Source organism: Sinohyriopsis cumingii, chromosome 9 (genome assembly GCF_028554795.1).
Source record: "Sinohyriopsis cumingii isolate HCF-2022 chromosome 9, ASM2855479v2, whole genome shotgun sequence".
NCBI lineage: Eukaryota > Metazoa > Mollusca > Bivalvia > Unionida > Unionidae > Sinohyriopsis > Sinohyriopsis cumingii.
This window is the reverse complement of record NC_142969.1, coordinates 109,909,300-110,053,478: the sequence shown is the minus strand read 5'-3', so window position 1 is coordinate 110,053,478 and position 144,179 is coordinate 109,909,300. Positions and strand designations below refer to the sequence as shown.

The following is a 144,179-nucleotide window of genomic DNA, read 5'->3' as shown; positions in this document are numbered from 1 at the left end:
ATCTCACCTTTGTCTGCGTGGGTTCAAGTCTTGGGCTCAGCCAATGTGGATATGTGAGAAAGCTTGCCGGTAGCTTCTCGTGGGTCGGTGGTTCTTTCCAGGGTTTTCCTGGGTTCTTCCTCAACCATTAATACTTGCCACCATGTACAGCCTATCTTGTGCTGAAAAATGACGTGCTGACAAGAACAAAACATTTTTCCAGTTCATAATGAGAAGGATCAACCATCTCTGCAGGTTGTCATCATTTTGATTTTTGTAACAGTAACAAAGTATTTATTGTCGAATACTTGTTTGATTGTTTCTTTTATTTTCTTTTAGACTCAACCATATACTAATAAGCAATAAGGAATCGTGTCAAACAAATTTCTGGCAAGTGAGGTGGGAAAACTTTTGTTGATAGATGCCATTCGGGCCACCAAGGTTATTTACTAAACAAGGGTTGACCACGTAGATGCAAATTTATCAAACTAGTTTATTTTCACCCTCATCTTCTCCATCAAACCAAATGTCAATCAGTTGTAGGAACAGCCGATTTTGTCCAAATAGATTAAGATACTTTTTATAAAATACATTTCCAGTTGACAACATAATATATTTTTCTATAAATGTCTACGTCGACATATATACGATGCATATTTTTTCTCTCACAGTAATAGCTGAACACTTTTCGATGGTGATGATACATAAAATGTAATGCAGTTCATAGTACGGACCATTTTTAAAATATTAAATTGCATGTTCTACCAGCATGAGGTAAGTTTGATGTTGGTACCATGTGTTATACCACTGTCAAGCTCTTTATGACACTGATAGTACTTTATGACCGCTTTATGACTGATTCAATGCTTTTTGACATTGATAAAGTGCTACATGACATTGATACAGTGCTGAATGACACTAGTCCATGCTTTATGGCATTGATACAGTGCTTTATGACACTGATACAGTGCTTTATGACTGATTCAATGCTTTATGACATTGATAGTGCTTTATGACTGATTCACTGCTTTATGACATCGATACAGTGCTACATGACATTTTTACAGTGCTTTATGACATTGATACAGTGCTACATGACATTTTTACTGTGCTTTATGACATTGATACAGTGCTACATGACATTTTTACAGTGCTTTATGACATTGATACAATGCTTTATGACATAGATACAATGCTGAATGACACTGGTCCATGCTTTATGACATTAGTTTGATACTTAAGACAATGGTACAGTGCTTCATGACATTATTTTGATACTTAAGACATTGGTACAGTGCTTGATGACATTGATACAATGCTTGGTGACACTGATACAGTGCTTTATGACATTGTAACAATGCTTGATGACATTGATACAATGCTCGATGACATTGGAAATTGCTTTATACCATTAGTACATACATGTTTTGTTCCAAGCAGGTGGAAAGAACAAATTTGATATGGTGTAGGAACATTGGGGTCTTTTGGCCGAGAAAATATTCCTATGCCATATCAATTGAGTTCTTTCTATGACTCGGACCAAATACACGTGGTTTTGTATTTATTAACTATGCCCTTTTAATTCACAAAAGCTTTTAAAAAATGTTAATGTGTGCCTTTAGAAAATAAATTGGGCGTTTTATGAAAGGTAGTGTACAACCCTCAACCTGTAAATGTATTCGTGGCTAAACCTATATAAACAACCCAATTGTATCATCAGTCAGTCTGTATTTCAAATATAGATTTACTCTTTAGCTTTGAATTTTTTAAAATGTTGTATGGGACATATGAATTAATTTAATCTGCAGTCACAGGAACCTGAATTGCTTTCTTTACTTCTCAAATGGAACAGTACTTGGGGCCTTCAACACTTAACAAATATACTCCACTTGCATAACAATTTCAGTATAAATTTTACAGACTAACAGTAATTAAGAACAGTCAAATTTATTCAGAAAGCACATTTATTTGCATTACATTCAAAGTCTCTACTTTAAAAAATTAAACATGGGGTACAATTTTGACCAAATGTGGAGCATTTCTAACCATGCTTTGCATCTTCACACCATTTCATTAGTATTTCTTACTTTTGTCTGGAATTATAAAAATTTTCAATAAAAGATTTCATTGGCAAAACATTCTCTCTCTCTCTCTTGCTTAATGTCACTGTGCATACCGGTTTCATTAGATCACATATTGTTAGCATTCTGTCCAAGATAAACAACTGCATTTCTTAAAATTACAAACGCTACTGGAATTTTGTTTAAAACATTTAAAATGTAAAATAACAGATCATTCCAGTTATTTTCTAATTGGAATTTTATTTAATATCATAACTTCTAAAAGCTAGCTCTAGGGTTGATGTGCGATATAAAAAGTTTTGGTGAGAGATACGGAATTACATTCCGAGTAACTAAACCGAAGAACATAGCAGCCATGAAAGATTAAATGAGTGTGTACTAACATGCTTATGACATTAGCAAATTGCTTTTTGATTTTGGTTTTATGCTTTATGACATTAATAAACTACCGTTTAGCATGAACATGAAACAAGAATGCCTCAAGAACGTGCAATTGCAAATTATAGTAACCAACAGTTTATGCTAAATGCATCTGCTCAGCACTCAGTGGTTGCTGAGAAATTAACACCGACACAGAAACATAAAATCAGGTCACAATGACCTGTTTCGGCTATAAAGATCATTTTAGATAAGGCGTAGATCATTATTTTTCAGATAAAAAATTACTAACATCAAATGTAATTAATCAAAATTGATGTTTGGTAAAAAAAAAATGCTTTACAGGTGAAACAAAGTTGGTATATCAATGTTTCTGTATAAAATGCCTATAATTGCATAAAAATTAAAAATCATCATTAAATTTGTATCATAAAATTAACTGCAATGGTAATAATAATAAACCGTGACTGTATCACAGAAATAGTTAAAAATGTGTATGGTCCCAAAACTCATCATAAGGACATAAAATCTCAAAATCAAATTTAGCAAACACATACATGTTGTCCAGCGCAATGAAAACTATGCATTTCCAGTGTCTGACTGCTTCTTAATAAAGTTGTTTAGCATTCATAACGCTGAACCATAACAATTACTTAGGATAGACTTTAGCTAATACAGAAAAGATTTCATCAATTACATTATTCATCGGTCCACAGTCGTTTAGACACATACGGTTTGCATAATGTTTCCTTTCTGTCGACCCTGGTAAATAATTTCCAATTGGAAATTACAAAACTGTTTATCACAGCTTAGTTTCAAGCTGCAACAGCCACGCCGATTGATTACTTTGGCGTAAGTTAACTATTATTAATTACAACTCAACAAATTATCGGTTGGTTTGTTTCCATTTGATTTTTAAAAAACAAGTCAGATCAGCCTCTGATAATTTCATAAATTGAGGGGAATTTTTTTTATGTGCCTCTGCTGTGTGACAATTTAATTTTAGATCTTGTCTCCATGACAACAACCTTGCCCAACACTGACCTGGCTCAAGAGTTTAATTAAACAATTCCAAACACTTTGCTTGTTGTGATGCCTTGATAGTATCAATAAATAATTTCCTCGATTGCAGACAGCTCCAGTTACCTAGCGGTTAGAGCGTCCGCCTCGGATGCAGGAGGTCGTGGGTTCAATACCCGGCCGAGTCATACCAGAGACTTAAAAAATGGTACTAACAGCTGCCTCGCTTGGCATTCAGCATTAAGAGGTTAGTGTTAGGACTGGTCGGCCTGGTGTCAGAATAATGTGACTGGGTGAGACATCATACTATGTGTCTGCAGCATGATGCTCCAGTGCTAGACATCACTATAAACTGTCACACTGCAGACATCATAGTGATGACTGAAAAATTATTAAAGCTATATTAAAAATCCAAATCACACACACATCTACATATAGATTGGAATATGCCTGCTAGATATTTATATTCAGTTTGTAGGTCTGCATAACATTTATATTCAATCTGCAATATAAGCCTGTTAGACATTTCAGGGTTCAAACAGAATTCTGAATGATAAATTCAGAGACTTTTCCCAAACTTTCAAAGACCACAAACAGATTTCCAACACCAATTTACCCCAACATTTTTCATACAAGTTCTATTATGAGAAAACAATGAATGCGAAATGCTACAAGATTGTTTAATGATTAAATAAAGCAGAATGGGTCATCAAAGAAAGAAACCAGGAAAAGTCGACTACATCTGAATCGAACAAACTTAGGCAATTTTATTTGTGACTATGGAAAGAAATTAAATTGCTTGGGTTTATTTCAATTATCAAAGACATCTAAAGACCTCAGGGTAATCTGCTCGATTTTCCCAAACTTTCATGGCCTTGAAAATGCTACCTCAGTTTTCATAAACTGTCAAAAATCTTGCAAGGCCGTATGAACCCAGCATTTATATTCATTTTGTGGCACAATTCTGAAAGATATTTATATTCAGTTTACAATAAAAGTATGTAAGGCCTTGATAGGCAGTTCGCAATATATGACACATTATATTTATATGACGCAATATATTCAGTTTGTATTGCGGGTCTGCATGACATCGATATTCAGTTTAAAGTACAAGCCTGTTAGACATTTATATTCAATTTACAATACAAGTCTGTAAGACATTTATAGGCAGTTTACGATACAAGTCTGTAAGACATTTATAGGAAGTTTGTAATATATCTATACCACATCTATATTCAGTTTGCAACACAAATCTGTTAGAAATTTATGCACTAATCTTTTAGCTGTTGTTGTTATAGGGTTTAACGCCATTTTTCAGCACATGGCGACCAGTATTAATGGCGGAGGAAGAACCTACCGGCAAGCTAATCTTTTAGTAAACAAACTATTATGAAAAATTATGTCATTATATAAATTTTACCCACAAGTTTGCTCTATCATGAAAACTTGCCACTGTCCTACACTTTGGTCAGAACGTTTTATATATCCTCAAATTAATAATGTATATCGCCATACATTACGAAAGCAGACAAAAACGGGACTGTTTCATAGATAGGAAAATATCTAAACACTCAGAGATTTTCTATGAAAGGGCCTATTTTCAGTTTTCAAAGAATATAGTTAGCTCAAAAACAGTCACAATCTATCAGGTGTTATAAGGTTTAAATTCTCTCCCATGACTATACTGACATGTACAATTAGCATGTAAAACATAATTTCTTGCGTTGTAGCTAAATATAGAGTGAATGATGGAGAGGGTGTCATATTTAAGATCAATGCATGAAATCTGAAGAACGTTCTTGGTCGGAGAATACTTGAAGACATTAAGCGTCCAATTCAAATGCATTTGTTTACACTGAATTCATTCACTTCCTCTCCAAATCCTTCCCCTGTAATCATGAACCTGATAATTAACTCACAATAACACATTTTAAAAATGTCTACTTTTACTTGGACAATTGAATTAAAAATCTAAAATCTATTAAAATCCTCAAACATTGTACCCTCCTTTCCTAATTTTATACAATGTCAGTTGTGATCGGCCGTTTCCGATTTTGAGGTTTCTTGTTAGGTTCAATTTCTTAGTTCAGAAAGTTGCAAAATAGTTTATCTTGTGTGAGGTTATGAGCAAAAATCCCTCAATATTCTGTATTTGACTCAACACATGCATCAAATGTAGGCTCATGCTCCACATTGTTGTTTTCTTGCATTTCCGAGTACTGTGGCATGTCAAATGTGGCAGTCGTGTCAAAAAAGTTGAAAGGCTTCAGCACAAAGCCGCTCTCCACACGTATGGTCATAGGAAGGTCTTCTGACGTCGGAACGTGGAGGAAACCGACTGTAACCCAGTTGACAACATCCTCGTTGACAATGGACTCGTTATCCAGCATAAGGTCGAGATAACCTTTTGGATTATCCATCCGGTTGATGTCATAGATAGAGCTAAGGTACTGTTCTTCCTCTTTCCGCTTAGTAACGGTCACGTGATACTTGGTAAAGGATAAGGCTTTCATGGCTGGGTGGACTTCCGGAAGAGATTGGGCGGCTGAAAAAGAGAGATAAGTGTTAATTGTAAAGAGTAGACAAGCGCATGAAAGTTATGTACCAGTCGTATTAGAAAAGAAAATCCAGAGTACCATACTACAATTCAACGCGCTTTGACATCATATGTACCAATTATGTCGAGTACAAAAACAGTACAATTTATAGTTTTGTCTTCAGGACTGTTATGATGATAGTCTGTTTCTAATAACTACTTTCCAAACCAGCAAAAGTTCGCTTAAATCGTCTTTTGGATAGATAATGCTTCATTATCATAGAAAATTTGCAATGAAAAGGAACTCTTAAGACACTGTAGAGGTTAAAATTGTGCATGAAACAGTGAGGTATGATCGTAAAGTGTATGCAGTTATGGATTGAAAGAGAACAAAGAATACTAATCCCATCGAATATACTTCTTAACAAGTTGACGTTTATTTAACCGACTCTAATTATTTAAAACTAGAACAGTACTAATGTTCAACAACCATATATATATATATATATATATATATATATATATGATCACCCGCTTCATACAGCCATAATGTCTTGGCACTGACGAGTTTGTATTCAAAAGTACCCCGCAAGAACAAACACCCCTCTAATACAACCAGCATTTTAGTACAAAAATGTAAAATGTTCCCCTCATTAGCAGCCATTTTTTTTCAAATGTATCCAGAACCAATAATTAATTTATATTGTGACAGAAGATAAGCAATCAGATTATCTCTATCTTCGATACACGTCTCCCGATGTAAAGTTTCTCTTATTGTTGACTAAAGTACATGTAACAGTAAGACTAATATTGTATCATTGTTTATAAAAGCCAACATTTACAGGAAATGGGCTCTGTTATGATGGTTTTGGGCTTCACGTCTGTCGAGTTCTTCTCTTTAATGATTAAAACTGGACATAATTGTCAAAATCATAACAGTAAAAATAGATTTTTTGCATGAACACACAAACAGAAAGTAACCTTGACCTTGAACAAAATGGTACCAGACAAAGACAGAAAAATCAGACGACAACACATTTATCACTTACTTTACGAAGAAAGCATTTCATCCATGCGACAAAAGTTTCCATTGCATAATTAAATCGCACAGAGCAAGATCCAAATAAATTATTACCAAACATGTCATCACGTAAACGGAGACAGTATTTTAGAAGTCACTTATTCTACTCGAAGACATTGGTTGAGGTGTGGAGGGGTGACTTGCCGAAAAATTTTATGTAGAAAAGACCTGAATAAAACAATTTTATCTTGGAAAGACTCGAATAAATGTCATAACCCATAAGGAGGTTATTAAGGCGCAGTGGGAAAATGGAGCAAATGGAAAGTCAATTATATATGTACCAAGATTAAAATGACGTTTTTGTATTATTTTGCAATGTGCATGACAACACTACCCGCTCACATGTCATACTTACGCCAAGAATAAGAACTATTAATGTATATTCAGTTGAAATAAGTCTCTTATTATACAGGGTTCATACTGAACTATGAATGATAAATTCAAAGACTTTTCCCAAACTTTCAAAGACCACAAACAAATTTCCATGACCTATTTTTGCTAACATTGTGTATACAGGTTATATGAAAAAACAACGAATGCCAAATACTACAATATTGTTTACTGATTAAAGTCAAACTGTAATTAATTTCCAAAAATAGCATTATAATGATCTGGAAGATAGGTTAACATTTGTTATTTTTTCAGAAATATGTAACATACGTGTCAGATTTAATACAAAATAAATTGTTGTCTTAACAGACATCAGCACTGCTTTAAATGCATTATTATATTTGCTTTTTTTTTCTCTGCAATCATTTTGGAAAGAGATGCCACCACTGTCATCTTTTCCTCTGCTCTTCTGCTAAGAGCATTTGACTCTGTGACAAGCACAATGAGTCCTTTTAACTCTGCTTTCTGTACAGAGGAAGCATGTAGGCTGGCAATGTCAGCTTCAAGATGCAGCTTTTTGTCTTTAAGTTCTTCCACTTCATCCAAGGCTAACTCCCGTTTCTTTCCTTTTTGGTTTTCCTTCTCATCCTTCTCCTCTGCTTTCTTCTTATCCAGATAGGCATGGTACTTATGTCTTGCAGAGGAGGCATATGTCATCATTTCATTGCTAATGACGATTTCCAAAGGTCCACCTGCTTTTCTCATTGTGTCAATGATTAGCCTTTGAGCTCTGAGGCTTTCTCTGCTGAGGTTCTCAACAGATACCTGATTGTTGACAGAAAATCCTCTCTCCACTCTTGCCTGCCCATGTGACAACATTTTCTGGAGAACATTCCAAAGTTCAACATATTCATTTCTTTTAGAAAGGACAGAATAAAACACTTCATCAAGGCTGTCATCTGTTCTACTGAAGCATTTCAAGGGATGATTGTCCAATTGGATAACTTCATCCACTAATTTTCCGTACTGAGTCAATATTAAATCACATCGGGACGGTCTCTCTAAACACCCCAAGACTCTCCAAGAACACCCCAATATTACATATATTGGCACCATAGCTCTCATAAACGTACTAAGAAGCGAAAAAAAGCAAAAACACATACGGACATTGTTACCATCAATGATTAATAGTATTGGTTGATGTCCCTATTTCCAATAACCTACGGAAACTAACTCTTATGCATCAAATCTCTTTAATTTTATAATATTATTAAACAATTTCCTTATTTGATGGCTATGCACCATACTTCTCTCATTTATTTTGTTATACACTGTTTATATACAAATTTTAATTTTAAATCATGCATTAACATTTTTGACAGAGACGTTTAGAATACATGACCAAAGAGTGTTACAAGCTCCACGCGAGTGATTTCCCTTGATTTTATGTCGCCGTGAAGGAAAGTCGCTCTGTAATTCCTTTCGATTTTAGATCAATGTCGTGCTTGATATATCAGATGTAATTTATCTAAACTGACTGATTATACAGGCCATTTAATGATTGGTACAGTCACATAGACAATTAATTATCAATAATAACTCACAAACCACCAAGTCGTTTAATTCTCAGTATGAATTACTCTGTCTCAATAGCAAATCCAGAGGACATGCCAAATATATTACCCAAATTACAGACTGATTAAAAGAAGAAAAACGATAAAACACACATAACTGGTTTATTTTAGAAGTTATTAATGCTTTCGCAAGCATAGTAATAGAATATACAAGGTAGATTTTCATCGTTTTAAAATTTAATATTGCAAATTTCTAGCTGAAATCAGAAAGAATATATATGAGCTATCGAATTTACATTTATTTTTACCAAAATAACTTTCCAATGTTTCCATAAAGAAAATATAAAATTAACTTTTAGTAAATCAAGCCATTATCAACACTATCAAACAACAATGCATATTTATTGACTACTGAGTTCTCTAGCAAATCGTGCTTTCTTCGCATTATATTTACAAAACAAATTGCATAAAGAGTTATTGACGAGTAAAACGATGGTATAACGTATCAAAGAGTTGTCGGAAACAGTACAAACGATCATCCGATATGTATTGATCCTGTCCTTCTGTGTTTAGTGAGACCCCATCGGGACTCTACTCCTCTTCCTGTTTAATGAATCTAAATGAAAACAAATAACTTCATGATGTATGAAAGTAATTTTTAATTCGGTTTTACATACTAGTAAGAAACGCTATTTAGACACAAATTACCATTTAAAAAATGGCTTCTGAAAAAGTTAAATAAAATATAGGGGTACAAACAAACGGGAATGTATAGTCAGACTATAGATACACAAATCAATTTCGGCAATGTGATTTAAAAAAAAAAATTGTTTATACCACTGGGGAAAAAGGTCGAGGGTCGGCAATGAGAAACGGGGACATACAGTCAACTGGAAACACATTTTCTCATTTTTTTTTTAATTTGCCAAATCAAATGACTTGACTTCCTACAGTTAAAGCTTCACAGCACACGTTAACGCCTTTTTTTTTTTTTTTACTCGCAATTCAAGAACAACAACTCTTGCTTAACTTAACTATAGTGTAGGCAAGCGCACTTTGAAACTGTTTATCCGTGAATTGAATTTATTACAATTGATGTTTCTATATTAAACCAAGGAACATTATTATGTAGAACAAAATTTTCGAAAATGATTTTTGTCCCTCAAACGTGTTAAATAAACCGACGGTATAAGTAAATTTAAACGATCCCTCTTTTGCCATATCTCCCAAACCATCAAACTAAACAATATCTTATTTTATACCCGAAAAGTAACGAGTTACCATTATTTTGCCCAAAACTACCAATAACTTGTACTTCTGCATCTTTGTTCCACTAAATGAACAGTATGTAGTTACTAATTTGCAACTTACCTTTGGCATGACTTGTAAGGGCTCCTTTGATCGTCTTTTTACACAATGTACAAAGCGCCTTTCGTTTACATAATTTATCCTTTTGCAGCCATTCCTTGTATTTCTCTTGTTCAAGCCAGATATCGTTGAAAGAGCAAAGACCTGGCATTTTTAAACACTGAAGATGTAAATCGACTGAACAAATTTTGAATCCTCCAGCGTAATACTTTCGCGCACTTTCTACGTAGAGAGAATTAGTGTAATGAACATTTTGATTGGCCAAAGCTGATGGACTCGTCCAATCAAATTGAACGATTCGTCAAAAGAAAGAAGCCAGGAAAACCAGCTACATCCGAAGCTAACGACCTTAGGCAATTTTATTTGTATCTTCCTTTGATGAAGGGTGTAGCCGTCTTGCTTTGATGAAGAGTGCATGTGTTATTGAAGTCGCCGCCGAGGCCAACTTTGGATGGCCAAACAAAGCCTCTTCTGTTATTGCGGCGGCAATGAGACTGAACGGGTCATCAAAAGAACGAAACCAGGATAACTAGATTACATCCGAATCTAACAACCTCGGATAATTTTATTTGTGATTCTGGAAAGAAATTACAAATTTTGGGGTTGATTTCAATTTTCAAAGACTTTTAAAGACCTCAGGGTAATATGCTCGATTTTCCCAAACTTTCAAGGCCTTGAAAATGCTACCTCATTTTTCCCAAACTTTCAAAGACCTTCAAAGACCGTACGAACCCTGTTGTAACAAGAAGAACCTTTTAATAAGGAAGTTAATTTTAAACAAAGATATTAAATGATATATTTAATGCTTTGAAATATGCAGCTTTCTTACTACATATATTAGATAAACTCTTTACAAAAAATTTAGCCCCTCCCCCTCTGGAAAGGCCACTTTTCTGGTGTAGGAGGGGTGGCTGTATGTTTCTAGCGATTTACACCATTTTTGCCTCCTTTAAACAAAAAGTTTTTGAAAAGCTGGAATAAATAAAACAATCCCAATCTACGGCGATAGATAATTTAGTCCTTATGATAGGTTTCAAATAAGAAATTACAAACAATGATGTGCCTTTGATGTGATGTCTGTGTGCTTTTATGTGTATGAGTGTGTTGTTTTGTGCTTTGGTGTGTGTCAGAGAGAGAGAGAGAGAGAGATAAACATCTCTCCCTGACTGAATCATCACATGATCAAACTAACTTAAATTCAAAAAAAGTACAAGAACATTATTTGGAAATGTATCAGCCATTTGATAATCACATACAAAGTCGAGTTCGGTGTATTTCTGTTTTACCTCTTTATTCAAAGCCATCTAGAAACAAAAACCCCATTAAATGTCTTCTTGGATCAAACAAATTCCTTACTTGAATTTTCAGAAAGCAATTTTTCATGTGCACTTATGGAAGCATAGCTGTCAATCCGATGATGAGTTTAAATTGATTTTGAGCAATGCCAAATCCGATGATGCAATATTAAATCTGAATCAATACCACTGTCCTATAAAGATATATCACTGGTATTAGACATGTACTCATATAATGGCAATGGTTGATGAATGCCATGAAAAGGGAAATAACTTTTGATAAAAGTTCATATTATCCTAATAACTGGCATGTCATCTAAATGTATGCAATGGGAAATAGACTGTTTACTTTCGAGGCAGACCAAATATATAAATTTTTGTACATAATCAGATTCTCTTAAAAAACATTTGTCTCTCCCCACTGATACCAACCATGCCCAAGACATTCACAACAAAGACACTGGTAAACTTTGCCAAGAAAAATTGCGTAACTTAATAAAGAGAAGTTGAATCATTAGCGTCTTTGAATTTTGGATAAAAGTGTTTTAGGACAAAGTACAACGAAACCGATGATAGCACACATTTGATGACATGCTATAAATTAACTGCCATTTTGTTAAAAATATTTGTCTTTTTATATTGGCCTGTAGGTAATGTGCTGACTTATAATACTGCTACAAATTTATTATAAGGAGACTGTTAAAAGTACGACTTTAAAGTAAAAGAACATTGAAGTAATAAAATTATTCTTTGAATGGACAATGCATTTTTGTGAGTGTGTGTGTGTGTGTGTGTGTGTGTGTGTGTATATATATATATATATAAATTCCATATGCAACATATAATTCTCTCAAGAGGCCATATATGTCATGTTTCTTATCTGACCACTGAACAAAATCTGAAAGTGGGCTGATCATTATTTATGAAACAAGAAAAGATTTTTACCTGTAGAGAGTGAGACTATTTGGTAACCCCTTTTGACTCCCCACTTGTTCCTCATGTTTTCATTGACCACGACGAAAAGCTTCTGGTTATCATAGTTCAGCCGAAATCCAGCCTCTCTCCTTATAGTCTCGTATTCCACATACTTGGTTTGATTGTAGATAAAATATGGAGGGACCTGCGTGATATTTGACTGTGTCCTTAAAGCGTCCAATATGTCACCTGCCTTCCAGTGAACCACTTCAAAGGAATTATTGGAGTCAATGACATCCATGTCCACTTTAAACCCAAACATATGATCGTGAATGGGTCCTGTCTGATAATCAGAGACACGGTAACCAAATGCATCTCTTGTTTTGTCTCCATTTACATGAGGGTTATGCTCATCCCAAAAACTTGCCTGAATGTAGCCAGATGCTTTTGCATTAGTGTATAATTTTCCATCTATGTAAAACTTAAAATCAAATGTGTAATCATAGTTGCCAATGGCAACAGGCACGCGCACAACAAGATGTCTGTTTCTCATTCCACCAGCAAAGTTTGGACTAAAATGGCGCCATAGAGCTTCCTGTCCATCCTCTTCAAAAACACATATTGATTTTATTTCGAATGCTTTTTGAGAAAATGAATGCCAATATGAAGTATTGAGTACAGCTGCATAACTAGGACAGTCAATGTCACGTAAAATTGTAGCATCATCTCCCATTATACCATATGTAGCATCCATATAGATAATTCCATTCTGAGCTGATGCATCCATTGCATATGCTAAAGCAATATCATTCACTGCAAGCTCATATGCAATTCGGTTGCCCTTAAACCGGATGTCAAAGAGAGCAGGACCCTTAAGCTGACCCCCACTGATATGGAAGCTCCAATGCATCCATTTGACTTGGGTACCGCTAATGCTGAATCTTGGCCCCTGCGGCATATAGGTCCTGGACCCTGGTCGGTCAGCATATTCTCTAAGGGGCAAAGAATGATCTCTTTCAGAGAATGGCCTATTCCGTAACGTATTGCGATATCCCACTGGAAGTCTGACTTTCCGGACGGTGCTGCCATTGTACTCGGCCACAAGATCAGACACAGTTCGGTACGGACCCTGGTTTAAGTAATAATAGGAGTGAGAGTACCAGTCTGATGTATTAGTGCCAGGATTATGGACTGTGCCGCTCAGAGGAAGGAGGTTGATCAAATCTGAATCTTGAATCGTTTGCAACCTTTTGAATCCAACAACAAATCTGGAAAACAGATTAGTTATTTCAAATATATAAGACGCTTAAAAAATAGGTGCCTGTCATGCAGTATATAGTTTTAGCTGGAGGCCTTATAGAAGTTCCTTTAGCCTGGAAGAGAATATAGCTTTGAATATTGAAATCTTACGCCGTGGTTTATCTACCCACCATTCAAATACACACCCAAATGTTACATTTTTTTAAAAAACATTTTAAAACTAGAAGTCCAGGACTCCCATTTTCACTAAAAATAAACAGGAGTCCCACCAGCAGAAGTTGCAGTCCCCTACCAGAAGCATATTGGGCATACCTGAAATGGCTAAATGACCAGACGAGTAGAACCAGTGGTTGCCATCGAGTTTAATTTTGTAACTTCTTTACACCATTGACATATAACTCTTGTTTATGCACAACATAATAGAACTGAAGTGTATGAAAATTATATAATACAGGCACTGTAAGAAATATAGGATACATGAATAAATGCATTTATTCTCTTTCTCTCACTCTTTCTCTCAAAAATGCCACTTTTCATTAGTAATATTTTATAACATCAACTTGTAACTAAAATAACATCAATACTTAATTAAAATATTTAAACAATATTTGGCTATCTCTGTGGGGGCTACTCATGGGCTAGAATCTGAACACAAAGACTAATTCCCGATTGGTACTAGGCGTATCCCATCATTACAGTGCATACTGGGATGATTCCAGCTTAAGTAGAATTGGCATTAGGTTGATTCCAGCGTTTGAGTATATTCTGGGCTGATCACATCTTCAAGTAAATCTATGTTAGGCTGATCCCAGCATGATTGTTTATTCTGGGCTAATCCCAGCTCCAGTAAAATCTGTGCTGGGCTGATAATTTATGAGTGTCCGATTGGAGAAAAAATGCTAGGCTGATATCAGCTCAATATGAAAGACTGATTTACAATTGGTGCTAGGCTGAGGGCCAATTCCAGCTCAGCTAGATTTGGTGCTATGCTGTTCCCAGCTCAGTGTGAATGATTGATTCCCAGTGTATTACAGTGCATTCTGGGGTTAAGGGCTGACGCCAGCTCAATTAGAATTGGTGCTAGGCTGATCCCAGCATTCAAGTATATTCTAGGCTGATCCCATCTTTAAGTAAATCAATGGTAGGCTGATCATTTACATTATTAGTATTGCATACGAGTGTCCGATTGGGGAAAACTATTCTATACCATGGCAGCCCCATGCGCACGAATAGGACACAACTGTATGGTGTATCCATTAATCGGTGGTGATGGGTGGGGGTGGCGGGCTAGTACAAATCCCTATGAAAAGTTTGATTCCATTTTATGTACCTTTGAAAAGCCAGAGAACTGATTGATCATCTGGTACTATATATGATGCAATGTTACGTAATATTATCTAATGTAGTTAGTTCTTTTTGAATTCAGCTGCTGAAAGCCCCATGAAGACAGCAAGCAAGAGGCTAACAACAAACTTCTGCATAATTCCCTGTCTGCCTCTCATTTTCAAGGTACATGTACAACACCTCTATCCCAGTGTTAGCCACTGACTAAGCCTTATAATTTGGTATTACATCATCTTACCACACCACCAGTTCCTCCCTTAATGTCATTATCTTATCACACCACACCACCAATTCCTCCCTTAATGTCATTATCTTACCACACCACACCACCAATTCCTCCCTTAATGTCATTATCTTACCACACCACACCAACAATTCCTCCCTTAATGTCATTATCTGAGAAACCACATTGCAACACTGACAGTGTGTACCTACAATAACTCAAGATCATCTAGTTGTGCATAAACTACAATTTAATAAATTACCATTTTGTCCATTATAGTGAATTACGTCAGGGCAAGTAAACATATTACTCCATGCACCAAGCTAAGCATTACAGTGTTCCACATGAAATATCAGCCTAACTTCTAGCACACTGTTGAATTTCATTACAATATTTGCCAATTTGCCTACCCCCCCAATTTCCAAACAGCATTTTTTCTAACTCTTAGCATGCCTTGATTTTGAGGTCACATGCACTGCTTATTCGGCTACACTTGAAAATGAACACAGTAATGAACGTTAAAGTTGTTCCTTTGAGGCACTTTTACACAAAAGTACATCACAAGGACTTTCTGCCTCTGAATTCAGTCATTGTAAATATCAGTACATTTTCCCACCACTCTGCAGCTAGTCAAGTCTTTGAACTTGCCACCAAGATATTGGGTCATGTTCTTCAGATGTACTCTTACAACATTTCTCATTGTAAATATCAGCAAAGCTAAAATGATTATTTGATCAGCACATTTTCCCACTTCCCAGATGGTTGAAGCAGGACTAGCAAGTCCTTGAATTTGCAGTCCGGCCACAGGGGTTCGTTACAAAGAAAATATAGAGTATCTGTCCATGAATCACAGATTAGAACTCTGCTTGATCCATGGATCCCTTGATTCATGGACAGATACTCCAAATTTTCTTGTAACAAACCCTTGTGCTCTGTCAAATGTGTGCGTACAGAGGACTCCTGTATAAGTGATTTTCTGCATCCCAGGTTTAAAAAATTGCTTACAAATACGCATGCTTAAGCTTTTCTGAGACTTCTGCAGTATTGTTATCGAACTGGTGGAGCTTTCATAGTCCAAAGATGAGGTAACTGTTATTCGTGTAAGATAAAACAGTTTGTACAGCAATGGCTGGCAACATTTTCAAAAAGTTAAGTCGAGTGAAGAATGTGACAGTTAAGATGCCTTTATATTTTGCTATATATGTACAAAGGCTTTTAAAAAAAAACATCATGGCCATATGTGCAAAAAACAAGTACTGGTAAGGCATGCTGGGTTGCCAGAAATTGATGATCGAAGGTCCACAAAAGCTGGCAGATTTGAATGCAGGGTTGCAAAAACATGCTTCGGAACAAGACATAGCAGTGAAAGTGCAACTTGAGTCTGTACATTGGCTAAGTGTAAAAGACATCCGTTGTTTTAAAATACAAATCTCTTAATTTAATACATGAATTAGCGGCTGAAGAAATTGATGCCATTGGCATTTAAAAAAGTTCTGCTAATTATTAAAACCTGGCTCTATCAAACGACGTTGAGGATAGTCATACGTGACATGCAAAATTCGTCATTTGTGACAGCAATGGCAGATAAAGCACTGACATAGCCAACAATAAATGCCTAGCCATATATGCTCAGATTATGTCCGATGACATAAAACCTTCAACATTTTTAACAAATATAGAATGTTCAGATGCTTCTAGCAAGGGAATTGCCTAATTGGCTTTAGTCACATTATATAACTAATAATATTTTCGATGTGTATTTAAACAAGTATTTTTTAAAACTAATGAAAACTGATCATGGGATTTGTTGATAAAACAGTCTTATGTAGAGTTGATTCGACTTTTCACGTTGTTACTGACAAACATCCCAATTGACGCTTTGGAGATTTGTCGCAGTGACAAATAAACATTATTATCTATGGCGATAGAATCTATATGCCTTTAAAAAATATGTATCTTGACATGTTTTCGATTATTGTTTATATTTGTTATATAAATACATGGAAATTTTGATGTAGAAATTCATCAAGTGGAAAAATCTGTTTATTGTGTATTGAATTTTAATCTTTCTTTTTAAACTGTACTTTTAGCATAGTATAGGCTACATCATGCGGAGGTATGTTGTACATATGTGTCTTTCCAAGAAAAAACAGAGGTAATGACCCGTACTGGCCTGGGTGGGTATCGAATCCCCATACATTTGGATTATAAGTCCAGCGCTTTAACAACTGAGCTATCATGGCTGCTGAGGTTTAGAGTGACTTCGGAGTTATGTTCACATTTATTGGAATGATTGAGACACATGTAGCCAGTCTGTTACAACTTGAGGCAATTTAAAAGTAATGTTATTAATATACCGTATTTATACTTCTTTGGAAACCTCGCAGCACTCGTACCACTATAACCTCCACCCCTTTAACAATAGTAACAGTCTTTTGTTAAGTGCGTTTCGTGGATCAGCCATGTAGTTTCCTGACATTCTTATTTTTCTTAGGACAAGGTTTCATTCAAGCTGTTGCTGATCTCCAAACGGCCCTTTGAATTTATCGTAACATGCGATAAACACAGGTATGTGTCCAACAATGGTTAATATGTATTACGGAAAAATCTGCATGCAATAATTAGTTCTATAACTATGTGATATCACACCTGGACACGAACATACTGCTACTGGTTTCTGGGTTGATTTGCCACAATCAACTTGAAACTAAACCCATGAGATGCTACCAAACAGTACAGATCATAATGGGGGCACCCGAGTGGCAGAGTGGTCTAAAGCACTCACAATTACATATCACTGTCACCTCACCTCTGTCTGCATGGGTTCGAGTTTTGGGCTCGGACAATGTGAGTATAGGAAAAAGTTTGCTGGTAGCTTCTCATGGGTCTGTAGTTCATTCCAGGGTTTTCCTTGGTCTTTCCTCCACCATTAATAGTGCCGCCATGTATAGACCATCTTATGCTAAAAAATGGCATCAAACCCTATAACAGCGACAACAACAGATCATAATGACAGTCTGTCCAGTCCCATGGAATGCCACCAGTCAAAGACCAACCTCAGGACGGATCAACACAGAGTGAACACGGAACGAAAAATAAATTCTGCACTTAAACACACCACTGGGAATTTATTCTCAGAATGAAATTTAGCCTCGTCCTTCCCTATTATTATCTTCCTTTTTGGTCATGGATATCATGTACATGGTAGGTACTTTATTATATAGGGGCGATCTACAGATAGTATGTACCTGAGAATTACAGGTGTAAGGTCGTGTTGTTTGCAACATGCACAGTAATGAGAATGTTAGCATACCTCTATGTTACTTTCATGTACTGTGACTAAAATTTCTCTGGATATCATCCATTAGAAACTACATGATCAAAGCACACAGCTAATGAAAATGGCTGATCCGATGTGGTCGAAAAATCAAACCTGGAAAGGACACTATCATTAGAAGTTACTAAAAATAGGAAAAATAATTCTGCCAGACAAGACAATATTAGCTTCTGAATGTGCAGATAATGAATTACAAAATATATAAAAATTAGTAAAAAGTTTTTACGTTTTATCTCTGAAGTCTAAGAAATGAAATGACTAAGTGGATCTAGTTATTGTTTTTATAGGTGCACATCTGAAACAAGGCCAAGCTGTATAGTCTCTAACACAAATTTCATTGATATCATACACCCAAACAGAGGAAATTGAAAGTTATTTTAACAATGCTTAATGATGTACAAGGTCTTTTTAAAAAGCAAGTATAACCAGTGAGGAAAACCAGGGATATTTTTCTTCTAAAAAAAATATAAACCTATGGAAAATAGGAAAATGGACAGTGCCACTATATTTTGTAACGAGTCACTGAAATATATCATTGGGAGAACAACTGATATGGCCACAGTGGTTACAAATAAAGAATTTATATAGTTCTTATAGTTTTACAATGCATTACTATACAACATTATAAAAAAATACATACCATGGGAATATAAGACCTTCATGTCATTATGTTTTTTTTTGTTATTGGTGTTGTCTAATGTTGTAAAGCACTTAGAGCTTCTAAAGATTAGGCGCTGTACAAAGTCCTCATTATTATTATTATTATCAATATTATTTATCAATATTATTATTATCAATATTATTTATCAATATTATTATTATCAATGTTATTAATCATTATAGAAAGGGAAACCATATGATGCTAAAAGCACAGTAAACTCCAATATCTGTTGTCAACATTACTTTGATCTGAAATCCTACATGTGAAAAATTAGTTACCTACTTCTAATTGGCTATTATTATCATTATTATTATTATTAGTAGTAGTAGTAGTAGCAGTAGTAGAAGCAGCTGTAGCAGTAGTTGTTGAAATAATATTCCCACACACCTCTTTTATCTTTCATTTTTTGAAAACTCAAGAAAGTCTACCATTAACAGATAATATCATTTCTACAAGTGAGTAATTTTTATCTACGTGCGATTATTCAGTGTACCTATGTGCTTACTTAACGAAGTTTTTGTATTAATGTTATACTGTAATGGTCCTTGAGATAATTCAAACGAAAGTAGCAATTTTCATCTTGAACAGAAAGTAGCTACCTAGTACTGCATGGTTGCAATACAGCAAAACAAATCCCTCAATGAAATTTTAATCAAGTAAATGAGTATCGTACAAGAAGAGAAGATCATTTACTTTAGTCTTATTATTCGAGATCTATAGCAAATTTCATCAATACCAATGCGGAGTTAATTATTTATTGGGACAATATACTTCAGCTTTGTTTCTCTGGTTTCTGAAAGCACTCTGACATACATGCCAACCCCTGGTGAGGACAAAGAGTAATTCAAGAAGAAAAAGAGTAATCCACATATGATACAAATTCAATAAGCATTTGTACAAAATGATTTTTTTTAACCCCTATCGTCTTTAAAAGGCTATTATTGCTTCAAGTTTTCATACGAAGCACTTTTAGATTAGCAACAGACTCGTGTTGCATTTCAAAATACTTTGTACCAGTTGAGACCATGAATGTTTTGCACACCAGTAGAACACTAAGCACATTCCTCCCTCGATAACTCGTCCACATCAGGGTCCAAAAACACAAACCCCACTAAAGTGCATGAGTTACCGAGAAACCTCCAAAAATCCTGGTAGACATCCATAAAACTGCTGGGTTGGGGGGTGACTGGGCTGTTTAAAGTCAAGAAAAATTGTCAGTAAAGCTCCTTTTCTGATGAAGTTGTTTGTTATTCTCTATAAATTTATTTTCAAAATGTCCAGAAAGATCGATAACATGATTGGAACTAGTTTCAACAACCAAACATGGTTCGCGAAAACAATCGTGTATTACATCATGGCTTTTTGTTTTGCTGATTAGTCTGGTTCCCAGAATGATGCACAGTAGTATTTTGCGAAAGTAGGAGTCTACAAAGCAGGGAACCATACTAACTGTTGATACACTAGCAAACAAGATTTACTTGTATCAAAAACGCGAGACAATCATCCACATCAAAACAAAATTTTTGTATTTTTCAATTAGATAAATATTGATGCCATGGTTTCATTGCAAGTATTAGTGAAACTTCTTATCATCCTTGTGGATATCTATATGTGCAAATTCAGAATTCTCTGGAACTTGTTCCCACAATGGTCCGGATCTGTGAAACTAAGCTGTTTATTTTACGAAGTACTCATTTTGCTTGGTTGCCTTGCTATCTTTAATCACTGTTATGACTGAGTAGGTGAATTTAACGTAATTTAATTAGATTACGTACAGAATCAAATTTATCAGTGTTCGATTGATCAAGTGAAATGAGTTACCCGACGTACGACCGGAGCTGCTGTTTCTTAAGCACGTAGGATTTGCATGCCTTTTAACTTTTTAATTTTACCTCCAAAAAAGGTAATTAATGTGACAATATAAAAGGAGGCCTGCTTTTTATCTAGTGCCACAATACAACAAATGCTTCCACTAGTATGACATGAAACACGGTGGGCACTTAACCAAATTCTTAAAGAAACACTCACAGACAGCTGTTACATGTTACATTTAATTACAAGAGAACATGTTGCATTTATAATGATTACACTTAAAAGAAACTAAAAGATAGAACTAGATCACAAATTTGAATTGATAATTATTTTTATTTAATTGGTATTTATTTATGAAAGAAATGTCTCCACTAGGCATAAGTGACATTTTCAATGATTGAAATGTCCTTGAATAATGTAAATTGTGGTGCAATAAGAACGTTGTTTGAAAAGAAAATGTAGCAAATTATACAACTTATTAAAAGTTGATATTTCATGATGTTGATTACAATTTTCAGGTACTATCTACCATTTTTGATGATAAAACGAGCAATACATATCAAAGTTTCCATTATCAATTTTCATCATGATTTTCTTAAAGTTCAATAAAAAATGGGATCTACGCCTGACCCCACATTATAAGCGTGTTTGTGAGTTATCTGGGCATGAGTAACAACGTACTAGATTACTGAGTAATTTACAAAAGAGTTGGTTTAAATTTAACAAAAGATCTTCAAAATTATATATTGTTGCATAAACAAGGACTGAATTTTCGGCAAAATCAACTTGTCTTCTTGTAGTTCAATAAACTAACATCCAAACTTGTAGTGATACATGGGCTCTTATCGTTTCTTAATATATAATAACAGGGATGACAATTTCCCATTTCTCCTGCATTATATTTAAGATCTGAAACCACTTCAAGCTACATGTCACTTCGTAATAGTTTCGTGCCAAAGTTCAGCGCAGAGATTTGACATTTTTATAATCCGTGTTTCCTCCAAATATTCCAACCCCCATTTTTCACATTTAGACATTTAGGATGGAGTGTGGGGTCAGAGCAATTATATATAAAATATTTGGAATTTGCCACCACCATAAAATAGCTTACCAGCAGGCCAATCAAATTTAAACAATGTTATATCGACACATGCCTGCATGAAATCGATACAAAAATTATTTATTTTCTCAAAAATGGCAAGTATAATATTTGTTAATCTGCTGACAGACTAGACAAAACGGGGCATAAATGAAACCTGACCGGGTACTCACCATTTGCTTTAATAATCACATGACTTCACAACTCTCGAACAACAACATTAGAAGTCCAATAGTCACATGATATCAACAACAAACTCCTTTTTAATGTCATTGTACAAAATTTCAATTGTATAAAGTCTGATACCATTTGTAAAAACCAGAAAGAATATATAATTCTTAACATTTTTATTTCGAGAACAACTACAAGAATCTTGGCCAGTCTGATTCATCAAGCAGAGTAGTCTGGTTCCCTGACTCGTATGCTCCCAGAGTAAGAGATAGAGTAAGAGAGCACATGTCAACATGGTAGTCACGTGAGACAACAAAAATCTGAAAGTAGGTCTCAAAATAAATATAGAGAATTTGTGCTCTTTTGTTTTTATATTTTTATTACAACCAGCATACGACTTTCATTTAATTTTTTTCTACAATATCTGAAAATGACAGTTGTGAGATTCTGTGTGATCGTGCAACTATCAATCGAAATCGCTAGTACCAGCTCAAATTTCATCTACGCATTAGTTTTATTGTCTTTCAGCAGATTAAAGACGATTTTATTAAGTGCAATTTGTGAGAAAATAAATAATTATCATATCAATTTTATCTAGGTATAACTTGATTTAACAACGTTTAAGTTTGCTAGCCCATCTGCTAAGTGCTATGCTTTAATGCCACAATGTTCTCTTGTGATGCTAGACTAGTTTTCATACCTTCCACTGATAAAAAAAAAATACGGATCTCGAACTGTCTGTGAAACAAAGTCTACTACACGAATCTAATCTACTGTGCAGTAGAATTGTCTCAACAAATATATTTATGACAAGCACCCAAATGATCCATACTGCAACCTCCTAATAAATCTGGTTAGAACTCGATAAATGTAATTCACGATCAGTTTAGTTATGACTCGATTACGTAATTGTTTCAGGCATTAAGTTGTGGACGAAAATTCCTTGGGTTTTCCAGACTTTCGTCAATATTTGCCAAATTCAAGAACTTTTCACGGCTGGATTTTTTAAAAATAACATCTCACAACTTTTTTCCGAAATTCCTGGTAGTGTGGGAACCATGCTTTTAATTATTGCGTCATTTAGCTTGGAAATAAGATGAAAAATTTCAACTGTCAACATAAGTACATTGTCAGGTAGAATGCCAATTTGATAGTTCAGGCATTCTCCTTATAATTTACTGGCAGCCTTTCGTGCAGCAAGATGCATCAAATGACAGACAACCTGATAGGTACATTGATGGAGACATTTCTTAAAATAAAGAATGCAACTCCTTTATGAGTTCCAGTCATCACTGACACATACAGGTCTGCCAATTTATATCACGTTTATTCAAAACAATTTATATCACGTTTATTCAAAACAATTTATATCACGTTTATTCATGCAAATTGAAAATGTTCTCTACAGTGGAATTTACTGTTAATTTTGGTAATCACATAAGAAAACTGACTTTGCCATTTTCATTGTTAAAGTATCTTACACAAACCGAGCACAACTTTTTATCATCATAATTACTACTCCTGGTTGTGGCAATACTAAACGACCTAATTTTCATAGCATCTGCAATTTTATCTTCAGCTAAACATGAACAATATTAGATGATTTTAATCCTGCACATGTATTCGGCAACTGATCACATGACCAACGTAGTCTACTACCGCTAGGGGTAGTCCGTATTCTGCTAAGAACTCTGTAATTAACACCTCTGCATTTATAACATTCATGTCTACAATTGTTTTACTGTAAAAAAGTTACCTTAGTACTAGAGTTAGTATAATTCAAGATTTCTTTAGTTTTCAAGTGTTGTTCCACATCAAATTTACCAACTGCTCTGGTGGCCAAGAGGGTAGAGCATCCGCCTCGGATGCGGGAGTTTGTGGGTTTGATTCCTGGCAAAGTCATACCAGAAATTGTTTGAAAAGTATTTTTGCTCTAGAACAAGCAGACTTTAATAAATCTGACTACTTTTAACGCCAAATATCCTACAGACTGGTTCTGTACCTAACATGAATTAGAATCTGCAAGTTAAGATTAAAAACCACTGTTCTCTCCTAACTTAGCCATACAGATGCTATAAATTGATCCTGATGTCAAAGGTTTGAAAGTAGAAACCAGCAAGTTTCTTGGAAATAGGGTAGCCGCTATAAACAGAACATAATACTGTTAGGAAACTGCATGCAAGCCTACGATATCGTAGTTATGTAGAAACGGTCTTTTCTAAAATACTAGCTATGGGATTAATGGGATGTTAATAACAACGAGAAAAACAATTATCAGTTTTTCTTGGGGGGGGGGGGGGGGGAGGGGGATATACTGAAATCGCATAATCCATATACGCTTACGCATAATGATTATGTCTAAAGTATAATGGTTGGCATACATACTCTGATACCCGGATCCCACCATTCCAGCATTCTTTTAGTGTAGCCCCGTTTACAGCATGTGAGTCATCACAATATAACCACTGTTTGTATGTACATACTAATGTTGTCATACATCTAGAGTTCTCAACTTTGTACCTGTTATTATTGTAGGGTTTAACGCCATTTCTCAGCACACGATAGGCTATACATGGTGGCCAGTATTAATGGTGGAGGAAGAACCTGGGAAAACCCTTGAAAGAACCACCAACCCATGAGAAGCTAGTGGCAAGCTTTCTCACATATCCCCATTGGCTAAATCCGAGACTCGAACCCATGCTGACAGAGGTGAGATGGCAGTGATCTGTAACGGAGAGCGCATTAGACTGCTCAGCCACTCAGAGCCCCCAATTTGTACCTAATTGTAAGGATACAATACGTAATATTGCATATCATCACATAACATTACTAATGGCAGAATGATATCCATATAATAAATATTGACAATTTGTTTCATATAATGTACAAAGGAAAGCTCATGTTTTACTGGCATTGCTTAATTCTGATGTTTTGACTTTTGCATTCCATATTAAAGTTCTTTTTCTCGGTAAATCAAGACAGACAGTGAAAGTATTTAGCTGGTCTACAATATAACTACACATCGGTACACAAACTGGCGAATGCTATGAGCTACGCAAAAACGTTAATGATGCATTTTGATCTTGTACTTAAGTCATCAATTTTACAAAAGCTTCAATGGCATCAACAGAAGTCTTCATTCATAACTGATCCAATTCGACGAGATGGTTCATCATAATAAATTGATGCATAAATATTTTAAAAGCACAGATGTCCTTTTTTAATATATAACCACTTTTGTATGTTGTATGGTTTAGGAAAACTATTGAAAACCCAGCAGAAATGTAATTAGGTACATAAAGACATTCACAAAAGATAACTGCATCACAGGCACTTCAACTAGAATATGGTAGATGTATAGCAATAGATTATATAATTTCAAAATAGATATATATGACTGTGTTATTACCGCGTTTCCCTCTCTTCTTCCTTCAAGCCAGGAGGACCCATGAAAAAGTAGATGAATAAATCATCTGGGAAAGTGGCACCGTCAAAACTCTCCCTCATTAAGGATTCTAAGACCTTCATATCACCATACAGAAGATGGTACAGTGCTGCCACCTCTACGCCATCATATGGTCTGCTGTTAAAGTGAATCTCACCAGGATTAGTCAACGGGATAACAGTGGCATTGGAAGAAGATTCTAAAGGCCCTACTTTGTATTCCATGATATCAGGTACTTGTTCTGCACCCCTCTGAATGTGTACCCTGGCATAGCGTCCAGGTTTCATTCCGTTATGGTAAAGATATTTAATGGCGTCTTCCTTTCTTGGAGGAAGCAGATACATGTACAGAATGAAGCTTTCCTTTAAGGACCTTGGTGTATCGTCCACTGTAGTAATGTAACGTCTTTGCCGTAGAATGTCAGATACCAGTTTCATTTCATTGACCGTCAAAGGAGCAAAGACAGTGGATTCATAGGGAGTATCATCTTTTGGATTTCTGTTAGGACACTGCCCAATATTATTTTGAGGAGTTGTGGTTTGTGTCTTATTATCAGTACCAGTTTTAGCACCAGTGCCTTGCGTAGACTGAATTTGACACGAAGTGGTGCATGTGGTGCCATGATAGGCATAAATTCCAATCAGAATTCCGCCCACAAGACCCACAACAAACACAAACAAATGGGAACAAAAAGTGAAACACTTAGAAGTTGTTTGTTCTGCATGGTTCACATGGTATTTTCTTGAAGAATTTGTACTTTTATCACTTTCATCGAATTCTGGAGTGTCGGCCATCGTTTATTCAAAGAATCCTGAAAAATAAGATTAGAAATAGAAAGTTGTATCTGTGGCAAAATCAAATATAATGGACATCAATTACTATCCTCAAAATGCACAAGCTATGAATTAAAAAACATTCCACCTTCCCGTTTACATGCTAATAACAACTAGAGTTTTTTAAATCAATAATATTGTTCCAGATATGTTTTCCAATTTCAGTTGTGTAGTGCATTCTTTTATTGCAAAATGCACTACATCAAACCATGTCTATTTCCTGCATTGCATAACCTTCATCTAATCTGAATATTTTGCTCATGTGGGCAAGCTTTTGGTCACATAATAAAGATGCCAGACATCAGATGATTAGAATCGTCTAAGAAGCATCTCTCTATTTCGGTAGATGTTGCAAAAATAGCAAATTTCATTCATGGTGTATATTCAGCTTCAAGATTTATCTTTAATCGTATCCAGGCCGGACTTGACCTTGAGACTCCACAGAAATGGGCTGGACTTGGGGTCAATTGGACATTGAGACTCCACAGAAACAGAAAGATAGTGTCGGTTCTGAGGAGACGAATCAATCTCCAAAATTTGTTACAAAATGTTAGGAAGAGTGGAAAAGTGAACTAAGAATTCTGTGATGTATATCCTTGATAGCTGAAATAATATATAACCTTCATATTTGTACGGGTATAGTTTTGCATATAAAATTATTTGAGCAGTTGAACCTTTCAACAGCCAAGTAGGGCGATTGAACTTGAAAACATTGAGATTGAGACCTAAAATCCCGAGTTTTTCATGGTATTTTTAAAGCTGTTTTCATTAAATAATGATCGATCTTCCTGGTCCAATATGCACGAAATTTGCAAAGAGTCTCACCGTTTCTCTTTGTTATGTGTCCTATTTTCATATTCTGGCCAGCTATGGTCAAACTGCACAATAGCTAAAGATTAATCTTAAATAAACAAGAAAGCCAGTGCAACTAATTACAAGTTAATCCTTATCCATACAACTATTTTGTGAAAACAATTGGTCCTCTGCAGTAATTCAAAGAAACCACATTCTACACTATTGTGTTACAAGGGCCCCAAGTAGTCTAAAGCACTCTCCGCTACAGATCACTGCCATCTCACCTCTGTCTGCGTGGGTTCGAGTTTTGGATTCGGCTAACGTGGGTAGCTTCTCGTGGGTCAGTGGTTCTTCCTCCACCATTAACTCTTTACCTTCTGCAAGTACTTGCTGCCCTGGCTACTAAGCCTGACTAGCAGCCTGCCTTCTAGCAACAGTTTGTAGGCTGAACCCCAGAGCATCATAATAGCTGCCTGAGTGAGAACTTCTTGAGTCATTTACATGTTGTCTACATTTTCTGTATCAATTTTGTCCTATGCAAACTATGTAATTTAATGTAAAATAAAATTTTAAACACTTACCAATGTTTTGTGCAACTCATTTCCACCAACAAGTACTTATAAAATGTATATTAGATTACTTTTCTCACCAGTATTTTGCCCACCAATGTGTGGACTATTTTATTGCAGATTTAGTAATTTGGTATGATACGGACTTTAGCAAAAGAAATCTATCTCCCTTGCATTTTCTGCTAAAATAAATGCTGGCCCTGAAACTGCTGTAAAGTTGTCCACATTTACCTGTATCACGTGTTCCGACCAGATTTGATTGTCTCGCGTTTCATCCTCGGATTCAGATAAATCTGAAATGTCAGGTGTCGAAACAGGACTTGTACTAATGTCCAATCCTTCATCTTGAATCTGGTTAAAATCAATATCATCACTTTCAAATCCCTCAAAACTTCCATCAGAATCGTCGTTGGAATACATGAATGTTGACATTTTGTTTTACTGTCACCACTGACCTCGTTTTCAACAGAATTTCCTGCTTGTATGCTGTAAAACTACTAATAGATTATGTTCATCATTTTATGTAAGGACTATTTTCATTGGCTAAATATTATAAAAGAGAACGGATGTTTGTAATTTCATCAAATACAAAGCTTTAATATGAAATGTGTATATGCGCCTCTGGGGTTTCCCAACTCTTGGCTGGAAATGCATGTATGAGCCAGCCAGGACAGAGAAAGTATTATTAGTAGCTTGTATATGCATCTCTGGGATTACAAGGCTATTTTATGGTCGCATACATGCAGAAGGTAAAGAGTTAACAATAGTTAAATTTCAGTCATTTTATATCAAGATGGTGGCTTCTTTTCATTGGGCCTCTTCATTTCTTCACTCCAAACAAATGCATAGCTTCCAACCTTCCAGGCTCACAATTAGTGAAAATAGGGATAAAAAGTCATGAATTTGGACATGAATTAATGAAAAATACCATGACAATAACTCCATCCACTCTGACCGTCAATACTACACTATATCAAGATCGCAATAAAAAACTAACACTACACATATGCAGAAATATATCTACATTTCTATTTACTACGGTGTTCATAAACTTCACTTGTTCTTGTGGTTATTTATCAAGACATGATACTGTGGCAGACTTGAACTTTCTCAACTGCTTGATCGTAAATTTGTTTTCTAAACAGTTTTCTTGCCTGCTGGTTGATCTTGGTGACTAAAACTGCTCACAGAATTTCTGCAGATAAGAAGGCCCTAAAATCTGTCACTGTTGCTGTGTGGAATGCACAGGAGCTGCAGCATTTTGGTTCTTCCACAGGAAAACTTGGAAGCGATTTTCGAGTCCGGGAACATTTGTCGGAACAAATGTTTAGCATGGTCTACAGAAGATAAAGGTGGATTGTGTTCAACAAGAAAAGTCACAAATAATGCTTCAGCATTGGTAGCATGCAGGTCTTCCACCAATGGCTTAAATTAGTTCAAAGCTGAAATCTGTGAATTCTTAATTTCCCCAACTTCTACGTGATTTCTGCAACTACTGTGCTTCTTCACATTGTCTCTGCAACCATGCGCTATACTACAACTTGTGGCACACTGTGTGCAAAAAGCCTTATGTATATCAATGTTTAACGACCAATTTTTGATATATTCCAAATTAAACTTCACGTTTTGAGCAATACATTTCTTTTTCCTTGGTGGTGAAGACATTTTCAAGATCTTACATGCGATGCTGAACGATGACTCAAATCAGTGTTGGTGACACATGCGCGGAGCAAAATTCCAGTTAGTCCCCAGTTTCTCTCAATAAAAATAGGCTAAAATGCTTGCTACCAGGCCAACTGTACTAATTGACTTTAGTTCTACTAATATCACAACCAGCAGTACCGGACCGTTTGAGCAACTGTGAATATCACAATTAGCACTTATTGGGAAATCGGTTATTTTAATAAAGATTTACATTGAGAATTCGTGAATTTTTGGCTTGCAGCGAAAATCCGTGAATTGCTGAAAAAGTCATGAAATTCACACCAAATTTGTGAGGGTTGGCAGCTATGCAAACATAGTACACTGACCAGCGACCAATGTACAGCACCAAAACTATGAGAAAAGTGTTTATTATTTACCTAAATTAAATTTGTGAAATTATTATTGCACACATGGGTGACCTGGTGTTTGGTATACAGTATGTATGTTAGCAATTTGTTGCCGATTTATTTCCCGTAGTAAGTCACATAACAAAGTATGTGTATCCATGGTGATTATTTGATCACAATAAGCTAATTAACTTTATTTGTATCAGTAGAGTAAGACACTTCAATGTCTATATTTGGTGATGTAATCCAGATATTGTATGACTACATGCAGTGTCTATTACTCACTTTTGTTGTTTATATTTAATTTCATTGTGTGCTTGACATTTGTCCGTGAATGAGTTTTGTCCTACCTGACTATTGTAATCTTTTAAAAGACGTTCCCTTGAATCTGAGTTCAATAACTAGCCTTGATTATGACCTAAGAATATTCTGGAAGCTTAATTGTTGACAATATTGCTTTGAATAGGTTAAGTGACATTTTGTATATAAATAGAAGCTGTAAACACTTTTATTTCCTATCTTAAGTTCTGTCTGTCGATTCATTCATTGTTGTGTGCAGATATAATCTGAGAGAAATTATTTCGTTACGTTTTCCATTGCAATTAAAAAACGTTCATTGACTTATTGGACTAAAACACTACTTTGGAATTATTGTAAATTCACTAAAAGACATTCTGGATTGTATCATTGTCATATGTCAACAAAACTATTGGAATTTATTTGGAACAGTCTATTTCTGGGGCTTGTGATAGAACATTTGTTTATTTTTATTTATTTAATTCACAATGTTGGAAGTTGATCTTAACTTTTCTCAGTGTCACTTATTACTGTACAGTTTAGTGTTGTGGTCTATTGGCTTACCTAGGAGTATAGGATCAGGAGTATGATGACACACCAGTTAGCATTTAACATTATATATCTGTTAAAGTTTGAAAAGAATAGAGTACTCCATATAATTTGTGTTTGTCGTTTTTCATATTTACACAAATAGTCTTTCTCTCTTTAGACAGTTATTCATGAAATGAATTTCAATATTGGACAGATCAAACTGAAATGTTTGGAACAGACCAACATGAGAATCATTTACAATGGAACTTTAACATGAAATATTTACTTAATTTTGACAATGGCAAACCATCCACAAGGACAATAAAAAGTAAGAAACTTTGAGAGTTCATTTTTTATGTAAGTGTCCAACTTCATTAAGTTAAAACAATCAAAAGGAAAATAGTTGGTATAGCCCATTTCATACTGGATTTAACAGAGTTGATCTAGAATTATCCAAATAACCTCCATAGTCACTTTATATTCCAACCAATCAAACGCTGGTGGGCACATGAACATTACAAAATGGCCTCCATTGTTGTCTAGAACTATTTCAGAAATAAAAATTTCCAGAAATGCCTACTACTTGTATCGTCAGAGCTTGCAAAAGTCACTCCAATCATGGATGTGGCATTAAATGCCATCGTGTGCCATGGAGAGATGATTTACTGTGCAAACAGTGGCTCATACAAGCAGGAAAATTGGAACTTGAATTGACTGGAAAACGAACGCCATAATTCAAGAATGTGAAAATGTGTCTGCTGAATTTAGTGCTGATGGTGAAGGAACTTCCACAGCTTTACCGTCGAGAAATATTCCAGGCTTGTTATACTGCATATTAATAGTAAAAAAATTCATTCCTTAAGTTGGTCAATGAAATGCAATTTATTTAATATGATATAAGAGAAAAAAAGATACATAAAACATATCCTATGGAAAATAAAATATACATGTAATTTGGAATCATAAATTATTTTGATATCATGACTTTATTCAGTACCGACTAATAATGTCATATTCAAAGTTTCTGTTGACCATCTTAGCAGTTTATTTAATTAATTGTTGAAGTAGTCTGTTTTTACATTATTAGTATTGGGAACATGATAAATTGAAATCCCAACATATTCTTATCTTCAACCTACTGTAAAATGTATAGTTTTTAAACTATATAACGTGTATAATATTCTTATGTCCATTTTTAAATTCAGACTTTGAAAGACAAAAGTATGTTGCAGGTCTACTATTGCTCACTGTATGCAGTGTATTGCTCACTCTATGCAGTGTATTGCTCACTGTATGCAGTGTATTGCTCACTGTATGCAGTATATTGCTCACGCTATGCAGTGTATTGCTCACTCTGCAGTGTGTTGCTCACTCTATGCAGTGTATTGCTCACTATGCAGTGTATTGCTCACTCTATGCAGTGTATTGCTCACTCTATGCAGTGTGTTGCTCACTCTATGCAGTGTATCACACATGCAGTCAAACCAGAGAAATGTTTATGGTTTGTGTTATTCTTATATTTGTCATTCGATGGTTTACACCTTTTAAATGTACGTGTCATTAGAGATGATTGCACACAAGTTTAATTGTTGACCTCTATTAATCAGTTTTATTATGGAAGGTCACCACCGTCTGGTCTTCATCTTTGATCACAAGTGAATTGTTCAAATAATAACATTGAATACATTATTTTATTAATGCGAAAAATGCAACATATCCTATATCTTTAGTTTTGAATATAATATAAACGAAGTGCAAGTAAATGTTGCAATGTGTAATGCAGTTTCCATCCCAAAAAATCATAGTTACAATTTTCACACAAATGTCTCTCTTTTCCGTATGCCTTTAACATTGAACAATTATATTTTACAGTTCATCAAATCAATCCCGATACCAGCAAAGAGGATACAGAGGGTCCAAATCGAATTACTAAACCTCAAACAATTACATACTCTCATACAACAAACTTAGGATATCATTCCAATGACCAAACCTCAAACAATTGCAAATGATGTTGTTGTTGTAGGGTTTAATGCCATTTTCAGCACACAATAGGCTATACATGGTGGCCAGTATTAATGGTGGAGGAAGAACCCGGGAAAAACCCACCGACCCACAAGAAGCTACTGGCAAGCTTTCTCACATACCCGCAATAGCTGAATCTGAGACTTGAACCCATGCAGACACAGCTGAGATGGCAGTGATCCGTAACAGAAAGAAAACAGCTTGAATTCAGAATGAACTTGGCCAAATGTATGGTTGCTGGAATGGATGACACATGAGGTTTTCATAGGATGCAAACAATGCCAAGTATATTTATGTGTGGATAATGACTGTTTTGAGAGGTACCACTCTCATCTTTGCAATTAGAGTATGGATTTCATTCATGTTTTTATGTATACATATGTAAATATTGGATTTATTTTGTGTGATTCAGTACAGCTTATATGACTGGGATTTCTTGTATGATGGGATGTAGGAGTATATATAAAGTGTAAATATATGAAGACACTATACAAGGTAATGTTTCTTTTTTAATTCACTGAAATCCTCCAAAAACTAATGAAATAATGAATATAAATGTAACCATGTTTTTATTGTCAGTTTCTGTAGTTAGCCATTTTGATGCTCTAGCATTCAGCCCAGCAACCAGCCTCAGTAACTGATATGATAACACTCAGCAGTAGTGAGACTGCACAACAGCTGTAGTAGCTAAAGGGTTAAAGCCCCAATGCTGCAGTTTTTCATAAATTTCACCAATGTAACTCAAGCTTGCAAGGAAGGAAATGATCTGGTAAAAAAAAAAACTATCTGACATAAAGGATTAAATGAAATAATGAAGCTGTTAGCTTTAAACAACGTTCAGATATTCAGTTTAGAATTAAGAGGTGCCCCATCAATTCAGTCAACAAAGTTGATCGTAATTCTATCTTTTGTCAGCAGTGTTCCAAAAGTTGAAACTGTGATGTAATCTAATAACAGTCGCACCTGGCACAGATTTATGCAAGCCTGTTTATTTAAAGTGTATTTAAGAAGTAAAAGCATACATTAGATAAAAATAAAAATCTGGTGAATACTGGTGCTCTGGAATACTTTGAAGGGTGAACCTGGGCTGCAGACAAGCAGATCTGTTGTGATATTTGCTTATAATGTTTGCAATAGTGACATCATCAAATCCTTTGTTCCAGCATTCAAATGAAATGTGGCCAATCACCATCGATATGATCCGATTATAATGGAAACCAATGATGTTTAGGGCCAATATTATTTGTAAAGATTCAGTATTAGTCAGATGATTTTGAATATACTACTTTCTGCATGCAATGTCAGCATTGGGGCTTTAAGGTGAATTATTTCCCACCTATTGCGATGCAGTATCTACACAAGAATGCTTTCCAGTCTGGTGACAAGGACATTTGACATAGTATTCAAACACTGACTGAAAATGAAATTTGGACACCATTCTGTGGCAAAGTTGTTTTCTGTGTGCAAGGTTACATAGGTTAGTTTCATGTAACATGATAATGACATTTACATACTTGCAGAGGACTATGCTTCTTTCGATCTAAAGAAATCAGTTGAAAGTAGAAAATTGCAAATATCATGCCAACTTGTGCATGACACAACATGAATTTGTTCTCCCCCAATTTGTGTCGAGTTTAGTTATTTAATTAGTTTTAGTGTTTGTATTTTACTGACATGTTTTGAATTTGTTTTGTACAGCAAGTATTTTTCTAGGATTGTTGCCAACAGATCAGAATGCTTGGGTTAGTAGCATGATTTGACAATATGTGATCAGGAGGGAGGTCTGCTGTAATCAGTCTTTTCATATTCCTATAGACAATCTTTGTTACATGTTTGTTAATTAACTGCTTGTGATTCTGTACATTGGATACATTGTAGCATAACACATTGATACAAAAAAAACTGAGAACACAGTTTTCAGTATTAAAATATTTATCACAGCCATTCCGTGATTACTCAGCATCTTCATATTTGTTTGTGAGTCAGTGATTCTGTCTGTGGGATGTACAAGTTGCCTAGTCTGAACTTTTTATGATTTATACTTGATCATAGCAATTTTCAGTCTGAAAGTATGTACCAGTAAGACATCTGAACTAAATTGTAAGTAAAATCTGACTGGTACTTCAATTTTTTTTTGAATACGTAAATTAACAACATACATTTTATGACAGCTTTAGAAATGCCCATATTATTCCAGTACCTGATGCATGTAAATACTGTACTTGCACTATTAAAATCTTTATGACTGTACTTTGTCTTGTGATTGGTCAATCTCTTTGATCTTCAATGCATATTAAATTTTGAGTCACTGTAACAATTGTGAAGATCATTAAAAACCGACTATTCCTCATTGTCCCAAGGTATGTCATGGAGATGAATAGTCTTGATATCAATTTAGTATATAAAAAAAGCAATATGACAATCTCCCTAAAAATGTATGTACACCCATAGCCAAATGCATTTATTTCTAATGTAATTTGGGTGTTCCATGACAAAGGTGATAATATGTACCAAAATTTATGTTGCTTATTGGTATTATCTTATCAACTGCAGATGCTGAACAAGCAACAGATTACAAGCTAGAAATTGTAAGTGAAATACTTTGAATAATTCACAGTATTTTGTATGTATGTGTGCATGTGCAGCATAAGACGATACTAATCAGCATTACTGTTAACATTCAACACTTACATTGCTGTTTTTTTATTTATTTTAAAGCAGGGGAAGCCTTAGTGATGTCAAAAGAAACTTTTAATCCGACTCTTAGCGTGTGGGTATATCTAAATTAAGAGTATTTAGCATGGATGGTGGCTATCATTTTTAGTATTTTGGAAAGGAAAAATGCCCTACTTATTTATCCTGCTTTAAATAGCCAAAAATCCAATAAGGTTTTACTGAACATTGCATTTCTTGTACGATATGCTTAGTATGACATGACAAATTTTGTCAGATAAAAGGAAAACAGTGTAAAAGAGAAAACTGTCTTGAACACCGTTTTCTTGCTTTTTCCATGCATCGTGAAACACTAATTGCATATTGAGAATTTTGAAACAATGGAAGTTCAAATATTTTTTGTCAGAATTTTCTCATTCTTTGAATGCAAGCCCTGTAAATTAAAATGTTCCTTCAGAAAAAGTCAAGGTGAAGTAAAGTTTATCTCTCCATATTACAATGTTGTGTCTCTAGTTCATTTGCCCCAAAATAACCAAAAGAAGCAGTTAAAAAGTTGCTATAATTATTTAAAAAAAACTCTTTTACAAAAATCTGTTTTTGGACCAATTTTAAATTATATCATTTTATAATCAGCTGAACAATCTTCATGCCAAATTTGGTTTTAACATGTCTACAAATAACAAAACGCTGGGTATGGTACCACGTTTAGGCACTGAAATAATTATTGAAGTTTGAACACCATTAAGTCGACGTTGTTAAAAAAAAAATCATAACAAATACAATTTCGGACATATTTTCATAAAATAAACTTTTATATACTTCTTTCAACTTGTATGTGTGCAAGTTTTGAGTTAGTTCTCTTTCAAATAAAAAAAAAGTGAGTGGTTCAAGCTAATTAAGAAGAGTATGACGATGCATGCTATATTCTTCAAAATTATTAATAAAAGCTAGCTATATATTTCGATCATAAAGGGGGGCATATTGGAACATATCTCTCGTATTTATATACTGTATCATTTTTCAAATATACAGCCTAAATGAAAATAAATATGATTACTTACCAACCACATGAAGTAGCGTCCTTTTGCGCTTTTTCACAACTTCAAGGCCTCATGGAAAGAGCCTGGGATGTTCCAATTGTTTTTGCGCCAAAACCAAACGAATCTCCTCTGAACCATGACATCCATCATACGATAACACCCACAACGTTCCGAACGAAGATTTTTTTAAAATATAACTACGCATGATCATTGACCTTTACCAAAAGCACCTCTTTCGGTCCACGGGAGATAACGGCATTTTTCCAAAGAAGTTTCTGGGTATATTGAGTTAAGGTGATAAAAATTAAAATCATCCAGCAATTAAAGCAACATCATTATAAAATCCCATAATATCCCTTCTAAAAAACAAATTTAAATGGCCCAAATACCACCAAAGGATATATATAGCTATATTGCTATGTATATTTGATTTAATTTAATTGTTTCTTGTAAGTATGAATCTTTTTATTAGAAAAATACATTACATAATATTGTAATGTAATTTTGTCACTGGAATTTTAAAATTTATATATTGAGATGAACCAGACATAATTGAGTTACCCAAGTCCAGTCTTGAAAGTACTAATGAACACACAAGTGTTTTTGTGGCATCAACTGAAAGATATTTGCGAAATGAGCTGATGCGTCTCAGCTCAAGATATGCAGTCTTGCATATGTTCACGACATGTTGGTGCAATGTGGGACTACTGTCCAGAATAACACCTAGGTTTCGTATTGATTGTGTGAATTTAACGTTGGTGTTGCTGATATTTATTGTTTGAGGTAAAGAATGTGAATGAGAAAGTCTTTGTGTTGTGATCAGAATGGCCTTAGTTTTATCATCATTCATCTGCAGCTTGTTATATGTCATCCATGATTTCACATCAGAAATGCACCTCTCTACACCTTGGATGGTAGCATCAACTTCAGTTGGGTGTCATCAGCATACAATTGGTGAGACACTGGATGAAGATCTATGACACTTTAGAGCGACTGAGTGTACAGAATGAAGAGAACAGGTCTTAAATATTCTCAGCATGTTTTTAATGTTTTCTAATTTCACGGTGTTTGTTTTTGCAATTATATCATTGTTTTTTTTTATCTTATAGGTGTTGTCTAATGTTGTAAAAGCGCGTAGAGCTTCTAAAGATTAGGCGCCATACAAAGTCCTCATTATTATTATTATTATTATTATCATTATTAAATCAATATAATACACACTTACGGTTTAAACCTGGAAGATGGGTTTAATAATAAAAGTCGATCACTACAAACACTTTGTTAGCTATGCCATTCACATGAACCCTAAGCTATTCGCCTACCGACTCATGGAAATCAATGTGGAATAGAAATTAAACGAAACTAAGTGAAATGACGAACCAACAAGAGGCAATTAAAATATTTTACTATATTTACAGACGATCTAAGTCATTATTATGCTTTAGTAACAGTACTACCCACCATTAAATCTCGAGTGGCCGAGTGGTCTAAAGCGCTCTCCGTTACGGATCACTTTCATCTCACATCTGCCTGCTTGGGTTCGAGGTTCGGATTCAACCAATGTCGGTATGTGAGAAAGCTTGCCTGTAGCTTCTCGTGGGTCGGTGGTTCTTTCCAGGGTTTTCCCGGGTTCTTCCTCCACCATTAATACTGGCCGCCATGTATAGCCTATCGTGTGCTGAAAAATGGTGTTAAACCCTACAACAACAACAGCCATTTTGGACATACAACATCACATCCCTTTCCTTTAAGCCAAGCTCCAGCCCAACACAAGTTGTTTTTGCACATAGCCGCATGATATACTTACGATCAGTCATTGCTTCACGAACGATTCCAACAGCTTGCGAAAGTGCTTGTCCTGGTTCCTTTGCACTAACAATGCGAAGAGAGTTGTAACGCGCATCGACTGTGATGTTGACAGTTTAGGTTATGACATGTCGGTCTTATTTAGTTCAGTTGTAAACTCTATTTGCAGTTTTTTGTTTCAAGCTTTAAGCTGGGGACGAATATCGATGCATGTAAGCAAGAGCCTGGCCTTTATATTTCCCATTGGTGTCTCCTGAAGTCTCATCTAGAATCCCAAGTTGATTTCAGCAAGCATCATTGCAGCGTGGTTTGCTGGATGGAGTCTCTTTGTACAGCTAGAATTTAGGAACGATAAACCACAATTCGCACATTTTAAGATCATCTGCCAGCCCGATCCCCATATAATAATAATAATAATAATAATGAGGACTTTGTATAGCGCCTAATCTTTAGAAGCTCTAAGCGCTTTACAACATTGTACAAAACCTATAAGATAAAAACATATAATGATATGATTACAAAAACAAACACCATGAAATTAGAAAACATAAAAAAATATGCTGAGAATATTTAAGGTAGGAAACATTATTAGGTCTTGAAGTTTGTTCTTGCAGTCGAAATATGTGAGTTTTGAGAGCACTCTTGAATGGGATCACTGTGTCTTTGTGTCTAGATTCAGTGGGCAATTCATTCCATGTTGCTGGGCCCTGGTATTCAAAAGAACGCTGTCCATATGACTTTGTTTTCATACTTGGAATAATGAGTATACGTTTGTCAGAAGAGGAGCGTAAGTATCTTGCTGGTGTGTACACATGGGTGAGGTTGGATAGGTATGTTGGACTAGAGTCCGACAGTGAAACATAACACAGAGAATAAATTTTGTGTTGGATTCTGGATCGAATGGATAACCAGAGCAGCGGTGAGGTGTGCTCTGATCGTGGTACTCTAAGGGTGATCCGAGCAGCTGTGTTTTGAACTTGTTGAAGTTTCTGGAGCAGATATTGAGATGAACCAGACATAACTGAGTTACAATAGTCCAGTCTTGAAAGTACTAATGAACACATTGTGATTGTGTGAATTTAGCGTTGATGTTGCTGATATTTATTGTTTGAGGTAAACGATGTGAATGATAAAGTCTTTGTGTTGATCAGAATGACCTCAGTTTTATCATCACTCATCTGCAGCTTGTTACATGTCATCCATGATTTCACATCAGAAATGCACCTCTCTACACCTTGGATGGTAGCATCAACTTCAGTTGGGTAGCTAGATTTGTATATTTGGGTGTAATCAGCGTACAATAGGTGAGACACTGGATGATGATCTATGACACTCGAGAGCGGCCGAGTGTACAGAATGAAGAGAACGGGTCCAAGAACAGACCCCTGTGGAACACCACAACATAGATCAACTGGGCTGGAGTGTATTCCATTTGCAGATACAATTTGTGTCCTGTTGACCAAGTAGGACTTGAACCACAGTAAGGCTGTATCGTGAATGCCAAGTACATGCTGGAGACGGTGAAGTAATATATCATGGTTTATTGTGACAAATGCTGCTGACAAATCAAGGAGGGTGAGAACTGTAATCTTTCCGTTATCCAACGCAGAGAGAATGTCATTAACTACTTTCAGAAGAGCAGTTTGAGTATATATCCTGGTTGTATGTATACATACAATCTGTGGCTACGTCGTGGTGTAGTTTTGTCATTTGGTTGACCATTACCACAATTTTTGTGTTCTTCAGTAGTCGCTTTCTCTGTAAAATGAGAAAGAACATAACAAGTGTCAGTTTTAAAAAGTGCATGCCGAAAAGATCATACAAACTATGATATGTCGTTGTTAAGCTAATAACCTATGTGTTAGGATTATCTCACCTCCGTGTTAAGATTATTTCACATCTGTGTTTGGATTATCCTAATTGGCTGTTATCAAATTTGCTGCCCGGTTTTGGATGTCTTGTCCGAATACTTCTGTTAGGTTGGTGGGACGATGCCGTGAATTCTGCATTATACATTCTTGTTAGGGGTTTTTGAAATCTTCACGCATTTGTTGCATGGGACATGGCCCTTCTTAAAACGTGTGAATTTCGAAATTAGTTTTCACCTCTCTTGGGAATAGATAAAAAATTAATGTCTTGTCAAGGGTTTTGGACCCTATTTTTATAAGATTAGGGACATTGAAGAGTCTTGTCAATGAGCAGTCCGCTGTTTGACGCGCGATCTCGAGCTGGAGAGGTATGCGAGTTAAATATTGTTTTCCTATTTGTAATATAGGATGTATTTGAGTTACTGTCACGTTTATCTTGTATATTAAGTAATTCCGACTTGTGTCGCGTAATGCAATGTTGCAGTCTGTATTCGAAATAATTTTGTATTTATTAAGGTAGAGGTGGTACGTTACTATAAGATTCTTGTCAGATATGGGTTAACTTCTAAACCTGAGTATCACCTTTCACAGTAGTCCCGGTAATATAATTTGTCTAAAAAATCAACTAAAGTTTACAGTACATAACGTCATTACGTACTGTTATACATGACCGTGTCATTTGTAGTACACGGATTCGGATATTATATTTTCAGCTGACTGATTGACGACTGATTGGTAATTGATTGATTGATGGCCTGTGACTGGTGAATACTGAGTGTAGTGGTGAAGGAAGGACTGAGTGATAGTTATGCTGCATATCCTTAAATACACCGTACTGTATACGTTGTTTAGCCGTGATGCTAATTTGGTTTGTGTTATACCCAGTGTGCTGCTGTTGGTGGGTGACGTTGGCCCGGAAGAAGTTAAAGATCGTCACGTGGTGAAGAACCAAAGCTTCTGGACCAACGGGCGTACAGATTCTACGGATTTTAAGGCAGACCAGAAGGGGCATACCGTTCGTGGTGGCTCCTTAACCATTCGACAGAGCGTTGGGGTTGAAAAGACCTTCGGATTTGTCTTCGATTCCGCAAGATACATGTCCCAATATTTCATATCATACTTCACTATTTGAGTGAAAACGTCTCATATTTCATTATTTGAACGAACTCCATCATATTCGTGTGGAAATTGTCAATGTTTACGCGAGTCACTTCCGTTGTTTTTGTGGTATCACTTTGAGTCATTAATCATTGTATCTTTTTACTATTTAAGGAAGCAGCAGAGGAGATGAACATACCTTTTGCTGAAAAGACACCTCATACGAAAAACAATATAAGGTCAATAACGACAAACATAATCCTCTAACTTACAGAGAGTTTCCCTATTGGGTTATTTATTTTTATTACTATATTATTGTCGTTCGTGTTTTTTCTCTTCAAATTTTTCTTATATATGTTTTGTTTACCTGCCGGATGTTATATCGAGGTTGCACCTCCTCTGCTGATATAATTAAATCATTATTATATCAGTCTCTCAACCAAATATTTTATCAAGACCTATAGGATATCGTGATCGAGGAACATGTCAATTTATTGTTATAATTCCGTGTGGAGAAGACTGTGCTTTCGAAAAGAAATTTTTGAACCTAATCATGTCCATATGCCCACTAAACCAAGTTTGAAATCTTTTTCGCAGAATAGGTGTATCAACTCCATTAAACATAACTAAAATATTTCAGTTATCTCTGATCACTTCAGGTATTTGTGTATATCGCTCAGTAACATAAATCACATCAGTATTTTCATGTATGCCTCGAAAAAGTATTATTGCTGGATTTGGTTGTTTGTCCAGCATTTTGTCGTTTTATGCTAATAAATTATGAATAAATCTATCGAGGTCATCTACAGATGAGGCTTCATCAATATCCGTGATAAAATTGATATTATCATCACCCTCTTCGTCCAACAGTTTTGCGTTTTCATTAAAATCTTTAAGTACATTGTAACATCTCTGATCATCAAATGACGGAGATACTAAATACACCTTATCCCATCTGAGCCATCTCATTTTCGAATTAAGCACTAATTGTGTTTTCTCCGATCCGGATGGACCTATTATTATCCTATTGATGGCAATCGGTAATGCTGAAATATGTTTTACTGGCTCCTGACATACGATATGTGAAGTTGATTCACTCGTTAAATTACATAAAAAATAAATCAATTAGAGAATCATTAGCTAATTGGTTGGTAAGATCTTTGATGAAAGGTAAATCAGTATTCGGAGCCGGTAGTTAATTAACCAATTATTATAAAATAATGGAATCGATTTATTATAGCCCAAGAGGATACTGAAAATGTAGACAGCGATTAGCGAACTCGCTGATGCAGCAAATGTTACACGTTCTGTTGCTGCAAAATGATTAGCACGACAGGCAATATGGCAAATTTAACTACCACCACCTACAAAAGATTCAGAATGTACATTTTGATGTCAGCACTTCTAATGAGGTTCATCAGGCAGATATTTTGTTTTTACCACATAATACTATAACGTCAAATACGTACATACAAATACGCTTTAACGTCGTCGATGTTGCGAGTAGATATAAAGAAGCAAATCCGTTAACAACTAAAACAATAACTGACGTTTCTTCTGTTTTTGAACGAATTTATTAACGAGGACCCTTATGATTGCCACAAATATTACAAGTTGATCCTGGCAAGGAGTTTCTAGGTGCATTGTCATCTCTGTTGTTGAGTTTAATTATAGTAGCGTTCGCACAATTGTGCATGTGCCACTTTTTTCTGACTGCACCGCAGCCTGCTAGTTGTTCCTGGGGAAGGGGATGGTGCCACCTCCCCCAGGCTTTTATGGATTCAAGGAACCCTGATAGTTTGGTCTCAATCTGTGGGTCCATAAAGGTCCCTACAGTTGAATGGTTGGCTGTCATTAGTGGGAAGGAGAGCTCGGGAACGGTCCTACTTGCCTTACATCGCTGGTTTCTTGTTGCATTTGCCTGGTGGTTTTTTTTTTTTTTTTCGAGATTTTTTTTTTCTTTTTCACAGATAACAAAACATAACGTCAAAAGTACACGAGGACATACCGTAATTCATAGTGATCAGGCAATTCTTGAACGATTAAGTCTAACGCTTGCTGAGCGGTTATTTTGGATATCAATATGCGAAGGAAATAATTGAGAAAGATACGAATTCTCGCGAATGGGTTGCAAGATTTCCAAGTGAGATAACTGCATTCAGTAATAACATTACTCGCACAACTTCTGTGAAATCCGTTAATGCGATTACAAACAAAAACACAAGCAAATATAAAAACACAAATTTTCAAAACAAACAGTATTAAGTAGTGTTAAGGATTCAGAAAAATTGAGTAAATTTTCTTTTTTTATCCTCCATTCACTGCATAATGCTGATAAGTTCTAGCAATCCTGTATACTTATTGATATAAAATGATTCCGTAATTTGACAGCAAATTTTAGAAACTATATCGATCATCGATAATAGATTTATCAGAACGTACGCGAGCATTGAAAATTTGAAATGAGTAAATTGCGGTGATTTAATATCGGTATAACTCTCAATTGAACCAAATTTTGTTCCGTCTGATAAGTTAACGTTACTTACTCCGATTATGTTTCTGCCAAGATCTTTTGCGATTTTATTCTCAAAATCAGTTATATCAGGATTTTCATCATCAGAATATTTCTTTTGTTGTGGTAACCAAATTTTTTTCTGCGGATGGCATGACAAAATTATTTCACTTACTGCTAGCAATAATAATCTTTCTGCATCATAATAATCTTTCTGATACTGTTGGGGCCCACATTTATTTCTGAAAAACGTTTGCCAAACCAGATAAAACAAACCGGATGTAAATTTTCAGCAGCCTTAAGCGACTCGATACAAGCAAATCCAGTCAGATCAAAATCTGGTAATGGGCCATTAATTGATATTCTGGTCATCTCGGGTCTTGGATGTCCAAATCGTTCAAAATAATTAGAACACCCTCCCATTCCAAGAACACTTCCGAGATAACATGCAACCATATTAACTGAGATGACATCTCTATAACAGTATTTAGTATTCCATAATCTACTGTGTCCGTATTCGACATAACTGCGTTGTATTTCTTCAAGGAATTCTAATCGTGCTGGTTTCTACGAATTTTCTATCCAGCAAAATGAGAAACAACTGACGGAACTCTAAAACAATTGCTTAGTAAATGTTCAGCATCGTCATGTGTATATTTCAACGCAAGATGTTTCATTTCTTCATGAAAACATTCTGTAGGCCACACAAACTGATAATAATTTGCATTATTGAACTCTAAAATAACCACACTGATGCGGGATCGTTCATAGTTATTTCGCTAATAAAATCAAATACATCTCCTTGGTAAAATTTTATAGTTTGATGTCGAGTAAATATTATTAATGCATTAGTCCACATATGCGCATTATGATCAATAATTTTCAATAGAAACTACTTCCGATTTATACCTTGATTCGTAAAAAAAAGTCTCTTCGGTTATCGTTCTTACTTTTTGGAAATTTTAATTTCTTTCCTAATTCAGCGACGTCTTTGACAGATGCTCCGGTATATTTAACTATTTCTTCCCACTCGTTTATTAGTTTACGTCTTTTGTCCGTGAAATCATTCCACGCATCACGTTTGTAAAATGTTCCGTTACTCGTTCGGCTTCACAATTTATTTTTGAAACTTTAATCGATTTTAGATTATTAACGCTGAGTTTATAATTTATCTTATAAATTCCAGATTTACAGCGGTTACAGGATATGATCTTTCATAATACGGAATGTCAATACCAGTAAACATTCCTGGTTTGGAATTTTTACTTAAAAAGGCAATTTTTTCATTATGAAGGACAGGATCACGTTTGTCACTGATAATCCAAGTATTATTGTTTGCTTCTGCTAATACAATAAACTTTTCTCTGAAAGAATATCTTCAATTGTCGAGATAATTAATAATCCTTGCGCTTGTTTGTCGTTCATTGTAGTATGGACGACATTGTCGTCCCACTCTGTGTTGCGTATGATTTTGAACGTCGACCACACATATACCATATTAATAAAAAATTTCTTAGCGTCATGAAAAATATTATTCAAAGTTTTATTCGTCGGTTGAACCAGAGCTCGCATCGGTAAGTCAGGAGCTATTCTGTCAAGATTAAATTTATCTTTAGATGGCTTAATTGTAAATGTGGATATCATCTCCTTCATATTATAATTAAAACAAATATACATTTAAACTGATATTATCTATCTATCTATCTATCTATCTATCTATCTATCTATCTATCTATCTATATATCTATCTATCTATCTATCTATCCTTACAAATGCAAAATGTCTTATAATAGGCTCTACAACTAGTTGTGACAAATGTTGTGAAAACAAATTATTCAGATATCATTTACAAAGTGTACGAAGAGGGAGTTTAGGACCTAAACCGTATTTCAAATGTGGTGTTGGGGTTTGAAGCAAAACACAGTTGTGCGCAATGTGGTGGTAAAAAATACAGAGAACTGAAAGATATCATGATAAAAAATAACACTAATAATAATGATAAAGTTATAAGAAATGTCAAAGATTATTAATCTAGACTTTAAAAACAATAATTTAGAGAAATAATCATTTAAATAAATAATATGATATATATATATATATATATATATATATATATATATATATATATATATATATATATATATATATATATATATATATATATATATAAATGGAGCAAAAAAATTATGAAGCAGTCCGTGATGATGCAATTAGAAATTGTCGACTAAAAAAAACAGTCGATTATATTAATAGTGCTTCTGGTTATCAAATGTTTCGGGTTGATGGAAAGAAAAAGTATTACTCTCAAGAATTTATTTACGAATGTTATCACGGAGTAATCAAGGACGGTTTTGTGATCGATCACGGAGTATTCAAAGGCAGATACAATTTTTATATCAGATGGTGAAAAATGAAAACAATGACAAAGTTAGTAGTGAAAATAGTAAAGGGGATTGTGAAAGTGAAAGTAGTGACAAAAGTGAAAATAATAAAGGGTATTTTAAAAGTGAAGGTATTGACAACGTCACTGACGAAAATGAAACATACGGCAATATGGCGGTCAATTATCCTCTGACTTTATTCTACCTGAGAAATAAAAAGAAATAATTTGACTTCACTTGTACAATTTGTTTTTGATAATTTGAATGTGCCCATGTAATCGTTAAGATTTTACGTAGAGATTTGTATTTAACTTTTCATTTCTTAAGTCAATTAACCGCACGGTTTGGTCAGTAAGTTTGAAATGTATTCTTGATAAAAACGGATATGACATCTCAAATCGATGGGTTTGATAAGCTCTTGTACAATCAAATATCCAGGAGGTAAATGCGATGTAAATGCATACAAAATATATCCTTGTCGATCTTGATTTGGTTCTTCAAGATCTATCTGATATTTGACATCAATTCCATCACATACAAGATTAACTGCGATTGTTGATGTTATATTTACAATTCCTGGTGAAATACGTACGGATCATGTTCAAAAATATTTGATGATGGGATTATTTTTCTCCATGCATCAACGATCTGTGGAAAATATTCATGGACACTATCATTTACCCGTATTTTCTTAGTCGATAAGTTAAAATGTTGCTGTTATAAATATTGCTAGATCTGCTTCATATATTTTATAATGATTGAGAAATATTTCTTTAAAACTAAGTATTTTCTTAGGTAATTCTTGAAATACTTTTTATATCAACAGCTGTTTGATTAATATACTCGAGGTCTGATGTAATTTGATTTAAATGCTGTATTGTTTTGACAATTGTCTTTTTAAGATTGTTATGAGGATATTCAACAATATGAATTTTGTTGTAGTGCTGCTGCTGCTGATATAATTGCATGTTCATCTTTAATTTCACTAGATAATGATTTGAATATTCATGAATAACATACACATAATTTTCATCACGCATGACTAATGAACTAGGATATAGATATTGACGTCTAGTGTGCAATGGAGATTCTTCATTTTGATATTGTAGTTCATTTATAATTTGTTTTTCGTTAATAGAGAAATCATCTCGTTGAGGTTCTGTCGGTCTTTTATACTCTGGTGCTATTTCAGGCCACCCTAACACACTTCAGATCGAAGATCGGTAATATCTACAACATAATCTTGCGAATATATTTCTATCTCAGCTGATAAACTTGGTTCGTGAACTGTTATAGCTATTTTTTATTCTTTCTAGATTTGATTCTGCACTGGAATTCATAATTGGTTTGTTCGATTTGATAACTACGTGCTGGAATTGTGACAACTTGCCAATCGGGAGTTCCATCATCTATATTTTTATTTGCAAATGTATGTGAATTATTTGCTGGTAATCCACCACAAGATTTTGATCTGATATTTGGCCAGCTGCAATATACTCGTAACTGTGCTTAGGCTATTTCTTTCGCTGCAATTTGCAATTGCAGTTGGAAAATTAACACTTAATTCTGGATTAGTTGAGCTCACTGATATCGCGTTGTTTTTGACAGAGTTGTATTAACGACAATTTGCTGAAGTGGCTCATTCGGAGTTGACATTTTTATTTAAATCCTGCTTTTCTAAATCAGACGTGAATTCTATCAAAGTCATTACTTCCTTGTATGTTTTTAATCATTTCCGTGAACACAAGATCTGATATTTGTCAATCAATAAGACTTGTTGATAATGACAAGGATAGTTTGGAGTATGCTTATTATTGTTATTTTTATTATTATTATTATTATTACGGGCACACCAGATCGATCTCAAATATGCTGGAATTATCTGTAGATAGACAGTTTGTGAAAAATCAATATATTTCTGATGTGCATTTTCTTAATCTGGGCTATAATATTTTCTTACATTTTCTCGTCTTTTTGCATATAGAACATCTTTTACATCATCTAATAATTACATGGTCACATAATAATTTAATATATTATATATACATTAGTGTATAAGTGCTTTGCTTCTCTCTTTTATGTTTTTATGGCACAAAGCAGGTTATTTAATCCTAATGCGTTCGGAGTACATTCCCTTGCCCAGAAAAACGCCACCATAGCTGACCTTCGCTAATCTGATGACATAATTTGAACCCGCCCAGGTTTGTCTGTGAGACCGGCACCCCAGTCACTAAGTAGGTTTCTACAACTGTCACGTAGCTAAAAATAATCAGTTGGATGTGTATGTTAAGTATGGATTATAAATATGTAACACACACACACACACACACACACACACACACACACACACATATATATATATATATATATATATATATATATATATATATATATATATATATATATATATATATATAATCAGTTCGCAATAGTCTGTATAATATTTATATACAGTTTGCAATATAAATCTCTTAGACATTTATATTCAGTTTGCAATTAAAGTATGTAAGACATCTATATATAGTTTGCAACATGTCTGCTAGACATCTATATTCAGTTTGCGATATAGTCTATTAGACATCTATATTCGGTTTGCACTACAAATCTCTTGGACATTGATATTCAGTTTGCAATATAGTCTGCAAGACTTCTCTATCCAGTTTGCAATTCAAGTCTGCAAGACATCTACATATAGTTTGCAACATGTCTGCTAGACATCTATATTCAGTTTGCGATATAAGCCTGCTAGATATGCCTATTCAGTTTACAATGCAAGTACGTAAGACATTTATATGAAGTTCGCAATATATTTATGTGACATCTATATTCAGTTTGCGATATAAGCCTACTAGGTTATTTAAATTCAATTTATATTGCAGGTCTGCATAACATCGATATTCAGTTTGTGGGGTTTAATGCCATTTTTCAGCACACGATAGGCCATACGTGGCAGCCATTAACAATGGTGGAGGAAGAACAAGCTTTCTCACATACGCACATTTGCCGAATCCGATACAAGTCTGTAAGTTGTTGTTGTTCTGTTTTTTTTGTTGTTGTGGGGTTTAACGCCATTTTTTAGCATACGATAGGCTATACATAGGAGCCAAGTTTTAATGGTGGAGGAAGAACCTGGGAAAACACGGCAAGAACACCGACCCAAGAAAAGCTACTGGCAAGCTTTCTCACATACCCACATTGGCCGAATCCGAGACTCGAATACACGCAGAAGTGATATGGCAGTGATCCGTAACGGAAAGCGCTTTAGACCACTCGGCCAGTCGTGGCCCCAAGTCTGTAAGACAATTAACTGCAGTTTGCAATATATCTATATGACAGCTATATTCAGTTTGCAACACAAGTCTGTCAGACATTTATGCACTAATCTTTTAATGAAGGTCCTCTAGAGTGTAATACAAATTATATATCAAAATGACCATTTTTTGGCTAAATAACTCAGTAATGTGCATTAAAATGCATATTTTAACTCAAAGACAAAAACATAAAGACAATCTGTGCATTTAGCGATGTTTTACGGAAAACGCTCCGGAAATATTTGTATACTTCCGGTGATAATAGAATTTCCAGAAGTGATGTACTGTCGGGAAGTCCCTCCAGTTTAGTGTATGTCGTGAGGGCTGAATTTAGTTATATTCAAGCGAATTTACGGCAAATTTGTCATGCTCATATTCGTCGTGTGAGGAAGGTGAACTCCTATAGCGCAATGAACCTTAAGAAAATTCTGCTCGCTGAGGTTATACAGCGCTAACGAGACGAGAACATGGACGAGGACCCTAAAGAGGAAACAGAACCAAATGAGGTTGAGTAGCGCTTGGTAATTATTATTATTATTATTATTATTATTATTTCGTGAATGTTATTTCAATTTCATAATGAAATGGGAGAGGCATGAATTTGGGAGAAACTTTGGATGTCTTCAAAGCAGATTTTCATGTGGGCGTGGTTCATCAGTAACTAGGGGTGTTGAAATTTAAACACTTAAGACTCAGACTGTGAGAGGTGAAGAAATAAATGATTTTTTAACGTTATGACAAGTTTGTTCTTTTAAACCGTGATGAAATGCAGACCTGAATGTACTTTGGGTGTGATTGTGTACTACCCTAGATAGGAAAATATCTAAACTCTGATTGAGATTTTCTAAGAAATGGCGTTTTTTAAGAATTTTTCAAAGAATATACAGTTAGCTCAAAAACAGTCATAATGTGTAAGATGTTATAAGGTTCCAGTTATCTCCCATGACTATACTGACACGTACAATTAACTTGTAAAACATAAAATATTTCTTGCGTTGCAGCTAAATACAGAGTGAATGACGGAAAGGGTGTTATGAATATAAATCAGTGCATGAAATTTGAAGAATGTTCTTGTTCAGTGATTACCTAAAGAAATCAAGCGTCAGATTCAAATGCGTCTATTTACACTTAATGTATTAACTTCCTCTCCAAAACCTTCCCCGTAATCGTGAAATCATGAATGCAAGGAATCTCATAATTAACGCACAATAACACATTTTAAAAATGTTTATCTTTACTTGGCAAATTGAATTAAAAATCTTAAATCTCTTAAAATCCTCAAACATTGTATTCCCTTTCCTAACTTTATAAAATGTCAATTGCGATCGGCTGTTTCCGATTTTTATCGTATGTAAAGTTATAAACAAAATGCGTCAATATTCTGTATTTGACTCAACGCATGCGTCAAATGTAGGCTCGTGTTCCACGTTGTTGTTTCCTTGCGTTTCTGAGTACTGTGGCATGTCAAACGTGGCAGTCGTGTCGAAAAAGTTGAAAGGCTTCAGAATGAAGCCGCTCTGCACACGCACGGTCATGGGAAGGTCCTCTGACGTCGGAACGTGGAGGAAACCGACTGTAACCCAGTTGACGACATCCTCGTTGACAATGGACTCGTTATCCAGCATAAGGTCAAGGTAACCTTTCGGATTATCCATCCGGTTGAGGTCATAGATAGAGCTAAGGTACTGTTCTTCCTCTTTCCGCTTAGTAACGGTCACGTGATACTTGGTAAAGGATAAGGCTTTCATGGCTGGATGGACTTCCGGAAGAGACTGGGCGGCTGAAAAAGAGAGATAAGTGTTAATTGTAAAGAGTAGACAAGCGCATGAAAGTTATGTACCAGTCATATCAGAAAAGAAAATCCAGAGTACCATACTACAATTCAACGTGCTTTGACACGACATGTACCAATTATGTCGAGTACAAAAACAGTACAAATTATAGTTTTGTCGTCCGGAAAGTTATGATGACGTCTGTTTCTAATAATAACTTTCCATACCAGCAAAAGTTCGCGTCAATCGTCTTTTTTCCTTTCTTGTTGCAATGTTGGATAGATGATGCTTCATTATCATAGGAAATGTGCAATGAAAAGGAACTCTGAGGCATCGTAGAGGTTAAAGTTGTACATGAAACAGTGAAATACGATCGTACAGTGCGTGTATTTATGTATATAAAGAGAAGAAACAATTAATGCTATCACATCAGCATCCCGAATACACCTCTTAATGAGTTGATCATTAGCTAATTGCCTCTTAGAATTTGTGACTAGAATATGATTAATTCTGAATAAATATGTGTGTGTGTGTGTTCATTTAATCTCGATAGCTTTCGCTAACGATATTTCGATAAAGTCAATATTTTCAATGATAAAGACTGACACACATAACGTTGATTATGATGCATCATGGGTCGTTTCTTGGCCGGCGAGAATTGTATAGCCTGTGACAAAAACCTCTATCATTCAGCCTTGTTATTTCTTCTCACTTTAATTCGGTTGTTACAATTTACACCGTTCAGACACCATTTTTGACTTCTGTAAAAAAGTATTTGAAAAGCTGGAATGAGTAAAATAATTCCAATCGACAGCGATATGTAATTATAGTCCTGATGATAGATTTCCAATAAGAAATTACAACCGATGATATGTGTTTGTTGCTGGGGGGTGGGGGTGTTTTTGTGTGTATGTGTTTTGTGTTGTTTTGTATTTTAGGGTGTGTGTGCGTTTGTGTGTGTGTGAGAGAGAGACAGAGAGAGAGAGAGCAACATCTCTCTCATTCTCTCTCTCTCTCTGGCTGAATCATCACATGATCAAACTAATCTAAATTCACAAATAGTACAAGTACAATATTTGGAAATGTATTTAAAGTGAGTGCGAGGGTATTCTAGACCAGCATCCTTCTGATATCAACCATTTGATAATCGCATACAAAGTCGAGCTCGGTTTATTTCCGTTTTACCTCTTTATTCAAAATGATCTAGAGACAAGAACCCCATTAAATTTCTTCTCGGATCAAACAAATTCTTTACTTGAATTTTCAAACAATTTTCATGTGCACTTATGGAATCATAACTGTCAATATAATGATGTAATCTAGATTGTTTTTGAGTCAATGCCAAATGAGATGATGCGGCGTAAGTTGTTTTTGAGTCAATGCCAAATCAGATGATGCAATGTAAGTTGTTTTTGAGTCAATGCCAAATCAGATGATGCAATGTAAGTTGTTTTTGAGTCAATGCCAATTCAGATGATGCAGTGTAAATTGTTTTTGAGTCAATGCCAAATCAGATGATGCAATGTTAAATCTGAATCAATACCACTGTCCTCAAGAGATATATCACTGGTATTAAACACGTATTCATATAATGGCAATGGTTGATGAATACCACAAAAAGGGAAATAACTTTTGATAAAAGTTCATATTACCCTAGTAACTGGCATGTCATCTACATGTATGCAATGGGAAATAAACTGTTTACTTTGGAGGTAGACCCAATATACAATTTTGTTATACATAATCAGATTCTTTTAAACATTATTTGTCTCTCCCCACCGATACCGACTATGCTTTTTACATATTTCTCTTTAACACTGGGTACATACTTTGTTTATCTGCGATACCATACTCTAGGTTTCTTGTCTCCATAGAATAATCGGAGCTCATATTACACACACACACACACACACACACACACATATATATATATATATATATATATATATATATATATATATATATATATATATATATATATAAACTCAATATGCACTTTATATAATTCTGTCAAGAGGCCATATATATATATCATGTTTCTTATCTGACCATTGAACACAATTTTGAAAGTGGGCTGATCATTCTTTATGAAACAAGAAAGGATTTTTACCCGTAGAGAGTGGGACTATTTGGTAACCCCTTTTGACTCCCCACTTGTTCCTCATGTTTTCATTGACCACGACGAAAAGCTTCTGGTTATCATAGTTCAGCCGAAATCCAGCCTCTCTCATCATAGTCTCGTATTCCACATACCTGGTTTGATTGTAGATAAAATATGGAGGGACCTGCGTGATATTTGACTGGGTCCTTAATGCGTTCAATATGTCACCTGCCTTCCAATGAACCACTTCAAAGGAATTATTGGAGTCAATGACATCCATGTCTACTTTAAACCCAAACATATGATCATGAATGGGTCCTGTCTGATAATCAGAGACACGGTAACCAAATGCATCTCTTGTTTTGTCTCCATTTACATGGGGGTTATGCTCATCCCAAAAACTTGCCTGAATGTACCCAGATGCTTTTGCATTAGTGTATAATTTTCCGTCTATGTAAAACTTAAAATCAAATGTGTAATCATAGTTGCCAATAACAACGGGCACGCGCACAACGAGATGTCTGTTTCTCATTCCGCCAGCAAATTTTGTACTAAAATGGCGCCATAGAGCTTCCTGCCCATCCTCTTCAAATACACATATTGATTTCATGTCGAATGCTTTTTGGGAAAATGAATGCCAATATGAAGTATTGAGTACAGCTGCATAACTAGGACAGTCAATGTCACGTAAAATTTTAGTATCACTTCCCATTATACCATATGTAGCGTCCATATAGATAATTCCATTCTGAGCTGATGCATCCATCGCATATGCTAAAGCAATATCGTTCACTGCAAGCTCATATGCAATTCGGTTGCCCTTAAACCTAATGTCAAAGAGAGCAGGACCCTTAAGCTGACCCCCACTGATATGGAAACTCCAATCCATCCATTTGACTTGGGTACCGCTAATGCTGAATCTTGGCCCCTGCGGCATGTAGGTCCTGGCCCCTGGGAGGTCAGCGTATTCTCTAAGCGGCAAAGAATGATCTCTTTCAGAGAATGGCCTATTCCGTAACGTAGTGCGATATCCCACTGGAAGTCTGACTTTTCGGATGGCGCTGCCGTTGTACACGGACACGAGGTCAGACGCAGTACGGTATGGACCCTGGTTCAAGTAATAATATGAGTGAGTGTACCATTCTGATGTATTAGTGCCCGGATTATGGACTGTGCCGCTCAGAGGAAGGAGATTGATAATATCTGCATCTTGTATCGTTTGGAACCCTTTGAAACCAACAACAAATCTGGAAAACAGATTAGATATTTATAATATATAAGAAGCTTCAAAAATAGGTGCCTGTGTTGTACATATCTGTAATGCAGTATATAATTTCAGCTGGAGGCCTCACAGAAGAATTTAATTTTCAAAATTGCAAATCTTATGTTGAGTCGATCTATTTGACTTTTCGTGAAGTTAACGACAAACATCCCACTTGACACTTTGGAGATTTGTCTCGGTGTGGCAAATACACATTATTAACTATGGCGATGGAATCAATACACCTTTGAAAGGTATTTATTTTGACTTGTTTTCGATTATTGTTTATATTTTTTACGTAAAGAGAAGGACATTTTGATGTAGAAATTCATCAAGTGGAAAACTCCGTTTATTGTGTATTGAATTTTAATCTTTCTTTTTAAACTTTTTGCATAGTATAGGCTATACCATGCTGAGATAAGTTGTACATAGGTGTCTTTCCAAGAAAACACAGAGGTGACGACCCGTACTGGCCTGGGTGGGTATCGAATCCCCTACATTTGGATTATAAGTCCAACGCTTTACCAACTGAGCTACCATGGCTGCTGAGGTTTAGAGTGACTTTGGAATTATGTTCGCATTTATTGGAATGATTGAGACACATATAGCCGGTCTGTTACAACTTGAGGCAATTTAAAAGTAATGTTATTAATATACCGTATTTAGACTTCTTTGGAAACTCCGCAGTACTCGTACCACTAAACCCTCCTCACTTTTAACAATAGTAACTGTCTTTTGTTAAGTGCGTTTCGTGGTTCAGCCATCTAGTTTGTTGGCCTGTCTCTTGTATTTCTCGCGACAAGAATCTATCAAAGCTGTGCAGATCTCATAATGGCCCTTTGAAGTTAACGTAACACGCAAGAAATGCCGGTAGTGCCCAACAATTGCTAATATGTATTACGGAAAAAATCTGCCGGCAATAATTAATTTTATGAATATGTAATATCACACCTGGACACCAACATACTGGTATGAGTTTGGGGGTTGATTTGCCGCAATAAACTCAAAACTTAACCTACCAACCAGTATAGTTCATACTGACATTATGTCCAGTCCCATGAAATGATACAAACCACTACAGTTCATACTGACATTCTGTCCAGTCCCATAAAATGATATAAACCAGTATAGTTCATACTGACATTCTGTCCAGTCCTATGAAATGATACAAACCAGTACAGTTTTTACTGACATTCTGTCCAGTCTCATGAAATGATACAAACCAGTACAGTTCATACTGACATTATGTCCAGTCCCATAAAATGATATAAACCAGTATAGTTCATACTGACATCCTGTCCAGTCCTATGAAATGATACAAACCAGTACAGTTCGTACTGACATTCTGTCCAGTCCCATAAAATGATAGAAACCAGTATAGTTCATACTGACATTTTGTCCATTCCCATGAAATGATAGAAACCAGTACAGTTCATACTGACATTCTGTCCAGTCCCATGAAATGATATAAACCAGTACAGTTCATACTGACATTCTGTTCAGTCCCATGAAATGATACAAACCAGTATAGTTCATCCTGACATTCTGTCCAGTCCCATGAAATGATATAAACCAGTACAGTTCATCCTGACATTCTGTCCAGTTCCATGAAATGATATAAACCAGTATAGTTCATGCTGACATTCTGTCCAGTCCCATGAAATGATACAAACCAGTATAGTTCATGCTGACATTCTGTCCAGTCCCATGAAATGATACAAACCAGTATAGTTCATGCTGACATTCTGTCCAGTGCCATGAAATGATACAAACCAGTATAGTTCATGTTGACATTCTGCCCAGTCCCATGAAATGATACAAACCAGTATAGTTCATGCTGACATTCTGTCCAGTCCCATGAAATGATAGAAACCAGTACAGTTCATACTGACATTCTGTCCAGTCCCATGAAATGATATAAACCAGTATAGTTCATACTGACATTCTATCCAGTCCCATGAAATGATACAACCCAGTACAGTTCATACTGACATTCTGTCCAATCCCATGAAATGATACAAACCAGTATAGTTCATACTGACATTCTGTCCAGTCCCATGAAATGATACAAACCAATACAGTTCATACTGACATTATGTCCAGTCCCATGAAATGATACAAACCAGTACAGTTCATACTGACATTCTGTCCAGTCCCATGAAATGATATAAACCAGTACAGTTCATACTGACATTCTGTCCAGTCACATGAAATGATACAGATAGAGTCCAAACCTCAGGACTGACCAACCCAAAGTGCACACGAAACGAAAAATAATAAATCATGTACTTTAACCACACCAATGAGAATTTATTCTCATGAATGAAATTAAACCTCATCTTTCCCTATTATTATCTCCCTTTTTGGTCATGGATTTCATGCACATGGTAGGTACTTTATTATATAGGGGCGCTCTACAGATAGTCTGTACCTATGAGAGAATTACAGGTGTATGGTCATGTTGTTTGCAACGTGCACAGTAGAGAGAATGTTGGCATACCTCTATGTTACTTTCATGTATTGTAATTAAATTTCTTTGGATATTGTCCATGTAGAAACTGTACATGATCGAAGCGCACAGCTAATGAAAATGGCTGATTCAGTGTGCTCGAAAAATCAACCTAGAATAGTCTAAAGTACATTATCATTAAGAGTTACTAAAAATAGGGAAAACAATTTTGCCAGACCAGACAATAACAGCTTATTTCTGTATGTGCAGTTAATGAATTACAAAATATATAAAAAGTAGTAACAGTTTTTACGTTTTATCTCTGAAGTCTATGAAATGAAATGACCAAGCGGATCTAGCAGTTATGTGATAGGTGCGCGTCTGAGATAAGGCCAAGCTGTATAGTCTCTAACCCAAATTGCATTGATATCATGCACCCAAACAGAGGAAATTAAAAGTTATTTTAACAATGCTTAATGATGTACAAGGTCTCTTTAAATAGTCAGTATAACCAGTGGGAAAACCAGGGAAATTCTTATTCTTAAAAAATATAAACCAATGGAAAATATGACAATGTTATGTGCCACCATATTTCATAATGAGATGTTGAATAACATCATTGGGAGAACAATTGATACACAGTGGTTACAAATAAATAAAGAATTCATATAGTTCTTCCTATTTTACAATGCATTACTATACAAATGTTATAAAAATGCATACCGTGGGAAGGTAAGACCCTGACAGAAAGGGAAACTATTTGAAGCTAATAGCACATAGCAAAACCCTACAGGAATGTAATTAGGTACATATAGTCATTCACAAAAGCTACCTGCACCACAGGCTCCTCGATTAGAATATGGTAGACGTACCATAATCAATTATATATATATATATATATATATATATATATATATATATATATATATGTGTGTGTGTGTGTGTGTGTGTGTGTGTGTGCTATTACCGTGTTTCCCTCTCTCCTTCCTTCAGGCCAGGAGGACCATTGAAAAAGAAGATTAACAAATCATCTGGGAAAATGGCGCCGTCAAAACTCTCCCTCATCAAGGATTCTAAAGTCTTCATATCACCGTCAAGGAGATGTTTCAGTGCCTCCACCTCTACGCCATCATAAGGCCTGCTGTTAAAGTGGATATCACCAGGATTAGTCAAAGCGATCACAGTGGCATTGGAAGAAGACCCTAAAGGTCCTACTTTGTATTCCATGATATCAGGTACTTGTTCTGCACCCCTCTGAATGTGTACCCTGGCATAGCGTCCAGGTTTCATTCCGTTATGGTAAAGATATTTAATTGCGTCTTCCTTTCTTGGAGGAAGCAGATACATGTACAGAATGAAGCTTTCCTTTAAGGACCTTGGTGTACGGTCCACTGTAGTAATGTAACGTCCCTGCCATAGAATATCTGATACCTCTTTCATTTCGTTGACTGTCAAAGGAGCAAAGACAGTGGATTCGTAGGGAGTATCATCTTTTGGACTTCTGTTGGGACACTGCCCAATATTATTTTGAGGAGCTGTGGTTGGTGTCAGATTATCACTACCAGTTTTAGCACCACTGCCATGCGTAGACTGAATTTGACACGAAGTGGTGCATGTGGTGCCATGATAGGCATAAATTCCAATCAGAATTCCGCCCACAAGACCCACAACAAACACAAACAAAACAAACAAATGGGAACAAAAAGTGAAAAACTTCGATGTTGCTGTTTGTTCTTCACGCTTCACGTGGTATTTTCGTGAAGAACTGGAATTGTTATCGCTTTCGTCGAATCCCGGATTGTCCGCCATTATTAATTCGAATAAGAATCCTGAAAAAAAAGGATTAGGAATAAAAAGTTATATTTATGGCAAAATCAAATCACTTTGTCGTGCTAAAATTATAATGGACATCGATTACAATCCTAGAAAGACACAAGCTGCAAGCTATATATATATATATATATATATATATATATATATATATATATATATATATATATATATTGTTGAAGATTTGTGTTCCAATTTCAGTCTTATAGTACATTTAAAAAAATTCTAAACAGCACTAGCAGCAGAGAGACTGAGCCCACCAACTATTTCGTCAAACAGAACCTTCTATCGAAAACACTCTTGATAGAAGTATTGTCTTCACAAAATAAACCCTTCTGGTCAGAAAACACTGATAAATAGTCTTTCTTCGCTGACCAGAAGGGTTTATTTTGTGAAAAATATCTACCTATATAACTACTTCTCGATACAAGGGTCTACTAGACGAAACATTCGGTGTTGTTTCAGTCTCTCTGCTGCTCAAAATTCTAGAATTTCTAGTTAAAAATTGTATCCAACCCAACTCGATACCGTGTCCGAGGATTATGTAAATTTATCGTTACAAATCCGTGTGGTTTTGCCTGAGCACGACTAAAGACATTTCTGAATTTATTTATGTCCATGTCGCCGCTGCACCAAGTCTGATGTATATTTCGTAACGTGTGTGCGTCAACGCCGTTAAATACCGCGAGAACGTTACAGTTATCTCTGATCACTTTCGGGATTTGTGTATACCGCTGAGTTACATAAATCACATCGGTGTTTTTATGCCTGCCGCGTGAAAATATCCTGGCGGGGTTTGATTGTTTGTCCAACATGATATCGTCGTACACAACTAAATTATCAATACTCCCATCAATATCATCGATACTCGGTGCTTCATCAATATCAGTTATAAAATCAACAACATCTTCTTCACTTATTGATTTTGCACTTTCGTTAAAATCTTTTAACACACTGTAGCATCGCTGATCGTCCACAGATGGGGCTATCAAATATAATTTATCCCACTTCATCCACTTCATTATTAAATTAAGTAGCAACTGCGTCTTACCCGACCCAGATGGGCCTATAATTATCATTCGAATTGAATTGGTAGCACTGAGTTACGTTTAATTGGCTCTCTTCGCTTTTTAGCAGAAAAGTCAGTAATCTCCATTAGATATATCATAAAAATAATATGGATTTATATTGTGTGAAATGCCGAGCACGTACCCCAACTGCGGATATGACAACAATTGCAACAAAAAATAATCGACAAGCGCTTACAGGCAAGTGTGAACGATGTGGCACAAAAAAGTTTAAATTTATTTTTTTTAAAAAGGAGGTGATATCGCAGCCAAGTTAGCCAAGTTACCAGGAACACCGTGGGCTAAATACCCAGGAGAAAAACATCTTCCAGGATATAATTACTGTGGTCCTGGAACCCGACTTGATATCAGACTTGATGCTCAGGATCAGCCCAATCCAGGTGAGTATCCGATAAACGCTATTGATAAGGCGAGTCATGCGCATGATGTAGCTTACCGAAGTAAGGATTTGCAACAGCGCCATCTCGCGGACGTGAAATTAATTCATGCGTTAAATGCCATCACTGATAAATCTTTCAAAGAAAAGTTAGTATCCTGGTTGATAAAATCCGCAATGAAAGGTAAATTAGCGCTAGGTACTGGTATATAATGGAGTCGATTTATTATTCCCCAAGAGGATATTGGAGAGGTAGCGCAGCAATTAGTAAACTCGCTGAAGCAGCAAAAGTTACAAAAGTTACTGCTAAAAATTGGTTATCCAAGCAGGCAATATGGCAAATTTATCTACCGCGCCCTAAAAAAATCCACTTTGCACATTTTGATGTTAGTGTGCCAAATGAGGTTCGTCAGGCTGATATATTATTTCTGCCACATGATACTATCCGAAGACGTACATACAAGTACGCGTTAACTGTAGTTGATGTTGCAAGTAGATATAAAGATGCTGAACCGTTAACGACTAAAACAGCATCTGAGGTTGCTTCTGCGTTTAAACGAATTTATCAACGTGGTCTGCGATGGCCAAATTTATTACAAGTTGATCCTGGCAAAGAATTTCAGGGTGTAGTATCATCACTGATGAAACAACATAACGTCACCATCAGACGAGGGCATACTGAAATTCATCGCGATCAGGCAATTGTTGAGCGATTCAATCGAACACTTGCTGAGCGGTTATTTGGATATCAATACGCGAAGGAATTTATTGAAGATACGAGATCGCGCGAATGGGTTGCAAGATTACCAAGCGTGATAGCTGCATTAAATAATGAGATTACACGAACAACCAACATGAAACCTAACATCGCAATCACAAAAAAAACATATACCCGTACGACGTGATTCTTCAGCGCAGCCAATACTGGGTAATGTTACAGTTAGATATTTGTATGAACCAGGTGAACTTGAAGGTGGTAAACGAAGAGCGACTGATCCCATTTGGAATGTTACCACACACAAGATATCTAACATAACAAGATCCACTGGTAGACCAGCAATCTATAGGTTGGATTCAACTGCTCCTCAACGTGGATTCACACGTGAGCAATTACAGGTGATTCCTGAGGACACACAATTACCACCGCGATCACTTAACTAGCACCCCGACGTCGATTGCACTCAAGACAGGTCAACATGATATTATCACGTGTATGACCGCGATTGTTATCTTTTCTGTCTACGGTAAATTGTCTTGAATTTTTATTCGAATACTGCCATAGCATTATACAATTACAGCTCGCGCAGTGATTATTCTGCTGTTGTTTTAACTCAATAATAAATTCAACATCAAGATCAAAGTCGCGATTATTTTTTTTGTCACTCTGTTTGTAACCGGCGAGTTTTTTTCTTATTACATCATCATCGGTGATGCTGTTGTTTTCATTATTAATTTTATCAGCTATTGAATCTTCCAAGACAATTCTTCGCAGTTGTGCTATTCTTCTGACTCTGGACACCGCTAGGTAGACTAAGTTCGACCATTCGATTCGATCATCAACAATCCAGACAGTTGTATCACTGATAGTTAGTCCTTGAGATGAATGAATTGTCATTGCGTATCCTAGCGTCCACGGGGATTTATTCATATTTAGTGCATCTTTGACAGCATTAATATCAACTAACACAATATCATTCAATACTAAATTCTGTTTCTCTGTTTTCCCAGGAATATCAATATCTATATTCTGTAACCGCGTATCAGCTGGTCTATAACATAACGGCACTGGCAACATTGGAAACTTTTCTTGTTGTAATTGAAATAACTGCTGTTGAAGTGTGTCTCTGACTATCTTTCTACTTGCCACTATCCAATGGTCTGGTTTCCACACGCCCCAGAAGTCGCTCACTGAAGTTTCAGGAATCATCTCGCGCATAATTTCACATTGAATTTTATTCGGTTGTAATCTGATTAATGTTTTAAATTCTTTCAACGTTGCATCAAGTGCTCTATGATCATCAGACACTTCTTCGTAATAATCAACAAAATCTTTTAACCAATCATGTGGAGATGCGCCGACAAACGGAGGTGGTTGACCGTGATCGCCGCACATTATCACTGCAGTATTTTTCGTTAGCAGCCAATCAAGAAATGTTTTTAATGTTTCCAACGGCACCGTACATATCTCATCCCAAATTATTTTCTCGGGAATATATTTTGTTCCCATTCGATCTGACGTCCACACACCGCCGCTGTATTTGAGAAAGCTGTGATAAGTACAAGAATTGACTCCTCGTTGTTTCATCTCCCTGGTAAGCCTGTGTGTAGGTGTTAGCACAATCATATCCGATTTTCCAAATAATTCAATCGCTCGAGTTGTCTTACCAGACCCACCCGGCCCGTTTAAATAAAGTTTTGTGTCTAGTGATTGGATCATACACAGATGGTGCGTTCGACATTTCTGACATTTCTGATTTACAATAATCATCCTTGATTGCAACATCAGCGGATTCACAATATTCGTGTAACATCTCCGCTTTTATTCTCCACGTACTCCATGATTCATCGCAAAAGTCTTCGACTTTCCTTGTAAAAGCCAGTAATTCTGAATATCTTTTATTGATATGAAATGAATCCGTTGCAACTCTAACTGCGGTGTCAGGAAATCGATTTATCACTGATAGCAAATTTATAGAAACATAAGCCAGCATTGAAGATCTTAGATGTGTGTATTGAGGCGATTCTCCGTCGATATAACTTACAATTGTGCCCAACTTTTTCCCGTCGGACAAGAACACATCCTCCCGATTACAAAATATATTTCTCGCAACAGCGTCAGCAATTATAAAATCCAATTCAGCATCATCGATAATCAGTCGCGAGTGATGTAGTTTGTGATCATATGCAGCACCTTGAGTAAATTTACCAATTATTCTTCGTCCAAGATCTTTTGCTATTTTTTCACTATTGCTATGTTTGATCTTGAGAACTTTAGGAGCTTCTTTAATAATGACATCCATCGGGGTATTTGGACTCTCTCGTGCATACTCGCTAATAACATCATCTACACTGACACGCTCCGGTGTTGGCAACCAAACTGAGGTCTGCGGTCGATATGATATGATTGCTTCACTGACAGTCAACGATACCAGTATTCGGCTGTCAAGCATATATCGCAATAACACTATTGGTACCCAGCGCTTTTCACTGAAGTGTCTGCCAAACCAAACATAACAGCACGGATGAAGTCCCGCGGCGAATTCAAACGAAGTCACACGAGCAAATCCTGTCAGGTCAAAGTCGGGTAAAGGACCGTTTATAGCAACTCGTGTCATCGAGTTCGTGGGATGTCCAAATCGCTTAAAGTATTCGTGACACTCGCCCATCCCGAGAAAGCTTCCTGGGTAGCAAGCAATCATATCCACGGAAATCATATCCCGGTAGTCATACCGGGTATTCCACAACCCGCCATGTCCATACTCGACACAACTTAATTGTATATCCGAAAGAAACTGACTTCGGGTTGGTCTCCACGAATTTCTTTCTCTTGCGGCGTGAGCGGCAACACTTGGAACTGTAAAACAATTAACCAATAACTGCTCAATGTTTTCTTTCACATATTTCTCTGCGAGTTTTTTCATTTGTTGTTGCAACTACTCCGTCCGGTATAATTCCCCGTTGGGTTTTACAAATTGATCATATTCGCCATCTTCGGAACTCTTAAATAACCACACTGACACAGGGTCGGTTTTACTCAGTGTGTAAATAACATCAAATATGTTTTCCGAGTAAAATTTTACAACACGATCTCGTGGAAATATTGTAACCACATCAGTCCAGGCATGAGAGTTATGATCAATAATTTCAATCCGTGATCCTGACTTTTTATAATGCTTCGAATTATATAATATTTCCCCGGTTAGTGTTTTTACTGTTATTGAAAATTTTAATTTACTTGATAGCACAGCAACATCATTTATTGATGCCCCAGTATCCTTGACTTGCTCAGCCCATGATGTTATTTTTTCACGTCGCAGATCGGTTAAACCGTTTCCTCGTTTTGCATTTTTAAAATGTTCCATTACTCGCTCTGCTACACAATTTAACGCCGACATTGATGACGTTTTCATCGGGGTGAGTTTATCAATTTTTGTTTTTTTTACCGGATAGATTCCATAAACGACTGCGGTCACAGGATACGCTCGAGAGTAATATGGTTTATCAATCCCGGTCAGCATTCCTGGTTTGGAATCTCTACTTAACAGAATGGTCTTTCCGTTAGCAAGAACAGGGTCGAGTTTATCACGGATAATCCACGTATCGGAATCTGTTTGCACAATAAATTTTATTCTGAAAAAAATATTTTTTTACCGCGTTGATGTTCATCACTTTGATATCCATCAGCGAGATAATCAATAATTGTTTTTGCTCGAGCATCAGTCATTGTAGCATCGATGACTTCGTCAACATCGATGCTGTCATCGATGATTTCGTCAATCTCGCGGATAATTTTAAATGACGACCATACATGAGATGCGCCGTCGTCGCGGAATTCTTTTTTGGCATCCTTGATAATATTAAATAGATCAGTTAGATTCCGTCGTCGTGAATCCGGGGTTAGTCTGTCAAGATCGAATCTCCCGGCGCCAACTGTGGATAATTTCGAAAACACCGCCATATTATATTTAAGACAAATATTTAAATAAGAAATATTATATATATATATATACAAATGAATAACTGCAAGTGGTTAAAAGTTGGATCTGTAACAGTCTGTAATAAGCCCTGCAGGAAGGAATTCTGCGGTGAACACATACAAAGCATCAAACGAGAAAGCACATGACCCATACCGTGTCTTCGATGTGGCATTGGGGTCAGGGGTAAAACACAGTTATGTGCAGGGTGCGGAGGTAAGCGATACCGTGAACTCAAGCGATACTACAATAAACAAAATAATGGAGATGCGCTGAAATCCGAGAGTGATTATATAACTAAGTTTTCAGACAAATTATAAATTAGACAAATACATTATTATATAAATGAATCAAGAATTTGTCCCACATCCAACCATTAAGAATTATGAAGCTTCTCGCGAGGGAATAGTGAGACACTGTAGGTGGAAAAAAACAGTTGGTGTTGTTAGTAATTCTGGTTATTTAATGTTTGGGGCTCGAAAGAAACATTATTATGATCACAGGGTCGTGTACGAGTGTTTCTTTGGGATAATCAAAGATGGTCTTGTAATTGATCACATTGATGGACAGAAACTTAATAATAATTTATCCAATCTGAGAGCTGTGACGCAGAGCGAAAATTGTAGAGCTGGTAATACTGGGGGGAAGAGAGAGTCTAGGGCAGTTGTTTCCATAAATTTAAATACAAAAGAACAAAAAACATTTCATTCGATGAATGCAGCCAGTAAGCATTTTGATATTTGTGTGGCTTCAGTACGAAAAGTCGCAAAAAATATATAAATCCGCGTTGTCAAAAACATATAATAAGCAGAAAATTATTGTTCATTATTGTAAGGTAATTTACTATTATCCGAGGATTTTCCAAACGGAGATAACTCTACAGCGACTGCGTGAAAGTCAATGATACAATTATTTCCCCTTGTCAGGAAGTGTTGCGCAACACTCCTTGACAGGTAAATTTATCCAGTGCGGCAATTTTTTTACATCCAACTGTATACACACTGCGTCACAGTCTCGCGTTTGTCAGTATTTTCATAAATCAGAGCTTAAATTCAATGTTTAAAATTCAATTCAGAATTTGTTAACTGTCTGTTACCACTACAGAGGTATATTATTTTACAGGTAACAGCAGACGGTTTTCTGCACAAGGAAGTAAATAACTTCCCTTCATTTTATCACCCTTGATTTTGTCAAGGTGACAGCGTCAAGAATGATTTTATCCCTGACTTTGTCAGGGACAAACGCGTATTTATCTTTTTTTAGAGACAATATCACTATTTTATTACACTTGTTCGGGTTTATGGTACATCCGTATTTTCCACACGATCATATTTAAGAAGAAACATTTTAAACAAGTCACGCTCAGCTACTTTTGAACTTCCAGGTATCAGTCGGTTTATATACAATATCGTCCGAATAATATACGGTGTTTCGAAACCCAACGAAGTTGCACAACTTTTCCCGTTATCGCCCCGTTAGGGGTGGTCTTTTACCACTCAACGGGATTGATTTTGGGGGAGGGAGTGCAACTTTGTTGGGCGTAGAATATAACCCCGTATCTGTCTGTGCTGTCCTTAGTTACTACAATACTACTGTGTAAGCTTGCTAAAATGCGGTGGCAATTTAGGAGCTTTACAGTCCTAGGATAAGTTAGAATTAAGTTATACTACTGTGTTAGCTTGCTAAAATGCGGTGGCAATTTAGAAGCTTTACAGTCCTAGGATAAGTTAGAATTAAGTTATACTACCGTGTAAGCTTGTTAAAATGCGGTGGCAATTTAGAAGCTTTACAGATGTAAATACTACATGTTGTGTGTTGTCCCTATATGAACCTTGCTAGCATATCATCAGGTAAGCTAGGGGGGTTCAATACGGGGAATGTCTCGTCGTTCGCAAACACACCCTCTGGGCTTTCTAGACTGTTATTTGACAGGGGGTCGTGTTTCCGCTCCTGAGTCTGATAGCCTATCATATGATAAGCTAGAAGCTCAAGGAGATGTGATGTTTTTTTATTTTAAATATATAAAAATATATATAAATATGAAACACGAAAATATCAATGTGATTGATGCTATTAAAAAATTAGAAAAACAAGGATTTAATTTATCACTAAATCCTGAAACAATTCTGTCTGATTTTGAATCGTTATATGAATCTAAATGCGCAGGGCGTTATATTCTTCCTGCTCAATATCGATTCATAAAGATGATTCAAAATAATTTGTATAAATCGCTGGCCAGCGTAGAAGAAGCACAAATAAATGAATTTGTTCCATTGTCTCGTGCAATTGAAAAGATCAGGCTGGCACTGGCAGCCGAGTATGAAACTAAAAAGATAATAAATAATCGGGTTAGAAAATTAAAGCATTGCATGTCCTCTGACAAAGTCAGCGATGAAATCAAGGACAAAGTCACTGACGAGGAAGTAAATACCTCACCTTGATTTCGTCATTGACGAAGTCAAATACTTGGAAGTGAAATCGAAAGTAAAAAAAAATATTACTTTTTTTTTACCGTCCGATTTACTAGTAAATACCCCAGAATAAAGTGTTTTCACTGCAATATCTTATTAAGATGATCCCGTGAAATACACGAGTGAGCATAATTCATGATTTGGTCTGGAAAACACATGATCATTGTGATATGATTCTCTTGTAGTTGTTTCAACTGTGATTCTGTCAGTAAAAAATCATCATTACCGTATTTATCAATAACTATTTTAACTTCACCTATCAACGACGTTCTGCTGAATACTTTTTTGATATATTCTTCAAGTACTTGTTTTGTCGTGTATGAAACATTTCACGTGCTGATACATGTTATATTTTTTTATCATTTAATATAATTTATTTTAATGGTGATGGCACTGTTATTGTTGCCGACATCACTGTCGTCACTGTCAGTGGAAATGTCAGAGAGATCACTGTCACTAACAATAAAATCACTGTTAGTGGAAATGTCAGAGACATTTTCATCACTGTCACTAACAATAAAATCACCGTCGGTGTCACTGTCGGTGCAAATGTCAGAGACATTTTCATCATCATCATCATATTTTTTCGGAAATGTTTTGCATTTCTGGGAAGTATTTGACTTGAAAATCGAAGATTTTTTGGACATTATTATAATATGATATTATTAATTGAAAATCGTTTCACGATTTGAAAATCCTTGGAGTGTTTTACACTCTAGGATTGGAAGTCTACGACTAAAAATCCTTTAGGACTTGAAAATCGTTTCACGATTTCACCAGCAAATTAATACTAATAGTTACATTTCTCAGGTCCAAAAGTCTACCCTGTTGGTCAGTGACTTTAAAATTTATCCTTGTCAGCACTGGACTTAAACACTGCAGAAATACTGGATTGATTGGCTCTTGTACAATCAAAAACCCAGGTGGTTCTCTAGGAGTAAATGAGTATAATATAAACCCTTGCTGGGCTTGATTTGATACTGTTGTGTCTATGTTGTAACTGCCATCAATTGCGTCACTCACAAGATTGACCGCGACCACTTCAGTGATATTTACGATTCCCGGAGAAATATGTCTGCCATCACTGGCTGTGGAATTGTCATGTCTGAGGTTAGTTGGCGGTGGTAGCATTTTTTTGTACTGGTCAAGCATGTCATCGAAGTATTCATCGACGATATCAGTAACAATTTTTTTCAAGATGACCGGGGAAACGTATCCTGGAAATTTATAATCCGGCAACGTGGCTTCCGTCAATGAATATGCAGCTAGAAATCTTTTCTTAATACGATCTGTGTCGGTATCAGTGTGATCAATTATTACTTTAATTACTCGCTGGTTAATATATTCCATGTCTGCGGCAAGCTGATTTAACATTTCGATTCGTGAAATGATTTCGCTGCGTGAACTTGTTATATCGAAAAGATGTTCTTGGAAGAGTCGCCGTAGTTGTTTTAGTTGTGTTTTATGTAACTGATTAATTTCTTTAAAATATTTATTAATATCTTTTAGGTAAAGATTGAAAACATATTCTTGGGGTTTCTCATAACCAACACCAGCACCCCAAGAAGCAGGGTCTGGGACTTTTCCTTTAAAACCAAAAAACCAATAAAATTCATCCGCACTGAGGGAGCTCAAACCACTATTCAACTTTGAATTTTTCATAATATCCAGACGGTCTTTGTATGTCGGGGTAATTTCGTGATATGACTGCGCGTCAGTGATATAATCAGACTTTTTAGGCTCAGGTGGTATCGGTGATGTCGGTGGTGGATTTTCAGGCCATCCTAATACTGTTCTGATTGAACTGTTATAAGTGTCTACGGCGTAACCCGGTGAAGCTACTTCGATGATCGTTGACAAAGTCGGCGCGTGAGCAATTATTGATATTTTTGCTTCTTTTCCCGTGATACGCTTTATTTGAAGCTGTATTTCTTTGTTGATTTCTTCTATCTGATAAGACCCTGTTGGTAAATGAATGACGTCCCAGTCTGGAGTACCGTCGGGGTTATTCTTATACGAAAATACAAATGAATTATGTGGCAACTGTCCGCGAAATGATGTCGACCTGATGTTGGGCCAACTGTGATATACTCGTAATTGTGCCAATGCGATTTCTTTTACTGGAATTGCAGTTGGAAAATTAATATTAAATTCTGGTTGCGTTGAAGATATTGTTATCATTGATGTTCGCGCCGGGCTTGTATTTGCGGCTATCTGCTGTAGTAATTCCGTCACTATTTATTTGCTGTCGTTTCAAATCAAAGTTCTTTTTGTAATCGTTATACGCGGCTGCCATCTGCGCGAATTCGAAATATGATATTTTTGTATCGTCAAGACTGGATGATATCAACGAGGACAATTTCGAGTAGGTGCTTGTGGCCGCGCTGTTTAACTTTTCATACTCGTGCAATTTTGTTAGCGGACACGAGGATATTTTTTTCGCAATTATATTAGCATCTCCTGCAATTGTCGTTGATATTGAAACTGTAATTGTAATCGCGATTGCAGTTGTCACTGGTGTCAGCGCTGATAATAACACCCCAGTAGATGCAACTACCGCGGATACCGAATACACTATTGTGTCTAATACAGTTACACGCCGTTTGTATTTTTTTATCTTTGTTGCGCATTTGTCAATAGTGTTTTTTTAACTCTGACTGCCATTCGCGTACTTGATCATATCTATATTGCTTCGCACTTAATGACTCTGTCATTAGTGTTGTCGTTGATGCCATTTTATTATTTTACGCGGTAACCAATTGAGGCGTTTCAGCTACAAATTCCAAACACCACCAGTAAGATGTTACGGTTAATTTCTTGTCTGCGGCTTCCAACATAAATGTTTCTTCGGTTCCCTTGTTTAATATGATAGTCACAACCCCGGAATACTTATCAGTGGAATGTCTCCAGGGATATGTTGTGAAGATCTCAAACTTAGCGGCACTGAATACAGACAGTCTATACACGCCAGTGGCTGTTGCTGTATATTTGATAGTATTATTTTGTTTGGACCATGTTGCAAATCCCGATGATACTGTATATACGATGTTGGTGATATGCCCGGGGGTAACTCCAGTGGGGACTTTAATCAGACTGGTTTTGTTAACGATCTCAGGAATTCCCGATACGATATCTTGCTTTGTTTGTTTGATCGTATCAATGCTATTTTGTATCAACGCGATTTGATCTGAAAGACTTCTATCTGTTCTGACTACACCTAACCGGGTATTAATCTTGTTGATATCGTTGGCGTTATTAGTAAGATTTGGTATGATTTCAGAAAGTTTCATATCGATGACTGGAGGAGTCCCAAAGAACTTATCCACCGCCTCATCAGTTTTTGCGAAGTTTCTTCGAAGTCTTGTAAACGAGTTTACGTGAACATCATGCTCTGCCCGCAACGTAGTTAGTTTACTGTCAACGGTGTCTACATATTGTTTGTTTGCGGCATCTTCGGGGATGTTGGATCTCTTAAAACGGTTATTTTGTTACCGTTCATGCTGAGTTCACCTGTCATTGTATCACCGGTTTTCGCTACACGTTCCCCTGCGGATTTTCGTGCATCATCTCGAAGCGCCGCGATTGATATCAGCGAATCTCTGATTCTGCCGCTGTCAGTGAATACAACGATGTTGTCCGTGGTAGCTCCAATAACCCTGCGAATTATGTCATTCCACTTAATGTTACTGGTTTTTAGCTTGCCATGTCGATCTTGAAAAATTACAACCTCATCTGGATCTATTCCGGTTAGATTTAAAAGATTATCAATTTCATCTTTGGTCGCATACTTTGATAAATCGATATCTTTTTTTTCTTCCTTTGTTCTGCTTGATCTTCCGTAAATATCAACCATTATTAGTTATGGGGTTGTTTAAATTTGGAAATCACATCTGTGATTTCAACGTGTATTCATGCACGACTTTGTGAGGAGAAATCTTTGATTTCGAGATCGCATCAAGAACATTTAATACTTCACGGCCACATATCGGAGGATCGGTCAGTGTTTGTGTTGGTAACGTTGAATACCAAACTTTCCCTGTCAAGGGGATGTTTTTTGTATATCGAAGATACTCAATTGGCGGTGCTAGCCCGTACGAATCAAAATAGATAATTCCACGTGGATCGATCGCGTAAGCAACCCAGTGAGTTCCTGGACCATCACTGTTATCAAGATTAATAATTCCGGTTTCTGGATTATTCGGTCGTGCTGATAATTGATCTCGCATAAAGACACCTCTGAAGGATTTTATACGCAATTGTTTAGCGGCATCAAGTAAATCAAAATTACTCGCTGGTAGTGAAACACTTAAAACCTTTTTGGGTACCATGATGGCGGAGTTCCTGGAAGTCTTAGACCGCGTCCCTTTTTTGTATCTAGATCCTGATTGTCGTTGAAATGGTGACGGTGCTCCAGTCATGGAAATTGCTTTTCGTATCATAGGAGCTAAAGCTGCTGAGAAATCTCTTCCTGTTGGGTTAATTTTACCCGTTAGTACACGATTCACTGCCATGAGTGGCAGGAGTATATTTCCTCCTCGTTTCTTATATTTTTCCCCACTTATTTTCTCTGCTATTTTTTAACCCGCATATCCAGCTGCTCCAAGTGCTGCGGCTCCTGCAGCTTTTGCTGCTAACGCCGGCGCCGCTGCGGCAAGTGTACCGAGTAATATTGGAATAAGTGGAAATATTGCACCGGATTTAATCATATCATGGACAGCAGCGGCACTAAAATCAAGTCTGATTCCTTTTCCTGCTGCGCTAGCCCTGGAAATTTGATTAAGTTGTGTTTGAGTAACTGATAACTTATTTTGACCACCACTTAGTTGTCCATGTTTAAGTGTTATTGACGTTCCTGACGCTGATGCTTGCTTTGATTTTAATTTCTGGATCTGACCAGGAGTCAGAGTGACATTAACATGACTGTATGACATTTTATTTAATACGAGATTGATCTAATTGTTACATATTTTCTACTGGTGCATCAACGAGTATCATTCGGCCGCCGGCACCTTCAAGCAACATTGCTTTATCGGAAAGTATGACCGCGATTGCTCTGTAATTAGCTCCCCCGCTATTCACGGTAACCCGAAAGTGTATATCAACGACAGATTGTCTGGTTAAATCAAGATGCTCCAGCGAGAAGTAATAGATTGGATAATGAGATATAAAATCCAACTGTGATATTTGCAAACCAGTGTCGATGTTTAAATCGCGCGCTAGATATTTCGTCAATCGTTGGTATGCACGTGCAACATGGTTGTTAGCAAAATTTAGCATTATGTTCTCGGATGGTTCTTGATGCCCGTTTATTCTCAGAGAAACGTCAGTGACACCAAGTTGATCAAATATCATATGCGAGCGTGTTTGATCGCCTACTCGTGTAACATCCTGAAGAGCAATGAAAATATGTCGCGGCGCGGAAACCCCCTGCTGTGATGCTATATGCCATGTGAATAAACCATTAATGGCACTTTGTATGCTATCTGTGGATGTTGTGAGCCACGATAGCAGCGTTTTACCACCTTGATCCATAAAAGAAAGCAGTCGCTGTTCTTCGGCAATTGCAGGAGTCATTACCGGCATCCACAGTGATAGTTTTGTTATGTTTACCTTACCAGCGTCACCTAGAGGTCGCCATATAGCATCATCACTGGTGGCTTTTCTAACAAGCGTGACCGTATGTTTTGCTCCAAAAATTACCTTTCTGACATCTCTGCAAAATCCAAAGATATGCGACAGTGGAATCGCACATGAAAAATTTCTACGATTACCTTTTAGTATTTGTCTACGTGCAGCGAAACCTAAATTAAATTCTGTATTAGCACCATGAACCACCGGCCACACATCAGCGTCAGCGTTATCGGCATTATTTCTTGGTCGTCTAATAATAAACTGATCACTGTTAGGAAAATTAGAAGTATCCTTGGCAAACATCATTGATGGACCAGATGATCTTGTATAATCATCAGAATATCTTGCTAGACCAATTATTGTTGTAGCAATATCGACATCCTTGTGAATCGCTTCAATATTTTTTCCATCAATGCTGTAGATAGCACTATCAAACAAAGCCATAATTCCGTTATTGACAAAACCGATTTTAACATTAGGTCCGTATTCTGTATCATCCGTTTTTATAATTTCACCTTCTATTTCAATAAATGCTTCAGCGGGCAGGAAATATCTACTTGTATCCTGGACCTGAAGTTCAATTCGCGTTTGTAGTGGAAATCGCGCGTCGTAGGAATAAAACTGATAATCACGCACTGATTCATTTTTAAGAACCGGTTCGTCTATGTCGAATGCTGGGTCGGATTCCCGTTTAAACATTTTATTATAGAAGTTATCGTCTAAAACGAAGACCACTTCCCGCCACCAAACTTGTATTTATTTGTTCAGGATTTATCAGCGCCGCTAGTTTTTGATTTGCGGCTTCATTTACTACTTTACTAACATTTGCTGGCATGTCTGCGGTGGCTGGTAATTTTACCGGCGGAGGTTTTCTACGTATCAGTCGTGATAGTCTGTCCTTGATTGCCAGAAATACTTTACTGGCAGCGCTACCAACAGCACCAGTAGCTTTATCTTTAATAACATCAATGGCTTTCATCGATAATTGTTTTGCGATCGGTATTGCTTTAGGTGCCATTCTCGCAAATAAACCCTGAACAACATCGCCTAATCCGTTTCCATAAGTCATCCTGTATACGGGTACTCGTGAATTTACCACCCTGACCATGACTGGTCTACGATGAGAATTGTGTACTATCATTTTATTTAATTAGTTATTTCTCTAATCGCGACGACTTTCAGTCGCTGTCCACGAGTTCATCAATAAGTTCTCGATAGATGTGAGTATCCATGATGCCGCCTTGAAATAATCGCTGACAGATATCAGCCGCTTCATTAATTATTTCTGGTGAGTTATTTCCGGCACGCCTTCCTCCTAAGAGAATTTCTAGCCGTGATACATCATTGATGATATTATCAGGGCAGGGAATAAAATCACCCCCCAAACCTTTACCAGATGTTTTTTTTGTGCTAGTCGGTTGTGTTAAACTTTTAGGAGGATCAATAAGCTCAAGATCCACGAGAATATCATGCTCTTCTTCTTCTTGCTGTTTAGCAGGTCTCTTAGGAAAATTGTTTATATCTTTATTAAATTCAACCCATCTAGGATCGTCTTTTCTAGCCTGAGGAGCATCATAATACCAACGAAATACACCTTTATACCATTCATCACGACCCATTTTCTTCGCGTGCTCGGGTTTTAAAAATTTATCTCGCTTAGTAAAAGGCACATAAGCCATTGGACCTAACTGATCTTCGGTCAATCCTTTTATACCAATAATTTTATCCTTAATAAATTTATCCACCAAATCAACCTTAACCTTAGCCTTAGCTGTTTCTGGTGTTGTTTCTGACGCATCTTCAAGAGCTTCTTCTTCTTCCTCTTCTTCTTCTTTGGGCGGTATTGTCGCAGCTATATCAGTTGGAAGCTCTCGTAAAATCTTTTTTGTTTGTTTAGTTCTCCTTGCAATCTTTTCAGTTTGCTCAGCGGTTTGTTTTAACACTGGAAGAATACCCGGTTTTGTTATATCCCCTGGATCTCCCAGTAAAGCTCTTTCAGTGACCACCGCAGCTTTCTCAGTAGCTGTTGTAACGGGTTTAAATAATTCTTCTGCACCTGTTGCAAATTCAACTTGTGCTTGCTGCCGTGCTTGTAATTTTTGTCTTACACGTTCTCGTACAGGAAGAAATTTTTTTATTGCTTCTAGTCGCTCTCGAGCAAGTCTAGCAGAATGTACTTCTCCAATGTTGGCCATTATTGTTAACTTAAATTTTTAATTTATGGTGACGACAATCAAACCCCGCCAGGATATTTTCACGCGGCAGGCATAAAAACACCGATGTGATTTATGTAACTCAGCGGTATACACAAATCCCGAAAGTGATCAGAGATAACTGTAACGTTCTCGCGGTATTTAACGGCGTTGACGCACACACGTTACGAAATATACATCAGACTTGGTGCAGCGGCGACATGGACATAAATAAATTCAGAAATTTCTTTAGTCGTGCTCAGGCAAAACCACACGGATTTGTAACAATAAATTTACATGATCCTCGGACACGGTATCGAGTTGGGTTGGATACAATTTTTAACTAGAAATTCTAGAATTTTGAGCAGCAGAGAGACTGAAACAACACCGAATGTTTCGTCTAGTAGACCCTTGTATCGAGAAGTAGTTATATAGGTAGATATTTTTCACAAAATAAACCCTTCTGGTCAGCGAAGAAAGACTATTTATCAGTGTTTTCTGACCAGAAGGGTTTATTTTGTGAAGACAACACTTCTATCAAGAGTGTTTTCGATAGAAGGTTCTGTTTGACGAAATAGTTGGTGGGCTCAGTCTCTCTGCTGCTGCACTACATCAAACCATGGCTGTTTATTTTCCGCATAATAACCTTAATTCCATCTGAAGACTTTGATCATATAGGTCCTCCAAAAGCAAGCTTCCGGTCGTGCAGTAATGATGCCAGACATCAGCTGATTAGAATCGTCTAAGAAGCATCTCTCTATTTCGGTACATGTTGAAAAAATTGCTGATGTCATTCACGGTGTATATTTGGCTTAAAGATTTATTTTTAATCGTATCCAGGGCCAGCCACAGGCCGATTATACCGATTTGTCCAAAACGGACACCTTGCGCTCACAGGTGCCCCACGTGTTAGTAATTTAAAAAAAAAAATGTCTATAGAGAGAAGGCAATTTTAAAGCAATAGAAGATCATTTTAAGTTCAGTATTGTGTAAAACTTGTTTTATAAAGTTGATTTCCAAATGCCGTGCTTACAACGGGCCTCGCGCGTAAATCGTGTGTGTGTGTGTGTGTGTGTGTGTGTGTGTGTGTGCACAATATGATCCAAATCGGTCACCGCGTTTGCAAAGGCCGGTAGTGACTGTATCTTCCCTCAGCTTCTACAAACTCCTCCTGATAGTAGGAATGCTGACATAGCTAAATATTTCATGTGATTAGAAGCTGATTGTATAGCGGAGATCACAGACCACGAGAGTCATAACATATAAGCGCGTGAAAGTAGAAGGGATTACATCGTACCATTAAGGGCTATGTGTACCCATCCCCCAATCAAAATCAGTACAGGTGGGGGATAGTACTCTGATTGTGAAGCAGTGATTATAAATTATGGCAATGGTGATGTCCCGTTATTTCGATTAAGTAACCAGCAACATTTATCTGTGTGTGTGTGTGTGTGTGTGAAGGTATAACTTATAAATAAAACAAACTCCATACATTTTTGTCCACAGACTTTGATGCACTGTACAGGAATATGGACTCCGTATGCAGTGAAAATGAAAGGCCACTGATAGTTGCGAATAATCCATTTAGTGGGAAGAAGTGGACTCCGTATAAACCATTTAGTTATAAATCATGAGCTGTTTTTCTAAAAAGGTATGGAGGCCTGTATTGGTCATAATCAAGATTTTATGACTGAAGACATTAACACAGTTCTGCATGTATTTTGATATAATAATAATAATGAAACCATTTTTAGTCCCATTCATTAGGATGATCTCCAAAAATGAACAGTCTGGAATTTTATCATATTCTCTGCTCACATATCTTTCTGTACATACTATCATTCTTTATATACTATCTATCTTATTCTAACACAATTAGTTGTTCAGTTTTCTATTTTTTAACAATTCACGAATACCGAGTTTAAATCTATAACCACATTCTTGGTATCCCTGTAATGGGTTCAAGGCAAATTTTATAGAATATAAGACTTCAGTCTAATATTAACCATTTATATAGGCTGCCAAACACATTAAACTATTTTGTTGAATCCCCCTGTCTAAAACACCCGATGTCTTTGTAAATAACTACATTGTAAAATGATATAAAAAATAATTACCCAGTGTTAAAAGGTCATACAACAAAGAATATAAATAACTGTTTATGACATCATGCAGAAAAATTTCACTAAATTACGACTAATATGTATATAATTAATTGTACAATAATTTGATAACTCTTTTACTAAACGTCGCCTATTCGACACACCATACAACCCACTGTTGAAAAGTACATGAATATATACATGTATGCATGTCATATTCACTGTCACGAAGCATGGTACTCTATACTTTGATTAATATTCTAGATTAGTGACAATCGTAACATCAGACAGCAACGAATGATACACCTTCTAATAAAGTATGCAGCTGCACGGATGTCTTATCTTCAGATAGGTGTTAAGAACGAAGGCCTGACGATACCGAATATATGAACTTCGGAGGATTACACACACATACATACATACGTACATACATACATACATACATACATACATACATACATACATGCATGTATGCATACATACATATATACACTTAGGACTTGTCGCTTAATGTAGCTTCTACATACAGTATTTAGGGAATATTGTGCTTTTTTATTCGTTTTATAATTTATGTTAAAGAGTGCGAACAGGAATGATATCAGATGGATAATTTTAATAATTTTAGATTTGGCGCACCTTGCATATTTACAAAACAAATAGTGTGTGTGTATTCAGAGCGGCTGGTCTGTCAGAAAGTTCCTATTTGTAAAACTCAAATGCACTTAAGTAAAATATCCTGAATCCTGAATGGGAGGGAACTCATTGAGCAGCAGAGGGGGCGAATCCGACATTTTGTCCAATCGTCATTTGGCTTAATTGTTACTTTCTGCACTCAGCGGATCCGGTGTCGTCAGCGCCTGGTAAAAAAAAAAACGACGTCGTCGTCGGGGGATCGTCCAATCGTCATTTGGTTTAATTAACACCTTCTGCGCGCCGATCCCCAGCGTCGTCAGCGTCCGGTAAATACATCGACGACCGCGTCGATGTCATCGCCCCCTCTGCTGCTATGATCTTACAATGAAAATTATTTACAACTAACCGAATATTTGGTCGAGTCCGATACGATATCGTGTCCGAGGATCATGTAAATTTATCGTTACAAATCCATGTGGGGTCGACTGAGCATGACTAAAAAAGTTCCGAAAAACATTGAAGTCCATGTCACCGCCGCACCATGTCTGCCAAATATTTCGTAGGTGTGTGTATCAACGCCGTTGAATACAGCAAGAATATTACAGTTGTCTCTGATTACTTTTGGAATCTGAGTGTATCGTTGAGTGACATATATCACGTCGGTGTTTTTATGCCTGCCTCTGGAAAATATCCTAGCTGGGTTTTTTTGATTGTCTAACATAACATCATCGTACACGACTAGATTGTTAACGTCGCCATCAATATCATCGATACCTGGTGCATCATTGATATCTGTAATAAACTCGATGACATTTTTTTTAGCGATCGCTGATGCATTCTCGTTAAAATCTTTCAACACCTCGTAGCATCGTTGATCATCCACGCTAGGAGCAACCAAATACAACTTATCCCACTTCATCCATCTCATTATTAAATTGAGTAACAATTGCGTCTTGCCGGATCCAGATGGTCCGATGATAATCATCCGGATCGAGTTTGGTAACGCTGCAACATGCTTAACTGGTTCTCTTGTTTTAGTCGCCGAAAAATCAATTATATTCATATCTCTATACATAAATTATGGATCTATATTGTGTGAAGTGTAGAGTACGTACTGACACAAATGATATGACAACCGCTACAACAAGAAATAACAGATCGGCCCTTACTGGTAAGTGTGTACAATGCGGTACAAAGAAATTTAGATTTATTTCTATTAAACCCGGGGATGTTTTAAAAAAAAGCGAGGAGGTGATATTGCAGCCAGGTTATCAAAACTCCCCGGAGCCCCGTGGGCAAAGTATCCAGGAGAAAAGCACCTCCCAGGATATAGCTACTGTGGCCCCGGAACACGATTAGATATCAGACTCGATGATCAAAATCAGCCCAAACCCGGTGAGTATCCAATAAACGCTATCGATAAGGCGTGTCATGCTCATGATGTTGCTTACAAAAGTAGCGATCTGCAACAGCGTCATATCGCGGACGTAAAATTAATTCACGCGTTAAATGCTATTCCTGATAAATCCGTCAAAGAAAAATTGGCCTCATGGTTGGTAAAATCGGCTATGAAAGGTAAATTAATGATGGGCGCTGGTAATTAATAACAACATGGAATCCATCTATTATTCTCCGAGAGGATACTGGAAGGGGAAGGCCGCAATTGGTAAGCTTGCAAGCGCTGCAAAGATAACAAAGGCCACTGCGGCTAATTGGTTATCCAAACAGGCTATATGGCAAATTTATCTACCACCGCCTAAACAAATCAACTTTTCACGCTTTGATGTCAGCGTACCTAATGAAGTTCATCAGGCTGATATACTATTTCTGCCGCATGACAACGGTTACAAATACGCGCTAACCGTAGTTGATGTTGCGAGTCGATACAAACAAGCGGAGCCGTTAAAAACAAAGTCAGCAACTGAAGTAGCCGCTGCGTTTGAAAGAATTTATCGAAGAGGTCCTCTGCGCTGGCCAGATCTATTACAAGTTGATCCTGGTAGTGAATTTCGCGGCGCTGTTTTATCAACGCTGAAACATCATAGCGTCGCGGTACGACGAGGTCATACTGCGCTACATCGTGATCAGGCAATTGTTGAACGATTCAATCGGACTCTTGCTGAACGGTTATTTGAGTATCAATACGCGAAGGAATTCATCCAAGAAAAACGATCTCGTGAATGGGTCAAAAGGTTGCCAGGCGTAATTGCAGCGTTAAATAACGAGATTACCCGAGCAATCAACATGAAGCCCAGCGACGCGATTAAATACGAGTATATACCCGGAAGATCAAAAATAGATAGCGTTTCCAAACCGATTCTCGGCGATGTCACTGTTAGATATCTGTATGAACCAGGAGAGCTTGAAGGCGGTAAAAAAAGGGCTACTGATCCTATTTGGAGTGTTACCACACATAACATATCAACGATAACACGATCAACTGGTAGACCACCGATCTATAGACTGGATTCAACTGCTCCTCAGCGCGGGTTTACACGCGAGCAACTACAAGTGATACCTGACGATACTCAATTACCCCCGCGTGGTCTTAACTAGCGCCGTTGCGTCTATTGCACTCAAGACAGGTCAATCTCACATTGTTTTTGACATGACCGAGACTGTTATCGATCCTGTCCACGGTAAATTGGCGAGTGTCTTTATCCGAATAACGCCAACGCATTACACAATTACAACTCGCGCAGTGATTATTCTGTTGTTGTCGTAACGCAATTATTAATTCGGCATCAATATCAAAACGCCGCGTTTTTTTTATCCTGTTGGCGGTAACCCGAGAGTTTTCTATCAATGACGCTTGCATCGATGGTGACTTCGTCACTGGCTTCGTCGGTGGCTTCGTCAATAACAATTCTTCGAAGCTGATTTATCCTCCGTACTCGGGACACTGCAAGATAGACTAGATTTGACCATTCGATGCGATTATCAACATCCAAACAATTGTGTCCGTGATGGTTAGTCCCTGCGAGGAATGTATTGTTGTTGCGTATCCTAGCGTCCACGGGGATTTATCAGCACGTAGCGCGTCCTCGACGACGCTGATATCAACGAGCACAATATCATTCAGCACGAGAATTTGTTTTTCTGTCCGGCCTGGAATTTCAACTTCAATGTTCTGCCGCCGTGTATCCGCGGGTCTATAACATAACGGCACTGGACGCGTTGGAAACTTTTCCTTATGCAACGTAAACAACTTTTGCTGAAGTGTGTCTCTGACTATCTTTCTACTCGCTACAATCAAATCATTTGGTCTCCATGTTTCCCAGAATTCATTTAACGGCGTTTCCGGAATCACCTCGCGGATTATTTCACATTGAATTCTATCCGGCTGTAATCTGATTAATTTTTTAACCTCACGCAGTTGTTCATCAAGTGCCCGGTAATCAGTATCGGTTTCTTCATAATAGTCCACAAAACCCTTTAACCAATCATGTGGACCCTCGCCGACAAATGGTGGTGGTTGGCCATGGTCGCCACACATGATTACCGCTGTATTCGCGAGCAGCAACCAATCAAGAAACATTTGTAAAACATCTAACGAAACAGTACATATCTCATCCCAAATGATAACCTCAGGAATAAATTTTTCACCCATTCGATCAGGAGTCCACTCACCGCCGCTGTATCGAAAAAAGCTGTGATAAGTAACGGTGTCAACATTTCGTTGTTTTATTTCTCGCGCTAGTCTATGGGTCGGTGTAAGCACGATTATACTTGCCCGCGTTCGAAATAATTCAATTGCCCGAGTCGTCTTTCCTGACCCGCCACAGCCGCTTAAATAAACTGTTTTGTGCCTACAAATTGGATCAGAACACGGTGGTGCATTAGACCATTCTGACAATTTATCACCGCGTAGGTAATTGTTCTCAACGGTGACATCTGCTGACGGGGAATAATCGCGTCGTATTTCATTTTTAATTCTCCATGTACCCCAACTCTCGTCCGGGCTAGTAAACTCGGCTACGTTTCCCTTATACCTTACGTCTATATAAAATGAATCAACGGCTACTCTAACCGCGGTGTCGGGAAATCTATTTATCATCGAGAATAAATTGATAGCGGCGTAACCCAGCATAGACGCCCTCAAATGCGGGTATGCCGGGCTGTCTCCATCGCTGTAGGCAACAACTGTACCCAACCTTGTTCCATTGGACAAGAAAGCTGTTTTGCAGTTCACGTATCTATTTTTCGCCACTGCGTCCTTGATTACGAAATCATATTCTGCGTCATCTATAATCAGCCGTGAGCAATATCGTTTGTAGTCGCAGTTTTTTCCACCTTGTGTGAATTTACCGATTATTCTTCTACCGAGATCTTTTGCCTCGCGGTTTCGTTGGTTGAATATCCTCCTGGACCATTCGATGATATATTCCTCGTCGGCATCAATGTTTTTTCTGGACTCGTCAATTATGCTATCTAGACGCTCCGGTTCTGGTAACCAGACTTCAGTCTGCGCCCGGTATGATATAATCGCGTCACTGACAATCAACGAAACTAGCATGCTACAATCAATCATATACCGTAGCAGCGCTATTGGCAGCCACTTCTTTTCAGTCATGTGTCTACCGATCCAAATATAACAACAGCGATGAAGTCCTGCCGCGAATTCAAATGATACTATGCGAGCGAATCCGGTTAAATCAAAATCAGGCAGTGGTCCATTAATAGCAACACGAGTCATTTCATGTCTGGGGTGTCCAAATCGTTTGAAATACTCAGCGGCGGATCCATACCCGAGAAAACTCGCTGGATAACAGGCAACCATATCAACCGAGATCATAGCGTCGCGGTTGTATTCAGTGTTCCATAATCCACCGTGATAATACTCCAAACAACTGGATTGTACATCCGGTAGAAATTCCTTGCGCGTTGGTCTCCACGCATTTTTCCTTGCTGCAACATGAGCCGCAACAGATGGAATCGTAAAACAATTTGTTAGCAGTTGTTCATCATGCTCTTCAAATTCTATGGCGGTTTTTTTCATCCTGTTGTGAAACGGTTCAGTGCGATATAATTCACCGTTTGGTCTTACAAACTGATCAAAGGTATCCGCATCGTTTTCAGCGCTGCGAAGTAACCACACTGATACAGGGTCGTTTTTACACAAGTAGGCAATAGCATCAAATAGTTTCCTCTCCGCGAGAAAACCGTCCTGTATAAATTCCCCCGGGATATACTTTACTGTTCTATCCCGTGGAAATATTGTGATCGCGGGCGTCCATGCGTGTTCGTTATGATCAATAATTTTGATTGGGGCCCCATTTGATTTGTACTTTGATTCGTATAATACTTCACCGGTTATCGTTGTAACGGTTATTGGAAATCTCAACGACGTTTCTAATCTCGCTATGTCGCTGATGGTTGCCCCACGCTCTTTTACGGTTAGTTCCCACTGGTTGATTTTGCTGCGTCGTAAATCAGTCAATTTGTTTCCTCGACATGCATTTGTAAAATGCTCTATTATTCGTTCTGCCACACAATTTATCCCCGTTGACTGTTTCATCGGCGCTAGTTTTCCGATATCAGGTTTCTTATTTAACGGGTATATTCCATAAACAACTGCTGTTTCAGAATACGCTCGTTCATAGTATGGTTTGTCAATTCCGTTCAACAACCCCGGCTTGGAGTCGCGGCTAACAATGACTGTTTTCTTGTCGCTGAGAACTGGTTCAAATTTATCACGTATGATCCAATTACCTGATTCCACCCGGACAATGAATTTCACTCTGAAAAAATACTTTTTACCGTCAAGTTGTGATATTATCATTGCTGCGCGTTTGTCGTTCATGGTAGCATCAACAACGCCATCAATTCGAAATGTTGACCAACTATGAGATGCGCCATCACGCTTGAATTCATTGATACAATCACGTATTTTATTTAACAGGGTTTTATCGTTTATTAACGCTTTTGGTGCGCCCTTGAGGGCTCTATCGAGATTGAATTTAATATTTTTCCGGGGCTTAATTGCTGATAATCTCTCGAACTCCTCCTCCATATAATTAAAACAAGTATTTAAATAAAAGAATATAGTATAATGAATAAATGCAAATGGTTGATGATTGGGTCGACAACCCCGTGCAATAAATCATGTAGAGGTGAATTCTGCGGGTATCATTTACAAAGCGTTCGTAATGGTTCTCTTGGCCCCCTCCCGTGCTTGGTTTGCCGCGTTGGTGTAAGAGGAAAATCGCAGTTGTGTATCAGCTGCGGTGGAAAACGATACAGAGAGTTAAAACGTTATTACGATAAACGAATTAAAAACGCCGTCATTGACCCCAACAACGACAGGATTATAAAAAACCCTCAAGACTACATTGAAAGGTTCATAACTAAAGCAAATAATGAATTAGACAAATAGTATTATTATACAAATGAACCAGGACTTTAGACCTCACCCCGTGCTTGTTAATTACGAGGCATCTTGCGACGGCGTTGTTAGAAACCGTAGACAAAAAAAAACCAGTTGGATGGAAAAACAATCACGGGTATTTAATGTTCACTGCTGGAGGGAAAAAATATCTCTGTCACAGAATCATCTATGAATGTTTCCACGGATTGATCAAAGATAGTCTCGTTATTGATCACATTGATTCTAATTATCAAAATAACAGACTGTGTAATCTGCAAGCTATCTCTCAGAGTGAAAACAGTAAAAAAGGCCAAACTGGTAAGTGCTCAAAGCAAGCAAGGGGTGTCAAATCGTTTGATACATCAACGCACGAGGAAAAAATATTTCAGTCAATGAATGAGGCAGGAAAATATTTTGACATTTGTAGCGCCTCAGTACGATTTGTTGCAGAACGAGTATATCAAACAGCTTTATCAGGTAAAAACGGACATAGAATTCGATTTTCATATCTGAAGGGGGATAACTCGTGAGGGTATGACGAAGTCACCATGATAGAGTTATGCTGTCACATGATTGCAAATAGTCGTCTGTTTCAATGTAAATGAGTTACCTATGCGCGTTCACCTGGAACGCACTACGTGCTTATATTTTTTAAAAACTCGTTATTTGTTAGGTGCGTCCGTAGTCCGATGCAAACATGTTTGACTATGAAACTCGAGTCAACAATTTACGGGTTCGCGCCTCGCAGCGGGCAATTGCCTGGCGGGAAACGGTCAGATGTTTTTTCTTTCTATATAATTGGGGGGGAGGGGATAAAGCCCCCTTCGTTGAAGTTCAAAACAAACCAGAACGCAGCCCACACACTATCATTCATAGTGTGCGCGGTTGGTTTTTTCCAACTACGCAACCATGATTGATTTTTATGGGTTGCGTTTTGGTTCGGTTGAGTGCAAACCACGCCCCCGTCATTGTTTGTACTGTCCATGTATGCCTGTAATCTGCCACAACACTCGAGTGGGGATTTACGGCATTGTATTGTCCATACAAAAAACGGGGTCAAAAATGACCCCAATAATTTTATTAAAATTTTTGATATTAGAAATAAGATGTTTATAAGAATATGGATCCCCAAGACATCAATAATATATTAACTGAGATTTCAAAATTAAAAAATCAAGGAATTGTATTATCTGATAGGCTCAACAGCGAGGAAATATTATCCGATTATGAGGTTATAAACGAGCAATCGAGGCGGGGGCGTTTTACGCTAGCCCGCGAGTATTCTTTTATAAAACGATTACAACATACAATTAATGAGAATCTGTATGGCAATGACGTAAGCGTATTCATTGGGTTATTCACTGCCGTTGAAACAATACGAAAAAAACTCGGGCAGCTTTATGAAAAACGCCGCGAGATCTCTAGTAAGATTAAAAACATTAGGAGGATTATAGACGAAACCCCTGTGGGGAGCCTCAGCTTGAAGTTACCTGTGCCCACATCGCGTGACGAAGTCGGCATACCAATGTAACATTATATACATGTGATGTGAAAAAGTAATGGTTTATTTTTTTTCGGTAAGGTCGTACTTTACCTATCCATATACACACAATGACACGATATATTTCTGCCACCATGGAAAGACCCGGCGGAAAATTAGAAAATTTTATTTAAAATTGCGGATCAATTTACAATAATGGTAGGTGAATCACTTACTACTCGGCTAGCCAGAGAGCGGCTAGCGGCGCTTAGAAAGTTTATACCGTTACGAGACAGGGTCCGAGAACAACTTCAAACGCGGCAACAAATGCAAACTGATTTTGCTGTTGGAAGCGAACAACTCTTTGCCCCGGTAACTAAGGCGACCAAGGATGTTACGGCGGCAACTGTACCCGTGCTCGATGCGCTTGAAAAGATAGCGGCAGAGACAAAACAAACAAAAAGGTCTTTAGAAACACTCCCTCCAAAAATAGCGGCTGCTACAACACGGAGGCTACCACCACTCGCTATAACCGAACCACAAGAACCTTATGTTACAATGGCCGACGAAGAAGAACCAGGTGCTACTGCGAAAGAACCAGAAGAAGAAATACCGGAAGAAATACCGGAAGAAGCATCGGAAGAAAAAAAGAAAAGGGAGAATATACCCCGTAACGTACTTACAAAGTTCACAATAGATCAAATTAGAGCTTTTGGCAGCGATGAAGAATTAGTTGATTTTGCCTATGCAAATTTTACTAAGAGCATACGAGATAAAAAGCATATCAATAGCGGTTACGAGAAAAATATAAAGACGTTAAAGGATTGGACAAGAATAGTGTATTTAGCAAGTAGACATAAAGATGCATTACCACATCGTGGTGATCCCGATTACGACGCATTCCACAAGAAAGTTGAAAGCAGAAGTCCAAAAAAAGGAAAAGGATACTCTGTTGGTAAAGAATCCTACGGTGTTACCTGTCCTGGTAGTGTTCTCAGTGATATATCACGGCTGGAAATACTAATCGGAGGAAAACGAGCCGGAAATAACTCTACGGAAATAATCAATGAGGCCGCTGATATTTGCAGGCGTTTATTTGCGGGCGGTATTATGGACATTAATGCATATCGAACGCTCATAGACGAGCTCGTAGATGATTAATTGGAAAACTGGTGTTTTTATAATAAGGATGATCATACACTACAACCATGATAAACCAGTACTCGTCTACGTGGTAAACTCGCGACTGCCTGTTTACCGCGCGTACTATGGAGATGGTCTCGGTAGCACCATTGCGGGGTTATTTACAAGAATGGCTCCAAAAGTAGCGCCGTTAGCCAAACAATTAGGAATGAAGGCTATTGATGTTATTCGTGATAGGGGTATTAGTGCTATTGGAGATGTTGCCGGAAAGGCGCTTTCAGCCGCGCGGGACAAACTAATGTCGTTAGTGAGGAGAAAAAAACAGAAACCACCGGTGATGCCATCAACGACAGTGATGCCTGCAAATGTCAGTAAAGTAATAAATAACGCCGTGGAAGAAAAACTAGAGTCGTTGGCGGCGACGATTCCGCCGTTGGCGACTTCGCCATCCGCCGATGCGTCAACCAACGCGATCATTAACGCGATAGCGGGAAGTGGTCTACGACGAAAAAATCGCAATTGAAAACACCGACATGAATAATAATAGAAATGTTTGCGCGAACCGCTGATCCCGCGTTTGATATGGACGCCCCAGTGCGCAGGGATGATTCTGTCCGCGATTATCAATTTTATTCTTATTATGCAGCGCAACCTGACCTACGATCGCGAATTGAACTTCAAGTCCAAGATACCAGCAAGTACTTTTTGCCGTGTGAAGCGTTTATCGAAATTGAGGGAGAACTCGTGACAAATGCTGCCAATAATGCACCGTACGCAGATGACGATCGTGTTCGAGTTGGCTTCGTTAACAACGGTATCATGGCGTTATTTGAGAGCGCCAGATATCTTATTGACGGGCGAGAAATTGAATCAATAGAACGCGAGGTTGATGTTGCAACGACGATAATTGGGTTAGCGAGATACTCGGATGATTATACAAGATCGGCGGGCCCATCTATGATGTTCGCAAAGGACACCACTAATAACGCTGATCATCTTCAGTACATCAACGTGCTGGCGGAAAGAGATACCGCAGTTGACCCACAGGCTGAAGCAGCTAATACAGACCGCAGAGCAAGACCGGGAGCTAATTTCAATATTATAAAGAGTATCAACAATGATTACAATATGGGATTCGCAGCACGAGTAATAATGTTGCAAAGACCACGCCGACAGTTTTCATGCGCGATTCCACTCCATCACATATTCGGATTCTGTAGAAACGTCAGAAAAGTTATCTATGGGGCTAAGCATACAATCGCGCTAACGCGAAGGGGCGATGATAACAATGCAATATGGCGTGCTGCTGGCGTCGCTGCCGGTAAAGTCGTTTTAACTAAAATGGCATTGTGGATGCCGGTGCTGACTCCATCAGTTACCACGGAAGCACGATTGTTATCATTTATGGAACAGGGAGGAAAATCGCTGTTGAGTTGGCTAGCGGTAACAACTGATGCTAAAGAGGATAACGTCGCCGATACGTTTACCTGGCACTTGGCATCAAAACAGGGTGTTTCAGCCCCGCGTCATATATTCATAGCGCTACAGAATAGGGAACGATTGGGTAATCAAGAACGCAGCCATATGATATTTGATCAATTAGGAGTCAGGGATGTTTCGCTGAGAATAAACGGACAACAGGAACCATCCGAGGATATACAGCTTAATTACGGCGACAACCATATCGCACGTGTGTATCATCGATTGCTGTCATATATGGGTCGTGATCAAAACGTCGACACTGGTTTGCAAATATCACAATTTGATTTTAAAAACCTGTATCCGATTTATTATTTTTCGTTGGAACATCTTGATTTATCGAGACAATCCGTCGTTGATATACACTTCAGAGCTCGTATAACCCCGGGTAATGTTAATTACAGAGCGGTTGCTGTCATTCTCAGCGATAAATCAATGCTGCTAGAAGGTGTTGGTGGACGAATGAGAGTCGTTGATGCGCCAGTGGAAAACATGTAATTGAAAGCACAAACGCGTTTACAATAAAATGTCGTATAGTGTTGTCAGTGTAGAGTTGACTGATGGTCAAGTCAAGAAATTACGATCAAAGTCGGCTAAACAATGCGGGACCACAATAACGCTGAAGCCGTCACAGATGGCAGGTGGTAATCATAAGATATCGCTGACGGCGCGTCAAATAAAACATTTCAATGATGCGATGAAGAATAAAAAGGGTGTTCAAATAGATTTCTCAGCCGCAGCGATTAAAAACATGGAAAAGACCGGTGGGATATTTCCGCTGTTAGCCGCGATTCCAGCGTTGATTGCCGCGGCCGCACCAGCAGTGGCTAAGGCGGCGGTGTTGGGAGCCGTTGGTACCGCAGCGGGGATGGCATTAAAGAAGGCAACCGGGAAAGGCTACAAAAAAAAACGACCCGTAGCCGGAAAGGGTCTAAGACTACCGGGAACCCCGTATTCATGGTACTCGGGAAAGGGTCTAAGACTACCGGGAACCGTTTATTAACTCAGGAGTCAATGACTCCCATGTCTAATTTTGATTTAATAGACGCCGCAAACGCGCTAGCGATAAAAAACTTCAGAGGTGTTTTTATGAGGGATCAATTACCGGCGGCACCAAGAAATATTGAAACCGGCATAATTAACCTCGATGGGTCCGCCGGAGCGGGAACTCATTGGGTTGCATACGCGATTGATTCGCGTGCGATCGTCTATTTTGATTCATACGGGTTAGCCCCGCCAAACGAGTTCATGCGGTATATCCGGGCGTGTTCAGCCCGGGTTTTTTATTCCACGCTGCCAACACAGCGATTAAGCGACCCACCGATATGTGGCCGTGAGGTATTGAACGTACTCGCGGCGATTTCATCATCGCGGAAACCACCTCATGTGGTTGTAAACGAATACACTAGTGGGGTCGTAGAGGCTCAACGGATTTTAGAGAATAACATTTACAATAATAATGATTGATATCTGGGGACGACCGGTTTCGGCGCTGAAAGAATCCACGGAAACGCTCGCCACCGATGACATAAAAAAACTAATCGAGGATGAAATCGCTGATACGTTGAACCTAACAAGTGTTGACCCGGGTGAAATAGTTGTATTTCAAAACCGCCAGGGTAAATTGAAATCCAGTAATGTGTCGCTGGATGACGTTTTAACACGACAGCATGGCATCGCCGATGGCACTATCGCGCTGTATACCGGCGACGGACGACTCAAACCGGGTGAACATCTGTCGGAGGTGATGAATAGGATAACATTCGTCCGAGACCGTTTTATAGGGTTGAATTTATTTATGATCGAACTCGACACGCAGGTGAAAAAATCTGCCGCCGAGGTGAAAAAATCTATCACCGATATACAACTCACTACCGCTAGTTTTTTTGGGACCCCGACGGTAACCGAACCAAATCTTGCAACAATAAAGAATACTATTTTGGAGTTTACGACGCTGTCGGGCCAATTTACCTCGTTACGGAAAAATTTTAACAGGGTTGATAGCGCCGTTGATAAATTCCTTGGTAAAAAAAATGTCAAACCGGATGAGATTACAATAACTATAAATGATATCACTGCGTATGGACAGGAAATAAGAACAATCAAAACTGATGTTGCAGCGAACAAAGAGAATATAGACGTGCATGAACGGGAAATAGGAATAATCGGCGCTAATGTTGCAACGATCATAAATAATGTAGACTCGCATGGACGGAAAATAGAAACAATCAAAACTGATGTTACAACGATCATAAATAATATGAGCGCGCATACACAGGACATAATAACAATCAAAACTAATATTGAAGCGAACAAAAAGGGTGTAGACGCGCATACACAGGAAATAGGAACAATCAAAACTGATATTGAAGCGAACAAAGGGAATATAGACGCGTATTGGCGGGGAATAGGAATAATCAAAACTGATGTTGCAGCGAACAAAAAAGGTATAGACATGCATACATATGAAATAGGAACAATCAAACTTGATGTTGCAGCGAACAAAAAAAGTATGACCGAGAATACACGGGAAATAGAAACAATCAAAACTAATGTTGCAGCGAACAAGAATAATATAGACGCGAATTGGCGGAGAATAGAAATAATCAGAACTGATGTTGAAATGATTAAAGACGGACTACCGAGAGTAGTAGAGCTATTCGAAAAAATAAAAATCCCTCATGAGTACACCATCAACACAGTATACACGATTCGGCATGGATCATTCGCTTGGACTCCTACACAGAATACAGTAAATATTACCGCAACTGTTAAGGGCATTTATCGATTGACACTGGTTTCAATGATGCAGTTTAATATATTATCGTCGAGTTCATCCGGGTTTAACAATACAATATCAACAATTATAAACAATGGCGCAACTGAATGTTTACAATTTATGCCGTTGATGGAAATCTAGCCGGGGCAAACATCACATGGTATGTGGAATTTGTAGCGGGTCTAAGTAATTAAAAACACTAGCTCTTTTAAAATAAAAATGACCACCAGGGTAATTGAATCAGAGGTATCACCGACGTCACATCAATATCGATTCGATACCGCAAAAGAATTCTCCGCGAATTTGAAAACGCTTTCCGAACAATACCGTGCAAAAATAAAAAAATACCGCCGAAAAATAACCGCCATCGACGCGGTCGTGTACTCGGTGTCGGGTATAGTAGCCGGTACCGGTGTTATTTTATCCACGGTGACCACGATAGCCCCGATCGCTGTTCCAATCGCTATCTCCGCAATGACAACAGTTGCTGGAGTTGCCAACGCAATCACTAGGAAGATATCATCGTGTTTTCAGAAAAAACTCAACGAGTATACAGTAAAACATCAAATAGTATCCGACGCGTACTCGAAATTATCCGGGTTGATCTCGTTGTCGATTGATAATTTGTTCATATCCGATGTTGAATTCTCCACGATGGTCCAGTTGTATAGCTCCGCGATGTCAAAAATCGAGGATTTTCAACTGGAAGCCGGAACCACTTCAATGGGCTCTGGTTGTTGAAATTAGACACTAAAAACAACGAATAATAATAATGTCGCTGAACCCCGAAGGGTTTCAATTACTTCAGCGGATCGCGGAGAATACCACTCCGGTACAAACAAATATGATATCAATAACGTCAACGAAACCCGAATTCAGTGTGAACTTCCCATCACCGGTTCCAGTGAAGGAAATAGCGCTGGCAAAATTGCGAATATATCACAGTTGGCCTAATATCCGAGCGGACGCATTTGACGGACAACAACCTAATAACTCGCTTGTTTTTGCATGGACAAATAAACCCGATGGGACCCCAGACTGGAAGGAGGTTACAATACCAACTGGGTCATACCAAATAGAACAAATCAGTAAAGAATTTCAGCGCAGGATAAAATCGATCACAGGAAAGGAATCAAAAATAGCTATTACGGTTCATGAACCGACGTTATCGTCGACGATTGAAATAAGCACACCAGGGTATATGGTTGATATCTATAACAGTTCAATAAGAACCATACTAGGATGGCCTGAGAATCCACCTCATGAAATCTCCGCGGACTTGCACACGAATGAGCAATCGTATCATGAGATTAATCCCAATTATCGAATTGATTTGCCTATTATAAAAGGCGCGTTATTACCCAGTAGGTTTATATTTCAAGACAGGAATACCATGCAATGGATATTTCCGTATAAGGAAACTCCTAAATTGTCCGCCGCGGCCACAGTTAGTTTAAATGATATCAATAATTTTTTTATCGAGATTAATCGTATTTGCCAATCACAACTAGAACAGCTACGGAAAACAAAAGCACGAAAACACGTTGAGGTGTTAAATCAACTTATATCAGACATGGAATATATCAATGAACGAATCGTTAAAACAATATCCGATAGCAGCGATGATAATAAACAAAAATTCCTAACCGAGTATAATATCACAGAAGCCGATTTACCCGATTTCAGGTTTCCAGGATACAACGCGCCAGAACTAAGAAAGTCTCTTAATGATTTTCTCAATCCATCAACTTATATCCTCAGACACGATAACGGAGATGATGGTAGGCATATTGCCCCGTACAACTTAAATATCGCATCGGTGATAGCAATCAATCTAGTGTGTGATGTTATCGAAGGGAGTTACCAGGTGGATACCAAGCAATCAAATCAGGCTCAACAGGGGTATATCCTTTATTCATTTTCACCAACAGCTCCTCCGGGATTTTTAATCGTTGAGAGTCCGATTAATCCGGTCTATATGCGATGCCATAATCGGTTTTTAACGAGAATTAATTTCAGACTTACCGATCAGTCAAATAACCTAATTGATCTACAAGAGGAGGAGTTAGTGATCACTCTGTTTGTAAGATCATAGCAGCAGAGGGGGCGATGACATCGACGCGGTCGTCGATGTATTTACCGGACGCTGACGACGCTGGGGATCGGCGCGCAGAAGGTGTTAATTAAACCAAATGACGATTGGACGATCCCCCGACGACGACGTCGTTTTTTTTTTACCAGGCGCTGACGACACCGGATCCGCTGAGTGCAGAAAGTAACAATTAAGCCAAATGACGATTGGACAAAATGTCGGATTCGCCCCCTCTGCTGCTCATTGCAACAAAACAAACACGTTTAACGCATGTATAAAACCTCCGATTGCAAAGAAATACAACAAAATTAACAAAACATTATTTGATATGGAAAGAGACTTCACGCCAGAAATTAAAAGACAATTCAAGTTTCATTGATTGCATATATATATATATATATATATATATATATATATATATATATATATATATATATATATATATATATATATATATATATGTATTGTCGATAAGGTTTTCACAGTCATCTTCTAATCTTTTAGTAATTGAAATTTAGCTAATTAAATAAAAGGAGGGATTTAATGTTGCCAACAGTAGTGCAATGTTACAAATACACAGGGTGAAGCTGTTGAAGGAAATAGAAAAAACGAAATGCACTTAAACATAAATGTAAAGATTGCGTAAAACTAACCAAAACTATATTTTTTCTACAATGAAGGAAATTAACAGATTAGAGAGCTAAATCAACTGTTGAATTAATAGAGGGTGGAACTAAAAGTAGTAAATAAAGGATCGATATATTTGTACAAGGTAACTAATTACATACTAATTATTATCTTAGATAATAATAATAATAATAATAATGAGGACTTTGTATAGCGCCCAATCTTTAGAAGCGCTAAGCACTTTACAACATTAGACAACACATATAAGATAAAAAAAACATATAATAATATGATTACAAAAACAAACACCATGAAATTAGAAAACATAAAAAAAACATGCTAAGAATATTTAAGGTAGGAAACATTATTAGGTCTTGAAGTTTGTTCTTGCAGTCGAAATATGTGAGTTTTGAGAGCGCTCTTGAATGGGATCACTGTGTCTTTGTGTCTAGGTTCAGTGGAGCGTAAGTATCTTGCTTGTGTATACACATGGGTGAGGTCTGATAGGTATGTTGGACTAGAGTCTGACAGTGAAATGTAGTACAGAGAACAAATTTTGTGTTGGATTCTGGATTGAATGGATAGCCAGTGTAGGATACAGAGAAGCGGGAAGTGTGCTCTGATCGTGGTACTCTAAGTATGATCCGAGCAGCTGTGTTTTGAACTTGTTGAAGTTTCTGGAGCAGATATTGAGATGAACCAAGCAGAATTGAGTTACAATAGTCCAGTCTTGAAAGTCCTAATGAACACACAAGTGTTTTAGTGGCATATTTGATAATTGCGAATGGAGCTGATGCGTCTCAGCTCAAGATATGCAGCCTTGCATATGTTCATGACATGTTGGTTCAATGTGAGAGTACTGTCCAGAGTAACACCTAGGTTTCATCTGATTGTTTGAATTTAATGTTGGTGTTGCTGATATTTATTATTTGAGGTAAAGGATGTGAATGAGAAAGTCTTTGTGTTGTGATCAGAATGGCCTTAGTTTTATCATCATTCATCTGCAGCTTGTTACATGTCATCCATGATTTCACATCTGAAAAGCACATCTCTACACCTTGGATGATAGTATCAACTTCAGTTGGGTGGCTAGATTTGCATATTTGGATGTCATCAGCGTACAATTGGTGAGACACTGGATGATGATCTATGACACTTGAGAGCGACTGAGTGTATAGAATGAAGAGAACAGGTCAAAGATCAGACCCCTGCGGAACACCACAGCATAGCTCAACTGGGCTGGAGTGTATTCCATTTGCAGATACAATTTGTGTCCTGTTGACCAAGTAGGACTTGAACCACAGTAAGGCTGTATCATGAATGCCAAATACATGCTGGAGACGGTGAAGTAATATATCATGGTCTATTGTGTCAAATGCTGCAGACAAATCAAGGAGGGTGAGGACTGTAATCTTTCCGCTATCCAACGCAGAGAGAATGTCATTAGCTACTTTAAGAAGAGCAGTTTCAGTACTGTGGCAAGGGCGATATGCAGATTGTACATTGCTAAAAAGACTGTTTGAATTCAGATGAGATGCAAGCTGGGATAGAGCAACTTTTCTAAGATTTTTTATATGAATGGGAGATTAGAAACTGGGCGGTAGTTCTTTAAATCGTTATGTTCTAGTGTTGGTTTCTTCACCAGAGGCTTTACAATAACAGTTTTGAAAATGATGGGAATTCCCCATATGAGAGAGAGGTATTAATAACATCAGTTAGTGAAGGCAATACTGGATCTAAGCACTCAAGCAGCAGTGATGTTGGAATTGGATCAAGTTCACATGACTTTTGGTGCACTCTTCATCAGATATAAGGTAATGTTATGTGCATTGTTAAAAAGCATGATATATATATATTAGCTTTCTTCGATGTTACCTTTATTCACAGTGACTGACCATTTTGTGTGGTGTTAGAGAAACAAGTGCGTCTGGTACATTTGTGGGACACACATTTTGATTTAATCTCTATATTTTGGGACCAACGAGTTCGGTGTTTGCACTACTATTGATACGTGTGAACACTGATACACACATATATTGGCATGATACACATAAGGGCAACCAGTTAGTACAAAATAAAAAATAATATCAGACCTACCTTTCCTCCTATCCACCAAAAGAGATGGACAGTACCTACCTTGTCTCAGTTTTGACCTTTCCGTCAAGTAAAGCCAACGACAACTGAGAGCGGACAGAGAAAACCCCGTGTGACCAGTTCTACTGCCATTTAAGACAACACGCTGTTTTCACCAATGAATGCAAATCTGGTCGGCTTGATATGTGGACACAGGTTTAGGAATACAGAAATTAGCATATGCAGGTCATTGACCTGCACTTATTAAACGTATTTGTTGATTCACGCTGAAGGATATAAGAGGTTGCTGAGGGCTGGCCAGAATACCGGATTAGACTTTGCTTTGAGATGTTTTGGTGGTTCAGTCCCTCTCACTCACCCACCCAACTCAGTGCCACCCCCACCACCACCTAGAGAGGCATACAATCTTTATTTGGATTCAGTTTTCATAGGCTAAGTCTTTTTGGCTCGATAATACTTTATTGAACACGTGATATAGGTTGTATAGTGCCAATGTAAGCTTGAATGATGAATCAGTTTTATGTTGCCTTTGCTGTCCGAATCTTTGAGCTTTCATTTCAAGTTGTCACTCACTTCTCAGCCTAGGTTTACATACAAAAATATAACTATGGTGAACCTGCGATTCAGACAGAGGTATGGGAACATGGGTAATGCTCTTTACTGTCTTTGACTTCAGTTTTCAAGGTTGACTTCTTGCGCGTAAATATCTTACATACATTATTGGTAGGTGTCATGGTTTGGACGGGGTGGGTGAGGGTGGGGACTGGGATGTATGGGATAACTGCTACAAATAGAAACCGACATCTAATTTCTTTTAAGATTAATTTGTAAGAACAAATCTGAGGAATTAAGTAGTAATACTTATTGTCTGCAATAAAAAACGGAATTATATTTTCTTTTTTATATTGGTTGGTTGGATTTTAAATAATCTCATATTTGCTCAGTACAGGGTCAATAAACTAGATGAAATCTATATTTAATGATCAATTAATTGACATGACAACAATAAATAAAATATTAAAATATTTTAATATAAAAGACCGCATCCCCCTCCCAACAGAAGTAAATAAAAGTGTTTATCAGAAATGATGCAAATGTCCCATACTTAAACATTGCTTAAAATACTGTGTTGTATATCTGTCTGTCTGTCTGTATGTATGTATGCATGCATGCATGCATGTATGTATGTATGTATGTATGTATGTATGTATGTATGTATGTATGTATGTATGTATGTATGTATGTATGTACGTGTGTGTGTTTGTGTGCGTGCGTGCGTGTATGTATGTATGTATGTATGTTGTCGTTGTTGTGGTAGGGTTTAAAGCCATTTTTCAGCACACGATAGGCTATACATGGCGGCCAGTATTAATGGTGGAGGAAGAACCCGGGAAATCCCCAGAAAGAACCACCTACCCTCGAGAAGCTACTGGCAAGCTTTCTCACATAACCACATTGGCCGATTCCGAAAGCATGTATGTACGTACGTACGTATGCATGTATGTATGTATGTATGTATGTATGTATGTATGTATGTATGTCGTTGTTGTTGTAGGGTTTAACACCATTTTTCAGCACACGATAGGCTATACATGGCGTCCAGTATTAATGGTGGATGAAGAACCCGGGAAATTCCCAGAAAGGACCACCGACCCTCGAGAAGCTACTGGCGAGCTTTCTCACATAACCACATTGGCTGATTCCGAATGCATGTATGTATGTATGTATGTATGTATGTATGTATGTATGTATGTATGTATGTATGTATGTATGTATGTGTGTGTATGCATGGATGCATGTTTGTATGTATGTATGTATGTATGTATGTATGTGGGGGGTGCGTGCGTGCGTGCGTGCTTGCATGTATGTATGCATGCATGGATGCATATATGCATATATGTATGGATGGATGGACGGATTGACGGACGGATGGATGGTTGGATTGATTGATATCGTTCTGTTCAATATGTAGAGAATTTAAGCTTGATCAGTTGAACGTTTTATTTGTTATGTCTTTGCTAAATGTCACTCTCCCCGTTATTTTTAAAAATAGTAGCTGCTTGTCTGTTTTCTCTTATCATGATACGCGTAAATACGAATACATCTCTTATCATGATACGCGTAAATACGAATACATCTCTTATCATGATACGCGTAAATAGAAATACATCTTTGCAGAAAGTACTGATCTTACTCTTTTGTATATTTTCTAAGCATGACATGATGAGCTGCATGACTGCATTCCATTTATAATGACGTACAACGTTCTTGCGTATAAGCCGATCATAAAATGCCAAGGGGCAAGGCGGTAAAGCTTAAACGCTATTTTGTTTTATAACATCCTAATGAATCTAACAGCCGACCCCAATGGATTAGAGTCAGCTAGCTTGTTAGATAGAGGCTAGGGTAGTCGATTCAAGCATCGGCAAATTAGATATCTAGTCCGCTAGATCCAGAGCCGCGGGCCTTACCACAGTTAAGGACGAAGTCACTCTCTTTACTTTAGGAAAAGGATACGTGCACAATGTTAGAGCTGAAAGGAATGTTTAACCAATTTTTATGTTTGAAGATTAGCATTAGGATAGAAGTCGAATATTTGTCTAAGGTATAAAAAAAGATATTTTTTGTCGGCTTCTACTGTTTTTTAAGGAACCGCTCAGGCATCGTATGTGTTTAGAGCGTCCGCCTTGGATGCGGTGAGGTCGCCGGTTGGAACCCCGCCGGCCGTAGTCATACCAAACTTATAAAATGGTATTAGCAGTTGCCTTTCTTAAGAGGTTAGTGCCAGGACTGGTCGGCCTTGATTCATGATATATGTCTGGGTTCGACATGATGCTACATGCATGCGACACGAAGCCCCAATGCTAGACATTACTATAAGCTGCCACGCTGCAAGCATCGTAGCAATATGAGTAGTTAGTGGGGGCGATTGGGCGACAATGGGACTTCCATGTTAAAAATGTGCCGCGGCCCTTTGGCGAGAACAGGAATTTAACATGGGAATCACACCTGGGTGTCAAGTGGAATTGAATATGCGTGACGTGATGGGGTTTATAGGGTGAAAACTATTTATAGGGTGAAATGAATTTGCAGGGACACATATAATCTGTTTTAGGGTTTGGACCGCGTCAATTTGTGGCCTAGTAGTTAGAGCGTCTGCCAAAGACTTACAAAAATGGTACTAACAGCTGCCTCGCTAGGCGCACAGCATTAAGAGGTTAGTGTTAGGATTGGTTGGCCTGGTGTCAAGATAACGTGACTGGGTAGGACATCATGAAACATGTCTGTGGCATGATGCCCCAGTGCTAGACATCACTATAAACTGTCACACTGCAGATATCGTAGCGATACGACTGAAAAATTATTAAAGCTACGTTAAAAAAATCCAAACCACACATTCACAACCATTGTCACCCAAAGGCCCCCACTAACTACTGATTTGACTGAAAAATAAAACTACGTTAAATATCCAAATCATAAACACTATTGTGTTGAGTAACACCCATACCCCCACTCCACATCGCTACATGCGAAGCGATATTGAAACACTAAACTGATTCATCTAAATATAATTAGCTAAATATCAGAGTGAAACAGACGTCATTTTTCCTCTTTGTAACCCAGTGTGACCAAACCTGCTGTACTGTAAATGTAACGAACAGTAACTCTAAACAGCTTCAGTTGAAGTCGGGATTATCTCAACAATATTCTCAGAGACAAAAAAATTGTTCACCTGGAAAATGATACGCAAATGCAGACAATTATACCTGAATTAAATATGGATACCTTAATGCATATAGGTTTTGATGGCTGTTGATATGACAACTCCAGTTCTAAAAGAGCTCTTCAATGGCAATGCATAACAATGTCATCATTGAGAATTTTTACCTTCTGAACTGTATTTGAGGTGATTTTTCATGTTTGAGGTTGAATCGATATTGTTTTCTTCATATGGAACCTGTCTCCAAATTCGCAAGGTGAATAAAAAAAAATATTCAAATATTGATTTTCTATTTGAATATTGCAAAAGCGTTTTCAGTACAAGTAGATGATCCCGTACTCTTGCATATATTACAAACTTGAATGATGTAAGCAAAGGTACTTTTCAGGTTCCATGTTTACAGCAGGTTTTTCATAAATCAATTTTTGAATAAGGCATGGAAATCCTGTTTGTCAGTGTGTTAAAGACGACACGTTTGCGCACAAGGAAATCGCAAATTGCTAAATGAAGGATCCGCCAGATTAGCTTTATTCCGTACAAGGTTTATTTAGATATCATCTATTCAGATATTATTCAGCTACTTACAATCAGGTTATTTTGTGTCCAATAGCACATTTTGTTGTTGTTGTTGTTGTAGGGTTTGACGCCATTTTTCAGCACAAGATAGGCTATACATGGCGGCCAGTATTAATGGTGGAGGAAAACCCAGGAAAACCCCGGAAAGAACCACCGACCCACGAGAAGCTACTGGCAAGCTTTCTCACATACCCACATTGGCTGAATCTGAGACTCGAACCCATGCAGACAGAGGTGAGATGGCAGTGATCCGTAACGTAGAGCGCTTTAGACCACTCGGCCACTCGGGGCCCCAGCATATTTTGTGTCCAATAGCATATTTTGTGTTTTGAGCTCAAGATCTAATGCATTTTTTAAAGATCAGCTAGCAAACTACCAGTAGATCAGAATTGTGAATTGCAGAATGTATTTTATCGGCATCAATAAAAATCAACCAATCATTTGGTAGTCAGAGCAAAATATGACGCCCGCCAAAAGCAGATCCAAATGTATTTTTTCGGTCAACGAAATCCAAGGCCTAACAACATGGAGGCCGAGAGAAGCTTATCAGAAGTAAGCACGAGCAAGGGTATGATATTTATGGATTTATATTTTGCATTATCTTTATCTTACCATATTATTGGTTGTCAACACCGGACATCGGGTCCCAAAGTTTCCTAGCAAAAGAACGATTAATAATAGAGGGTGGTTTTAGTTGAAGAGTATTTGCAAATCACAATGGCCCATCCCTTTCTATAAAATGAACCTTGCTTAATCACACACACACACACACACACACACACACACACACACACACACACACATGCTCCTTCTCTTATGTTATATGTTTAGGCTCGAATAATCAGTAACACAAGAAAGAGTGAAAATAAAAGCTTTGAAAAATACAATAATTTATTTTCCTGGACAAATTATGTAAAAATGAAAATGATATGAACTTACGGTTTTAAGATTCAAATCCAAAAATAATCCAAGAATAATCCACGAATTTTTTTTTTGAAGTCCTGATAGCAAAATGTTCTAATGATGTCAAGTTCGAGTCCCGACGAAGAATCCAAGATGGAAGACGATGACGTATGCTGCAACCTGTAGTGTTGAGGTCTGCAGTTCCTTGGCTATCTCTTTCAATATGCTAGTACTCCTAAAATTTATTTAGATCTCAGGAGGATTAATATTATAATTAAACTCATTCATTTTCGTCGTAACTTTATAAGGGCCGTAATATCTAATCTGAAGAAATATTTGAAGAATAAGCAAGAGAGACAGAATTTCATTATTACCAAACTCAAAAGTTCTGTCTATTATTGTTCTATCAAACCGCAATTTCACTTTTGACTTGCATTGCTGAATGCCAAATTCAAGCACAATAGACTGGAAAGTTCCAGACCTAAAATGTGATCACTGACCTGATTGGACAGATTTGGGAATTGAGTAAAACAACTTTATCAAAGTTCTAATATTCCTCAAAGGAATTGCCTCTGGAAACCTTGTTCACGCACATATAATGGTCAACTGGTATTGGTTACCTGACTTGGTCTTAGATAAGGGACCAACACAATATACCATAATTCTACTGAATGGTTCGTCAAAGGCAGGAATAGGTTGTAGATAAGCCTTAGGTACTTTCTGATTCCGTTGTCCTACCATTTGACAAGTATGACAAGATCTACAGTATTTACCAACATCACTTTTGATTTTTGGCCAGTAGAAGTGAGTCAAGATCTTGTGATAAGTTTTCATTGATCCCTAACTAACCAGCCAATGGAGTTTCATGGGCCAGACTAAGTATTTCCTGTCTGTAAGGTTGTGGAACTACAATTTGATAGTTCACTGACCATTCGTCATCGGGTTGTCTCCATTTTCTCATAAGAATTTCATTTTCAATGAAATAACAGACAGGAGCTTCAATAGTTTCAGTTTCTCTAATGGCCCTTTGAAACTGACAGGAGATCTCATGATCTTTTTCCTGTTCAACGACATGGGATTGTCGTTTGTCACCCTGATTAGAATAAAGAGAATGAGTCGTTAAAAGAGGATCACTGTGATCAATACTTTCTGAATGACCCAAACAAGGACTGAAAGTGACCTCGTCAAGAGCCTGACAATACATGTTTCAGCTAAAGGAATACCTACCTATTCTACATCATTCTCAAGAGCTTTATTTGCCATAGCTCTGGCAACTGCACATGCTGTGAATAAATCAGTGAATTCTTTTCCAATTGGATCGACTTTTGGATCCAAGCAAGGCTTGTCAGTTATAAGTGGATTAACCACAACCTTGTTTCCAGCTAGGTCGTTGCCTAGTAATAAATGAAAGCCCTCAATGGGTAAAACAGAGACTGTTCCGACTGTCACTGGTCCTGAGAGTAAGTCTGATGACAAGTTTACACAATAGAGAGGAACATTTACAGAGCCGCACTCTACTCCCTGAATAAGAACACTCTCATTAGAAGAAGACTTCTCAGAAAAAGTCAAAGTACCTGACAATACAAGACTCTGAGAAGCTCCTGTGTCCCTTAAAATATTAATAGGGATAGGATTGGCCGAATCACTCAAGAGTGATATAGAACCCTTCGATATGAATGGTTCAGAATCCTTCATAATAAAATCAGACTGTGGTTTATTATACCCAGCAAATGTACTGCTTTAAATACATGACCGTGACCTTGACCTCTTAGAAATAAGAGCATTTGGAATAAGTCTGTCTTGATTATGATGCCTATTTTTCAATTTGTAGCAATCAGAAATAACGTGTCCTTTTCTTCTTGCAATAGGTACACGTAGGAAGAGACAAGGATCTTGAATCAAGCTGATCAGAAGCTTGATTTTTAGAAGTTGTGCCATTTTAAGATTTAGAAGGGCTTGTATTAGGCTGAAATACTTTTCTTCCAGAAGAATGTTGAGTAGAAGTTATATTTACAAGAGAAACTTTATGAGTTAAAGAAGATCATCAGCTCAAGCACCATTTTCCAAGGTTTCAATCTGATGCTCACAAAGATAAGACCTAATGTCATTATGGACACAGTTTTTAAAATCTTCAAGTACTACAAGTTGTTTGAGACTTTCATAATCTCGTTCAACTTTCTTGGCTAAGCACCATCTATCAAATAACTGTTCTGTTTCTCTGGCGAATTCGATATGAGTTTGTCCAGCCTCTTTTCTATAGTTCTGAATTTTTGCCGATAAGCTTCAGGGACTAACTCATAACCGCTTAAGATGCATTCTTTGACCGTATCATAGCCACCACTTTGTTGAACTGACAGTGAACGGTAAATATCACTACCTTTACCAGTGAATACACATTGTAATAACTGAGTCCAATGCTCCCTTGGCCATATAACATTTTCAGCAACTTTTTCAAAATAAGGAAATTATTTGTCTTCTTTTTCTCTGAATGGAGGCACTAAAATAATATTCTTTGCAAGATCAAAACTTAAATTTGTATTTGAGGTATTAATGTGCTTTTCACTTGCTAGTTCCATCTCTTTCATTCTAAATTGATATTCCCTTTCTTCATTCTCACTTTGCATTTGCATTTGCATCTCTCTCTTTCTCTCTTTCTTCCTTTTGTAAATGCATTTGTTCTTTTTGTAACTGCATTTCATTTATTTCTCTTTTTCCTCAGCTTGTAAATGCATTTGATTATCTTTCTCTCTTTCCTCACTCTCTCTCTCTCTCCTCTTTCTCAAATTGTAGCTTTATTTGTTCTTTTCGTAATAACATTTGTCTTTCTTTTTCTTTTTCTTCCGCTTGTAATTACATTTGTTTCTCTCTTCTTTCTGAAGCTGCGGCTTCCTCAACCCCAATTCCATATTGTATTATAATTCTAATTACTTCAACTTTATGTCAAAGTCTGATACAGACATACTGATCGAAACCAAAGAACTTTTATTCAACACATTCTTTTCTACCAAATACTGAACTAAAATATTTCTTATTTCTTGTTTCGTTACGTTGGAAATATCGTATTTTTGGCAAGTTGAATCAATTCATCTTTTTTTACAAAGATCTAAATGTTCCTGGGTAGGATCTGAAAGAAGCATGTATACTTTTGATGACATTTTAGAAAAAGCTTGCCGATTTCACTAAATATTTCAAAAACTAGGGAAAATCAAATTAAAAAAAAAATGTTTTCTGATTTATTCTAGTCAAAATTCAAAATTATCCCGGACGAGCCCACAATTCTTATGTTACGTTTTTAGGCTAAACACTAACATAAGAAAGAGTGAAAACCTCAAGCTTTGAAAAATATAACAAATAATTTATTTCCTTGGAAAAATTCTGTAAACATGAAAATATATGAACTTACGGTTTACAGAACCAAATCCAAAGATAATCCAAGAATATTCCAAGAATAACTTTTTTAAAGTCCTAATATTGAAATGTTCTTATGATTCCAAGTTCGAGATGAAATGGTATGGCGTGTGCTGTAACTTGTACTGTGTTGAAGTCGACAGTTCCTTGTAGAAGCACAATAATCAATCCCCCGGTGTTGGAAATCCAAATAAATTTTTAAGAAATGTCCGTGTTTAAAAATTCTGTATGAATACATTAATATTTCCAGAAAAACGAATTAATCTTTTAGAGTCCAAATATTCTGAAGAAAAATTAACAAATAACTCAAAAACTCAAAAATGTAATACTGGTCACAACAGACGAAAACAACTTGACATCAAGTGTTAAAAAGCCTTGACTCTCTGATCTCTCTCTCTCTCTCTCTCTCTCTCTCTCTCTCACAGTCACTATTAATACTAAGTATTTCGCAATTTTGGAAATGCCTAACTGCGAAATAGAGGATGACGTGATCATGTTTACATATATAATAAAATCACGTAGCCCCTGTATGTTCTTGATAAAAACGAATCCCTTTACTCCAGAATAAACGTTGTTTACTTGACCCTCAATCAAGGTCAGGCACTTAGTCAAAAATAGAAAAAATGTGTTTCTATTATTAGGTATTTATGGAAAGATTCAGGTCAAACTGAATTTTCTGAAAAATATCAAATTCCTTGTCAACAAAATTACATTACATTGACATGTAAAGAAAATAATATGATTCCAACCACACAAACAATCAGATCAAGTGAACCAGAAATTAAATCAAATATAAATTAAATCAAATATACGTTAAAAGAGGCAGAAAGAAGAATTGGATAAATTATCGCCACAGCAAAATGAAGCAGATCAAGCCTTTCTAATTCAACAGAAATAGCAAGATGAAGAGGCAAGAAGAATACAACAGGAAGAAGAAAAAGCTGAGAAGAAACAAGATCTAAGGGAGACGGACAGCTAAAATCAAACTGACATGGTACTCTTAGCTATTTTGGCAGAGTTAAGGAGTCTGAAACAAACGTATCAGACTTCTTTAATACGACCCAAGAGAAAAATATCTCCCCGGGCCAAACACGCCACTCCTGATAACACTCCCACTACACCTGACATACCAACACTAGTGATTTCTACCAAATCATCAACAGTAGCAGGTCAAGAAGTAGGCCTTGGCCGTGGCGAAGTGATAAGGCAGTTAAAGACCATTACGTTCCGTTCCTGATTTTTTTAAAGTAGAAAACACAACAAAACAAACACCAAACGGTAGTTTTTAGGACCATCCACCTCTCGAAAAGAGACTACTCAACGTGTGTCAAAATCAAATAAAACTCGAATACCTTTTTCCTCATGACTTACCTGTACGAGTGCGTGAGTATAGGTTCTTATAATCATAAAAATCAAAACCAAGACACTCTTACATTTTCATTCTGATCTATTCTCATAAAAGTTGCAATCAAATTTTAAAACACATCAACTTAAATAGTTCATTAGCTTCTTCTTTTCTTTTCACCCTCTACTTTTTTTAATTTCTTTATTCTCAAAGGTTTGTCATTCTCCCCCTCTTCTTCCTCACTAGTTTCTCGTCTTCTCTCATTCTCTTTCTGGACGGGTCTGAGATCTTCCTTTTTGGAGGGTACTTCTTCCTCCTGTTCAGAACCCCTCACTGCCTCCTGGTCTTGTTGTTTCTTAGGGCAGTCTGAAAACATATATCCGTTCTCTTGAAAATGACAACATGTATCTTGACCTTAGTCTCTTTTGGCGCCTTCCTTGCTTTGACGCTGTGGACACTCTGTGGCCCAATGTCCTTTCCTCTGACAGATATAGCATGTGGCTCGAAAGGTGGGGGAGTAGTATGTCGGCTTCTATGAAGAAAAACTTCGTATGACGCCTCGCAAAGCTCCAATCAGAAGTTTGACCTTTGTTGGCTCTTCCATCTTTCTTGAAGAATTGGGAGTAAAATGAATACGCTGAGGGAAGACACTGACCTTTATTTAGGGAAGAGGCTGATCTTACATTTATATTTCGGGGACCATGGTATTTAACATTGAATCATTTGACATTTTGCAATCAAGATGAAACAATCGCACGATTCCGTGAAGAAAGGAGAAGACAGTAAGAGGCAGAAACGTGACCGATCGCAGTAGCTAAAGTCTTGGCAGCGATTTTGAAGATGACATGAGTGAGCCAGAATCCAGACCCAGAGAGTCTACGCCAAACCAAAGTCCACTGCCAGTGTCACCGGAAAAGTATTACCACCTTCGAGAGACGGATAAACGCTCCTCTATCAAATTTAGAACTACAGCCTACATATACATGTGAAATGTAAAGATTTCATGTCCGACGTACCGCTGCAGAAAACAGATGGGTTTATCACTGATTTGTGGGATTCCTTGTTAGCCACACTAAAATGACAATGTAGAACCAAAGAAGATGATCGTTTGAAACTTTCCATTTATGACGACAGTTTGAAGTCATCTGTTTGATTTTAAAAGCCAAGCAGAATTGATACCTTCCAAAATGATCGACAAGATTCAACACGTGCAGTCATCCAACGAACAGTTTCACGTCACATATGGAAATGCGACACTGTGCATAACCCACGTTTCTCTTCCAAAGGGACCTTACAACGCGAAAAAGTGTTATTGGTGGACAACCTAACAACACTCAAGACAAGATGTATTTATCCCGTGCCATCGTCGTAGGACGAATGTATAACGATAAGAACGTAACGGCAGAATGGAAAAGAGCCCATACAACTAACAAAAAAAGATGATGTCCACTCCTCCTTCGACAGAAGTGAAGAAGAAAAAAAGGGAAAGCATAAGTGAAAAAAGAAAGCATGATAAAAACCATCCCATTACCCTTGACCTCTACTCCCGTGGCACGTCGGACACATAAAACCGTTTCCGAACCATCAACTCACCCCAGCCAGAGTAGCATCAGTGAAAAGTGGGTGACTTATTGAAGGCAGAGAGAGAGCCCTGATTGAGAATTTGATAGCAAACATTTACTACGATTCAGTTCAGAAATGGCAAAGTGCTGCCAAAACCAGACTGAAAAGCGCCCGTTTACCTTAAGTGCAAAGACGGTTACAAGAATAAGCCACGAACACCTTTCACAAACCCATTCGACAAAACTTTTCCGGAAGCCGCACACGAGTGGAGGGCATCGATTATGTATCGCAAGCCGATTAAGCCCCGTCTCTCAATATGCCACCTAAAATCGTTTGTTTTGTATCATCGACGTCTTTTCCAAATTTGCTTGGGTCGTGCCTTTGACTTCCGAATCGAGCACTGAGTTAATGCAAGCCTTAAAACTGGTGTTGTAACAAAACGGTCGTCGCCCTTTGTAATGGCAAACTAACGAAGACACCGAATTTCTGAACCAAGCTTTCAAAAAATAATTGAAGAAATGAGACATTCGTTTTGCACCACCGAGAATCCCGAATCCAAATCAAACATCGTGGAAGATTTTCAATGTACCTTGAAAGAACGCATGTTGAAATATTTTACGTATCAACACCTGTCAAGTACATCGATGTCTTACCGCACGTGGTCATAGCGTACAATCAATCTTACCATTGGAGCATCGGATGTGCCCCCGAAAAAGTGACTAACGACAACGAAGTAACCGTCTTTTAGCGTCTGTTTGGTACGTCCCCGACTACTGCTGTCCCCAGGAAAGGTGGAGTGTTGACGACGGGACATTGGGTGCACATTGGGAAAACCACTTTCGACAAAGGTTACTTACCAAACTAGACCACCGAATTTTGTATTGTCACTGGATGAGTGCGTCTATAAATTGGAAGACATGAACAGGGAAGTGTTAAAAGGAACGTTCTATTTGCCCAAATTACAACGGGTGACCAAACACAAGAAGTGTACGACACCGAAAGCATTCTTGAACAAAGAAAAAGTAAAGTGGGAAAACGACATGTCAAAGAAGTGCATTGGAAAAGATATCCTTCCAGTTTCGAATCTTGGATCGACGCTTCGCAGGTCACTGACTTTAAAATGAAGTGACCATCATGCCCTTCAGCGTTGCCTCAACAACTACAGTGACCACACCTTCTCCTAGTTTTTCTCTGCAAGATCTACAAAAACAACCCATGTGGGTGTGGTGTGGAATACGTGTCCCTAAAACGCAAATTGTCTTTTTCTGCCAAATCTTTGTAGTGTATTGTGACATCGGTGCTGCCATCGCCAATTTGAGTTTGCAAAAGGAGACAAATAATTGTGGACCATTTTAATGAGCAGTTGCATCGGTTCTTTTTACCCAATTCTTCCCTAAAACTTCTATCTGTGACAACGGGAGCCTTGCAACATACGTCAGTCACCCTCACAACAGTCACCACCACAACAACAATCCTCTTTTGGACACTCCTTTGACTTCAAGTGACCCGTCGGACAGCAGAACTCTGGAATTATGCAATTTCACTTAACTTGAATCCAATGACAGTTCCATGGATGTGTTTCACCACAATACGTGTGCTGTTTCATGGCTAAATTACCTCACGCCATCCACATCAAAAACATAACTGCAAATCAAAACACTTTTCACGTCGAAATCCTGAACGAACTAGTGCAACAATCTATGCATGACAGTGGGTTTTCAGGTCTCAACAATTCAGCAAGCAAGCCATCATTCAGCATCTATACTGTACACATCTTGGTAGGGTATTATTTTAACGGTCAACACTTGCTGGAAGATGAAAACACGTATCAAGTTCACAACGAATTTGTAAATCTTCAGTATTTGCCAGTCGGTAAGTCGTATTTTGAAACTGTCAACGTTTAAATAGTTTTATTAATCGCGCATGCACTATGTGCGCATGCGACACTAATACAATCTCACCATCATCAGTCTCGCTATTCATTGTTGACTCGTCAGTAGATAAAAGTGTCTTCAAAACTAGCTAAGCTGACCGAAGCCCACGTGCATTTACATCGTTTCAGGCAAAACATGATGCAAAAGCCTGAAGAGATAGAAAATGTCAGGATGCTAAGAGCGGCACAAGACCTCGTAGATATTTAGAGAAGAAATTAAAAAGGAGCAAGAAGAGTGGACAGTGAAGTACAGACTTCAGCAGCAGGTACAACAGCAAGAACATGGGCCAGAAAGAAGATTTGTCGACTGCTGTGTGACACCAAGGAGTTCTACTTCTCCTTTCGTAGAAGCAAACCACATCCCGTGGGAAAGCCTGCAGCAAGACGGAGACGAAATCCTAGGTGATAAGGGGAATTGCCAAAACTCTTAAAAAAACAAAACAGCCCTTTTCAGGACTACCCTCAAAATCTGTAGAAAAGAGATACTACTCCATTGCCAAATGTATCTACATTTGTGTTTGTATGTTAGTGTAATTGGAAGTCAAGAGATAGACGTATGTCTATAAACCCTTCGTTTCATTGGCTTGTAAGATAGTGTGTGTGTGTCTGTGTGTGTGTGTGCGTGTGTGTGTATGTGTGTGTTTGTTTTAGGATTGTACGTAATGATGGTAATAAAGAGTGTTTGTATGAAAAAGTGAACGTGAGTTTTTTTTTTAGGTCCGCACGGTCCATAATTTTGTCGTAGTGTGAATATTTTTAGGTTTTATGTAAGGGGGTGTTTTCCTTCGCATGCGTGCTTTAGGTATATAAAACGTAGGGTTCGTTAGTTTGACTACCCATCGTTGACTAGTGAACATCCAAAATGACTAGAATTTCCAAACTGTTGGAATTCCAAATGCACAGGGTGTATGTTCATCGCTTGCTGGATGAGCTGGGGCTATGTAGGCGATACAGGAAGAAGCCAAGATAGAAGAGGAGAAGAAGAAGAAAAGGAAAGCAGAGGAAGAGGAAAAGAGAAGGACAATCTTGCTTCACTTTATCGTGACGCAAACATCTGAAGTCAAGCCTGCCATGAGGACACCGTCAGCCACCACCAATACTACCACAACCAATACATATGTCCTCAGATTGAAAACTGGGACAAAAGGTTGGAGATTCAAAGACAAGAGGTGGAGCCTCAGAGACAACGAGAGCAACCGGTGGTGCCACATCATCCGAAGGTGTGAAATATAAGATGGAGATAAGTCTCCACTATTCCTCGAAGTGAGGAATGGGATAGTGAAGCCAACCAAGCTGCCTCCGCACTCCCAAGAACAATAGTCAATTGGGAGCAGCATTAGAGTAGGCAATGTCTATGTGGGGAAAGACCTGAGAGGTGTAATAGACTGAAAGGTGCATTTGGAGGTTTAAAAAAACAGCCTTCTCAGGGCTAACCAGATCGCTAGAAATAGAGACTGGTCAATTTGCTAATAATGTGTGTGTATTTACCTTACTAAAACCCTTGTTCCAACACTAATGATTGTTTGTTATATGTAAATGTGAAGTAGAGTGACTATAAACACTGCCTCCTTTGTTGGTGTGACTATAGGTGATGGTGAGTTTTTTAAATAAAAATTGTCCTTCTCTAACATATGATGGTAGAAAGCATAGTGGGTTTTGTTGGAATTATTATTTTGGTTTGTATAAAAAAATATTTAGGTCAGAACTCTAATCTCTGTGGATTGTTTGGTATGTGATATGTGTAGCTGATGAGAGGGGATGTTTTCCTTCTCGTCCGTGTTTCAGGTATATAAAGCGTAGCTTTCATCATTCGCGCCATTCAGCATTGAATAACAATGATGGCGAGCAATAACTTAGACAAGATGCAGAAGTTGCAAGAGGTGGTGGATGAATTAGGAATGGCGGAAAAGATGGTGGTCAGGTTAGAGTTCAGTTCTTATAACCCCCACCGAGTAAACATGAAGATAAATAATTTAAGAAAGGCCAAGGAAAGATTACGATAAAATGATAAAGTAAGAAAAAGAGGAAAAGGAAGACAGAAAGGAAAGAGAACAGACGAAAAGTTATAAAGAAATATTGATGACAGCAGAAGAAAACGAGAAGAGGAAACGAGAGGAGAAAATGGAGAAGGAGAAGGATGAGAAAAAGAAGGAGGAGAAGACGAAAAATGTCTTGGAAAAAATGAGATGTCGGTGGAGAAGAAGAGGGAAGGAGAAAAAATAGATGAAAGTTAAACGGCCCTTTTCATGGCCACTCATATGTCTAGAAAAGATATCTATTGTTTCTTTGCCAAAAACAAAAATATTTATATGTATGTATGTACGTATATATGTATATATATGTACAACACCACCCATGTTAAATTCCCCTTGTCGCCATAAGTCAAACACCCATTTTAAACACCAAGTCCCATTGTCGCTATATCGTCCCCATTCACTACTCACAGCATACCTAAACACACATCAACACCCATTCCCGCTCAGATAAGATAATACTATATCAACCCTCATTTAGAACACATTTTTGACTTTCCAGTCCATACAAATATTTAAAAAGCTAGATATAACCACATGTATGGGTTGTGTGAAATATGTGTAACCTTACATCGCAAAGTTCATAAATCATAGTTGCGTATTACTGATTTTATGGCCCATTTCTACTCACAATATACATAGACACACATCAGCGCTTATTCTTTCACAAAAAATACCAAAGCAAACATCAACGCCCAGTTCAAAACACATCGTACCTAAATCCACATGAACGAACTGTCCCAAACACATCGTACCTAAATTCACATCAACGTCAAGTCCCAAACACATGGTACCTAAATCCACATCAACGCATAGTCCCAAAGACATCGTACCTAAATCCACATCAACGCATAGTCCCAAAGACATCGTACCTAAATCCACATCAGCGCATACTCCGAAAGACATCGTACCTAAATCCACATCAACGCATAGTCCGAAAGACATCATACCTAAATCCACATCAACGCCAAGTCCCAAACACATCGTACCTAAATCCACATCAACGCTCATTCTCACTCACATAACATGCTGGTTTATCAACCATTTTCTACAACATGTGCTTGATTTTCTTGCCTATTAAGAGTGTTGCAAAATTTGACATGGCGGCATTTATCAACATTTTGGGGTTCGGATGATACATTTTCATCCTACATTCCCAAAATTAATAAGCCAAAGTTTCTTTTTATAAATTCAAAGTCATTTTACTTTAAGGTTCGAGTATGTAACACGTTTGTGAACTTTCAAAATTTCATATAAATTAAATATATATTCTCTCATATATGACTAAGTTGGTACCTGAGAGCTTATTGTCTATATTCTCGGAATGAGTTCAATTTCCTGCTGTCAAGGAACTATAACTCTTTAACTTGTTAGATTATCTTCTTAATGTCACGATATATATATATATATATATATATATATATATATATATATATATATATATATATATATATATATATATATATATATATATATATATTAAGAATGGAAACGAGGCTTGCCGACTTTCTTTTTAATGAAAAATGTATGCATCTCGTAGTATATCAAAGATATAGTATTCATACGACACATATTTACAATCAATATACCTCATAGATTAAAGATAATATGGTTTTTAATGTGCTGGTATACCATCATTGATGACGTAGCAAACTGTAATTCATCCCCAGTTTTCCCCGCCCCACAACCAACGAAGTGATTGTTCTTCTCCAATATAAATTTCAAAATATACTTTGAAATCTTTGACCGAATTACGCATATTTTGTTATAGTGTTCAAATAGTAGCTCTTATGGCAGGTAACAAAAAATAAAATTATAATATTACAAGATTGAAGAACAATATATATATATATATATATATATATATATATATATATATATATATATATATATATATCCCCCTCCCCCGATATCCATTCATGTATACATGTATGGTGGGTTACGGTAAGTAGTGGTTTTAATATCTAACACATGCGACTATTTACTTTACAGGCGTACAGTCCATTAAAATAATGATTGAAGATATTCAACAGATATTACTGTTCAAAGACGTCTAACAATCGTCTTAGACACACCCAGAAATGATAAATCTACTTGTAATAATTTGGTTACAAATCTTGCAAACTATGCGTCTTTATTGTTTTAATAGTTTTGGTTATAAGCGTCATTCTAATAGACTATACAATCTTTTAAAAATTATGCAACAGTTCTCGAAATCTCCGAGGTTACCAACTCGTTAAATGTTTATTCTCCTTCCCTATATTCTGTGTTTGGACTTAAAGTTCGGTTGTTTAGTACAGAAAGTTTCAAATAGACGGGACTGTGATCACATGTCTCACTGTGTGGCGTTTGTGGTGAGAATATTATTGCCATTATTAAAGCTTCGGCTCAATGCATGCGGCAAAGTCAGGCTCGCGTTCCGAGTTGTCTGGGTCTTCAAAGTACTGCGGCATGTCAAACGAGGCGGTTGTGTCAAAAAAATTGAATGGTTTCAGCATGAAGCCACTCTCAACACGTGTCGTCATTGGGACGTCCTCTGAAGTAGGAATATGAAGGACTCCAACGGTGACCCAGTTAACGAGGTCCTCGTTGACAATGGACTCGTTATCCAGCATAAGGTCAAGGTAACCTTTGGGATTGTCCATCCGGTTGATATCATAGATGGAACTAAGAAAACTTTCTTCCTCCTTCCGCTTAGTCACACTAATGTGATACTTGGAAAATGACAGTGCTTTCATGGCGGGATGAGCTTCCGGAAGAGACTGGGCCCCTGAAAGAAAGCAATTATCTTCTAATGGGAGACAATAAATTTTACTCAAACCAGTCTGCATAAAATATTGTGCAATGTTGGTGATCAGATTAAAAGGTTATGCAAATCGATTCTTTTTATGAATGTGACCATCTCTTTTGCCATTATTCCTTCTTCGTGTAACTGTTTGTACCTATAGCGGAGTTTATAAATGTTTCCAACTGGTCTGAATTCTGTTTTGAGAAAGCTATGCTAATGACATGAAGGTTGAAATATTTACATTTTCAGTGATGATGTTACTTTGTTTTATTGCCTGTATCGAGCTAAAAGTAACCAGAAGAATTAGTCATTATGAAAAGGTCATTATGAATAATAATGCTATCTATGTAAACAGCTTGTTTGATTAAGTATAGTCCTGATTCGTATGATCCAAGACGCCACAAAGGTCAGATATATTAGATAAATACCAAAAGAACCACATTTTAAATCTTTGAGGTTGACTTTCATTATCTCTATTGGAGGATACGTGTAATCATACGATAAAATTATCCAAAAATATACTAGAAAGTACTTTTAATGTATATTTATTCGTCAAAGACAATTATTGGTTAAAGAAGGATAAAAAATAGTACCTGTTCCAAGAGGGGCTATATGGTAGCCCCTTTTAACTCCCCAACTGTTCTTTTTGTTTTCATTCACCACGACAAAAAATTTTTGGTCATCATAGTTCAGCCGATATCCCCCCTCTCGCTGCAGAGTTTCGTATTCCAGGTACCTTGTTTGATTGTAGATAAAGTATGGTGGGACCTGTGTGATATTTGACTGGGTCCTTAGAGCATCCAATATGTCCCCAGCCTTCCAATGAATTACTTCCAGTGAGTTATTGGAGTCAATAACATCCATGTCGACCTTAAATCCAAACATATGATCATGAATGGGTCCTGTGTGAAAATCTGACACCCGATATCCAAACGCATCCCTGGTATTGTCTCTTCCGGCATGTGGGTTATTTTCGTCCCAAAAACTGGATAGAATGTAGCCAGTTGCTTTTGCCTTGGCGTATATTTTTCCGTCAAGATAAAAATGAAATTCAAAAGTATAGTCATAGTTACCAATGACAACTGGCACGCGCACAATGAGATGCCTGTTCCTCATTCCACCAGCAAAGCTTGCGGTATAATGGCGCCATAGAGCTTCCTGCTCATCCGCCTCGAAGATACAGATTGACTCCATGTCAACCGCTTTCTGGTCAGCCGAATCCCAGTATGAAGTATTGAGTACAGCTGCATAACTTGGACAGTCAACATCACGAAGTATTGTGGTAGGTGTATCGCCTCCCATTATCCCATATGTAGCGTCCATGTAGATAATACTGTTGTGGCCTGATGAATCCATGCCATATACAAGAGATATGTCGTTCACTGCAAGCTCATATGCAATTCGGTTGCCCTTAAACCGGATGTCAAAAAGAGCCGGACCCTTAAGCTGGCCCCCACTGATATGAAAGCTCCAATCCATCCATTTGACTTGGGTACCACTAATGCTGAATCTTGGCCCCTGCGGCATATAGGTCCTGGCCCCTGGTCGATCAGCATATTCTCTAAGGGGCAAATAAATATCTCTTTTGGGATACCGCTTTTTCCGTAACGTATTACGATATCCCGCAGGAAGTTTGACCTTTCGAATTATGTTACTGTTGTACGCAGATAAAAGATCAGATACGGTACGGTAGGGACCCTGGTTCAGGTAATAAAAGGAGTAAGGGTACCACTCTGACACGTTAGTCCAGGGACAATGGACTGTTCCACTCAACGGAAGGAGGTACAGCACATCTTCATCTTCAGGCGATCCGAATCCTATGATGAATCTGTAAAAGGAATAACACGTGTTGACTAATGACAAGGTTAGAAGAATATCAAGCATTGTTTCAAAATAAATATATAAGTACCTACAATAAACAGATATATCACAAACACAAAGGAGATTAAAATAATTCACAGGCATTGAAACAAATTATAAAGTCAAATACAAAGCTGAAATTCATGGTCTGCTATCATTTGGCTTTTATAATAAAAATGGTTTAATTTTAGAAAGCAAATAATTTCATACACCAATGATTGTTGTGGTTTTCATCACAATATATAAGTTAGAATCGTACTGGCTCATATTTTCAAAACCTTAAATAAAGTATCACGGGGCTCAATTCTAGGTTCGCTCTTTTTCTTTCATATATAAATGATTTTCCAAAGTGTTTGAAACATTATATATAGATATATGATACACCACAATGTGCAAGTCATAAGTCAGATAGATCATAGCATTGCTAAGAGCAAACTGAATGGAGATTAATTGATTACCTATAAGACGGATACAGGACAATAAACATTCCTCAGATTTACAGACAACGCAGCCAAATGTAAAAATATTGTACCTATAAGTAAATCCTGCCAATAATTATGAACTGTGCATGTCTCAAACTGTTAGGTGTCCTGATTAATATAATTTTTCCAACCACCTTGAAGCAGTCTTTGTAAAAAATACAGAGGGAAATATGAATTATGAAAAATATTAGAGGTTTCATTTCGAATCATTTGATTATAAGAGTACATATAATAGCGTACTCTGTGTGTAGAACACCGTAATTCTTCTTACATGCAAATGCTATACACTATTTTAGGAAATACATGAAATGGATATAAAACCCGCCAGGTGATCACAAAATGTCCAAAATATTTTATCTTCTACATAATCTCTTTTGCACACTCTTTGATGGTTACCTATTAATGCTTACATTATTTAAAAAGTGTAGTCTTACTTTGTAGGTCTTAAATAATTTAACGCCGGAGATTGTTAATGTTTGCAACTTTGAAAAGGAATATTAGCACAGGGAATATACAGTCGAGTGAAAACAATATCGAGAAGTTGAAGATAGCATTTGAAGAAATATTTTGCTATGACGGTATAGTTTTATGGATCAGTTTGCAGCAATAAACATATACTGATTTAACATCTAAATATTATACTTCTACAGTTAATGATTTATTATTTAAAATTACACTGCTACATGTATTGATTTAGCATTAAAAGTTTGCACTGCTACAGATACTGATATAGCATTTGAAAATTTAACTGCTACATGTACTGATCTAAAATTTATACTGCTATATATATTAAGGATCTGCAAAGTACACTGCTACATATATTAATTTAGCATTCAAAAAATATACTGCTACATGTGTCGATTTAGCATTTAAAACTGTACTGCTACATATATCGATTTAGCATTTGAAAATTATACTGCTATATGCGTCGCTTTAACATTTAAAATTATACTGCTATATGTGTCCATTTAGCATCTGAAAATTGCACTGCTACATATTTAGCATTTAAAAATTTCACTGCTTTATGCGTCGATTTAGCATGTAAATAATACACTTATATATGTGTCGATGTAGCATTTAAACATTATACTGCTATATGCGTCGATTTAGCATTTAAAAATGATACTGCTACATGGGTCCATTTAGCATTTAAATATTATACTGCTATATGCGTCGATTTAGCATTTAATACTGTACTGCTACATATACTGATTTAGCATTTAAAAATTATACTGCAACATATATTTTGTTGAGTAATCTTGTTTTTATGACTGCATAATATTTTTGCTTGGTAGCTGTAAGTTAGTTTTCGTTTCATGTTTTAATGATATCTGCGAAAAACAGCGATTTTATCACCCGTATACTTTGGTGTAAACACATCAACACAGCCATGCTCAGTCCATCTGTTTCGGTCATTTAATGTGCAAGATAATTTTGATGTTGACGGTGGCTAGGTCTACATAGTGCCTCATTAAGCAATAACGAACCTACCTTACTTAAATACCCGTTTCATTGTAACTTGATTTCAAATAAGAACAGAACCATTAATGTATTTTTTGTATATTAGAATTCATGTGCAATATCTAGAAGGTTATTGACAAGGAAGGTTCCAGAAGAATGTGTGCACTTCTATCGTGTGCAGTAATGCGTCACTATGCCACAGCAAATTTAATTGGAGTGACACTTACATAGAAAATTTTACTGAGAGTTGGTTGGAAGTTATATAGTAAGAAACATCAACTCTTTGGATATATTTTACCAGCTATGAATAAAAAAATAAAAAAAACAATAACTTTAATATAGTAATATAATCATGTTACTAATTGATAGTCACGTGATTCTATCTTGTTGTGGTCTTAATAGTGACTACATAGGCAGTGCTGTTTGGAACTTGTAACTTTTTTTCGTAATCAAACAATGATGTAGAGCCATAAGTTGGTAAGCGTTTTACGTAATCAAACAATGAAACCGAGACAGCTTTAATTAAATCTGGTAGATGTTCTAAGCCAGAGAATCAAATAATACAAATGGTGGAGAACCAGCTAATGTATATAAATAAAATTTAAATTCATATGCCCTAGGCTTGTTGAATAATTTTCATTGAAGTATTCAGACCCCATGATGCGTGCCTTCGAACAAAACATGCCGGTAAACCGTGGATTTTTTTTCTTTCTAATATGGATGGCAACGCTAGGATGGTGAGCCAGATTTTTCTTCCCAAACATAAAAATGGTGGGGGGTCGTTTGCTGGTGCACCAATTTTTTAAAAATAAAATGGTCACGAGTTTTATGTATGAGACATGATATATAGAGGTTTTTTTAAGAAAAGTTTTAAATAGTTGGTTGTTACATGTTTATGGTCTGGGTTTTTAAACTGTTACAGCTATTATTCATACATTGGGCAACGGCAACATACCACAGTTCTGGTTATCATCCATACACTAAAAAGGAACCATTTTCATTCTAGTGGTCAAGAAAAAAGACATTACTGAAAATGAATGTTTAAGTTAAACAAACATTCCTGTTCAAAGAAAATGTTGCATTAATTCCTAAGTTTATTGTTGTTATGAGTATGACAGTAACAACTCTTTGTCTAACCACAGCGCATTTTGTTAAAAGTTTTACAGGAGATAAAGGAGAAAAAGTGTTGAAGAGAAACAGCACAAAGTCATTTGTTGCCAAGCATTAAACATCAATACACTTGTACCTTTGCGTTAGTCAAATGGCCATGTATAATTGGCAGTGCAGTTAAGCCAGTGTTTAAACTGTTCCGGTCAAATTGTATATGTATTTGCTGATCATGTAAATTTGCTTATTGTAGCATTAAATAGTTTACTGTTGTAAGAAAGGTTTTGGTAACATAAAGAATAAACAGGACAAGGGCAACAAGTTTAGAAAAAAAAATAATAACCTATTTTTCAAAACATAAACTAAGCCAGCTCCTGCACCGATGGTAATAATTATAGCCGTTTTCTGTTTGTCAAGTGAGAGAATCGAAAATGTCATAAATGTATTTCGTAAATCATGATGTTTTTTATTTTATGTTCTGCTTTCATGTTTGTCCTTCCTGCCTACGTAATCTATATTCATGTTCTCATCATTTATTTCGTTATTTACTGTTTGCTGGATTGTTTAAGACAGACTATCAGCCGCCGCAATATCTTTTGACCATGACGACGTTTATAGTAGAATGTTATTCTTTGATTCAATGAATGTGATGACTGTTTAAAAATGTTCTATCCAGCAATTTTGCCGGTTTTCATCACTATATATTACTAGTTAACACACTTACTTAATCACAACCAATAGCATAGTGTTGTCAAATTATTGAACATGAAACATATTGTTTTAATCTTATTGTAATTTATTTTCTTTTTTCCGAATAATGGCCTTGTTTACATAAAATTAACTTTTCAAAATACTTTCTTTAAACAGTCGCGAACAGCAGAACAAACTCCGTATTTGATGTTATATCTTGTACTTGAGCACCTGCAATGCATGGCACATATGACCTGATTCTATTACTTAATCCAAATATTATTTTTTCTGTCAAACCATTGGTATCTTGTAGACATACAAGTTCTCATCCTATTTTAATTCCTTGTCATCACTGAATTTATTTCTAAAGCATGCATGTTTGTCTAGTATTCAACTCCAGTTCTATAATTATAATAACATTTCTAAGTATTCTTCACATTAAATGGTGTATTACCTCCGATCTCTGATGTGCTGATTTTAATTGTCTTGGACCATTATCAGTAAGATTTTTAAAAATGTAATCAGTGCACCTTTATCTCCAATCATGACGAGAATGAATAAGAAATTTATTTTAGATTATGTTATGAAGTTGTAAGGTGGGAATTTCAATTCACCTTGCATAACCTTTAACTACGTCACTCAGCAGCAATCATTTTACGAAACCTTAGGAGGTCATGCGGTGACGGAGTCTGGTGGTCACATCAGGGGCAGAACAGCATCCAAAGTGTGTGATTGTAGCCAAACAAACCATTACCGGATTTAAGCGCAAAATAACACTATGGAAAAAGATTACGATGCTTAGAATGGGCCGTGCTATCCACATTAGATCGTTCTAAAGACGAAGCATACCACATCAGCAAATACGATAGGTACAGGAGAACGCTACTGTTATGACTCTGTCATCTTAAACTGCACAAGAGACGGGAATGAAACCATCAATTCGAGTAAAATTTAACAAACAGAATATTTCCCTAGAATACAAAGACAAAACTCATAAGACACTTAGAGTCTGGGTAGAGAGAACATTAGTTATTTCTACATCGCAACATATATTTAAAATCAGATGCATATTCAAGAACATTAATGTTTGAAACTTCATTTTGAAGAAGTTTTTCATTTAATACCTTCAATGATCCACGGACAGAATGTCTCAAGTCTAGTTCAAAAGTGCTACAAACCTATTGATTCTTGAAGTGATTCCCTAACTGCAAACGATAGCAAATGAACACCTTACTCCAAATCCTTTCCTTTATCAAAGCAATACGACTGATCCATGCCTTTCAAAGTCTTTCCTAAGCCCTTGAGGGTGTTCGGCTGAAGATTTAAACTTGGATGCCTTATTCCTGCATAACGTATTTGGGAATTCCAGATATAAAATTTTACCTTCAGATAGGACCTATTTGGGGAGTCCAGTACGGGTAAAATACTTTATCAAAGAATTTACTATGGTTTGATCTTTAATATTCCTCACAGGAATTGCTCCTGGAATTGTGAACTCACACAATACAGTCAACAACTATTTCTGACTTGGTTTAGGTACGAGACCGAAACATTTTACCATTACTCTGCTAAATGGAATGTCAAATGCAAGAATATGTTGCAGATGACCTGAAGGTATCTTCTGATTACGTTTTTGTACCTTTTTACAATTGGGACAAGACTTACAGTATTTACAAATATCAACTTTTATTTTCAGCTAATGAAATATTTTAAGAGCTTATGATACGTCTTATTTACTCCCAAATGACCAGTCAACTTGAGTTTCATTGGCTAGACTACGAATTTCCTGTCCATGTGCTGCGCACAATTTAATAGCCCACTGTCCACTCGTCGACAGCGGGCTCTACAGGGAGTTACCATTTTTTCATACGGACCCCTTTGTCACAAAATTTACAAACTGGTACTTGTGTGGCTATAGTGTTTCTAACAACCATCTGAAAGAAACAAGAGATATCAGGATCTTGTTGCTGTTTGACAACGATTGATTGTCATTTTTCACACTGATAAGAACTGAAATAATAAGAAATAAAGATATGATAAATGTGATCAGTCTCTATTGATTGATCTATATTCGGAGCAAAAGTGACCTCATCAAAAGAGTGTCCAATAAATGTGTCAGATAAAGGAATAATTTCCTAATCAACATCATTCGCGAGAGCTCTTTTTGCCATATCTCTAGTAACTGCACCAGCATGCTATTAACCGGGGAATGTAATCTTAACAGGATAAACAGTTTGAGCCGAAAAACGCTTGTCAGTTTAAAGTGGATACAAAGCAAGGTCATTAGCTGTAATAAATGAATACCCTTGATAGGTATAGAAGTCACTGCTCCGACACTCAAGTCTCATGAGACCAAGTGTTATGCCAAACTGAGACAATGGAGAAAAACATTAACAGGGCAGCACTCTACTTCTTGAACAAGTCAACTGTCACTACAAGAAGTCTCAGCGGACAAAGGCAAGGTGCTTGATCATAACAGATTCTGAGAAGCTCCTGTGTTCATTAATAGTTTAATAGGGATAGGATTGGAAGAGTCACCAATAAGTGAGATAGAAACTTTCAACATCAATGGTTTATAATTCCCAAAAAATATAATCAGACTGGAGTTTGTTTGACTCATCTAATTACTATTGGAAATAAGAGCATTTGAAATAGCTGTTTTGACATTGCATATTATATTTCAACATCTAGCAATCAGAAATAACGTGTCCTTTCTTCTTACAATACATGTACTTAGGAAAAATATGGATTTCTGATCAGTTTTATCAGAAGTTTGATTTATATACTTTATGCCAGATTGAGATTTGGAAGTACTCGTATGAGACAGATATGATTTTTGTCAAGAGACGGCCTAGAGGAAGACTTATGGACAAATGAAACTTTATGATCAATCTTCGTGACTGAGTACCACCTATCAGATATTAGTTATTGTTCCCGAACGAAATTAGACATGTGGTTGTCTACGATACATTCATCAACCGCAACATCATCAGCTTGTAGTTGTCCTGACAGTGAAGTGTCGTCTTCATGAGCTTCGACAATAAGTATACTTTGCAAATACAAAGTCCAATGTCCTTTTGCCATTTCAAGTTTTCATTAATTTTCTCAAAATAAGGAAAGCAATTATCTTCTTTCTCTTTAAAGGGGGTGTTAACCCTATACTTCTGGTAACAGTAAAACCTGAACTTGCATATCTCAATGTAATAAGTTCCATTTTAATTCGAATTTATTCCAAATAAATTACTATATAGAATGTGATGATATACATTTAGATTCTGATATGTTATTGTACCAATGGCCTGGGATGGGATGGTGTGACTAGTATTTTATGTATCACAGTAACATAATCCAAACACAATGTCCTTGCATGAATTGACATAATTACAAATTAATGTTCCAGTCAAAGAATAGTATTGAGGACATTGTAATTCCAGTGAAAAATATTTTGAATAACTTTATTTATTTATCGTGTGCAGTGCGTGCTCAGCTATTTAACACCGTCTTCATCAACAAGGTACAGAGCCTGCAGTCTTCCGGAGAATTTTGTCAGTGGACAATTGTTCAAAGTGTTTGACATGGTCTGTAGAGCTCCACAGCAACAGGAAGAATCAGTGCCCTGGTCCCATTTGACAAGTTTGCACCACAACCCTGTTCTGTCCGGAAGCGCCTCATCGTAGTCCACATATGACGTTGAAGGTTGCAGCCAGGAGGGCAGACAGATGGATAAGTTACGAGGGAATACCACTAGACACTCAATGGCGAAATAGCTGTCTTATCTTCCGGCAACGAACCTAACCAAACTGGACATTTCGAAGTCGAGCGGACTGCTGAATGTCAGGTGATGTCCATGTACCGTGGAAGTTTGTTACTGGCATTGTCCTTAGCCAACACTTTTGTGGTTGCTTCCTAGCGACGCAGATGTGGCAGAGGGATGTTGCTGAGTAGCAGCAACCATACTAAAGGGATAGGACGTTGTGTTCCAGAGATATTTTGTTGTGTTGAGCTGGACATCAATTACACTGGTCAACAGTGAAATCATTACTGACTTGAAAAGGCCCTAATCTGTAGTATTTTGGTGTGCCGAACACGAATATAACCGTGAAAAATTTGTATTGGCTCTCGTTTTGAAGATATTCATATACCTCATTTTCTATGTTTCACTGTGTAAATTTCTCCAGTAGGACTGCAGCAACATCCGGAATAATGATGTAACATTGCATAATACCATCATGCTCACATCATCCACAGTTGATTGCATCATTTTCTGATGCAATGCAATACTAATGCCATGCGGCTGCTGAAGTAAGTTGACGTCAGCAGTGTACTATACATGTGTAGGCCTATTATACTAATGGCAGGCGGCTGCTGAAGCTGACGTAAGCAGTGTACTATATAAAGCCCAATCAGATAGGTTCAGCATTTAAAATATTTTAGACGTTGTGCGAGACAGTTCAAGCTACTGTTACATAAAACTTATTATTTTATCCATTTACGTACAATAAAGAACAGTAATGCCTCGAAAGTGTGTTAATACCGCGGACAATTTTTGCTATATTTGTGGGGAAGTGACATTTGCCAACCAGAAGAAAAGTATCAATTCTCAAGTGAAGAAGGCATATCATCTTTACTTCGGATGCAAGGTTGGTGACCAAGACAAGCCTTGGGCTCCGCATATATGCTGTGCTACATGTACAACACAGCGTTCACAGTGGTTGAATTGCAAAAGGTCATCAATGCCGTTTGCAGTCCCAATGGTGTGGAGAGAGCCAAGCAACCACCTAAATGACTGTTACTTCTGCTTGGTTCCTCCTCTTTCCGGCGGAATAACGAAGCGAAAGAAGTCGAGAATAGTCTACCCAAACATTCCGTCTGCATTGAGACCAGTTCCACATGGTGAGGGACTTCCTATTCCAGAACCTCCAGCAGAATATTCTCTTGATTCATCTGACGAAGACAAAGGTGAGTCGACCTGTTCTTCTCCTGGTCCATCAGCATGCAGTGATCCAGATTTTCACTGTGGTGCATCATCAACCCCACACAGAATAACACAGGAAGAACTAAATGACCTGATTCGTGATTTGGACTTATCAAAGAACAAGGCAGAATTGCTAGGATCAAGACTCCAACAATGGAATCTTCTAGAAGAAGATGTCACAATTACTGCATATCGAAAGCGCCACCAGCAATTGGAGCCTTTCTTCAGAAAGGAAAGTAATCTGATATTCTGTTCCGATATTGAGGGCCTCATGAATGCTTTAAAAATCACTCATGACCCACAAGAATGGAGACTATTTGTGGACTCTTCGAAACTGAGTCTCAAGGCTGTGCTTTTGCACAATGGAAACATTCTTCCATCTATTCCAGTAGCGTATGCTGTCCACATGAAAGAGACATACGATAACTTAAGGCAGCTACTGAATTCCATTGAGTATAACAAGTACAGCTGGCACCTCTGTGGTGATTTGAAGGTAGTTGCCCTTTTAATGGGACTGCAGCAAGGATATACAAAATACATGTGTTTCTTATGCGAGTGGGATAGCCGAGCAAGGGAAATGCACTACATGAGGAAGGAATGGACTCACAGGCAGAATGTAGCCATTGGAGAGAAGAATATCCAACACCCAGCTCTGGTTGAGGCTCAGAAAATCTTGCTACCACCCCTTCACATCAAACTAGGTTTGATGAAGAACTTCGTGAAAGCCATTGACCGGACTTTGCCAGCATTCCGATACCTGCATGAAAAATTCCCTCGACTCAGCGAAGCAAAGATTAAAGAGGGAGTTTTTGTGGGTCCTCAGATTCGAGAGCTTTTCAAAGATGACCGGTTCAACAACTTGCTGGAAGGTGACGCGAAACAAGCATGGAATGCTTTTCGCCTAGTTTCTACAAACTTCCTCGGAAATGTTAGGGCAGAAAACTATAAGGAACTAGTAGAAGACATGTTGATGAAGTATAAGAAACTTGGCTGCAATATGTCTCTAAAGATTCACTTCCTTCATTCCCATTTGGATTTCTTTCCTAGCAACTGTGGTATTGTTAGTGATGAACACGGCGAACGTTTTCATCAAGATATCGCAACAATGGAACAAAGATACCAGGGAAAATGGTCCACTACAATGCTGGCTGACTACTGCTGGACACTCCTCAGAGATGCTCCCGAACAGCTGTACAAGAGACAGGCGAAGAAATCTAAGATGTAGTCAATGACTTGATTTTTTATAGGTAGGCTATTACAGTTGACCTTTTACTATTGGAATGCATTTCGTTATGTAAACATTAATTTCTTGCAGATTACAAAAAAACTAGAGCCAATTTTGCAATTTGACTGTCATATTCGTGTTCAGCACATAAAAATTGATAAGAATTGACTAATTTTATTTCAGTAACATGACTTTTGTAAAAATTTGTTGTCCAGTGTTACATTTGTGTGGGATGATCAAGCCCAGACAGGAGTGCAATACTCGGATGTCAAATAACAGAGGGCCAATGCTGATGTCATGAGTGTTTGAGCAGTAACACCCCAGGTTGAATCAGTCAGTTGAAAATACTTTGCCACTTAATGGAAACTTCCGTTCTAAAAGTATTTTAGGGACAGAATCAAGACAATAAACACGTTTATCATTCATAATGATTTGAATATTTTATTTACAATCATATAGAATTAATTAGCTATATATTCTGTTGTTTACAAAAATAAATGTATGTGGTCAGGAACACCATGAACTAGTTTTTGGACAAGGTCAAGTACAAAATACAAATATACATAGCATACAGTCATTAGAAAAAACCAACCAAAAATAAAAATTAACTAATGCATTTCTCTTTCTGATCTCTTTCTGCATTTGCTTCTTTTCTCTCTCACCACTTGTGTTTGTCTCTCTTCTTTTCCCTCTTTGTCTCCCTTTTCTTCTCTGAATTTATAGTTGTGCCTTCTTTTTCTCTTTACATTTGCATTCTTCCCTCTCTTTCTCCTTTTCTCTGCATTTGCGTCTCCTTTTCTTTGTTATGTATCTGCATTGTCATCACTTCTCTCTGTAGCTGTAATTCATTTAATTTCTTGCTAAAACAGGAGGCAGACTTGCTAATCAAATCTAAAGCACTGTCATCCATATTTTCCTTTCCCGCCAATCAAAATATTCTTTCTCACTTGCTTTATCACAGATGCTTTCGCCTCCCAAAGATCATATTGTATGGCAAGTTAAATTAAATCATCTGTCTTCATAGATTCTAACCCTGTTTCGGTTGGACTTAAAAGGTGAATCAATTAGATGACATTGTGATGCTTGCTGGTTTCACTGAAAGGAAATACCAGTCAAACGGTTACATCAATGTATCCCGCAAATGGGATTCCTTGTCCAGGTACGAACTCAACGTAGAATATTCTTCTCACCCAATATTTTCCTTTTAGGTTAAAAGTAATTATTGATTCATTGCAATACAGTTTGACACCGCCAACACATACCGTAGTCATCACTCACTCTTATTTCTTCAGTTTTATTTGTAGGTCATTCGGTCTTATGCTTTATTAAAATTAGCATAATCATGTCATCATAATTCAACTACATTTACTTCTTATACACTCTCAATCACAAACGGTTACACTTTGACAGTTATAATTGTTCCTTATTGTTAGTATTGCGCGAAGAGGTCTTACGCCACGTGCAAATGTTTACATACAGCTCAATGATAACAATATGATAATGAAGGCTGCGGCGTGACTTGTCAATCAGGAGAACACTATTTGTATGCGTGAGAAAATAACACAATCAAATGTTTGATAGTATTAAGGTATTATTACATTTAATTGATCTTATATGAAATTAGCAATAAATAATTAATATTTATAATGAGGAAAATGCGTCATTTTCATGTGTTCTAATTTAGAAAAAGTGCGATGGTAAATAACGAAACTAGACTGGTTACACTGTTCTAGGCCATGAGGACGTGCAAAATGTAGTATGAGAGATCATGCGTTGGGTTATTCATGGGTAATTAAAGATCTGTGTACGATAGTGATTATCGTATATAGCCCTTCTTTTCTTCAGAGGAGATAAAACTGTTTGAGACATACCGATATTGCAATTGATATTGATTGTAAAATTACCCCATACATGAATGATTCTCAAAAAAATATAAACATTCCCTAACGGATAACCCTGTTTTGAACTTTCATGTTCACGGTTTCTTGGAAAATTTTCTGTCTTGGAAATATGACAAACGATGCTATTAGTGGTATACGGATAGGCAATAGGAAATCTGTTTTTGGAATAACGTGTAGACGGATAATTGTTTCCTCCTAATTGGTGAGTGTATGAGTTGGTATTTCAAATTGTCTGTATATCTTTGATTTATCTGGGGCATAATGGGGACATCTAACAGTGAGAAGAAAACAGGTTTGACATAACGCATATCTGGCTGTTACTAAGATTTCGGTTGTTGTTGAGAGAATTAGGATTTTTGTGGCAGGTGATGTGTGTCGCCTGTCTGTCTGAAACTTTGTTTTCTATTATTTTCCGATAGAGATATTTTGTCAGGCTTGAGATTTAATGCATTCAGAAAGCGAATCTGACAAGTTTACGTTCATGGTCATTGTTTCATTTGTGAATTAAGCTTTCTTGCCTCAACTGGTGCCCGTAAAATCTTCTTTCTCTCCTCCAAAACCTCTTTTGGTAAATTTCCGAAACTGTCGGCGTTTGTTTCATTAGAATGGACTTCCATCGAACCAAGCATAAGACTAAAAAGTTTGAGTCATTTGATAAAGTAATTCTAGCTAATGGCCGTGATGACAGAGACGAGCTGACTGAGACGATGGCACTGAGATAGGAAAAGTAAGGTTAGTAAAAAAGCAGGATTTATCTTTCACAAGGGTGAGAAATATAGAATCTGTGTCGGGGTTAGAACCGAGACAAGGAAATCCCAGTCAAGGGGTTACATTATTTGTCTCCCCACGAGGCTTGGCCGAGTGGGGGGGGGGCATACAATTTAACCTCGCGACTGGGATTTCATTGTCTCGGACCAAACCACATCGTATACGTGTCTTTGTCTCGCTCGAAATGATTTTATATGGTGTGTTCTCAAAGATGGATTGATCTTAAGTTACTATGCTTTTGTTATATATTTGTTGTTGTTGTTGTTGTTTGATTATACAGCAACTACGTCAGCACATAAGACAACAAGGGTTTCAGTTTTTAAAAGTAGTTCTGAGCGCGTGGACACCTAGACTGTGACGAATGATCTGAGATGACTTGACTGAGATAAGAAAAGTAAGGTTAGCAAAACAGTTAGATTTCTCTGTCGCATGGGTGAGAAATTAAAATATTTACCAGGGAAAATGAAAATGAAAATTCCTAAAGAAAGTAAATTTCAATTTCCGGATTATTTTAATAGCTTTGATATGCCTTCAATAAATTCCGATCCCGATCTCAAACGAACCGCAATTTCTGATAAGACTCTATAGTAGATATATTATGCAGTTAAGCCATCAATTTTAATAAAATTATACGAACAATTTTTTTCTAGAATCCGACATGAAAGATCACAAGATTTTTTATAATATTGTGAATTAATTTCCAAATATTACTAAATGTCTTATCCACAGTCGAACGTAAAGAATGTTCCGAACGAATTGCTATAGTCTTGAATGTATTGATGTTCCAATAGTACTGAATATGTTCATGTACCAATAGTCTTTATGTTTTGATGTACCACAATGGTACAATCCGTTGTATCTTGAATGAATCCTCAATCATCAATACTCAGTGCTTTATTACAAAAAGATAGATAGTAATTCCAATGAATAATTTAAATATTTTAATTCAACACGACTATAAACTCTGATCATAGAATCCGAAAGATCGATATTAAAACAGCACTGAATAATGTTTTTTTAACTAAATCATATATATATATATATATATATATATATATATATATATATATATATATATATATATATATATATATATATATATATATATATATATATATATATATTCTTTATATATTCTTTACTTCTTAGAATCATGACAAAAATAAAGTGGACATTACCCTCTATCACGGATCAAATATTAAAAGCACAATATATATATATATATAACATTTTGTTATCGCTCTCGATAAACGTAGATGGAATGGTAGATATTAAATTTCACTACTATACTTCCATGATACAATCCCGATTAATTGATTGATAAAAAAGAATAATACCTCCTACTGGAAGAGTAAGAGTGCTGAGAAAGCTAGCTCTCTCCAAACTCAATCATTCTTCGGTGTCTTTACTCAACTCGCCAGATAATATTTAATATTTTACAACATTTGTAAGTAAATTGTTGTTTAAATGTATTTGGCAAGTTAAAAACGACAGAAATGGATTGTACAAAACTGTGGGAATGGTGAACTAAAAAATAAAAACAAAAATTCATTAAAGCATTGAAATGCTCCTGAATTATTTTTTTTTAAATTGTTCGGATGGTATGTCTACGAAATATTTTTGCGAAGTTATATATATTGCAGTATGGTTCGGATCTTCCAATATTCTACGCCATAAAACTAGCAAATAATATAAACTAAATATTTTTAAGTAGAATATTTATTCCTTGGATTAAACTATACGAAGACACAAAACCTTTATTCTTTGGATTTTTTTAAACCTACCTATTTGTGAAAATGAAATTATTAGTATTTCAGACAAACCATGCTTTAAAATCTTTACATGATAAAGTAATGAAGTAGGCAATATATGTGATGATGTTAGTTTTAATATATTCGAAAACTTTAATCTTGAAAGGGAAAGGAATTACTTGATTTGGGTCTTTGTTATAGCATTTTAAAAAATATCAAATCCAGAAAAGGATCAGTTCATTCCAGTTCAGAGACTTCATTCGAGTATATCGAATATACCCATATCGGGATATTGTTAAACAGTAAAAATTATGTAAAGATATGTATAAGGTCCCATATTAGGACCATATTAAACAGTATAAAGTGTGAAAAGATACGTATGAATCTCTTAACAATAATAATTTAATACCTAAATAAAGACAAATATGTCAATTTGTTTTATAAGAGAAGTTGTTTTTATTAAAATTGTTTTTAAAAGCAATGGAGGGAAAATTACTATGGTTCCAGTACAGAATACTTCAAATAATATTACACTAAAAAGACTGTTTAAAAAGCATTGGTGTAATTCGAAATAATCTGTATAGTGTTTGTAAAAAAGAAGAAGAGACGGTTCAACATTGGTTTTTTAGAACGAAGTCGTATTAATGAGTCTTTGTCAATCCTTTATGCATATATAATTCAAAGTATTGGATAACATATTAAATTCTTACCTCAGCAACTCGCTATTGGTGACACATAAAACGTTCAGAAGCACGTAACTGTATAATTTATATTACTGAATATCACATATATACAGCCAGAAAACATAAAATAAATTGAAATTTAAAGGCCTGATAGAGAGTTTCAAAATGTAATATGTTGATGAATTCTATATAGCAAAAAAGAATAATTTAGATAAAAAATTCTGCGAGTAATTCATGATTTTGATTAGAATTTATTCTTGCAATACAATTATTTAGTATAGACAATTTAATAATTGGGTTACCATGATGTGATATAGACAATTTAATAATTGGGTTACCATGATGTGATATAGACAATTTAATAATTGGGTTACCATGATGTGATATAGAAAATTTAATAATTGGGTTACCATGATGTGATATAGACAATTTAATAATTGGGTTACCAAGATGTGATATAGACAATTTAATAAATGGGTTACCATGATGTGATATAGACAATTTAATAAATGGGTTACCATGATGTGATATAGACAATTTAATAATTGGGTTACCATGATGTGATATAGAAAATTTAATAACTGGGTTACTATGATGTGATATAGACAATTTAATGATTGGGTTACCATGATGTGATAATGTGAGATTACCTTAGTAAATGAAATTATAATCACGTAAAGAAATGAAACCTCCTCGGCAACTTAAAAATGGAAGACCAGGCAGATCTACAACATGAACCAGCTAACAAAAACTAATGAGATATTTGTTACGAATATACATTAAAAAATATTAAAAACTTTCATGTCTAACTTGTAATGGTTATACTAAATTATGTGTACGTGTATGGGTTATATTTTAAAATATTAAGAGTGACAAGACTTCGTGGGATCTATAATTAGCTTTGATCAAATTGATACTAATAATATTAGTATACAGGCTGACAGGTTTGGGATTATTTTCAATTGGGCGAGTAGGTCACGTGGGTCCTTAGGAAAATTAAGCTATTTCCTATTAGGTCAGGTGGTTTCTTCTACGATGTGACATATTTGCATATTGTCACATAAGGTTAGTAGCAAAATGGATTTCCACTTCTTATTCTCGTATATAAATACGTCGAGCTGAACAAATGTAGTCAGTCTTATTTCTTTTGTTCTTATTGCAACATCAGTCTTCACACGTATTATATGCTGTGTTTAGATATCATTGAGAGGAAATATTTGTTTAGATTATTCATTGGAACTGCAAAGGACTAATTAGACTAAATATTATTCAGAGACTATTGTGAATTATTTAGAGTAGTCATGGGCAATTCCATTTTGATAAATCAGGACTTTGTGCAGACCAATGTATTCGAGCATCTGATGTTCCGTCGGAACATTTGATTCTTTTGAATTTGAATGAAAACTTTTAAGATTACTGTGAATTCAGTTCATAATGCTTTAAGTTCATCTTACATTTTTATTTTATAACTTTGATAATTAGATCATTTGTTATGTTTTACAAATTTTGATGGTTTTCCTTCTTTCTGTTACTAAAATTATGACTATATAGTGGGAACACAATAATATGACATTGGAATCTGAACCACAAAAAAATGTTTTATTCTCACCGATTACAAAGAACTGCCCAAAGACCAAACTCATTAATGCGGACCTATGATTGGTTACAACATCGGACTTTGAAACATGAAGTCTACAGTACGCTTCAAAATGTACATCATCGTTTCAAAGCACAGATACGCAACAAAAAGCAAAGTCATGTCACTGGTATGCATTCGAGAGAGACAGATGACGTCTACATAGTGTGTTGCAAATCAAACAACATTGTCTAAGAGCCTGAGTAATGCTTGTAAATAACAAACCATTAATAATGACCGTAAAAAAGAACTCGTGGTCTTACCGTGTTTCTCTTTCCGCACCCTTCATGCCCGGAGGACCATTGTCGTAGAAGATGAAGAGATCCTCTGGATAAGTAGCACCGTCGAAGCTATCCCTCATCAAAGTTTCCAAAGCCTTCATATCCGTCTTTAAAATATTGTTGAGTGCGTTTACCTCTACGCTATCATAGGGCCTACTGTTGAAGTGGATCTCGCCAGGTCTCGTCAAAGGGGTCACAGTGACCTCGGAAAAAGATCCCAAGGAACCCACTTTATACTCCATGATATCAGGTACTTGTTCCGCGCCCCTCTGAATGTGTACCCTGGCGTAACGCCCGGGGTTCGTTCCATTGTTGTAAAGATACTTGATGGCGTCTTCTTTGTTTGGAGGATGCAGATACATGTAAAGGATGAAGCTTTCCTTTAAGGATCGTGGTGATCGATCAATCGTGGTGATGTAGCCTCTCTGCCACAGAATGTCAGATACCGTTTTCATTTCTTTTATCGTCAAAGGCGCAAAGAGACTGGATTCGTAGGGCTTGTCATCTTTTGGATTTCTGTTGGGACAGTGTTCTATTTTAGTTGTGGGCATCGTAGTTGTTCTTGCTTGACCATCCGTACTTTGGTATGATTGATCTTTGCACGAACTAATGCTGCCATGGTAAGCATATATTCCGATCAAAATTCCACCAACCAGACCCACGATAAACACCAACAAAACCAAGAAATGTGACAAAAACGTGAAACATTTCTTCGCCTTCTGTACGTTTTGCTCCACGTTGTATTTTCTTGGTGATGAATTGCCGAAATTTTCGTCAAATCCAGGGTTGTCTGCCATTTACTCACCTCAGATCAAAATCTTTAAAAGAAAATAAAAATGCAGATCTTAACTTGTGTACAGGCTAAAAGTGCCCGGATCATCAATTAGACTGTATGTTGTCAATCACTCACAAGCGTGCAAAAACGAAGCAAACATACGGTCTAGTGGAGAAGAAACGCTGCTGCTTGCGAGAACATTGCACAAATTCTTTCAGCACGATGATTCAACTGAACACTTAAAACCTTTGTAATCACTGCGTCATCCTGACAGATATTCATGCATATATGTGGTACGTAAACAAAACTGAATATTCTAAAACACCTTACCATACGAAATCCACTTTTATGTCACTGAAACATTACGTAGGAAAGTGTTTTGTCGTATTTGTAGAGTCAGTATATTCCTTATATAACTATCAAGGTTTTTGGACTCATTTCATGGCTGCAGCAAATATAACATTGTAACGACGTAACAATCAAATTTTGCCTTGTACAGCTTGAAATAGCATGTTATAAAAAAAAATTAGGTCAGAAATATAAATATTTACTTAATACAAAACATTACTATAATTATTTTGAAAAGTTCGTGCATTTGTTTATAAATTGAAAACGTTTATGGGAAATACCCATAAAATATCAATACACTGAAAGGAATGATGATGTCTTTGCAAATAACAATATACAACGGAATATGTTTGTAAGCACCAAAACTGCTGATCGTGCCAGAAGTCGATGCATCCGGATATATATATATATATATATATATATATATATATATATATATATATATATATATATATATATACATTTCTATGACTATATGGTGTTTAAATATAACATATGCCATAGAAAAGAGTCAGAAGCAATAAGATTTGTACAATTCAACAAATAATTTATTTCATTAGAATACGAACTGAAAATGTAAAAAAGGAACTTACAGTAATGAGAATTAAATCTCAAAAAATCCTTCAATTTCGAACACATGTCCCAATGAAGTTTTGAATAAAATTTAGTGTTAATCCAACATAAATCAAATCCTGCAAGTGCCGACGTATCCTTGGTAGTGATGTGCCAACAGTCCTTTGTTCAATCAGAATTAAATAAATCCAAACATATATCTTTACTTAAAATTTCACGATAAATCCAAGTCTCAATTTTCAAGAATGATAAATTTGAGTACTTTTTATACCCAGAGAACCTTCACTTGAATTAAATTGAATAAATAAATTCCAGCCAATATGAATTACTTAAAAATAATAAAAGTAATATGTAAATTTCACGATAAATCGTGAATGATTCTTCGAAGATCTTACAACACGAATAAATATTTTCTAGAAAAAGAAAGATTATATAGACTTCCTCTTGCCATTTAGTCACAATTAGCATTTTCTAAGAAACAAATTATTACCGAATGAAAAATAACGTTCTAGTAGATTAATATTGTTTACAAGATAAAGTTTTAGTTATAATTAGAATATGAAATGTGGTAAGCACAACTTCCTAGACCCAGGACTAGACAGTAATCATAATAGCTAACCCATTCTTATAGAATGTTGTGTGATTATTTACAGAATTTAAAAAAAAAGTCAATGATTCTGGTCAAGTGCAACATACAATTTTCCATAGCATATAATGAAATTGAAAACAATCTTAAAAACAACCATGTAAATTAAATATAGATAACTTGTTATATATATATATATATATATATATATATATATATATATATATATATATATATATATATATATATATATATATATATATATAATCTAAGAGAGGGAGAGAGGGAATGACATACCGAACTGATACTACCTGTTTCTTCCTCTGATTCTTAAAAAGACTGAAAACAACAATGATTGTGCAATGTTTAAAAATATATACTGTGTACACCATGTGCACTTACGTTTTGATGACACTTTAATGTAACACCTGAACTTGCGAGACAGAATGGTTAGCCCGACACTCACCGACTGTGATTGTTCAAGGCGTATAATTTTGGTATTTACAGCAAAATCACCGGTCCTACGCAATGTACTTGTGCATAAGTTGTCCCTCAGACTGAGCAATGACCCAAAACCGATTTATATACTCCGCTCCAAAACAGGAGATAGTAACGCCTCAGTCGATTCACGTGATCATCTCCAAATGCCATTCACCTTGCAGCGTATAAGGAGAAAAGTGTGACTATATAGTCGTTTTTTCGTGTCATACCAATCAATCCAAAATGTAAATGTACCATTATTCTAAATTAGTTTAGTAGAAAAAAGGATTAATTTGAGTGATAAACACGTTTTTCAAAGAAAATTCTCTTTAAAAATAAAAGCACAAAATCCTTAATTTTCTTGTGGGTTACGATCTGTATCAACTGTACCCACATTCAAACTGCATTTTTTTATCGATTAGGAAGCTATATATGCTTCCAAATGCCATCCAGAATTACCGTAACCACATTATTTTAAAAACAACGATACATTTTCAGATGATAAACATTTAAGAAGGGTAATAAAGACTTCCGAACAAAAATGTGGAAATGGCATTGATCTATGACAGTGTTATCATACCTATGAAACTGCCTATGGCAACAAAATGACAAGCTAGTCTGAATCACTGATTAAGGAATTAATTTTGACCACAATCTGTTGAACTATAATGTGTAAATAACAAATATAAATGAAGAGCCTAATACACACAGCTATATAGTCGTTGCTTTTCTGTTTTCTGTTGCGGCCCTCGGCTTCAAGAAAAACACTTTTCAGTTGCTCATAGTGTCAAAAAGATTGGACAGCTCTAACCATTAGGTCACCGGAACTGTAAATTTTTGTCTGTGAACTTTGCCCTCAAATTTCCTTGGAAGTGTCTATTTAGTAAGAAGACAGTGCCGTAGACAGCGATCATGGGCCATGGGTTAACAAACACCAATGGCATCTCCTAGTTCTTATTCAAACTTAACTTCTCTTTTATAAAATTTAATAAATACAAAACCACATAAGTATTTTCTATCGAGTCGAGGGAATTAACTCGTTTCATACGGATTAGAAGCACAAGTTTAAGTGAATAGTTACAGCAATTTAAAAATACATTTTCATTTTTAGGTGCATGGATATATTTTCGGGTATTTACACTATGACTGAAACAACCACCACTTAATTTATAAAATAAGTTACGGTACCATCCCACGATTTAACTCCATATGATAAAATAGGTAGAATGTTAGTATCAATAACTCTGAAAGTTTGTCTGATGCCAGTGTCTTAAAATTAAACACGTCGCTCGTGACTTAGAATAATACCGTTGATACTTGTTAGGATACGGCTTTGGAACATTGGTAAGAAACATACGGTTTTGAAGCTTAGCGGTAAATCAACAGCTGGCAGTAATACATGGTGGCTGATTAGGGTCCATATAAATTTTAGTCAAAAAGGTCGTGGGGCTGTTTAAGGGGTATGGGAAATTTAACATGTTGAAAAACCTTGGGGTTGTATAGGGTTAATGTTTGTCCCTATCAACCGTTGTCCCTATAAATGCATTTAACCATATAAATAGTTTTGACCCTATAGACACCATGACGTCACCCATATTAAATTCCCCAGGTGCCATTCCCATGTTAAATTCCCATTGTCCCTATACATGCCCGCCCATGTTAAATTCGCATAGACCCATATTGCCAGGGCACCTTTTTGACTGGGACTTCCATTGACCCTATACAACCCCAAGGTTTTCCCCATGTAAAATTTCCCATAGACCTTAAACAGCCCCACGACCATATTGAATGGGATTTCCATAGACCCTACCCATCCCTATATTTTACTGTCGTCATTTTCTGTAACTCATGATTGAGTCTTTATCTCAAGTTTGATCGTTCTCGGGTTTATCACCGTTAATTTGTGACCCAATCTAACTTTGATGTCGATATTGAAAATATGCACCACTGCCAGCAGTTTAGAAAATGCAAAGGAATAAAAAACAAAAGGTTAGTCAGGTTTGAGGAGTGCTGATATATACAGGTAGCAAATGACTAGTATATGAAGATCTGTTTGAATTTAAAATTACTGATAACACTGGTCAACAGTGAAATCATTACTGACTTGAAAAGGCCCTAATCTGTAGTATTTTGGTGTGCCGAACACGAATATAACCGTGAAAAATTTGTATTGGCTCTCGTTTTGAAGATATTCATATACCTCATTTTCTATGTTTCACTGTGTAAATTTCTCCAGTAGGACTGCAGCAACATCCGGAATAATGATGTAACATTGCATAATACCATCATGCTCACATCATCCACAGTTGATTGCATCATTTTCTGATGCAATGCAATACTAATGCCATGCGGCTGCTGAAGTAAGTTGACGTCAGCAGTGTACTATACATGTGTAGGCCTATTATACTAATGCCAGGCGGCTGCTGAAGCTGACGTAAGCAGTGTACTATATAAAGCCCAATCAGATAGGTTCAGCATTTAAAATATTTTAGACGTTGTGCGAGACAGTTCAAGCTACTGTTACATAAAACTTATTATTTTATCCATTTACGTACAATAAAGAACAGTAATGCCTCGAAAGTGTGTTAATACCGCGGACAATTTTTGCTATATTTGTGGGGAAGTGACATTTGCCAACCAGAAGAAAAGTATCAATTCTCAAGTGAAGAAGGCATATCATCTTTACTTCGGATGCAAGGTTGGTGACCAAGACAAGCCTTGGGCTCCGCATATATGCTGTGCTACATGTACAACACAGCTTTCACAGTGGTTGAATTGCAAAAGGTCATCAATGCCGTTTGCAGTCCCAATGGTGTGGAGAGAGCCAAGCAACCACCTAAATGACTGTTACTTCTGCTTGGTTCTCCTCTTTCCGGCGGAATAACGAAGCGAAAGAAGTCGAGAATAGTCTACCCAAACATTCCGTCTGCATTGAGACCAGTTCCACATGGTGAGGGACTTCCTATTCCAGAACCTCCAGCAGAATATTCTCTTGATTCATCTGACGAAGACAAAGGTGAGTCGACCTGTTCTTCTCCTGGTCCATCAGCATGCAGTGATCAAGATTTTCACTGTGGTGCATCATCAACCCCACACAGAATAACACAGGAAGAACTAAATGACCTGATTCGTGATTTGGACTTATCAAAGAACAAGGCAGAATTGCTAGGATCAAGACTCCAACAATGGAATCTTCTAGAAGAAGATGTCACAATTACTGCATATCGAAAGCGCCACCAGCAATTGGAGCCTTTCTTCAGAAAGGAAAGTAATCTGATATTCTGTTCCGATATTGAGGGCCTCATGAATGCTTTAAAAATCACTCATGACCCACAAGAATGGAGACTATTTGTGGACTCTTCGAAACTGAGTCTCAAGGCTGTGCTTTTGCACAATGGAAACATTCTTCCATCTATTCCAGTAGCGTATGCTGTCCACATGAAAGAGACATACGATAACTTAAGGCAGCTACTGAATTCCATTGAGTATAACAAGTACAGCTGGCACCTCTATGGTGATTTGAAGGTAGTTGCCCTTTTAATGGGACTGCAGCAAGGATATACAAAATACATGTGTTTCTTACGCGAGTGGGATAGCCGAGCAAGGGAAATGCACTACATGAGGAAGGAATGGACTCACAGGCAGAATGTAGCCATTGGAGAGAAGAATATCCAACACCCAGCTCTGGTTGAGGCTCAGAAAATCTTGCTACCACCCCTTCACATCAAACTAGGTTTGATGAAGAACTTCGTGAAAGCCATTGACCGGACTTTGCCAGCATTCCGATACCTGCATGAAAAATTCCCTCGACTCAGCGAAGCAAAGATTAAAGAGGGAGTTTTTGTGGGTCCTCAGATTCGAGAGCTTTTCAAAGATGACCGGTTCAACAACTTGCTGGAAGGTGACGCGAAACAAGCATGGAATGCTTTTCGCCTAGTTTCTACAAACTTCCTCGGAAATGTTAGGGCAGAAAACTATAAGGAACTAGTAGAAGACATGTTGATGAAGTATAAGAAACTTGGCTGCAATATGTCTCTAAAGATTCACTTCCTTTATTCCCATTTGGATTTCTTTCCTAGCAACTGTGGTATTGTTAGTGATGAACACGGCGAACGTTTTCATCAAGATATCGCAACAATGGAACAAAGATACCAGGGAAAATGGTCCACTACAATGCTGGCTGACTACTGCTGGACACTCCTCAGAGATGCTCCCGAACAGCTGTACAAGAGACAGGCGAAGAAATCTAAGATGTAGTCAATGACTTGATTTTTTATAGGTAGGCTATTACAGTTGACCTTTTACTATTGGAATGCATTTCGTTATGTAAACATTAATTTCTTGCAGATTACAAAAAAACTAGAGCCAATTTTGCAATTTGACTGTCATATTCGTGTTCAGCACATAAAAATTGATAAGAATTGACTAATTTTATTTCAGTAACATGACTTTTGTAAAAATTTGTTGTCCAGTGTAACAGGGTACACTTTAGGGATCCAGACATGCACAACCCTACCCACACTTCTGTGCTCCTGAAAGCACTCTAAATTAAAGACTTTTAAGTTTAAGGTAGACGGTTACTCTTTGTTACGTTTGCTCATCCCCAGTTCGTAAGTCGTGCATAACCTAAGGTATTATTCCAAGCCATGGTTTTGATATACAAACACTGCCGCAGGCTAGAGTTAATCTCTTACGCAAGGTTATCGTGACCAGAGAGAAGATACGGCATCTTGAATCGGTACAGGCATTGGATTGCGCGACTTTTAACTATGTGTTACTGCTTAGTCCTAAGATCAGAAGCACCCGCGAGGGAACGGGACGTGTTCTAAATCCATCCTCACGTGGACATACAGCACTAGGACATTGTCCGCTAAGTTTGGTTGGGTCGTGTCAAAGCGACACCCAATCGGAATTGAGAAAGTGTGTGTGATAAAAATGTCGATCCGAATTAGAACTTCTAACTAGCAAGCAAAAATTTAATCTCGCCTATGAAGATTGCTGAACATTATAGGGTTACTCCGTGGAAGCAAATCGTAATTTGGCTTTAAAACTTAGAGCGGAGATTCTAAGGAAAGACAAAGCTTCGTAACGGTCAGTAAGTTATTTGCTCGATTTTTGCAGAATATTACGTCACTGTAATTGTAATTATGTGAAGCATGTATACTTAATTACTAGGCTCGTTTAGTACGTATACTTAACTTTGTAGTGCTCATTTACAGGCGTATTTGAGTATTATGTAGAGAATTATGTTGATCGTTAGCTTCTGGTGAGAATTAATTGTGTCATTCGCTAATAAGTTACTTCGTAGTAAACTAGTGAATTTATTCATGTGATATGTTAGAATTTACTCATGCTTGAATTTTAACGTAGTTCATCGGCTTCCCTTTGAACGTATATCGGTTTCCCTTTGAACGTATATCGGTTTCCCTTTGAACGTATATCGGCTTCCCTTTGAACGTATATCGGCTTCCCTTTGAACGTATATCGGCTTCCCTTTGAACGTATATCGGTTTCCCTTTGAACGTTGTTAATTGGCTTCCCTTTGAACGTCGTTAATCGGCTTCCCTTTGAACGTCGTTAATCGGCTTCCCTTTTAACGTCGTTAATCGGCTTCCTTTTGAACGTCGTTAATTGGCTTCCCTTTGAACGTCGTTAATTGGCTTCCCTTTGAACGTCGGAATTATGTTGATCGTTAGCTTCTGGTGAGAATTAATTGTGTCATTCGCTAATAAGTTACTTCGTAGTAAACTAGTGAATTTATTCATGTGATATGTTAGAATTTACTCATGCTTGAATTTGAACGAAGTTCATCGGCTTCCCTTTGAACGTTAATCGGCTTCCCTTTGAACGTATATCGGTTTCCCTTTGAACGTAGCTAATCGGCTTCCCTTTTAACGTCGTTAATTGGCTTCCCTTTGAACGTCGTTAATCGGCTTCCCTTTGAACGTATATCGGTTTCCCTTTGAACGTGGCTAATCGGCTTCCCTTTTAACGTGGTTAATTGGCTTCCCTTTTAACGTCGTTAATTGGCTTCCCTTTGAACGTATATCGGTTTCCCTTTGAACGTAGCTAATCGGTTTCCCTTTTAACGTCGTTAATTGGCTTCCCTTTGAACGTCGTTAATCGGCTTCCCTTTGAACGTCGTTAATCGGCTTCCCTTTTAACGTCGTTAATCGGCTTCCCTTTGAACGTCGTTAATTGGCTTCCCTTTGAACGTCGTTAATTGGCTTCCCTTTGAACGTCGTTAATCGGCTTCCTTTTGAACGTTGTTAATTGGCTTCCCTTTGAACGTAGTTAATTGGCTTCCCTTTGAACGTCGTTAATCGGCTTCCTTTTGAACGTCGTTAATTGGCTTCCCTTTGAACGTCGTTAATTGGCTTCCCTTTGAACGTCGGAATTATGTTGATCGTTAGCTTCTGGTGAGAATTAATTGTGTCATTCGCTAATAAGTTACTTCGTAGTAAACTAGTGAATTTATTCATGTGATATGTTAGAATTTACTCATGCTTGAATCTGAACGAAGTTCATCGGCTTCCCTTTGAACGTATATCGGTTTCCCTTTGAACGTATATCGGTTTCCCTTTGAACGTAGCTAATCGGCTTCCCTTTTAACGTCGTTAATTGGCTTCCCTTTGAACGTCGTTAATCGGCTTCCCTTTGAACGTATATCGGTTTCCCTTTGAACGTGGCTAATCGGCTTCCCTTTTAACGTGGTTAATTGGCTTCCCTTTTAACGTCGTTAATTGGCTTCCCTTTGAACGTATATCGGTTTCCCTTTGAACGTCGCTAATCGGTTTCCCTTTTAACGTCGTTAATTGGCTTCCCTTTGAACGTCGTTAATCGGCTTCCCTTTGAACGTCGTTAATCGGCTTCCCTTTGAACGTCGTTAATTGGCTTCCCTTTGAACGTCGTTAATTGGCTTCCCTTTGAACGTCGTTAATCGGCTTCCTTTTGAACGTTGTTAATTGGCTTCCCTTTGAACGTAGTTAATTGGCTTCCCTTTGAACGTCGTTAATCGGCTTCCTTTTGAACGTCGTTAATCGGCTTCCCTTTGAACGTCGTTAATCGGCTTCTTCAAGTTCATCATAGAGCATTCAAAATCAATAGTATAAATAATGAATATGCATTTGTAAATCATTTTTCCGGCAATAGCTTTCGCTGCCGTTGGGTATATAAGAACAACCGAACATTTTCAATTAAAATGTCAAACATATACAGACCTAGAACAAATTATTACTTTCATGTTACCTTATCAACTTACAATTAAGAGAGTATTATTTGGGAATAAATGTACTGTGATGAAATAAAGATACACATTTTTGGGGCAGTACAAACCTTATTAATATTATCAGAACACGTTTCATACATGTACAAGGAGCATACTCATGCATAATCTTTCTTATTGTATAACTCTCTGCAATAATGACATATCGTAGAATTGATTCTGTATTTATTTGAATATGTGTGATCGATGTAATTAAAGTCAGTAGTTGAATATTGATTGTTATGATTTAGTAATCCAAATACTTTTTCAAAACTGTCTGAACCATTACAACATAAATCAACATGAAGAAATACATGTACCGGTTTTCCGACTTTCATTCGGTCTTTGCCCTTACTTTCAGTGTACTATTATTTACGGTTGCATTAGCGGGTTATCCAAGGCTTCTTGGTAGCACTGTGACATGTGAAGCATTACGGACTTATTAATGAGGCACGGCGACCTTACATGAAGAAGTTAGTGACGGGTTCTTTTTCTTTTCAAGCACGGTGAACAATAAAACATAGGGAACTACTTTAAGTTTATTTCAAGCGTGGTGACCTATGGAATTTCAACAGAACATACATACACAAACACCTATGTTGACCGTCCTGCTGCCTTTTAATGGAATAGAACTTTCATATAATGAATTGACCGAATTTTTCACGCAACGAATGTCGCCTCTGATTAACGCGTCATCCCATTG

The 144,179-nt window shown here is 37.0% G+C and overlaps 3 protein-coding genes across 3 annotated transcripts; all 3 read right to left on the bottom strand.

Moving 5' to 3' along the window:
* Window positions 1-1,910: 1,910 nt before the first annotated feature.
* Window positions 1,911-28,559, bottom strand: LOC149792463 (diamine oxidase [copper-containing]-like). The gene is made up of 4 exons (XM_089971046.1): window positions 28,338-28,559; window positions 25,874-26,720; window positions 12,588-13,825; window positions 1,911-6,003 (listed from the first exon to the last, which is right to left on the bottom strand). Exons 2-4 carry the CDS (start codon window positions 26,701-26,703, stop codon window positions 5,597-5,599), a joined length of 2,475 nt encoding a protein of 824 aa, XP_089827172.1. The 5' UTR covers window positions 26,704-26,720; window positions 28,338-28,559; the 3' UTR covers window positions 1,911-5,596.
* Window positions 28,560-51,047: 22,488 nt separating this feature from the next.
* LOC149792462 (diamine oxidase [copper-containing]-like) lies at window positions 51,048-96,471 on the bottom strand. The gene is made up of 4 exons (XM_089969394.1): window positions 96,403-96,471; window positions 58,250-59,111; window positions 53,582-54,819; window positions 51,048-51,479 (listed from the first exon to the last, which is right to left on the bottom strand). Exons 2-4 carry the CDS (start codon window positions 59,089-59,091, stop codon window positions 51,073-51,075), a joined length of 2,487 nt encoding a protein of 828 aa, XP_089825520.1. The 5' UTR covers window positions 59,092-59,111; window positions 96,403-96,471; the 3' UTR covers window positions 51,048-51,072.
* Window positions 96,472-113,374: 16,903 nt separating this feature from the next.
* LOC149792461 (diamine oxidase [copper-containing]-like) lies at window positions 113,375-136,254 on the bottom strand. Its single transcript, XM_089969393.1, has 4 exons — window positions 136,135-136,254; window positions 133,433-134,268; window positions 115,224-116,458; window positions 113,375-114,612 (listed from the first exon to the last, which is right to left on the bottom strand). The coding sequence occupies exons 2-4, from the start codon at window positions 134,245-134,247 to the stop codon at window positions 114,218-114,220; spliced, it is 2,445 nt and encodes an 814-aa protein (XP_089825519.1). The 5' UTR covers window positions 134,248-134,268; window positions 136,135-136,254; the 3' UTR covers window positions 113,375-114,217.
* Between the last annotated feature and the right edge of the window lie 7,925 nt (window positions 136,255-144,179).

What these genes read in the sequence shown, in the direction of transcription:
- LOC149792463 (XM_089971046.1), bottom strand. Translation starts at nt 26,703, where the DNA reads ATGGCCGACACTCCAGAATTCGATGAAAGTGATAAAAGTACAAATTCT. An exon ending in GAAGAAGAGAGGGAAACGCG is followed by an intron (nt 13,826 to 25,873) that starts GTAATAACACAG and finishes TCTGTTTTCCAG; the next exon opens with ATTTGTTGTTGGATTCAAAA. An exon ending in AATAGTCTCACTCTCTACAG is followed by an intron (nt 6,004 to 12,587) that starts GTAAAAATCTTT and finishes TCTCTTTTTCAG; the next exon opens with CCGCCCAATCTCTTCCGGAA.
- LOC149792462 (XM_089969394.1), bottom strand. Translation starts at nt 59,091, where the DNA reads ATGGCGGACAATCCGGGATTCGACGAAAGCGATAACAATTCCAGTTCT. An exon ending in GAAGGAGAGAGGGAAACACG is followed by an intron (nt 54,820 to 58,249) that starts GTAATAGCACAC and finishes TCTGTTTTCCAG; the next exon opens with ATTTGTTGTTGGTTTCAAAG. An exon ending in AATAGTCCCACTCTCTACGG is followed by an intron (nt 51,480 to 53,581) that starts GTAAAAATCCTT and finishes TCTCTTTTTCAG; the next exon opens with CCGCCCAGTCTCTTCCGGAA.
- LOC149792461 (XM_089969393.1), bottom strand. Translation starts at nt 134,247, where the DNA reads ATGGCAGACAACCCTGGATTTGACGAAAATTTCGGCAATTCATCACCA. An exon ending in GGTGCGGAAAGAGAAACACG is followed by an intron (nt 116,459 to 133,432) that starts GTAAGACCACGA and finishes TTCCTTTTACAG; the next exon opens with ATTCATCATAGGATTCGGAT. An exon ending in TATAGCCCCTCTTGGAACAG is followed by an intron (nt 114,613 to 115,223) that starts GTACTATTTTTT and finishes GCTTTCTTTCAG; the next exon opens with GGGCCCAGTCTCTTCCGGAA.